The 144179-nt window shown below is 42.6% G+C and overlaps 1 protein-coding gene across 2 annotated transcripts; it reads right to left on the bottom strand.

The window, feature by feature from the left end:
• Nucleotides 1-78983: 78983 nt before the first annotated feature.
• Nucleotides 78984-143275, bottom strand: LOC121532242 (BTG3 associated nuclear protein). Of its 2 annotated transcripts, XM_041838068.2 has the most exons (14): nucleotides 143176-143263; nucleotides 141771-141814; nucleotides 139941-140019; nucleotides 139469-139557; nucleotides 138990-139189; nucleotides 138493-138594; nucleotides 138050-138222; nucleotides 135044-135283; nucleotides 131299-131460; nucleotides 127022-127134; nucleotides 124033-124104; nucleotides 122822-122866; nucleotides 91612-91755; nucleotides 78984-80081 (listed from the first exon to the last, which is right to left on the bottom strand). In XM_041838068.2, the coding sequence occupies exons 3-14, from the start codon at nucleotides 140011-140013 to the stop codon at nucleotides 79965-79967; spliced, it is 1530 nt and encodes a 509-aa protein (XP_041694002.1). In that variant the 5' UTR covers nucleotides 140014-140019; nucleotides 141771-141814; nucleotides 143176-143263; the 3' UTR covers nucleotides 78984-79964. The 2 variants fall into 2 exon arrangements, with proteins under 2 accessions (XP_041694002.1, XP_041694000.1); XM_041838066.2 differs by lacking the exon at nucleotides 141771-141814 and having other exon boundaries at nucleotides 143176-143275.
• Between the last annotated feature and the right edge of the window lie 904 nt (nucleotides 143276-144179).

Genomic DNA, 144179 nt, shown 5'->3' with positions numbered 1-144179 from the left:
TATATTTAAAAAAAATCAATTAAAATTTTCAGCGGAATTGTTAGGGGTGCCAATAATTGTGGGACACATGATTTCAAGTTTTTTTTTTTCTAAATGTGTGATTTTTTTTTACCACCAAAGTAATGTACTTAAATAAAAGGTTGTATTTTTCTCTTTTTTTGCATTTGGGTTCTATGTTGTTAAAAAAAAAAGGAGAATTTTTGGAAGTCCTCGACCACATCTTAAACAGGGGTGCCAATAATAGTGGAGGGCACTGTATTTGCCATATATTCAATCTAAGCCTACTAGAAAGTGTGTGCCCTTAGACCTGGAGGGAAGCAAAAGTAATTCCGCTACCCAAGAATAGTAAAGCCCCCTTTACTGGCTCAAATAGCCGACCAATCTGCCTGTTACCGACCCTTGGTAAACTTTTGAAAAAAAAATGGTGTTTGACCAGATACAATACTATTTTACTGTAAACAAATTGACAACAGACTTTCAGCACGCTGATAGGGAAGAACATTCAAAAAGCAAAGCAATTACACAAATTACTGATGATTGGCTGAGAGAAATTGATGATGAAAAGATGGGTGGCGAAGAATAAATTAGTCCTAAATATTAAAAAAAAACTAAGAGCATTGTATTTGGGACAAATCATTCACTAAACCCTAAACCTCAACTGATTCTTGTAATTAATAATGGGGAAATTGAGCAAGTTGAGGTGACTAAACTGCTTGGAGTAACCCTGGATTGTAAACTGTCATGGTCAAAATATGTTGATACAACAATAGCTAAGATGGGGAGAAGTCTGTCCATAATAAAGCACTGCTATGCCTTTTTAACAACACTATCAACAAGGCAGGTCCTACAGGTTCTAGTTTTGTCGCACCTGGACTACTGTTCAGTCGTGCGGTCAGGTGCCACAAAGAGGGACCTCTGAAAATTACAATTTGCTCCGAACATGGCAGCATGGATGGCCCTTAAATGTACATGGAGAGCTAACATTAATAATATGCATGTAAGTCTCTCATGGCTCAAAGTGGAGGAGAGATTGACTTAATCATTACTTGTTTTTGTAAGAAGTGTTGACATGCTGAATGCACCGAGCTGTCTGCTTAACCTCTTAAGGATCGTACCCTTCTTTTCAATTTCCGCCTAAAAGTACATACCCAAATCGAACTGCCTGTAGCTCAGGCCCTGAAGCAAAGATATGCATATTCTTGATACCATTTGAAAGGAAACACTTTGAAGTTTGTGGAAATGTGAAATTAATGTAGGAGAATATAACACATTCGATCTGGTAAAAGATAATACAAAAACAAAAAACATGCATTTTTCTATTTATTTTTTTGTTCCATCATCTTTGAAATGCAAGAGAAAGGCCACAATTATTAGGCGCAATTTAGATTTTGGCCACTAGGTGGCTTCAGTGTGTGTGCAAAGTTTCATATTGATCCAGTGAAGCATTGCAATACTGGACTGTTTTGTATCAAGTCTGCCCAAATGGGCCGAATTGGTCAATTGATACATTTTCAAACACATAACTATAGAGAACATACAAAAATGATATGGTAATACAAAATGTAAGTTTACACACTTCCAGGAATGTCATACATGATGGAGCATTAGCTTATACACTAACTTTCACACATCTAGATGGCCGGGCGGGGTGGGTGTGGAGCCAGAGACCGCAGGCGTTCAAACTGTAGAACCCAGTTCCCTCATTTTAATATAAAAATTGATTTTATCAAACAAACCTATGCTACATTTTATCTCTGGGACCCTTAGGATGACAAATCAGAGCATGATTACTGAATGTAAGTACATTATTTACCTTCAGAGATGATTGTATCAAACCAGTTGCCGTGCTAAGTTTAGTTGTTGTGCACTCTCCTCAAACAATAGCATGGTATTGTTTCACTGTAATAGCTACTGTAACTTGGACAGTGCAGTTAGATTAACAAGAATTTAAGCTTTCTGCCTATATAAGACATGTCTATGTCCCGGAAAGTTTGCTGTTACTTACAACAGTCATGCTAATCACATTATATAATAATATAATAATATGCCATTTAGCAGACGCTTTTATCCAAAGCGACTTACAGTCATGCGTGCATACATTTTTTTGTGTATGGGTGGTCCCGGGGATCGAACCCACTACCTTGGCGTTACAAGCGCCGTGCTCTACCAGCTGAGCTACAGAGGACCTTAAAGACATTAGCGCACGTTAGCTCAACCATCCCGTATACGGGACACCGATCCCGTAGAGGTTAAACTACTAGCACACAGCTCGGACACCCATGCATACCCCACAAGACATGCCACCAAAGATCTCTTCACAATCCTTAAGTCAAGAACAGACTATGGGAGGCGCACAGTACTACAGTGGCTTGCGAAAGTATTCACCCCCCTTGGCATTTTTCCTATTTTGTTGCCTTACAACCTGGAATTAAAATAGATTTTGATGGGGGTTTGTATCATTTGATTTACACAACATGCCTACCACTTTGAAGATGCAAAATAAATAAAAAATTGTGGTACAAACAAGACATAAGACAAAAAAACTGAAAACTTGAGCGTGCAGAACTATTCACCCCCCCCAAAGTCAATACTTTGTAGAGCCACCTTTTGCAGCAATTACAGCTGCAAGTCTCTTGGGGTATGTCTCTATAAGCTTGGCACATCTAGCCACTGGGATTTCTGCCCTTTCTTCAATGCAAAACTGCTCCAGCTCCTTCAAGTTGGATGGGTTCCGCTGGTGTACACCAATCTTTAAGTCATACCACAGATTCTCAATTGGATTGAGGTCTGGGCTTTGATTAGGCCATTGCAAGACATTTAAATGTTTCCGCTTAAACCACTCGAGTGTTGCTTTAGCAGTATGCTTAGGGTCATTGTCCTGCTGGAAGGTGAACCTCCGTCCCAGTCTCAAATCTCTGGAAGACTGAAACAGGTTTCCCTCAAGAATTTCCCTGTATTTAGCGCCATCCATCATTCCTTCAATTCTGACCAGTTTCCCAGTCCCTGCCGATGAAAAACATCCCCACAGCATGATGCTGCCACCACCATGCTTCACTGTGGGGATGGTGTTCTCGGGGTGATGAGAGGTATTGGGTTTGCGCCAGACATTTTCCTTGATGGCCAAAAAGCTCAATTTTAGTCTCATCTGACCAGAGTACATTCTTCCATATGTTTGGGGAGTCTCCCACATGCCTTTTGGCAAACACCAAACATGTTTGCTTATTTTTTTCTTTAAGCAATGGCTTTTTTCTGGCCACTCTTCTGTAAAGCCCAGCTCTGTGGAGTGTACAGCTTAAAGTGGGCCTATGGACAGATACTCCAATCTCTGCTGTGGAGCTTTGCATCTCCTTCAGGGTTATATTTGGTCTCTTTGTTGCCTATCTGATTAATGCCCTCCTTGCCTGGTCTGTGAGTTTTGGTGGGCGGCTCTCTCTTGGCAGGTTTGTTGTGGTGCCATATTCTTTCCATGTTTTAATAATGGATTTAATGGTGCTCCGTGGGATGTTCAAAGTTTCTTATATTTTTTTATAACCCAACCCTGATCTTTACTTCTCCACAACTTTGTCCCTGACCTGTTTGGAGAGCTCCTTGGTTTTCATGGTGCAGCTTTCTTGGTGATGCCCCTTGCTTAGTGGTGTTGCAGACTCTAGGGCCTTTCAGAACAGGTGTATATATACTGAGATCATGTGACAGATCATGTGACACTTAAATAAAGTCTGCCTGTGTGCAATCTAACTAATTATGTGACTTCTGATGGTAATTCGTTGCACCAACAAAATTGGAAAAACGCCAAGGGGGATGAATACTTTTGCAAGGCACTCTATCTATATTCCCAGTCATCTGTAATCCATAGATTAGGGGCTAATGAATTTATTTCAATTGACTGATTTCCTTCTGTGACCTGCAACTCAGTAAAATCTTTGAAATTGTTTCATGTTGCGTTTATATTTTTGTCCATTGTACAGTATATAAACATGTCTAGTTAAATACCTTGCTTTGATGTAGCCTTCTTTATCCATTTGATCCATGATTAATTGAATGAGTGAATAATTTTATAAAGACAAAACTATTTGGTTGTAATGTTGCAATATTTTATATCATGGGTGGCAACCATCCTCCAGGATAGCTACTGGGTGTGCAGGCTTTTGTTCAAGCCCTGGTCTAACCACATTAATACTTTTGCAAGGCACTGTACATAGAGCCATGGCTACATGGAACTCTATTCCACATCAGGTAACTGATGCAAGCAGTAGAATCGGATTTAAAAAACAGATAAAAATACACCTTATGGAACAACGGGGACTGTGAAGAGACACACACAGGCACAGACACATGATAAGACATGCACTCTACACACACGTACACATGGATGTTGTATTGTAAATATGTGATAGTGGAGTAGTGGCCTGAGGGAACACACTACATGTATTGGGTAAAGTTTTATGAAACGTAATGTAATGTAATATTTTAAACTGTATATAACGGTCTTAATGTTGCTGGACCCCAGGACGATTTGTTCAAATACAAAAGATAGGTTGGAGGACGTCCTCCGGAAGTTGTCATAATTACTGTGTAAGTTTATGGAAGAGGGTGAGAACCATAAGCCTCCTAGGTTTTGTATTAAAGTCAATGTACCCAGAGGAGGACGGAAGCTAGCTGTCCTCCGGCTACACCATGGTGCTAACCTACAGAGTGCTGTTGAGGCTACTGTAGACCTTCATTGTAAAACAGTGTGTTTTAATCAATTATTTGGTGAAATGAATATATTTAGTATAGTTTTATCTAAAAAGGATAACTTTTTTAATGTTTCACTATTTTAATTTTTATGAAATTCACTGAGGAATATGGTCCTCCCCTTCCCCCTATGAGGAGCCTCCACTGTTATACAGGTAACTGCCAAAATAAAGGAAACAGTTGAGTAAATGAAGGGGTAAGTACTGTATATTGAAAGCAGGTGCTTCCACACAGGTGTGGTTCCTGAGTTAATTAAAGGTCCAATGCAGATGTTTTTATCTCAATATCAAATAATTTCTGGGTAACAATTAAGTACCTTACTGTGATTGTTTTCAATTAAAATGGTCCAAAAAAAACCAAAATAGCTTCTTAGCAAAGAGCAATTCCTCAAGCAAGAATTTTGTTAGGACTGGTCTCAGTGGGAGGGGAAAACCTGAAAACTAGCTGTTAATGGCAGAGAGGTTTGGAACTCTTATCTATGGTCTACTAATTTACTGCCTGGTGATGTCACCACAGGCAGGCCCAAACTCAAGACAGTCTTTTCAAACAGCTCTTACACTAAAATGGAATTATCATAATGTTCACAATATCACTGTATTATTCCAACCTCATAGTGTGGAAATAACTTAAACTGTTAGCAGACTTTTACAAATAGCGTACACACAAAAAAATATGCACACACATCCGGACAGGACACACACACCTGTACAAGTGCAATAGACACAATCCTAAAAAGTTGACATTTCAAAAATGCACACACACACGCCACAATCCTACTTCTACTCCAGTACGCATACCTGGCCACACACATTCTCTGGAATCCAATGTCATGTTTCTGCCAATACATCCTCAGGTAGCACTCTGTGCATCATAAAGCAGGAATGTCTCTGGGCTAAAGAGAAAGCCAGTAGCAGCAGCAGCTCTCCCAACTACCAGTCATTCATATACCAGACACGTTTACCATAATCTCTTCCCCGGCAAACGAGCCATACGCACAAGTGGAATCACACTCGACCACCAATGACATATATGTATGCCTTAGCAAGTAGCCTACTCCCAAGACAAATTATTATCTATACTTATATCCATCATAACTTTAATGGCAGACGGTATTTTATGTTTTTTTTGTTGGCAGCGTACAGCTCTGTAGGAAAGAAAAAAGAGAGAGAGCGCTGCAAGAGAAAGAAGGGATGTGAGGTGCATTGTAAGGTACTCTGGGGCACAGTAGGAATCTGTGCGGGTGGATTGATCAAGACATGCTTTCAGTATGCATGTTGGGACTGTGTGTGGATCTAATTGAGACATCTGTCCAATACTGAGATAGACAAGTTATGTGTGCAGATAGACATTGCTAGTGTCCCATGCATGATCAATTCCCCAGGTGATCACAGGCAGAATTCCTTCAACCCCTAGAGGACCCAGACTTGTCCCAGATCTGTTTCTGCTGTATAGCCAACACATACCTTGAGCTGTTCTATTAATGTTCTGTACTATGTCATGTTTCATGTGGACTTTCACAACAGCTAATGGGGATCCTAATTAAATACCAAAATACCAAATGGACTCCTATGGACCAGAGAAGTTGGGACAATAGCAAAAACAGATCTGGGATTAGGGAGGACCTAGTGATGTCACCTGGCGTGAATAGCCATCACCTGAGAGCTCATTTGGGTCCATATGGGTCTTTCAGCAGGTTCAATTCAACATCATGAAGAAATGAACGTGTGAGTGGAAGTGAATACTTTATTGAGTGTTGTGTCAAGAATGGGAAAGTGCTGCGCCAAATCTTTGCAAAAGACAAATACAGTGGCTTCAGAAAGATTTCACACCCCTTGACTTTTTCCACATTGTTGTGTCGCAGCCTAAATTTAAAATGGATTAAATAAAAAAATGTCACTGGCCTACACAAAACACCCCATAATGACAAAGCGGAATTATGTTTTTAGAAATTTTTTTTATTAACTAAAAATTAAAAGCTGAAATGTCAATAAGTATTTAACCCCTTTGTTATGGCAAACCTAAATAATAATAAGTTCAGGAGTAGCTCAATTGGTAGAGCATGGCGCTTGTAACGCCAGGGTAGTGGGTTCGATCCCCGGGACCACCCATATGTAAACATTTATGCACACATGACTGTAAGTCGCTTTGGATAAAAGCGTCTGCTAAATGGCATATTATTATTATTATTATTATTTATTATTATTATTATAAAAATGTGCTCAAAAACTCACAATAAGTTGCATGGACTAACTGTGTGCGATAATAGTGTTTAACATACTTTTTGAAAGACTACCTCATCTCTGTACCCCACACATACAGTGCATTCGGAAAGTATCCAGACCCTTTGACTTTTTTCACATTTTGTTACGTTAGGTGCATCCTGTTCCAATTGATCATCCTTGAGATGTTTCTACACCTTGATTGGAGTCCACCTGTGGTAAATTCAATTGATTGGACATGATTTGGATAGGCACACACCAGTCTATATAATGGCACAGTTGACAGTGCATGTCAGAGCAAAATCCAAGCCATGAGGTCGAAGGAATTGTCCGTACAGCTCTGAGACAGGATTGTGTCGAGGCACAGATCTGGGGAAGGGTAGCAAAACATTTCTGCAGCATTGAAGGTCCCCAAGAACAGACTGGCCTCCATCACCATCATTCTTAAATGGAAGAAGTTTGGAACAACCAAGACTCTTCCTAGAGCTGGCAGCCCGCCAAACTGAGCAATCGGGGGAGAAAGGCCTTGGTCAGGGAGGGGACCAAGAACCCGATGGTCACTCTGAAAGAGCTCCAGAGTTCCTCTGTGGAGGTGGGAGAACCTTCCAGAAGGACAACCATCTCTGCAGCACTCCACCAATCAGGCCTTTATGGTAGAGTGGCCAGACGGAAGCCACTCCTCAGTAAAAGGCACATGGAGTTTGCCAAAAGGCACCTAAAGGACTTTCAGACCACGAGAAAGAAGATTCTCTGGTCTGATTAAACCAAGATTGAACACTTTGGCCTGAATGCCAAGTGTCACATCTGGAGGAAACCTGGCACCATCCCTACGGTGAAGCAGGGTGGTGGCAGCATCATGCTGTGGGGATGTTTTTCAGCGGCAGGGACTGGGAGACTAGTCAGGATCGAGGGAAAGGAGCAATGGAGCAAAGTACAGAGAGATCCTTGATGAAAACCGGCTCCAGAGCGCTCAGGATCTCAGACTGAGGCAAAGGTTCACCTTCCAACACGATAACGACCCTAAGCACACAGCCAAGACAACGCAGGAGTGGCTTCGGGACAAGTCTCTGAATGTCCTTGAGTGGCCCAGCCAGAGCCTGGACTTGAACCCGATCGAACATCTCTGGAGAGACCTGAAAAATGCCAACGGTGCTTCAACAAAGTACTGAGTAAAGGGTCTGAGTACTTATGTAAATTAGCAAAAAAACTGTTTTTGCTTTGTCATTATGGGGTATTGTGTGTAGATTGATGAGGGGGGAAAACTATTTTATCAATTTTAGAATAAGGCTGTAACGTAACAAATGTGATCAAAGTCAAGCGGTCTGAATACTTTCCGAATGCACTGTACAATTATCTGTAAGGTCCCTCAGTCGAGCAGTGAATTTCAAACACATATTCAACCACAAAGACCAGGGAGGTTTTCCAATGCCTCACAAAGAAGGGCACCAATTGGTAGATGGGTAAAAAAAAAGACATTGAATATCCCTTTGAGCATGGTGAAGTTATTAATGACACTTTGGATGGTGTATCAATATACCCAGTCATTACAAAGATACAGCCGTCCTTCCTAACTCAGTTGCCGGAGACGAAGGAAACTGCTCAGGGATTTCACCATGAGGCCAATGGCTGTGATAGGAGAAAACTGAGGATGGATCAACAACATTGTAGTTACTCCACAATACTAACCTAATTGACAGAGTGAAAAGAACGAAGCCTGTACAGAATATAAATATTACAAAACATGCATCCTGTTTACAAGGCACTAAAGTAATACTGCAAAAAATGTGGCAAAGCAATTAACTTTTTATCATGAATACAAAGTGTTATGTTTGGGGCAAATCCAATACAACACATTACTGAGTACCACTCCATATTTTCAAGAATAGTGGTGGCTGCATCATGTTATGGGTATGCTTGTAATCGTGAAGGACTGGGAAGTTTTTCAGGATAAAAAAAGAAACAGAATGTTAGGCACAGGCAAAATCATAGAGGAAAACCTGGTTCAGTCTGCTTTCCACCAGACACTGGGAGATTAATTCACCTTTCAGCAGGACAAACTAAAACACAAGGCCAAATCTACTCTGGAGTTGCTTACCAAGAAGACAGTGAATGTTCCTGAGTGGCCGAGTAACAGTGTTGACTTAAATCTGTTTGAAAATCTATGGCAAGACCTGAAAATGGTTGTCTGGCAATGATCGACAACCAATTTGACAGAACTTTAAGAATTTTGAAAATAATAAAATGGGCAAATGTTGCACAATCCAGGTGTGGAAAGCTCTTAGAGACTTACCCAGAAAGACTCACAGCTGTAATCACAGGGGTCCAAATACTTATGTAAATGAGATATTTATGTATTTAATTTTCAATACATTTACAAACATTTCTAAAAACATGTTTTCACTTTGTCATTATGGGGTATTCTGTGTAGATTGGTGAGATTATTTTTTTTTTATCCATTATGAAATCAGGCTGTAACACAACAAAATGTGGAATAAGTCAAGGGCTATGAATACTTTCTGAAGGCACTGTAAATAACAAAAATATGCTTGGCTGGGTCTCAAGTTTGACTAGCAAATTACAGCTAAATAAACACAGGAAATTATTGCATGAATGTGTTTCTGTGTGTGTGTGTGTGTGTGTGTGTGTGTGTGTGTGTGTGTGTGTGTACTTGTATGTGTGTGCATTGGTTCGTGCGTGCGTGTCAGAGTAACAATTCTCTCCTGGTCTGCTCTACCCCACAGATCATGTGATCATATTAGAGCTGAACCAGATGGTGGGGAGTTTGTCCCAAAACAAAATGCCTTTATCACACACTCTTACTCAGACATAAAGATACGCAGGCACGCACGCACACACTGGCCCTTTGACACTAATACCTTTACGCTTTACTCCATATAGCTCACACAATAATTTTACTCTCTTTGACATTGGCCCTGGTCGAATACTCTTTGAATCAAGCCCTCCTTTGATATTTCCACACCCTGGCCCCTCAATGGTAAAATCCTTACACACTCTCTCTTTGTACTACCTTAACACTGCTCACATTAATGCTTTAACACTATCACACTCTGGTCCCGTGAAACCAGCACCTCACTGCTGCGTATCTACTATGTACTCATATTGTTGAAATGCGAGTACTCTTACATTGAGGGGCATAATTCCTTTTCACACCCTCAAGTCCTAATGCCACTTCTCTCCCTATTCAGCCTGTACTCTTAAATTCTCTGTCACACCAACAGTAATACCTTTCACTCTCTGACTCCAGTCTCATAATGATCTCAAACTTTGTGGTTCACAGTCCTGCAAACATGCACCAAACTAAGTTTTATAATTTAATCTTTGGGTGCTGTAGCTCTCAATAGGAGTCTAGTTTTGTCTTAAATACTTTTTGAATAGAAAGCATGACAAATGAATGCCTTTTAATAATAATAATAATAATAATAATAATAATAATAATAATATGCCATTTAGCAGACGCTTTTATCCAAAGCGACTTACAGTCATGCGTGCATGAATTTTTTTGTGTATGGGTGGTCCCGGGGATCGAACCCACTACCTTGGCGTTACAAGCGCCGTGCTCTACCAGCTGAGCTACAGAGGACCTTTTCACTTTGTCATTATGGGGTATTCTGTGTAGATTGGTGAGAATTTTTTTTTTTTTAATGTTGAAACCTTTACACTTCCGCTTCAATACCATAATGATCTCAAACTCTTGGGTTGTTCACAGAGACTGGAGAAGTCTCTCAACAGGATTTTGTCCTGGGATAACAGATAAAAAAAACACCTGATGGAACAGCGGGGACTGTGAAGCAACACAAACATAGGCGCAGACACATGCATACACACACACAATAACATACGCACTATACACACACGTACACATAGATTCTGTACTGTAGATATGTGGTAGTGGTGGAGTAGGGGCCTGTGGGCACACAGTGTGTTGTGAAATCTGTGAATGTACTGTAATGTTTTTAAAATTGTATGAACTGCCTTAATTTTGCTGGACCCCAGGAAGAGTATGTCACGGATTCTGCCGAGGCTGCTCCTCCTCCTTGCTCGGGCAGGCTTCGGCGTTCGTCGTCCCCGGAGTACTAGCTACTGCCGATCGATGTTTCGGTGTTTGTCTTGTTTTGTCTGGATTAGTACACCTGTTGTCTATTATGTTTGATTGTTTAGCCTATAATTTCCCTTGTCTCACGTTTGCAATTTGTGTGTTATTGTTGTATGTCTAAGTCGATGTTCGGCCTTGCTATTTTTCCATATTACGTATATGGTGTATTTCCCTCCAGTGTTGGAGGCGTTTGTTTTGCACTTTACATTGAGTAAAGTAGTCTACCTGAATCTCTGTGTCCTGCGTCTGACTTCACTCGCCGCGTACACATCACCTTCTGACAGAGTAGCTGTAATGGGGATCCATTATAAATACAAATACCAAGCTCCATTTGTAAGCACCAAGCTCTATTTGTCATCCAAGAGTGGTTGAATAGCCTACTATTTGCGTATGCATCAGTAATGTATTCAGTCTGTTCCTTAACTCAGGCATTTTGGTTGGACTGTGCAACAAAATCTCATAAATTTACTGCATTATTTGGCACTTGTTAAAATCACTGCAAACCTCAGAATTATGAATAATTATTAATGGATGTGCCTTGTCAAAATGAAAACATAATTCTAATAAATGTGAATGACTATGACCGTACGACCTTTAGGGTTAGGGTTAAGCCGAACTTCCCTGGAGGTGGAGACTGTAGATTTATGCTCAATCCCAAACCAGCCCCTCGCCCCTACCAACACCCTCAGAGGTCCCTCCGTTGTCAAATGTTGCTGATGGAGCTCCGAGGGTGACTTCCAGTCACAACGAGGGGATCAATAAAACCAATGAATGTTCCAAATGCAATTAATGTTCCAAATGTACATAAGAGGAGCATGAAATTCAAATAAATAAATCCCCATTACCTTTTGTTTTATAATATATAAACCTCAATAATAATTAAACATTTAACTTGGGCGGCATTTCATTTTGTTACATGAGTCGCGCATCGAAATCAGACAAACAGATGGACGTGGCATATCATTTAGCACGCCTCTCCATTCATTTGTATTCAATTGTCCAGTATTGCGGTGTTTGTTGGAATACCACTTCGCCCTGGAGCCTTGCTGGCTCGGTCAAAGTGGTTATCGTAGGGTCTAATTAGCTCCTATATCCTCTAAAATGTTCACTCCCTCAGCTTTGTGACACTTGAACATATGGCGAAGGTGTGCATGAATGCGCAAATGGGGTGAGGGGGTGGGAATGGTTTGGGATTCAGCCTTAGTCTTTTTCCTTGGAACCCCCATGTTGGGCCACAGCTGATCACCAGAGTAAGCCGTGACACCATATCAGGGTTGGGTGATTGCACAATGTTTGATAGTCATCGCCGATGGTGACATCATAAACAACGGTTTTAGCATATGAACTTGACTGCACTGCCTAAGTCAGCAGCGCACAACAGCGCAGCACAGTGAGCACACAGCAGGGCAACATGCCAAATGGCCTACTCCCTAGCCTACATTTTCAATATACAGTGGGGAGAACAAGTATTTGATACACTGCCGATTTAGCAGGTTTTCCTACTTACAAAGCATGTAGAGGTCTGTAATTTTTATCATAGGTACACTTCAACTGTGAGAGACGGAATCTAAAACAAAAATCCAGAAAATCACATTGTATGATTTTTAAGTAATTAATTTGCATTTTATTGCATGACATAAGTATTTGATCACCTACCAACCAGTAAGAATTCCGGCTCTCACAGACCTGTTAGTTTTTCTTTAAGAAGCCCTCCTGTTTGAACTCGATACCTGTATAAAAGACACCTGTCCACACACTCAATCAAACAGACTCCAACCTCTCCACAATGGCCAAGACCAGAGAGCTGTGTAAGGACATCAGGGATAAAATTGTAGACCTGCACAAGGCTGGGATGGGCTACAGGACAATAGGCAAGCAGCTTGGTGAGAAGGCAACAACTGTTGGCGCAATTATTAGAAAATGGAAGAAGTTCAAGATGACGGTCAATCACCCTCGGTCTGGGGCTCCATGCAATATCTCACCTCTTGGGGCATCAATGATCATGAGGAAGGTGAGGGATCAGCCCAGAACTACACGGCAGGACCTGGTCAATGACCTGAAGAGAGCTGAGACCACAGTCTCAAAGAAAACCATTAATAACACACTACGCCGTCATGGATTAAAATCCTGCAGCGCACGCAAGGTCCCCCTGCTCAAGCCAGCGCATGTCCAGGCCCGTCTGAAGTTTGCCAATGACCATCTGGATGATCCAGAGGAGGAATGGGAGAAGGTCATGTGGTCTGATGAGACAAAAATAGAGCTTTTTGGTCTAAACTCCACTCGCCGTGTTTGGAGGAAGAAGAAGGATGAGTACAACCCCAAGAACACCATCCCAACCGTGAAGCATGGAGGTGGAAACATCATTCTTTGGGGATGCTTTTCTGCAAAGAGGACAGGACGACTGCACCGTATTGAGGGGAGGATGGATGGGGCCATGTATCGCGAGATCTTGGCCAACAACCTCCTTCCCTCAGTAAGAGCATTGAAGATGGGTCGTGGCTGGGTCTTCCAGCATGACAACGACCCAAAACACACAGCCAGGGCAACTAAGAAGTGGCTCCGTAAGAAGCATCTCAAGGTCCTGGAGTGGCCTAGCCAGTCTCCAGACCTGAACCCAATAGAAAATCTTTGGAGGGAGCTGAAAGGCCGTGTTGCCCAGCGACAGCCCCTAAACCTGAAGGATCTGGAGAAGGTCTGTATGGAGGAGTGGGCCAAAATCCCTGCTGCAGTGTGTGCAAACCTGGTCAAGACCTACAGGAAACGTATGATCTCTGTAATTACAAACAAAGGTTTCTGTACCAAATATTAAGTTCTGCTTTTCTGATGTATCAAATACTTATGTCATGCAATAAATTGCAAATTAATTACTTAAAAATCATACAATGTGATTTTCTGGATTTTTGTTTTAGATTCCGTCTCTCACAGTTGAAGTGTACCTATGATAAAAATTACAGATCTCTACATGCTTTGTAAGTAGGAAAACCTGCTAAATCGGCAGTGTATCAAATACTTGTTCTCCCCACTGTATGTGGTAGTTACACTTAACATAATGTAAGAGAACAATGTAGATTGTAGAAAGAGCGGAGAGCACCAAAGTAGCGCAAAATGTCAGATAGGGCCTAACGTGTTTTTTCCCCCCACTCCTCTCCAATGCCGGATGATCATGGGACTTTTGCAGCGGACACTCTGTTGTCTGGCTTATTGTTTTATATTCTTAATTTAAGTTTTTCTTCCCAATCCCCATTCGATGTCAATGTGACTTGATGGCCGAGGCATAGCCTACTCTTTCATGATCAACCATTGATTTAATCTATAGGCCTAACGGACTTCCATCTCAGAAAGTTGTTTGCGAATAGCCTAAATAACACCTAGTATAGTAATAATGAGAGAGATAACAAACAATTGCAAGATAGACTAATCGAATAAGAAGTTTAAACAAACCTGATACGTTTCTGCTTTACTTGAACAAAGTGTAGGCAAAATACATTGTGCATTTAACTAAAAGTCAACAATCAGATAAAACAAATGTGTTATTTAGTCTATAACATTCTTTAAAACACATGAATTGGCTTAGGCTAAAAATGAATAGGCCTATTATCTTTAGGCTATGCCTTTTGGCTATCGAACTATAAAAATCCTAAATATATAATAAAATCAAACAGATTGTTATTTATAACATTCTTTAGGCTATAACACTTAAACGAATGAACATTGGGTTAGCCTAAAAACAAATAGGTCTATTAGGATAGCCAATGACTTTTGCCTATCGAACTGTACAAATCCTAAATATAGGCCTAGAAGTTACAAAATAACTAAAGTCGCCTAAACAAAATAAGTATGAAAATAACCTAAATTAGTGCAAAAACAACAAGTACAAATAAGTATTTCAAGGTTTGACAGAATATTTTTGCTTAACCTATAGGGCAGGCTATGTCTTTCAAATAAGATGCATCTGGATTTGATTATAGGCTACATTTTAAATTAAATTAAAAAGTGCAATGAGGAGCCATTAGGTATTTTTTTATTTTTTTTTACAATGTCTTAGGCCTACCTAAAGGTTTCTGGCAAGGAACACCACCAGCATGCTCATCTTTTCTGCACCAGAGTAGCAAATTCAGCAGGACGATGAATTTGTAAATGTTGATGGAGCTTTGTAGTCTCTCCAGCCTTTGAAACCGAAGAACTGCCAAACAGGCGAAGACATGCTTTTCTTTCCCACCAAGTCAGCCATAGATTTTTTTTTGATTTAGCTTAAGGCAGGCTTTACTATAGTTATTAAGTGAAATCCCGTCACTTCCCCTTTTTCTTTTTACAGACGAAACTGTCGGAAAGCAGCCTAATGGAAGAAAGAATGTCGCAAATGCGCTTACCCAGATGATCTAAATGAAATAACAATAGCCTACACTTGATACGGCTATAATATTTGTTTTTTTACAAGGTAGGCTAATATAACTGATATGAGTATTTTTATGAACAAAACATAGCCCTACCAATTTGAAAATCATTCTGCAGCCTAGACTAGATTTTTGTATTTCATATTTATTAGGATCCCCAATTAGCTGCTGTTTGTGGTCCAAACAGGAAAAATTACAAATAAAATACATAATATACATAAATATACGTAGCACTACATTTACATTACAATTTAGCCATTCAGCAGACGCTCCCATCCAGAGAGACCCACAGCTAATACATTCATCTTAAGATAGCCAGGTGAGATAACCACATATCACAGTCGTATCCCAACCACGTATCGCATTCATAATACAATACATAATACAATGCAAAATGCATACACTTTTCTGTATGTCTCTTCACAGTCCCCGTCGTGTAATAAGGTGTTATTGTATCTGGTTTTTGAATCTGGTTTTATTACTAGCTTGTGTTACCTGGGGTGGCAGAGAGTTCCATTTCCAGTGCCTTCAGAAAGTATTCACACCCCTTGACTTTTTCCATATTTTGTTGTTACAGGCTAAATTTAAAATTGATTAACTAGAGATTTTTTTTTGTCACTGGCCTACATACAATACCCCATAATATCAAAGTGGAATTATGTTTTTCCAAAAATTTACAAATGAATAAAAATGAAAAGCTGAAATGTCTTGAGTCCATAAGTATTCAACCCCTTTGTTATGGTAAGCCTAAATAAGTTAAGGAGTAACCATTTGCGTAACAAGTCACATAATAAGTTGCATGGACTCATTCTGTGTGCAATTACCTCGTCACTGTACCCCACACATACCATTATCTTTAAGGTCCATCAGTGGAGCAGTGAATTTCAAACACATATTCAACCACAAATACCAGGGAGGTTTTCCAATGCCTCACAAAGAAGGGCACCTATTGGTAGATGGGTAAAAAAAAAAGACATTGAATATCCCTTTGAGCATGGTGAAGTTATTAATGACACTTTGGATGGTGTATCAATATACCCAGTCATTACAAAGATACAGCCGTCCTTCCTAACTCAGTTGCCGGAGATGAAGGAAACTGCTCAGGGATTTCACCATGAGGCCAATGGCTGTGATAGGAGAAAACTGAGGATGGATCAACAACATTGTAGTTACTCCACAATACTAACCTAATTGACAGAGTGAAAAGAACGAAGCCTGTACAGAATAAAAATATTCCAAAACATGCATCCTGTTTGCAACAAGGCACTAAAGTAATACTGCAAAAAATGTGGCAAAGCAATTAACTTTTTTTCCTGAACACAAAGTGTTATGCCTGGGGCAAATCCAATCCAATACATTACTGAGTACCACTCTCCATATTGTCAAGCACAGTGGTGGCTGCATCATGTTATGGGTATGCTTGCAATCAATAAGGACTGGGGAGTTCTTAAGACCTGGTTCAGTCTGCTTTCCACCAGACACTGTGAGATTAATTCACCTTCCAGCAGGACAATAAACTAAAACACAAGGCCAAATCTACACTGGAGTTGCTTACGAAGAAGACAGTTAATGTTCCTGAGTAGCCGAGTTACAGTTTTGACTATCCAGGTGTGTAAATCCAGGTGTGGAAAGCTCTTAGACTTACCCAGAAAGACTCGCTGCCAAAAGGTGCTTCTACAAAGTATTGACTAAGGGGTGTGGATACTTGTGTAAATTAGATTTTATTTATTTCATTTTCAATAAATGTTCAATAACGTTGTCATTATTGGGTTTTGTCTGTAGATGGGTGAGTAAAATCAATTTAATCCATTTTGAATTCAACAAAACACAACAAAATGTGGAATAGGTCAAGGGGTATGAATACTTTCTGAAGGCACTGTAGTCAAGGCTCTATTCAATACTGTATTTTTCCCAGCCTCTGTTCTGGACCTGGGGACTGTGAAAAGACCTCTGGTTGCATGTCTTGTGTGATAGCGATGAGTGTCCGAACTGTGTGCCAACTGCTTGAACAGACAGTTCATCACCTTCAACACATCAACACCTCACACAAAGACCAATAGTTATGCAGTCAATCTCTCCTCAACTTTGTGCCAGGAGAGATTGACATGTATGTCATTTACATTCGCCCTCTGTGTACATCTAAGTGCAATACGTGCTGCTCTGTTTTGGACCAACTGCAATTTGTCCTTCTTTGCCGCACCTGACCACACAACTGGACAGTAGTCCAGGTGCAACAAAACTAGGGCCTGTAGGACCTGTCTGGTTGACTGAGATATCAACAAAGCAGAGCAACGCCTTATCATGGACAGACCTCCTCCCATTTTAGTAACCATTGAGTCTATATGTTTTGACCATGATAGCTTGCCATCTAGGGTGACACCCAGCAGTTTAGTCTCTTCAACTTGCTCAATAGATACATTATTCAATAATAGATCCAGATGAGGTTTAGGGTTGAGCGAGTGATTTGTCCAAAAAATTATGCTTTTAGTTTTTTTTTATATTTAACACCAGCCTATTGCTAGTTACACATTCTAAAACTGACTGGAGTTCTATGTTAAGGGTGTCAGTTATTTATTTTACTGTTGCCGCCGACGTGTATACTGTTGAGTCGTCAGCGTATATGGACACACAGGCTTTATTCAAGGTCAGTGTAAGGTCATTAGTAAACACAGAAAACAATAATGGTCCAAGCCGGCTGCCCTGCGGTACACCATATTCAACCGAATTTGCATTAGAGGCTTCCTTTAAAGAAAACCCTCTGTGTTCTATTGGATAGGTAACTGTCCATTCATGATAAGGCAGAGGATGTTCATCCATAATACCACCGTTGTTTCAGCAATATGTTATGATTAATGATATCAAAGGCTGCACTGAAGTCTAACAAAACAGCTCCCACAATCTTCTTATTTTCAATTTCTTTCGGCCAATCATCAGTCATTTGTGTCAGTGCCGAGCATGTTGAGTGCACTTCCCTAGTAGCATGCTGAAAGTCTGTTAATTAGTTTTCTGTATTTGGTCGAATACGATTTCTTCCAAAAGTTTGCTAAGCACCGGTAAGAGGCTGATTTGTCTGCTATTTGAACCATTAAAGGGTGCTTTGCTATTTTTGGGCAGCGGAATGACCTTTGCCTCCCTCCAGGCCTGAGGGCACATTCCATCTTCTAGGTTAAGATAGAAGATGTGGCAAAAAGGAGTCGCAATGTATTAATCTACCAAATTTAGTAATTTACCATCCAGGTTGTCGGTTCCAGGTGGTTTGTCCTTATTTATTAGATAGCAAAAAAAATATTACACCTCTCCACACAAATTTTGCAGAATTCAAAGATACAATGCTTGTCTTTCATTATTTGGTCCGTTATGTATTAATATGAAGGCTCAGCATTTGTTGTTTGAATGTCATGCCTAAATTTGCTAATCTTGTCAACAAAACAGTTATTAAAGTGGTTGACAATATCAATGGGTTTTGTTACGAATGAGCCATCAGCCTCAATGAAGGATGGAGCAGAGTTAGCTTTTCTGCCTAGAATTTCATTTAAGGTAGTCCAGAGCTTTTTACTATCATTCTTTATACTATTTATCTTTGTTCCATAGTATAGTTTCTTATTTTTTTTGTTTAGTTTTGTTACATGATTTCTCAATTTACTGTATGTTTGCCAATCTGCTGTGTTGCCAGACTTATTTGCCATTCCCTTAGCCTCATCCCTCTCAGCCATATAGTTTTTCAATTCATTATCAATCCATGGGGATTTGGCTGTTTTAAGTCCATTTCCTTATGGGCGCATGCCTGTCATTAACTGGAAGAAGCAATTTCGTAAATGCTTCAAGTGCAGCGTCAGGATGTTCCTCAATACATACATCAAATCAACAAATATTTTTTCACATCTTCAACATAGCAATCATTACAAAACCTCTAGTATGATCGCTTATACACTATTTTAGGTCCAGTCTTAGGAACTTTGGTTTTCATAGATATGGCTATTATATTATGATCACTACATCTGATGGGTGTGATACTGCTTTAGAGCAGATTTCTGCAGCATTATTAAAGATGTGGTCAATACAAGTGGATGATATAGTTCCTGTTCTGTTTGTAAACACCCTGGTAGGTTAACTGATAACCTGAACCAGGTTGCAGGCACTGGTTACAGTTTGAAGCTTTTTCCTGAGTGGACAGCTTGATGAAAGCCCGTCAATATTTAGGTCACTCAGAAAATACACCTCTATGTTGATATCGCATACATTATCAAGCATTTCACACATATTATCCAGATATAGCAACTTCCCACAAAAATAGGCTTTAGGTGAGGCAGGTGAACCTGTAGCCATTTTACTTCAACAGCATTTGACATGAGATCCTCTCTAAGCTTTACAGGAATATGATTCTGAATATAAAAACAGCAATACCTTCAGTAGATGTTATAACCATATATTGCTACCACTATATCAAATGAATTATCTAAGTGAGTTTCAGAGATAGCCAGTATATGAATACTTTCTGTTGATAGCAAGTTATCGATTTCATGAAGCTTGTATTTTAGGCTATTTTTAGCGCTTTTCTGGGATTATTGATTGTTTTCATTGCTTTCCTCTGAGGCTTATCAGAGGTAGACATGACAATTATATTTATATTTCAGCTGATAGTGCAGGGTGAACTGCTCACAGTGGGCATCCTACTAGGGCAACATTTCTCAGAGCTAACAGTATAACTTGGGATCATAACCACATGATTACTGCTGACAATAGCTGTCGGATTGACAGCTATTGTTGCAATCGAGCTACAGTAGTCCTTTAGCCAGATGTGTAATGACAGTAGCCTGAGAAAAAAAATGTGACAATACAATCGTATATCAACGATGTTTGGACAGGATGATGGGACAATGTGTCATTCAAGACATCGCCCAACCCTAAGAGCAAGTCTTTACATCTTTTACAGCTAGCTAATCAGTTTTGTTCTTGAAGAATACTTTTTTTGTTAGGTTCAGTTAGATGATGTGCCCCTGCTCATTGGTTAGCTAGCTAGCTAACGTTAGCTGGCTACCTGAGCCAAGCAGTCACACACACACACACACACACTTCATATGAAACTAATGGGGTGGTAAGTGCAGCACAATGCATACAACACAAAAAGTTTCACCAAGCTAGCTAACTAGCTAGATGATGAATAAATCACTGCAAGTTTGCTTGCTAGCTAATGTTAGCTAAATGGTTAGCATTGCCATTTAGCATAACATATCTAGCTCATGACTGCATGGCCAGGCACGACTCCAACACCATCATTAAGTTTGCCGATGACACAACAGTGGTAGGCCTGATCACAGACAACGACGAGACAGCCTATAGGGAGGAGGTCAGAGACCTGGCCGTGTGGTGCCAGGACAACAACCTCTCCCTCAACGTGATCAAGACAAAGGAGATGATTGTGGACTATAGGAAAAAGAAGAGGACCGAGCACGCCCCCATTCTCATAGACGGGGCTGTAGTGGAACAGGTTGAGAGCTTCAAGTTCCTTGGTGTCCACATCACCAACAAACTAACATTGTCCAAGCACACCAAGACAGTCGTGAAGAGGGCACGACAAAACCTATTCCCCCTAAGGAGACTGAAAAGATTTGGCATGGGTCCTCAGATCCTCAAAAGGTTCTACAGCTGCATCATCGAGAGCATCCTGACTGGTTGCATCTCCGCCTGGTATGGCAACTGCTCGGCCTCTGACCGCAAGGCACTACAGAGGGTAATGCGAACGGCCCAGTACATCACTGGGGCCAAGCTTCCTGCCATCCAGGACCTCTATACCAGGTGGTGTCAGAGGAAGGCCCTCAAAATTGTCAAAGATTCCAGCCACCCTAGTCATAGACTGTTCTCTCTGCTACCGCACAGCAAGCGGTACCAGAGCACCAAGTCTAGGTCCAAGAGGCTTCTAAACAGCTTCTACCTCCAAGCCATAAGACTCCTGAACATCTAATCAAATGGCTACCCCTCTTTTACGCTGCTGCTACTCTCTGTTTAATATCTATGCATAGTCACTTTAATAACTCTTAACTACATGTACATATTACCCCAATTACTTTGACTAACCGGTGCCCCCGCACATTGACATATTACCCCCTGTATATGTGCCTCCGCACATTGACATATTACCCCCTGTATATAGCCTCGCTATTGTTTTTTTTACTGCTGCTCTTTAACTATTTGTTACTTTTATTTCGTATTATTTTATAGTGTGATTTTTTTTTGGTATTCTTTCTTAAAACTGCATTGTTGGTTAAGGGCTTGTAAGTAAGCATTTCACTGTAAGGTCTACACCTGTTGTATTCGGCGCATGTGACAAATACAATTTGATTTTAATTTGATTTGATTTAGCTACCCCGACTCTCGACAACTAACAGGCAGCTGCTTTATTCAAAAATGAATCCCTTGTGATTGAATTATAATCTTGCCAGCTACACTAGTTATATAGGGATGGCAATCTGGTTAGTATCAACAAAGGCTTACTACGAATTCTAGCCAGTTAGCATACATTAGCTACAGCAGGCACAACCCAAACAAGCTACTGCCACCTTGTGGCCTGGAGTATTTAAATGAAGCAAATCGGAGGTAAAACTGTTCTGTGTGAACAACAAAAAGTTAACTGCTGACACTTTGGACAGAGGTGCTAAGACAGACAGATTTCTCGGTTTGTCTGAGTCTTTAGCCCTGAGTTAGTCTGCCCTGGAGCTGGTTAGTTCTGAAGGATTCATCGCTCCATGAGCTAGGCTGAGCTGGGCTGAGCTAAGGGGAGCGGGCAGGCCCCATCCGGAAAATAAAAAGCTTTTTGTTTAGGCCCGATTACTGTAATAGGCTAATTACCAGGGCTTACGAACCATGCAGGCAGGCCCACATTGCAGTTCCTCTCATCTCTTCCTGTTCCTTTACTCCTCTTTTCTCCTTCACTCACTCGCATCAGAACCCTGGCACGGCCCTGCCTGGCTGTCCGTCACAGAACGGCAGAAGGTCCTGATTGGAGCAGACAGCGAGTGCGGGTGTCTCAGCCAAGAGACTCAAAAACCCAGATGATCAGATCTGCTGCTCGGCACTCGGTGTGTTTAGCTTAACGTACCGCTGGTGATTTATTTCATTGTGTGAGATTTAGCGTCTGCTTCTCGTTTCCTTCCCTCTCTCCCTCTGCTCTGGAGCGCATTAGTGGAGATGAAGAGAACGACAGAACAACACGGTGGCTGCAGAGACTGTGTGGATGTTCGGTGGTTTGGTCGGTGAATGGGATCTCGTGCGTCGGAGCGGCAGCACTGCCTTTGAGCTTGAGAGACAGCACAGTCGTAAGTCTCTGACTGACTGACTGGGAGTTTATCAAAGGATTTAGCAGTAGATTTCGAAAGGGGCAATTCCACGATAACGGAATTACGCTTTGACTCAGATTTTTCACTTAAAATGTATGCCAAACAAAAAACAAGTTTAACAAACTATACAACTCTATACACAGGACTATTTTAAACTATGCACACAGAACATTTCACAAAAACACATTTCCTGGAAGAACTGTTTGGTAACAGAATTACAGTAAAATCTCCCTCAGTTTTTTATGCGACCACGTTTTCCCAAAACTCTTAAATATCTGCTCCGAATAAAGATTCAAAGATGTCTGCAGAAAGAATGGGGTGTCAGCTATGAAATGACACCTTGAGTTTGAAAAAAAACATTTTGGTTATTGAACTACAGTAGGTGAAGTGGATTTATACTGAACAAAAATATAAAAACGCAACATGCAACAATTCCAATGATTTTACTGAGTTACAGTTCATATAAGGAAAATAGTCAATTCAAATAAATTAATTAGGCCCTAATCTATGGATTTCACATGACTGGGCAGGGGCGCAGCCATGGGTGGGCCTGGCTCTCCAAGTGCATGGGCTTATGCCCTCCCAGGCCCACCCATAAACTCCCAGTCAGTCAGTCAGAGACTTACGACTGTGCTGTCTCTCAAGCTCAAAGGCAGTGCTGCCGCTCCGACGCACGAGATCCCATTCACCGACCAAACCACCGAACATCCACACAGTCTCTGCAGCCACCGTGTTGTTCTGTCGTTCTCTTCATCTCCACTAATGCGCTCCAGAGCAGAGGGAGAGAGGGAAGGAAACGAGAAGCAGACGCTAAATCTCACACAATGAAATAAATCACCAGCGGTACGTTAAGCTAAACACACCGAGTGCCGAGCAGCAGATCTGATCATCTGGGTTTTTGAGTCTCTTGGCTGAGACACCCGCAGTGGGTGGGCTTATGGCAGAGAAATGAACATTCAATTATCTGGCAACAGCTCTGGTGGACATTCCTGCAGTCAGCATGCCAATTGCACGCTCCCTCAAAACTTGAGACATCTGTGGCATTGTGTTGTGTGACAAAACTGCACATTTTAGAGTGGCCTTTTATTGTCCCAGCACAAAGTGTACCTGTGTAATGATCATGGTGTTTAATCAGCTTCTTGATATGCCACACCTGTCAGGTGGATGGATTATCTTGGCAAAGGAGAAATGCTCACTAACAGGGATGTAAACAAATTTGTGCACAAAATTTGAGAGAAATACGCTTTTTGTGGAAAATGTCTGGGATCTTTTATTTCAGCTCATGAAACATGGGACCAACACTTTACATGTTGCGTTTATATTTTTGTTCAGTATACATCCGGTAACGGAATTACGGTAACAGAATTACATCATGGGTCCCTGATCTGTACTATACAGAAACGCATAATTATGGATATGAATATCATTCTCTTCATGGAGAAGTATCCTGAATAGGTTCACAAAAGGTAGAAACATGCAATATCCTTCTTTTGTATATTTGGGCATACTGGCTATTATTCTAATTAGCTGCGCACCTATACAAGACCACATTTGGTTGGTCCTGACCACACCAAATCTGAACCAATCATAGACGTCAACGTTTTACGAGTTTGGAAAACACAGTACAGCACAGTAGAGTACAGTACAGGATAGAAGATACAGTATGTTCAATACATTATAATGTACTCTAGTTTACTGTACTCTACTATACTATACGGTACAGTACTCTACGGTGCTCTACTGTACTGACGTCTATGATTAGTTCAGATTAGATCTAGCCAGGGTGAACTGACCAAATTTCAACGCCCATGGGCGTCCGGTGTCGGTCGGTGCTCAGTGGGTGAGGATGCTTGTTACAGTAAATGGAAAAAGGGTCGGTTGTAGGTGTCATGGTAGGTGTCAGTAAGAGGTGACATTAAATGGAGAGAGAGAGGAGAGAGAGGCAGAGAGAGGGAGAGTGAGGGGTTGTCCAGACTGTTTTCCGAGTCTGGCTTTGACCACCAGATGACAGAAGGAGAAAGACAACAGTTATGAGCTGAACATAACAGTATGCCAGTGGAAGGGAGGACAGTAGCAGGTGAATCAACTGTGGTTTGTGACTACTATGATTTCCCACTGTAGCTAATTCAATTGCAGTAATTCCATTACAGATTTTTGGGTTATTCCGTTACCGATTTGGTAACAGAATTACGAGTTTTAATCACTTAATAATTAATTTTAAAAATGTATATCAGTAAAAACACTATAACTAATTGGTAGGTCTACCTTTTGTTACTTCTGTGAACTTTCAGTATCCACACTCATGAGGGAGAACATTTAGAAAATATCCTCTGGTATGGTCCTCTGTAGCTCAATTGGTAGAGCATGGCGCTTGTAACGCCAGGGTAGTGGGTTTGATCCCCGGGACCACCCATACGTAAACATTTATGCACACATGACTGTAAGTCGCTTTGGATAAAAGCGTCTGCTAAATGGCATATTCTTTTTATTTATTTATATGTAGGTTTTTGCTAATGGAATTACAAGGCACAAGGCAATGTTTCTTGAACTTACAGAAGGCAAATCATTTTGCTAAAACAAAATATAAGTATTTATATTAGTTGGCAGGGGTCCTTACTTCAACATTATAGTATTTTGATGTTTTTCTAATATCTTTTAAGACTTTTTCCTGGTAGATGTTATCTAAAGGCGGCCATATGCTTTCCTTCCGAAACAGTTCGTCCACATATTATGACGATATTTTGTGCAGTTTTTGTTCGTTTTGGTGTTCAGCAAGGTTTTTTTGGGCTGGTCGTGCACCCAACATTTTTTCTTTCAACGAATTTCGGTACACCCCTTTGTCGGTGATTGGTCAACTGAAGGGGTGACGCAAGATTCTTCTTCTTCTCGATTCAGCCCGAAACTCAGTGTAGATTCAACATGGCGAACGAGAACTTTGAGCATTGATTGACCGAGGAGGTACAGAAGTACCTGCACCGCTACGATTCTAGCCATGCATTATATAAAGACCAGCATGTAAAGGCCAATTCATGGTAGGAGATTGCGGAGACGCTGGGGTCCGACCTAACCACTTGTTCGAAAAAGTGGGGTAGGGTTTCGCGACAAGTTCTTCAAGGTAAAGAATATAACCAAGTGCCGCAGTGGAGATGCCGGTGGAAAGGCTACTCGAGAAACATTGCTGTAGGTTTCCTGGCTTGTTCGGCACATGAAGCATGGGAAGACAAAGCAAAAGGCCTTCTTGACCTGAGGATGAGGTATGTTGTTGTATTTTCTATTGTAGTCCACGAAAAGAGTAGCCATGTTTTGCTAACAATAGCGAGCCAGCTACTTGGCTGGCTAGTGGCTAGCTAGCCTAGCAGCACACTCGTGCAGAGAAAGCAAGACAACCAACTAAACTAAAGATCTTTACAACTTTTTGATCAAATATCATTTTGTCAGAGAAAGAAAATCATAAGCTTCGCACACTAGTAACACCGAAGTCAAAGTTTGGTAGCAAGGTCCAGCTAGCTAAAATGTTCAAACGTTTGAGCAGAGCTGAGTAGCTAGGCTAAGCCAGGCTTACTCAACTCTGCTGAAACGTTTGCAACATTATAGTCTATTGTAGTCTCGGTTAATGATATTTGATATGATGTTCATTGATTGTTTTGGATGGTTTGGATATGTGTACTAAATAGCACAACAACAAAACATTGTTTAAAGCACAAACACTAGTGAATGGAGACAGCACCTGGTATTGTTCTCTGTGCCCCAGCACTGCCTCTTCACAAGCCCACAGCACTACCTCGCCCCCCAGGACTGACTGATCATCGGCACCCAGCCCATCTCCCGCACTGAGCTCCAGTGCAGAATTGGAAACAATCTCCGTGCAGGACCTGTGAAGATCCCCCAAGACCTACTCCACTGGTTTGCACCTCACCAATGCCACAGAGCAGCAGCAGTAGTAGCAGGAGTGTGAGAAGAGAGAAAAGAGCTGCAGACTCAGCCCTTGACACATTATTCGCAAAGGCATTGCAAATGATTGAAGACCGATCTCAAGACATGAAGAACGTCATGCATCGAGCCACCAGCTTGTCGCAGAGGTAAATAAAACATTTTTAAAAAATCAGACTCTCCTCCTTTACTCTGATCCCCTTTCCTCTCTTCTGTTGTCCTCTTTCCTCCTCTCCTCACCATGCACACTGCTCGCCACAGACACTCCTCTAATTTTCCCCCTCTTCTCATCCTCGCCAGAGGGCCCTGGCAACTATTGCTGATTTCATGGATGAACTCTCGCCAAAACTCTGGGAGGAACTCGATAACCAGTTGCATGAGTTCGTGCATGACATCAAGAAGAGGACATGGACCAAACGACTGGGACCACAACTTGTTCTGTCATTGTTCAGATAGGAGTCAGATACTGTCATTTTATTCCATAGACACTTGTTGTTTACATGTCTGGTCATAGCAGACACTGGTGTACTATTTTTCAGAAATTGTAAAAAATTGTTCATAAATATTTATATCTACACTCTGACACTTCTTTTATTCCATAGACACTTGTTGTTTACATGTCTATTCTCAGCAGACACTTTTGTATTGTGGTTCACTTTCAGAGCCCAGAAGCAAGAATAAAGGTTTATTTATGTGCTGAAAAAGCTCTGTTGGCATTTCTTCATCTCAATACAAGGTGCATTATATTGAATATTAAGTGCTTACAACATAGAGAAGAGATGTGTGCCACAGACTTTACAAGCTTTCTTTTACTTGTCAGAGGAAGGCCCAAAAAATTGTCAAAGACTCCAGTCACCCACGTCAGACTGTTCTCTCTGCTAGGTCCAAAAGGCTCATTAACAGCTTCTACCCCCAAGCCATAAGACTGCTGAACAATTAATCAATTGGCCACCCGGACTATATACATTAACCCCCTCCCCCCTCCATTTGTTTTACACTGCTGCTACTTGCTGTTTATATCTATGCATAGACACTTTAGCCCTACCTACATGTACAAATTACCTAGACTAACCTGTAACCCCGCACATTGACTCGGTACCCCCTGTATATAGCCTCGTTATTGTTATTTTATTGCATTCCATTTTATTTGATTTTTTTACTTCAGTTTATTTTGTAAATATTTTCTTAATTCTATTCCTTGAACTGCATTGTTGGTTAAGGGCTTGTAAGTAAGCATTTCACAGTAAGGTCTACACCTGTTGTATTCGGCACGTGACAAATAACATTTGATTTGATTGCGTGGTGTGGTTCAATCTAGGGCTGTGGCAGTCACGGTAATTGACCGTTAATTAATATAAACACGTTTAGCATCTCCAGGCCTCCACGCATACAAGCCGCTGATGCAGCCTTTGGAAAATCTACATTTAAAAAAGTATAATAAAATCAGTTTAATATACACCATCACAATAAATCCATTATTTATTTTTGGCAGGTCTAAAGAAACATGATATGAAGAAAATATATTTCAGAAGAACAGAATATGTGTTGGCCTACTACATGTTATCTGGCTATCATTTACGTCATTTAGCAGACGCTCTTATCCAGAGCGACTTACAAATTGCCATACCATAGACTGTAGGCTTGTTCACTTAGCAGACAAGATCTGCTTATAAGTCCCGTGCAATTATTTGATATTATTTCATAGTAAGAAGAATATAATTGAAAGTATATTTTTCCCACTCCGGAGCAAGTGCGCATATGAAGTGGCTATGGTGAGCATAAAAGTGATAATATGAAACAGGTCCTATACGCTAGATTTAGAGTTTGTCAACTTTAGTTGCGATTGTGAATGATACAAACCTTAGAATGTCTTAGAAATCAAAACATACAGTACCAGTCAAAAGTTTGGACACACCTACTCATTCAAGGGTTTTTCTTTATTTTTATCTATTTTCTGCATTGTAGAATAATAGTGAAGACATCAAAACTATGAAATACACATATGGATTCATGTAGTAACCAAAACAGTGTTAAACAAATCAACATATATTTTATATTTCAAATAGCCACCCTTTGCCTTGATGACAGCTTTGCACACTCTTGGCATTCTCTCAACCAGCTTCACCTGGAATGCTTTTCCAACAATCTTGAAGAAGTTCCCACATATGCTGAGCACTTGTTGGCTGCTTTTCCTTCGCTCTGCGGTCCAACTCATCCCAAACCATCTCAATTGGGTTGAGGTCGGGGGATTGTGGAGGCCAGGTCATCTGATGCAGCACTCCATCACTCTCCTTCTTGGTCAAATAGCCCTTACACAGCCTGGAAGTGTAAAGAAAAACCTTGGAATGAGTAGGTGTGTCCTAACTTTTGACTGGTACTGTATATTATATACATTATTTTGTGTGTGTGTATATATATATCTATTGTATATCTATATTTATTTATATCTATATACACACACTACTAATGGGAGTAAACTAATGGACAACAAAACTTAGACTTCCAGCTTATAAATACTACAGTGCATTCAGAGAATATTCAGATCCCTTCACTTTTTTACACATTTTGTTACGTTATAGCCTTACTCTAAAATGGATTAAAGTATTTTTTTTAAAAATCTTCATCAGTTTACACACAATACCCCATAATGACAAAGTGAAAACAGGTTTTCAGACATTGTTGCGAAAAAAAAATGCAATTGATTGGACAAGATTTGGAAAGGCACACACCTGTTTATATAAGGTTCCACAGTTGACAGTGCGTGTCAAAGCAAAAACCAAGCCATGAGGTCGAAGGAATTGTCCGTGGGGCTCCGAGACAGGATTGTGTTGAGGCACAGATCTGGGGAAGGGCAGCAAAATATTTCTGCAGCATTGAAGGTCCCCAAGAACAGAGTGGCCTCCATCATTCTTAAATGGAAGAAGTTTGGAAGCACCAAGACTCTTCCTAGAGCTGGCCGCCCGGCCAAACTGAGCAATCGGGGGAGAAGGGCCTTGGTCAGGGAGGTGACCAAGAACCCGATGGTCACTCTGACAGAGCTCCAGAGTTCCTCTGTGGAGATGGGAGAGCCATCCAGAAGGAAAACCATCTCTGCAGCACTCCACCAAATCAGGCCTTTATGGTAGAGTGGCCAGACGGAAGCCACTCGTCAGTAAAAGGCACATGACAGCCCACTTGGAGTTTGCCAAAAGACACCTAAATGTTATAGCCTTACTTTATTCATGGCTCTGTTCTTCGGCAAAATTGTGAGTGAGCCCACTCCCTTGGCTGAGAAGCAACCCCACACATGAATGGTCTCAGGATGCTTTACTGTTGGCATGACACAGGACTGATGGTAGCGCTCACCTTGTCTTCTCCGGACAAGGTGTTTTCCAGATGTCCCAAACAATCATAAAGGGGATTCATCAGAGAAAATGACTTTACTCCAGTCCTCAGCAGTCCAATCCCTGTACCTTATGCAGAATATCAGTCTGTCCCTGATGTTTTTCCTGGAGAGAAGTTGCTTCTTTGCTGCCCTTCTTGACACCAGGCCATCCTCCAAAAGTCTTCGCCTCACTGTGCGTGCAGATGCACTCACACCTGCCTGCTGCCATTCCTGTGCCCCGATCCCGCAGCTGAAATCAACTTTAGGAGACGGTCCTGGCGCTTGCAGCAATATCCTTGCCTGTGAAGCCATTTTTGTGCAAAGCAATGATGACGGCACGTGTTTCCTTGCAGGTAACCATGGTTAACAGAGGAAGAACAATGATTTCAAGCACCAACCTCCTTTTAAAGCTTCCAGTCTGTTATTCTAACTCAATCAGCATGACAGAGTGATCTCCAGCCTTGTCCTCGTCCACACACTCACCTGTGTTAACGAGAGAATCACTGACATGATGGCAGCTGGTCCTTTTGTGGCAGGGCTGAAATGCAGTGCAAATGTTTTTTGGGGATTAAGTTAATTTTCATGGCAAAGAGGACTATGCAATTAATTGCAATTCATCTGATCACTCTTCATGACATTCTGGAGTATATGCAAATTGCCATCATCAAAACTGAGGCAGCAGACTTTGTGAAAATTAGTATTTGTGTCATTCTCAAACCTTTTGACCACGACTGTAAAATGACACCTTTGATTTCTAGGCCCTTGATATTATTGTTGGATCTGATTTTAATAGCTAACATTTCGATGGCCATAATAAATAGATACGCCGATAGTGGACAACCTTGTTTTATTCCGACAGTTTAATACTTTCTGAGATAGCCATTATTTACTATTTTACACCTAGGGTTACTAATACACAACTTTAACCTATTGTATAAGAGATTCTCCAAAACTGAAATATTCCAGGAATTTATATATAAATCCCAGTCGTACTTTATCAAAAGCCTTTTCAAAGTCAGCTATGAATACCAGGCCTGGTTTCCCATATTTTCATAGTGTTCTAGTGTTTCCAGTACTTGTCTTATATTAAATCGTTAATGTATCGTCCATGTAAAAAACCTGTCTGATTAAGGTGTAATGTCCGACAACACCTTTAAAATTCTATGCTCTATGCATTTTGCGTCATAACACTGAAGTGTAACAGCCCTCCAATTTTTTTTTATGTACTGGATCTTTATATTTACCACCTGGGTCCTGTTTACGTAATTGTGAAATCATTCACAAAGTACTGAGTAAAGGGTCTGAATACTTATGTAAATGTGATATAATTTTTTTTATATATATACATTTGCAAAAATGTCCAAACCTGTTTTTACTTTGTCATTATGGGGTATTGTGTGTAGATTGAGGGGGGAAAAAACTATTTAATCAATTTTAGAATAAGGCTGTAACGTAACAACATTTGGAAAAAGTCAAGGGGTCTGAATACTTTCCGAATGCACTGTATACCGCAACTGGTATGCCATCCAGCCCTGGAGTTTTCCCGGACTTAAAGGCTTTAATTGCATCAAGAAATTCCTCCTCTAATTTTGCTTTCAAATGATTCTTTCTGTACAGCTGTTCATTTTCCATTATTAATAGAAAATAAATCCCTACAATTAACTTCGGTTAGTGGAGATGGAGGAGACAAACGAAAATATGCTTAAAGTACGTCGCTTCCTGTTTAAAAATATTGTTTGGTGAATCATGGGTGACTCCATTTGTAAGTTTCAGTAAATTATTTTTGGTAGCATTTCTATGGTGAAGATTAAAAAATAATTTGGTGAATTTTTCCCCATATTCCATCCAGTTCATTTTATTTTTATAATATATTACACTTGATCTTTCTTGAATAAATTCCTCCAGTTCTTTTTATTTTTCCTCTAATTTATTCTGTGCCTCTGTGTTACGGATACAGGTATCCTGTGTTTTTGTGTGTTCCTACTCTTTCTGCCCTAATCACAGGTGCCCTGTATGTTCCTGATTGGTGGTCGTTGAGGTGTCTGCTGATTGGACCAATCAGTGAACATTCCTGTTAATTGCACCACCTGTTATTCGTTTGTTCAATCACACATCCCATTTTATAAAAACCAGACTTGTGTTTGTTGAGAGAGAGAGACTTTTTGCCATATGTGAGTATGGACACGGTGGTGTCCTGTGTGTTGTGTACGCACTAAGTTGTTGGTTACCCTATTGGTAACATTAGTAGAATATATTTCTTTACCTGAGTGTGGATACTGTTGTATCCTGTGTACTTATTTAATTGCTGAGTACCCTGTTTAGTAGTTTTGTGTGTTTTTTTGGGAAAAGGGGGGTTTAAGCTAGTTGCCCTTGGGCGTACATTACCCGTAGGAAGAAATCTGTCTATAAACACCAGTTAGACCTGAGCGGACCACCCACTGTATTTTTGTATGGTAGCAGTAGCCTAGCGGTTCTTTAGGCAGGCTAGATCAGTTTAGGGGGTTTTACACTATTGTTTCATTTCTTGGGTCCTGCTCAGCCCTTTTTCCCAAACCCTTACCGTGTGTTCATAAATAAACACTTTGTGTTTGACGGTAGTTCATGGTAGTTGTGTCTTATTTGTTCTCACTATTCCATGCCACACTTATAATTTACATGAATTTATGTTACGGGTCTCATGTCCATCCACCCTAGATGTTTAGAGCCACGGGGTTCGTAACACTCTGTTATTTTTTTTTATTGCTATCTATCTGTACTGTTAGTCCCTCTATTTCATTTGTTAATATGAACTCTTTGAACCTAAACTGCTTTTGTTTTAAAAGAGGAGTATTGAATTGCATGGCCTCTAAAGGCACATTTAAAAGTGTCCCATACAATAAGGTAATCTGCTGTACCTACAGTGGGGAAAAAAAGTATTTAGTCAGCCACCAATTGTGCAAGTTCTCCCACTTAAAAAGATGAGAGAGGCCTGTCATTTTCATCATAGGTACACGTCAACTATGACAGACAAATTGAGATTTTTTTTTCCAGAAAATCACATTGTAGGATTTTTTATGAATTTATTTGCAAATTATGGTGGAAAATAAGTATTTGGTCACCTACAAACAAGCAAGATTTCTGGCTCTCACAGACCTGTAACTTCTTCTTTAAGAGGCTCCTCTGTCCTCCACTCGTTACCTGTATTAATGGCACCTGTTTGAACTTGTTATCAGTATAAAAGACACCTGTCCACAACCTCAAACCGTCACACTCCAAACTCCACTATGGTCAAGACCAAAGAGCTGTCAAGGGACACCAGAAACAAAATTGTAGACCTGCACCAGGCTGGGAAGACTGAATCTGCAATAGGTAAGCAGCTTGGTTTGAAGAAATCAACTGTGGGAGCAATTATTAGGAAATGGAAGACATACAAGACCACTGATAATCTCCCTCGATCTGGGGCTCCACGCAAGATCTCACCCCGTGGGGTCAAAATGATCACAAGAACGGTGAGCAAAAATCCCAGAACCACACGGGGGGACCTAGTGAATGACCTGCAGAGAGCTGGGACCAAAGTAACAAAGCCTACCATCAGTAACACACTACGCCGCCAGGGACTCAAATCCTGCATTGCCAGACGTGTCCCCCTGCTTACGCCAGTACATGTCCAGGCCCGTCTGAAGTTTGCTAGAGTGCATTTGGATGATCCAGAAGAGGATTGGGAGAATGTCATATGGTCAGATGAAACCAAAATAGAACTTTTTTGGTAAAAACTCAACTCATCGTGTTTGGAGGACAAAAAATGCTGAGTTGCATCCAAAGAACACCATACCTACTGTGAAGCATGGGGGTGGAAACTTCATGCTTTGGGGCTGTTTTTCTGCAAAGGGACCAGGACAACTGATCAGTGTAAAGGAAAGAATGAATGGGGCCATGTATCGTGAGATTTTGAGTGAAAACCTCCTTCCATCAGCAAGGGCATTGAAGATGAAACGTGGCTGGGTCTTTCAGCATGACAATGATCCCAAACACACCGCCCGGGCAACGAAGGAGTGGCTTCGTAAGAAGCATTTCAAGGTCCTGGAGTGGCCTAGCCAGTCTCCAGATCTCAACCCCATAGAAAATCTTTGGAGGGAGTTGAAAGTCCGTGTTACCCAGCGACAGCCCCAAAACATCACTGCTCTAGAGGAGATCTGCATGGAGGAATGGGCCAAAATACCAGCAACAGTGTGTGAAAACCTTGTGAAGACTTACAGAAAACGTTTGACCTGTGTCATTGCCAACAAAGGGTATACAGTGATCCCTCGCCACTTCGCGGTTCACTTATCGCGGATTCGCTATTTCGCGGATTTTCATAATGCATTTTTTTTTTTTTGGTGCATTGTGCTCTGCATTCTGATTCGCTAAAAACTCACTCCCGCTTCTTGTATCAAAACATGCTACGAATTGTGCTATCATTTTGTCGTCTCGTGCAGTTATGTGTACGTACATAAAACAGCTTGGCAAATTTACATTAAGTTGGCCAAATTATCTTGTAATTTCGAACATCTCCTAAACCCATAATGTCGATCGAAACGGCCTGGACCGACAAAAGCACCTGCGGATGGGCCCAAACGGCGGAAGATGCTACCTATCTCAGATAAAGTTAAACTTCTGGACATGCTAAGGGAAGGTAAAAGCTATGCAGCCGTTGCTCGCCATTACGGAATCAATGAATCTTCCGTTCGTTACATAAAGAAGGAGGAAAAAAACATAAGGACGACAGCAGCAGTCAATTTTAATACGAATGCAAAAAGGGTTGTAACTGTCCGCAACAAGACCATGGTACGGATGGAGACGGCATTAGCTCTGTGGACTAATGACTGCAGGAAAAAAACATAACCCTGGATACAAACGTTATCTGCACAAAAGCGAGAATGCTGTATGAAAACTTTTCTGTCAGTGACGGGGAAGAGGGAGAGGATGCCGGGCCCTCAGCAAGTGCTGCTGACACAGTGGGAGAGGATGCCAGGCCCCCAGCAAGTGCTGCTGACAAAGTGCCAAGCGCATTTAATGCAAGCAAGGGCTGGTTTGAAAAGTTTAAGAAACGCTTTGGACTTAAAAATGTTTGTCTGCACGGTGAGATGGCGTCTGCGGATACCGCTGAGGCAGAAGCCTTCGTGAACAATAAATTCAAGGCGATCATTGAGGAGGGGGGATATAAGCCCGAACAAGTTTTTAACATGGATGAGACTGCCTTATTTTGGAAACGAATGCCCTCCCGCACCTTCATCATGCAGGAAGAAGCCAAAGCCCAAAACGCAACCGGAGGCTCGCTTGACGAGGTCCACCACTCTGCCGTAGAAACAGCTGTGAATCTGGCTAAACAGATTGGAGGAGACGGCTTTAATGACATGAGTCCGGATGACATAAACGCCCTGATTGATGGAGACGCACAGCCGCTGACCGATGCAGAGCTGGCAGAAATGACAAAGCCACAAAGCGACGATGAAAGAGAAGAGGGAGAAGAGGACACGAGAGATGAGGAGGAAGGACTAACGCTTGGTCGCTTAGTAACCATGGTGCGAATGGCCACTGAACTTAAGCGAGTAGCTGAGGAATGGGACCCTTTGATGAGCCGTTCGTTACAGTTCTCCAACGTAATCGATGGTGGCATGTCGGTGTACAAGGATCTTTTTGCAAAGAAGAAAAAAGAGCGACAACAGCTGCCTATCACTATGTTCTTCTCCCGAACAAACACACCTGCACCGCGGGCTTCAGAAGAAGAGAACACTGCAGAGCGCAGTCAGGATGCAGCGGCCCAGTCTGAAGAGCAGTGAAACGGCCTACACGTGAGTCACTGTATTTGTATACATGTAATAGTTGCTAATTGTAAAAAAAAAAAGTTTTCTATTTCGCGGATTTCACTTATCGCGGGTCATTTTCGGGAACGTAACCCCCGCGATAAACGAGGGATTACTGTATAACAAAGTATTGAGAAACTTTTGTTATTGACCAAATACTTATTTTCCACCATAATTTGCAAATAAATTCATAAAAAATCCTACAATGTGATTTTCTGGATTTTTTTTTTTCTCATTTTGTCTGTCATAGTTGACGTGTACCTATGATGAAAATTACAGGCCTCTCTCATCTTTTTAAGTGGGAGAACTTGCACAATTGGTGGCTGACTAAATACTTTTTTTCCCCACTGTATGTTATATTGGAAAAAGTAAGTTATAAATGCTTCTGTCCTGGTTAAAAACAAGTTGTCATCCAAAAGGCTTTGATAAAACTTCCAATAACCTTGCCCACGTGAAAATTAATTAAGAGTAATGTATATGCCAATTATATGATGGTCCGACCGCATTCTGTCCCCTATCAACACTTTTTCAACTTTTGGTGCCAGCGAGAATGACTTAAGAAAGTAGTCAAGACGACTAGCTTGATTGAGTCTCCGCCATGTACATCTCACTAGGTCAGGATATTTAAGCCTCCATATATCCACTAGTTCCAATATATCCATGATATTTGTGATTTCCTTAAGTGCATGAGGGTAATAGTTTGTGATGTGATTTCCTTTATGATCCATTGAGGTATTTAAAACAATATTATAATCTCCCACCATAATAATATAGTATTTTATTGCTGGTGGGGAATAAATTATTAGATATATTTTCAAAGAAGCGTGGATCATCATTATTTGGGTCATATAGATTAATGAGCCAAATCTGTTTATGGTCCAATAACATATTTAAAACAATCCATCTACCTTGTGGATCTGTTCGGACAATTTGCACATTCGGATCAAAATGACTGTTAATTAATATCAGCCCTTTTGAGTTTCTTTGCCCCCCCTTTCCACACAACTTGTTCAATGAGTTTCATGTAAACAATATATATTACATTCCTTCTCTTTTATCCAGGTAAATACTGACCGTCTTTTCTTATTATCTGCTAAGCCATTACAATTATAACTGGCTATACTTATTTCACCATTTACCATGAGATACATTTACATTTTTTTTTACATTTTAGTCATTTAGCAGACGCTCTTATTTCAATTCTATTTATCATGTTTGTAAACTTACCATTAAAAAGTACCATGATGATTGAGTGTCCATATAGCTTGTACCATGACATTTGCACTGCTATTGAGTAAACCTCAAATTGTTCTTCACTATTCCACCCGCTAAAACCTCCCCCCATCCCAAGTTGGGTTGTCCTCCCAGTGACTGGCAGACATCCTCTGCCCACCTTTGAGATTGGGATCCATCCTTTAAAAAAGACCACACAGTGCCACCTACAGAACATAAGCAGATTAACAACCAAAAGCATTTCCAACGCCCTCACCTCAATTCTATTGTATGCTGATATTTTAAAAAAATCTTGCATATCTTAATTTATGCTGAACAAAAATATAAAAGACGCAACATGCAACAATTTCAACGATTTTACTGAGTTACAGTTTATATAAGGAAATCAGTCAATTGAAATGAATTCATTAGGCCCTAATCTATGGATTTCACATGACTGGGCAGGGGCGCAGCCATGGGTGGGTCTGGGAAGGCATAGGCCCACCCACTGGGGAGCCTGGCCCAGCCAATCAGAATTAGTTTTTCCCCACAAAAGGGATTTTTTACAGACAGAAATACTCCTCAGTTTCATCAGCTGTCCGGGTGTCTGGTCTCAGACAATCACGCAGGTGAAGAAGCCAGATGTGGAGGTCCGGGGCTGGCGTGGTTAAACGTGGTATGCGGTTGTGAGGCCGTTTGGACGTACTGCCAAATTCTCTAAAACGACATTGGAGGAGGCTTATGGTAGAGAAAATAACACTAAATTCTCTAGCAACAGCTCTGGTGGACATTCCTGCAGTCAGCATGCCAATTGCACGCTCCCTCAAAACTTGAGACATCTGTGGCATTGTGTTGTGTGACAAAACTGCACATTTTAGAGTGGCCTTTTATTGTCCCCAGCACAAGGTGCATCTGTATAATGATCATGCTGTTTAATCCGCTTCTTGATATGCCACACCCGTCTTGTGGATAGATTATCTTGGCAAAGGAGAAATGCTCACTAACAGGGATGTAAACATGTGTACAAAGTGAGAGAAATAAGCTTTTGTGCGTTTCAGCTCATGAAACATGGGACCAACACTTTTCATTTTGCGTTTATATTTCCACAATTAACAAAAAATATGCGTAATAATGTAGGCACTTCATACGAAGGATTGTTACCTATAACCAGGAGTGGCATTACAATGTTACTTTTTTTTGGCAAGCACTTTTTTGGGGGGGAAACAATTATTGTGATTCATCCTATACTGTCCCTAACATCACTACCCCTTAGCAACAGATGTGGGATACATACACACACTCTCCCCACCCTTCCCCCACAAACAACCAAGAGAAGACTTGATGTGCGAATGCATATACAGTTGTAGCTGTTTGAGAAGGCATGCAAAATTTAGCAATGGGGAGATTTGCTTAACCAATGTGGTCCTAGCTGATGGAGCTCAGATACACCCCTTTCCCCTGACCCACACACATGCTTGTCCCCGGTTGTGACCATCTGCCCAAGCAGTTCAAACTTTTTTTCAATAATTTGCCCCCTTTCTGATTGTCCAAGTGTGACCCCCCTCCCGATGGGTTACTGCAGTTGGTGTTGCCAGCACTGCCACTACCTGGGTGGGGGTCTCTACCAGAATTCCCACCAGTTAGGTACAAGGTCGTCAAGGTTCTCATTAGCAGCTTTAATAAATTCCTTGTATATTATGCTCACCCACCCGGGGGCTTTGACTTTGTTGGACCAACTCTGCCAGGCAGGCTCAGACTCTTGAGGGGGCGGTGCTACTTTACTGGGTCTCTAATGTCAAATTAGTTTTGATTTAGAATGGCCCATCATCAAAATGGGCAGGAACAGGGGCAAGTGAAAAAAGACAAATCGAATAGCGAATGGAGACCACTTTCCTGCTCGTTTGTTTTTCACTCATGCCGGGTAGGCTACTCTGGTTATTTCACTCCACACATCAACCACTGTTTGAGGAGCATGCAGCCTCTCGCTGCGTGACAGGTGACATTCCGCCCAAACTCTGTATGCCATGGGCTCTCCAACCCTGTTCCTGCAACTACCCAGTGCTTAATTTGGGAAACTGTTCGGGAACAGCGATAGTAACATGTTTTCACAACTAAACATATTTCATTAAACTGTTGACAGCCCCTCTCTCTGTGCGCTCGAGAAAGGAATGAAGGATATGGGGAGAAGATGGAAACGCACGGTGGTGAGATATTCTAGAGCTAGAAGGTAATGTGTCAGCCTATTAATTATGAACATTTTAAAAATGCCCTATTAGTAGGCTATTCAAAATAAAATACAAAATCACTATAATTGTAGGCTATCTGTGTAAGCTGCCCTACACAATAAATAAACCAACAGCATCGCCTAGGGCTATATGTTCTCTCCCAGACTCATGGACAGAACGTTTGGAGCATAGCATAAGGTAACCAGTCCATCCAGTATGCATAATAATACAGTCCACACTCAAAGAAGATTACTATAATTTATTTAATTTTAGTGTATAGGCTACACCAATTATGTACCAACAATATCTTAAATCTGTAAGGAATAATATGTGGTAGGCAATGTATTGTGTAATGACACAATCATTATTTTTATTCAAAATATTTTTCTTTGGGGGGGCTAGCGTATGCATAAGCTCTAATATGTGAATTGGTATTTTGAATTAATCATCACCTTAGAAAGTGCTGTCCATTTCGTTGTGTTAGGCTTTGAAACAACATCCACAACAACCATGTACTCCACGCAGTTTCAACTTTTGTTGAACTTCTTTCTTCAAATTGATCAATCACAGTGAAGTGAGTTTTAAAAGCACATACTGTTTTGATGATATGTTTTTGATGTGATTTTAGATTGCATTGATGTCAGAGTGGTTAGAGGGACAATAGAGTACCAGGCCATTAGCGACCTGATGATTACTAGCGAGTTGGGTACTACCTATGCATGTCCAGAGTGCATAAGAGGATATTACCGTGACTCAATGGTCTCGTGGAATTTGACTGCGGTCATGACTCATGACTGCCGGTATGGTGGTGATAAGGTCACCGCAACAGGCCTAGTTCACAATCGAATTTAAATTACTGCACACTAAGACGTCATAGAATCAGGTTTAATTTAATCAACAAGATTAAGACTCTACATTTTGGTTCACAGTGCACACAAAGAACTGTGAGCGTCCATCATGGGGTGTGTGTGTGTGTGTGTGTGTGCAGTCCAAACAAAGGCCTATTCTGCAGGATTTGCTGGCTCACGTTGAGTTGTCCTCTCCTAACCATGTCTTCCTGCCATGGCACACATCCATGAGGGGAGAGGAAGAAGTCCTTGAGCTTTTTTCTTGTTTCACTTGCAAACCATGTCGCCCTGGCACGAGAGCTTCTCCCTGGCTCTTGGGAGATTGTTGTCCCCTGCCACAACCCTCCTTCACTCTCCAGGTTGGTAGTTGGGGCATGTCAGCAAAAGTTAGAGGCATGCATCTTGCGTTTGGCTCATGAGCTTCATCCGTGGAGGACAGGTAGTTGTGGAGGGCCACATGCCTTCACAATGTCCTTAGCCTTTTCAGGGGTACACTCAATTGAGCGACCAAGAATCCTCATCCTTGCAGCCATGATGCCAAATGCATTGTCTATGACTATCCGACAACGAGAGTGGCGGTAGTTGTAGGTACGCCCAGGTTCATTGAGATGGACAGCTGTGAATGAGACGTAACAAGAGAATATACTGTATGTCAGATATAAAATATTGCCTATTTGGTCAACAACAAAAAGAACACCATACCATTTTCCAGGAACCATATTCCAAAAGCCTTGATAAAATGGCATTTCTCATATAGAGGTGCACACATGTATGCAGTAACAAGGGAAATTAGAAACAGAAAAAGTGAAATTGATTCCAACATTCTATTATCAACATACAGTACCTGTCACGCCCTGGCTCTGGGGACTCTTAAATGTTGAGCCAGGGTGTGTAGTTTCTATGTTAGGTTTTCTATGTTTAGTTTCTAGATCGTTTAGATCTATGTTGGCCAGGGTGGTTCCCAATCAGAGGCAGCTGTAGCTCGTTGTCTCTGATTGGGGACAATACTTAGGCAGCCTGTTGGCACCAGTTAGTTGTGGGATCTTGTTCCGTGTAAGGTATGTTGTGTGTATGCTACCTTGGACTTCACGCTGCGCCTTGGTCCGTCTCATCCGTAAACGATCGTGACAGAAGATCCCACCAAATTAGGACCAAGCAGCGTGCCCAGGAAGAGAGAATAGCGATGTCTCAGGTGGGCAAATGGTGGTCATGGGAGGAGATATTCGCGGGGAAAGGGCCATGGGCGAAGGTAAATGCCCAGGCAGGAGAGGAGAAACGGCGCCAACCGTGCCGACGACGGACACCCGAGAGGCAACCCCAAGAATTTTTTTTGGGGGGGCACAAGGCGTGGACGACGAGGCAGCGACAGGGCGAATCTGCAGACTAGGAGAGGAGGCCAACAGGTTACGGGGGCTATTGGTCCAGAGGGAGCAGGAGTTAATTGGTCAGAGGGAGGAGCTACAGGAGGCGATAAGGGAGAAGGAGAGTGTAGAGACACGGCGAGAGGAGCTGGTTAGGCAGCAGAAGGAGCGGTGGTTTATAAGGGAACCCAGTCCCGCTCCTCGCACCAAGCAAGTGGTGTGTGTCGCCAGTCCGGTCCAGCCCGTTCCTGATCCCGCACTAAGCCAGTGGTACGTGTTCCCAGTACAGCCCGACCCATTCCTGCTTCCCGCACAAGGCCAGTGGTGTGTGTTCCCAGTAAAGTCCGGCCCGTTGCTGCTCCCCGCACGAAGCCAGTGGTGCGTGTTCCCAGTCCGGCCCGGCCCGTTCCTGCTCCCCGCACCAAGCCAGTGGTGCGTATTACCAGTCCAGCCCGGCCTGTTCCTGTCCCTCGCACCAAGCAAGTGGTGTGTGTCGCCAGTCCGGTCCGGCCCGTTCCTGATCCCCGCACTAAGCCAGTGGTACGTGTTCCCAGTACGGCCCGACCCATTCCTGCTTCCCGCACAAGGCCAGTGGTGTGTGTTCCCAGTACAGTCCGGCCCGTTCCTGCTCCCCGCACCAAGCCAGTGGTGCGCGTCGTCAGCCCGGTCCGGCCCGTTCCTGCTCCCCGCACCAAGCCAGTGGTGCGTGTTCCCAGTCCGGCCCGGCCCGTTCCTGCTCCCCGCACCAAGCCAGTGGTGCGTATTCCCAGTCCAGCCCGGCCTGTTCCTGTCCCTCGCACCAAGTCAGTGGTGCGCGTCGCCAGCCCGGTCCGGCCTGTTCCTGTCCCTCGCACCAAGCCAGTGGTGCGCGTCGCCAGCCCGGCCCGGTCTGTTCCTGCTCCTCGCACCAGGCCAGTGGTGCGCGTAGCCAGTCCAGTACGTCCCGTTCCTGCTCCCCGCACCAAGCCAGTGGTGCGCGTCGTCAGCCCGGTCCGGCCCGTTCCTGTTCCTCGCATCAAGCCAGTGGTGCGTGTGTCCAATACGGCACGGCCCTTGCCTGTCCCACCGGTGCCTGGTCCGGCACCGGTTAGCTGCTCCACTCCGGAGCCAGAGCAATCCGCTCCACCGGGGTCCAGTCCAGCTCCGGTCAGCGGATCCACTCCGGAGCCAGAGCAGTCCGCTCCACCGGTGCCCAGTTCAGCTCCGGTCAGCTGCTCCACTCCGGAGCCAGAGTAATCCGCTCCACCGGGGTCCAGTCCAGATCCGGTCAGCGGCTCCAGTCCGGGGCCTGAGCAGTTCGCTCCACCGTCGTCGGGTCCAGCTCTAGTCAGCGGTTCCAGTCCAGACCCAGACGTCAGCCCCTCTCCAGGTTCGGGGTCTCCCACACCAGGGTCCAGACAGGACTTGGTACGTCGTGGGAGGAAGGAGAGGGGAAGCAGTGCGCCGAGGTCCAGACCAGACCAGGGGCGTAACAGGGAGGCGGATAATAGGTGGTGGTCACGCCCGGAGCCGGATCTGCCTCCGAGGCGGAATGCCCACCCGGCCCCTACCCTGTTATGTTTAGGTTGCGCGGTCGGAGTCCGCACCTTTGGGGGGGTACTGTCACGCCCTGGCTCTGGGGACTCTTAAATGTTGAGCCAGGGTGTGTAGTTTCTATGTTAGGTTTTCTATGTTTAGTTTCTAGATCGTTTAGATCTGTTGGCCAGGGTGGTTCCCAATCAGAGGCAGCTGTAGCTCGTTGTCTCTGATTGGGGACAATACTTAGGCAGCCTGTTGGCACCAGTTAGTTGTGGGATCTTGTTCCGTGTAAGGTATGTTGTGTGTATGCTACCTTGGACTTCACGTTTCGTTTGTTGTTTTGTCGTGTGTTTAGTCGTTAATAAATATGAATGCATATCACGCTGCGCCTTGGTCCTTCTCGTTCATGAACGATCGTGACAGTACCTGGATAAGGGCGCATTAGGTTCTCATGAAGGAGGAATCTCCAGTAAAACATGAGGACTTGGCGTTGTGGTACCTGGCAGGACAGCTGGCGGTGGTAAATCGAGGGTCTTCTGCAGCAGTTTGGACCCAAAATAACGTTTGAAACCATCATTGCTCTCTTGGCCGTATGCCCCTACATCCACCATTTTGTGAACCTGTACCGGACATCACACACTGCTATCAAGATAACGTAAATGGACTGGGTGCCTTTGTAGTTGATGTAGACTCTTAGCTTTTAAGTGACAACCAATTTGGACGGGTTGGACGGAGACCCAACATGTCTCCGTCCAACCCTCCGCATCCCCACCCCACCCGGAAACAATGTTTTCCACCCCGCCTAGCAACACAGGTTGGTCGTCAGTCCCCCACCCCACCATGGGTCATTTTAGATGGAAATGCCCAGAGGTTAAAATCGATTTAGCCGTCCTATACAGCCTAAGGCATAACCCCCACTCCACTGAGCCAGACTTGGCTGAGAAGGGGATTCCACATGTTTATTTTCATCATTTTGCAGATTTCTAGTGTATATCCAGGGTGCAAATAAAAGCGTAAATATTTTCATTAAAGGAGACGCAGCAAGATATTGCCACACGCAGCACTGCAGGTATTGAGATGAGCATGATGCAAGACTTTGCCTTCACACAGTCACACAGAGTATTTGCGCATGTGCACTGGTGGGCTTCACGCTGCTACAACGGATAGCTACGGGACCAAAACATTGGAGAAGTTTAGCCTCGCGCTTCTACGCTCTTAGTTGTTGAGGAAATTGACCCACTACTGCTGTTTACTTCGTGCATCTACGTCATCTCACTGAGTCTACCTCTAAAGCGAAGGCCCTGATTGTCACCTGTCAACACCAAATGCAACATGTTGATCGAGCTGGAACATTTTGCAACAAATGAATAAACATCTCTGGTAAGAAACTGTCATGAGCACTCTCTCTCCCTGGTAGCAACATTAATTGCATTCAATTATCTTCCACTCTGCTCACCTCCCTCTCTCTACTCAGCCTAACTAGCTCCACCTGCCCTGCTCTGCTCTTGTTACCTGGCCAGCTGAACTGCATTTCCCCACTACCTCTCCCAGTATATCAAGCCCTGGTTTTCAGCCAAGCCCTGTCAGATCGTCTTCAAACCCGGACCAGTAACCTGCCTGTCTGCGCTCTGACTCCTGTTTGTGATACCGATCCTTTCTTGACTGCCTCCTTGTTCTACTGCCCCGTCTATCCCAACCTGCCTTCTGGACCTCGACTACTCTCCGATCTTCAGCCCCTCCGGTAACTCGTTTCTGCCTTCTGTCTCTCACCACGATATTTGCCCAGCCCTGATCTGTACTTCTGCCTGCCATTCATATTGCTGTTGTGTGTGTGTGTTCCCCCAGGTCTCCGACCACCAGATGAGCGTGCCCAGACGTTTCACCACCCTCAGCCCGATACGCCGCTCCATCACTGGGGAACACACACACTAAGCACTTGGACTGGACACCCCCGGACATTTGGTGACCCCCGGAGCACAGGTACCCACAGGAGGACCCTGAAAGACCCCTGACACCCCTGGGACTCCTCTTCCCGCCTGTAACCTTGAATAAAGAACTCTGAATTTGAACTTGCGCTCTTGGGTCCTCTTCTGTTCGTGACAGAAACAGAACAAATCTACGAATAACGTGTCCCTGTATACATACCATACATATTCCTTATTCACACAATACGTACACAGAACGCACTTTATGTAAACTTCAATTTGTACGTTCAATTCTAAGAGCCTAAACATCCAGACTACCATCAACTGTCAAGTAGTAGTAGACCAGCCAGATCATAACAGCTATCTATTGTCCAATACACTGTAGCTGTAGATCCCTGCTGTCTCTCTGTGTGTAGCCTATTGCGGTTTCTTTCTAAGCCTACATCTCCAGGCCAGATCAGTTTCTCCCTCTCCTCAACTAAGCCTCATTACACTCTTATTCTCCAACCATATCCCTCTTATAAATTGTTGCCATCTCCTTTCCATCCATCTCCTCACCTTCATCGCTCTTTCAACATCTCTCCCCATCCTTTTCATTATCTCTCATGACCACTTTACTTTCCTCCATCTTTCTCACCTCATTCCTTTCCTCTATCAACCTCACAACTTCTCTCATTACCTCTCCTTTCCTCCATCTCGCTCATGACCCTTCTCCCTATCCTTCCGTCCATCTTTCTCACTTTGCCCCCTCTACATCCCTCTTTTTTTCCCTCCATCCTTCCCTTTTCTTTCCTCAATCCCTCCCTCTCCATACCTCCAGCCCTCTCGTGACTTCCACTTAGACACTCTTTATTTAAGGGAAAACACCACTGGGCATACCTGCTCATTCAAACCCATTTATCTTCACACACACAGCAGAAGAGAATACCATCTAATTAACTCACTCACTGTCATCCCCCATATGTCTAGCCAGGGAGATGTATGGAGACTCATTATGTGGGTGACTCACTCTCCTGTTCCCCCTCAGTGTCAGTCTGTCTGTCTGGCAGGGCAAAGGCATGCAGGATGGGTGGCTTGCTGGGGTTAAGTGAGCCGGTAAATTATTTGGCCTGTGATTGTGTGAGCACTGTAAGGGCACGGCCCTCATGTCTGTCTGGAACACAGTGACTGCCTGCTGACACTCCATGTGAACTGAACTGCTATCACACAACCAGGCACCTCAGAGGGCTTCTGAAAGTATTTACACCCCTTGACTTTTTCCACATTTTGTTGTGTTACAGCCTGAATTTAAAATGGATTATATTGAGATGTTGTGTCACTAGCTTACACACAATACCCCATAATGTGAAAGTGGAATTATGTTTGTAGACCATTTTACAAATGATTTTAAAAGGAAAAGCTGAAATGTCTTGAGTCAAATCAAATCAAATTTTATTGGTCACATGCGCCGAATACAACAGGTGCAGACATTACAGTGAAATGCTTACTTACAGCCCTTAACCAACAGTGCATTTATTTTAAACAAAAGAAGTAAAAATAAAACAACAACAAAAAGTGTTGAGAAAAAAAAAAAAAGAGCAGAAGTAAAAATAAAGTGACAGTAGGGAGGCTATATATACAGGGGGGTACCGGTGCAGAGTCAATGTGCGGGGGCACCGGCTAGTTGAGGTAGTTGAAGTAATATGTACATGTGGGTAGAGTTAAAGTGACTATGCATAAATAATTAACAGAGTAGCAGCAGCGTAAAAAGGATGGGGTGGGGGGGCAGTGCAAATAGTCTGGGTAGCCATGATTAGCTGTTCAGGAGTCTTATGGCTTGGGGGTAGAAGCTGTTGAGAAGTCTTTTGGACCTAGACTTGGCACTCCGGTACCGCTTGCCGTGTGGTAGCAGAGAGAACAGTCTATGACTAGGGTGGCTGGAGTCTTTGACAATTTTGAGGGCCTTCCTCTGACACCGCCTGGTATAGAGGTCCTGGATGGCAGGGAAGCTTTGCCCCAGTGATGTACTGGGCCGTACGCACTACCCTCTGTAGTGCCTTGCGGTCGGAGGCCAAGCAGTTGCCATACCAGGCGGTGATGCAACCAGTCAGGATGCTCTCGATGGTGCAGCTGTAGAATTTTTTGAGGATCTGAGGACCCATGCCAAATCTTTTTAGTCTCCTGAGGGGGAATAGGCTTTGTCGTGCCCTCTTCACGACTGTCTTGGTGTGTTTGGACCATGATAGTTCGTTGGTGATGTGGACACCAAGGAACTTGAAGCTCTCAACCTGTTCCACTACAGCCCCGTCGATGAGAATGGGGGCGTGCTCAGTCCTCTTTTTTTTCCTGTAGTCCACAATCATCTCCTTTGTCTTGGTCACGTTGAGGGAGAGGTTGTTGTCCTGGCACCACACGGCCAGATCTCTGACCTCCTCCCTATAGGCTGTCTCATCGTTGTCGGTGATCAGGCCTACCACTGTTGTGTCGTCGGCAAACTTAATGATGGTGTTGGAGTCGTGCCTGGCCATGCAGTCATGGGTGAACAGAGAGTACAGGAGGGGACTGAGCACGCACCCCTGAGGGGCCCCCGTGTTGAGGATCAGTGTGGCAGATGTGTTGTTACCTACCCTTACCACCTGGGGGCGGCCCGTCAGGAAGTCCAGGATCCAGTTGCAGAGGGAGGTGTTTAGTCCCAGGATCCTTAGCTTAGTGATGAGCTTAGAGGGCACTATGGTGTTGAATGCTGAGCTGTAGTCAATGAATAGCATTCTCACGTAGGTGTTCCTCTTGTCCAGGTGGGAAAGGGCAGTGTGGAGTGCAATAGAGATTGCATCATCTGTGGATCTGTTGGGGCGGTATGCAAATTGGAGTGGGTCTAGGGTTTCTGGGATAATGCTGTTGAGTCAATATGTATTCAACCCTTTTGTTGTTATGGCAAGCCTAAATAAGTTCAGGAGTAAAAATTTGCTTAACAAGTGACATAAGTTACATGGACTCACTCAGTCTGCAATAATAGTGTTTACATGATTTATGAATATTTACCTAATCTCTGTACCCCACACATACAATTATCTGTAAGGTCCGTCCATCGAGCAGTGAATTTCAACCACAGATTCAACCACAAAGAACAGGGAGGTTTTCCAATGCCTCGCAAAGAAGGGCACCTGACTTTAATAGTTGTGATATGAGAAAACTGAGGATGGATCAATAACATAGTAATTACTCCACAATACTAACCTAAATGACAGAGTGAAAAGAAGGAAGCCTGTACAGAATAAAAATAGGCTATTCCAAAACATGCATCATGTTTGCAACAAGGCACTAAAGTAAAACTGCAAGAAATGTGGCAAAGAAATTCACTTTATGTCCTAAATACAAAGCGTTATGTTCAGGGCAAATCCAACACAACACATCACTGAGTACCACTCTTCATATTTTCAAGCATGGTGGCGGCTGCATCATGTCATGGGTATGCTTGTCATCTGCATGGACTAGGGATAAAAATAAACAGAATAGAGCTAAGCACAGTCAAAATCCTAGAGGAAAACCTGGTTCAGTTTGCTTTCCAACAGACACTGGAAGACAAATTCACCTTTCAGCAGGACAATAACCTAAACCACAAGGCCCAATATACACTGGAATTGCTTACCAAGATTACATTGAATGTTCCTGAGTGGCCTAGTTACAGTTTAGACTTAAACCAGCTTGAAAATCTGTGGCAAGACTTGAAAATGGTTGTCTAACAATGATCAACAACCAATTTGAAGAATTAAAAAAATAATAATGTGCAGATATTGTACAATCCAGTTGTGGAAAGCTCTTAGACTTACCCAGAAAGACTCACAGCTGTAATCACTGGCAAAGGTGATTCTAACATGTATTGACTCAGGGGTGTGAATACTTATGTAAATGGATTATATATTTCGGTATTTCATTTTCAATACATTTTCAATAAATTCGAAAAACATGTTTTCACTTTGTCATTATGGGGTATTGTGTATAGATGGGTGAGAAAAAAATATATTTAATCAATTCTGAATTTAGGCTGTAACACAACAATGTGGAATAAGTCAAGGGGTATGAATACTTTCTGAAGGCACTGTACACTATCACACTTAAGAGAACACACACACAATTACACACACTCACACAAATGCTCTTTCTTAGAAAGCACACACCAACAGACTCACTCTCACACACTCGCCAAACCCTCATTCTCAGAATGACAAACTCTATCTCTCCCTCTCACACACATAATTTCTCAAGAAACAGTATATCTGAATAGTAAACCGATCCAGTGGGATGCAGATGTAGCAATCGTCAGACGCTTTTTTTTTATAATTTTTTTTTTTTTTACAGATGTCTGTTATCCCCGTTCCCCTGGGCTGACCTCCTGGTACAGACCGGCAGAAGGAAAACACTCCAAACTTTGTTATCATCCACTTCTTTGCTCCCAGCGAGCCCTTGTATTCATGCCACATCTGGGATAATCATATTTGTAACCATAACAAAGATACGAGGAGGTAAATCAAAGACAGACTTTCCCAGGCCAAGAGAAGTGTTATTTTTTGCTCAAAGAAATAGCAAAATGGAGTTTCCTTGGCTTTCATCACGTGAGTGTAATGTTTACTGTTAATTTTGTATTGTTTATTTCACTTTTGTTTATTATATTTTTCACTTGCTTTGGCAATGTAAACATATGTTTCCCATGCCAATAAAGCCCTTAAATTGAATTGAATTGAATTGAATTGAATTGAGAGACAGAGTGAGCGAGAGAGAGAGTTATGCTTTGAACAAACAAGCACTCATTAGTTTGGTCGTTCTCCCATGGAATCAGACCCTGCCCCGTTCCAAACTGAGTGACCTTCCGGAGTCTCCCTTCCCTTCGAAAAACAAAAAGGCCTATTCTATATTAGGCATGTTAAAACCCACTGAGTGTGACTGAAAACACAGGTTTTGATTTGTCAATACCAGATCAGTATCTGACATACATTGGAGTCAGAAAACACTTATTTCTGTACAATCATACAATTATTATAACATCTATCAATGTTGACCTTAAGAGAGTCATCATCCAACAGGCTGCATTCCATGATAAACTGATGGAAAATCAATGAATTTAGTCTAGTTGTAAGTGGCCAGGAAGATTTCATTTTTATTTTGCGACATGCAGATGTACACTACCGGTCAAAAGTTTTAGAACACCTACTCATTCAAGGGTTTTTCTTTATTTTTACTATTTTCTACATTGTATAATAATAGTGAAGACATTACAACTATGAAATAACACATATTGAATCATTAAGTAACCAAAAAAGTGTTAAACAAATCAAAATATATTTTATATTTGAGATTCTTCAAAGTAGCCACCCTTTGCCTTGATGACAGCTTTGCACACTCTTGGCATTCTCTCAACCAGCTTCACCTGGAATGCTTTTCCAACAGTCATGAAGGAGTTCCCACATATGCTGAGCACTAGTTGGCTGCTTTTCCTTCACTCCGCTGTCCGACTCGTCCCAAACCATCTCAATTGGGTTGAGGTCGGGGGATTGTGGAGGCCAGGTAATCTGATGCAGTACTCCATCACTCTCCTTCTTGGTCAAATAGCCCTTACACAGCCTGGAGGTGTGTTGGGTCATTGCCCTGTTGAAAAACAAATGATAGTCCCACTAAGCCCAAACCTGATGGGATGGCGTATTGCTGCAGAATGCTGTGGTAGCCATGTTGGTTAAGTGTGCCTTGAATTCTAAATAAATCACAGACCGTGTCACCAGCAAAGCACCCCCACACCATCACACCTCCTCCTCCATGCTTCACGGTGGGAAATACACATGCAGAGATCATCTGTTCACCTACTCTGCGTCTTTCAAAGACACAGTGGTATATAAATGCCTGGAGCATTTCAATTTTGGAGAATGTCATAAAATGGGTTAAAATCATGTATAGTAACCCTATGTGTAAAATAGTAAATAATGGCTATTTCTCAGAAAGTTTTAAACTGTCAAGAGGAGTGAAACAAGGTTGTGCACAATCGGCATATCTATTTATTATGGCCATCGAAATGTTAGCTATTAAAATCAGATCTAACAATAATATCAAGGGATTAGAAATCCAGGGCTTAAAAACAAAGGTGTCATTGTACGCTGATTATTCATATTTTCTTTTAAATCCAAAACTTGAATCCCTCCACAGCCTCATAGAGGATCTAGATACATTTTCTAACCACTCTGGATTACAACCAAATTATGATAAATGTACTATATTACGTATTGGATCACAAAAAAATACAATTTTTACATTACCATGTAGTTTACCAATAAAATGGTCTGATGGTGATGTGGATATACTCGGAATACATATCCCAAATGAAATAAATGATCTCGCTCCAGTACACTTAAATAGAAAGTTAGCAAAAATAGATAAGATCTTGCTACCATGGAAAGGTAAATACCTGTCAATTTGTGGAAAAATCACCCTGATTAACTCTTTAGTATTATCCCAGTTTACCTATTTGCTTATGGTCTTGCCTACGCCTAGCAAACAGTTTTTTAAATTATATGAGAAAAAAATATTCCATTTTATTTGGAACGGCAAGCCAGACAAAATTAAACGGGCCTATTTATATAATGAATATGAATTCGGAGGACAGAAATTATTAAATATTAAAGCATTAGACCTATCACTAAAAGCTTCAGTCATACAAAAGTTATACTTAAATCCGAACTGGTTCTCTAGCAAATTAGTAAGATTGTCTCACCCAATGTTCAAGAATGGCCTTTTTCCCTTTATTCAGATTACAACCTACTATTACAATAACTTTCAGTTATTTGAAAAGGAAATAATCTTCCAAATATCACTATTTCTAAAACAAGCCATAGAAAGTTGGTTGCAATTTCAATTGAATCCTCCAGAAACGACAGAACAAATATTGCAACAAATATTGTGGTTAAACTCAAATATACTAAATGATTTTTAAAAAACGTTAAAAAATTAATAAATAAATAAAGGTATAATCTTCGTAAATGATATCATAGGTAGGACTGGTGGAGTTATGTCGCACATGCAGCTAACAAAAACATATGGAAATATCTGATCTACCCAAAATTGCAACCAAATAATTGCAGCATTACCGCAAAAAACGGAAGAGGAAAGTGGAAGGGGGGAAAAGTAAGGAACTTGTCTGTCGGCCCTGCATTAAAGAACATAATTGGTTTCAGAAAATTGTGATAAATAAAAAAGTATACCAGTTTCATTTCAGGACCAAAGGATTGACAGCCGTCCCATATAGATTGCAAAATAGTTGGGAAGAGATTTTTGACGTACCGATCCCATGGAATAGTGTTTATGAATTGATATGCAAAACGACGCCGGATTCAAAACGTAGAGTGTTTCAATTTAAATTATTATACAAAATGCTTGCTTAATGTTATTTATATGGGGGATACAATCTTCCCAGCTCTGCAGATTTAGCTGTGAAGAGACAGAATCATTAGATCATTTGTTTTGGTACTGTCCATTTGTAGCTTGTTTTTGGACACAGGTCCAGGAATGGCTAAAGGATTGCAATATTTACCTGGAGTTAACCTTGCAGATAGCACTACTGGGTGATCTGAAAAGTCATAGTCAATCGAGCAATAATATAATAATACTTTTAGAAAAAATATTTATTTTCAATTTACAATCTGTATAAACAATGAGAATAGAAGGGTTCAGAACTTTTTTTAAACATCACAGTACAGTTGAAAAATATATGGCAAATAGAAATCCAATATGGGTGGTGATAAGAGATAGATGGGTAGTGTTGAATGGAGTTGAAGGATGGGACTAATAACAACTAACAACAACTAATAACAACAAGATAACTAATAATAAGCATACTGTGTCCATAATAAGTATATAGGTTATAGGTTGAGAGCTTTTGTGAAAAAGCACAGTTAGAAAGATATGGCATATCGGATATGGCAAACCGGATGGACATCATGAAAATGATCGGAGAGGTTGAGGGTAGAGGAAGTTCAGGAGTAAAAACAAACAAAATAGAATTATTGTAAAATTGACTGTGTCCATAAAATGTATATACTATGTATAAGCTGGAAGTAGAGGCCTAAGCATTGTTGTTCACTAGTTTACTCCAATTAGGGAAGGGGTGGTGGGGTTGGAAAGTAATAAAGGGAAATATATATATACAGTGAGGGAAAAAAGTATTTGATCCCCTGCTGATTTTGTACGTTTGCCCACTGACAAAGACATGATCAGTCTATAATTTTAATGGTAGATTTATTTGAACAGTGAGAGACAGAATAACAACAACAAAATCCAGAAAAACGCATGTAAAACATTTTATAAATTGATTTGCATTTTAATGAGTGAAATAAGTATTTGACCCCTCTACAAAACATGACTTAGTACTTGGTGGCAAAACCCTTGCTGGCAATCACAGAGGTCAGACGTTTCTTGTAGTTGGCCACCAGGTTTGCACACATCTCAGGAGGGATTTTGTCCAACTCCTCTTTGCAGATCTTCTCCAAGTCATTAAGGTTTCGAGCCTGACGTTTGGCAACTCAAACCTTCAGCTCCCTCCACAGATTTTCTATGGGATTAAGGTCTGGAGACTGGCTAGGCCACTCCAGGACCTTAATGTGCTTCTTCTTGAGCCACTCCTTTGTTGCCTTGGCCGTGTGTTTTGGGTCATTGTCATGCTGGAATACCCATCCACGACCCATTTTCAATGCCCTGGCTGAGGGAAGTAGGTTCTCACCCAAGATTTGATGGTACATGGCCCGTCCATCGTCCCTTTGATGCGGTGAAGTTGTCCTGTCCCCTTAGCAGAAAATCACCCCCAAAGCATAATGTTTCCACCTCCATGTTTGACTGTGGGGATGGTGTTCTTGGGGTCATAGGCAGCATTCCTCCTCCTCCAAACACGGCGAGTTGAGTTGATGCCAAAGAGCTCCATTTTGGTCTCATCTGACCACAACACTTTCACCCAGTTCTCCTCTGGATCATCCAGATGGTCATTGGCAAACTTGAGATGGCCCTGTATATGTGCTTTCTTGAGCAGGGGGACCTTGCGGGCGCTGCAGGATTTCAGTCCTTCACGGCGTAGTGTGTTACCAATTGTTTTCTTGGTGACTATGGTCCCAGCTGCCTTGAGATCATTAACAAGATCCTCCCGTGTAGTTCTGGGCTGATTCCTCACCGTTCTCATGATCATTGCAACTCTACAAGGTAAGATCTTGCATGGAGCCCCAGGCCGAGGGAGATTGACAGGTATTTTGTGTTTCTTCCATTTGCGAATAATCGCACCAACTGTTGTCACCTTCTCACCAAGCTGCTTGGCGATGGTCTTGTAGCCCATTCCAGCCTTGTGTAGGTCTACAATCTTGTCCCTGACATCCTTGGAGAGCTCTTTGGTCTTGGCCATGGTGGAGAGTTTGGAATCTGATTGATTGATTGCTTCTGTGGACAGGTGTCTTTTATACAGGTAACAAGATGAGATTAGGAGCACTCCCTTTACGAGTGTGCTCCTAATCTCAGCTCGTTACCTGTATAAAAGACACCTGGGAGCCAGACATCTTTCTGATTGAGAGGGGGTCAAATACTTATTTCCCTCATTAAAATGCAAATCAATTTATAACATTTTTGACATGCGTTTTTCTGGATTTTTTTGTTGCTATTCTGTCTCTCACTGTTCAAATAAACCTACCATTAAAATTATAGACTGATCATTTCTTTGTTAGTGGGCAAACGTACAAAATCAGCAGGGGATCAAATACTTTTTCCCCTCACTGTATATATATATATATATATATATATATATATATATATATATATATTATATATATATACACATACAGTGGGGAGAACAAGTATTTGATACACTGCTGATTTTGCAGGTTTTCCTACTTACAAAGCATGTAGAGGTCTGTAATTTTTATCATAGGTACACTTCAACTGTGAGAGACGGAATCTAAAACAAAAATCCAGAAAATCACATTGTATGATTTTTAAGTAATTAATTTGCATTTTATTTCATGACATAAGTATTTGATCACCTAGCAACCAGTAAGAATTCCGGCTCTCACAGACCTGTTCGTTTTTCTTTAAGAAGCCCTCCTGTTCTCCACTCATTACCTGTATTAACTGCACCTGTTTGAACTCGTTACCTGTATAAAAGACACCTGTCCACACACTCAATCAAACAGACTCCAACCTATCCACAATGGCCAAGACCAGAGAGATGTGTAAGGACATCAGGGATAAAATTGTAGACCTGCACAAGGCTGGGATGGGCTACAGGACAATAGGCAAGCAGCTTGGTGAGAAGGCAACAACTGTTGGCGCAATTATTAGAAAATGGAAGAAGTTCAAGATGACGGTCAATCACCCTCGGTCTGGGGCTCCATGCAAGATCTCACCTCGTGGGGCATCAATGATCATGAGGAAGGTGAGGGATCAGCCCAGAACTACACGGCAGGACCTGGTCAATGACCTGAAGAGAGCTGGGACCACAGTCTCAAAGAAAACCATTAGTAACACACTACGCCGTCATGGATTAAAATCCTGCAGCGCACGCAAGGTCCCCCTGCTCAAGCCAGCGCATGTCCAGGACCGTCTGAAGTTTGCCAATGACCATCTGGATGATCCAGAGGAGGAATGGGAGAAGGTCATGTGGTCTGATGAGACAAAAATATAGCTTTTTGGTCTAAACTCCACTCGCCGTGTTTGGAGGAAGAAGAAGGATGAGTACAACCCCAAGAACACCATCCCAACCGTGAAGCATTGAGGTGGAAACATCATTCTTTGGGGCTGTTTTTCTGTAAAGGGCTACAGGACGACTGCACCGTATTGAGGGGAGGATGGATGGGGCCATGTATCGCAAGATCTTGGCCAACAACCTCCTTCCCTCAGTAAGAGCATTGAAGATGGGTCGTGGCTGGGTCTTCCAGCATGACAACGACCCGAAACACACAGCCAGGGCAACTAAGGAGTGGCTCCGTAAGAAGCATCTCAAGGTCCTGGAATGGCCTAGCCAGTCTCCAGACCTGAACCCAATAGAAAATCTTTGGAGGGAGCTGAAAGTCCGTATTGCCCAGCGACAGCCCCGAAACCTGAAGGATCTGGAGAAGGTCTGTATGGAGGAGTGGGCCAAAATCCCTGCTGCAGTGTGTGCAAACCTGTTCAAGACCTACAGGAAACGTAAGATCTCTGTAATTGCAAACAAAGGTTTCTGTACCAAATATTAAGTTCTGCTTTTCTGATGTATCAAATACTTACGTCATGCAATAAAATGCAAATTAATTACTTAAAAATCATACAAATGTGATTTTCTGGATTTTTGTGTATCAAATACTTGTTCTCCCCACTATATATATATATATAGCCTGATTGGCTCAAACACATTAAGAAGGAAAGAAATTCCACAAATGAACTTTTAAGAAAGCACACCTGTTAATTGAAATCCATTCCAGGTGACTACCTCATGAAGCAGGTTGAGAGAATGCCAAGAGTGTGCAACGCTGTCATCAAGGCAAAGGGTGGCTACTTAAAATAATCTAAAATATATATAACTTTTTTGGTTCCATGAGATATTTCTGTATTTCATTTTCAATACATTTGCTAACATTTCTACAAACATGGTTTTCACTGTCATTATGGGGTATTGTGTGTATATGGGTGAGAAAACTAAAAATATTTAATTGATTTTGAATTCATGCTGTAACACAAGAAAATGTTGAATAAGTCAAGGGGTATATACTTTCTGAAGGCACTGTAACTATAAGTGTGCCAAATACATTTTCTCCAGCTATGAGTTGGTTTGCTAACTATAGGTGGCTAGCTTGCAAGCTCAAGCTTCTTTGTTACATTAGAGAATCCTGGATCAAGTGTGAGTAGCCTTTTGTGTGAGTAGCCTTGAAATAGTTTGGTCGTTTCATTTGATTTCAATCACTTTTTGACCGCACCCCTTTTGATTTGAACAAAACTTCCCATACATATTTGCCCATGGTAGAAGTGGTCAGAAAGTTACTTTTTGGACCTGAATGCCAAAACATTTAAGGAGACTGAGGTGCTCAAAGTTGACCCATTATGCAAACCCCCACCCTACCATGAGACAGCCATGTCTTCATCACTGGAAAATATAAACGGTTGAGTTTGATTTCATTTAAAAAGCTTATAAACAGGGTAGTCAAATACTTTAATAATTTCTTGAATTATTTTTTATACAAATTGTCACTTTTTTACTTTTACCGTCAAGTATCTAAAAACACGTAAACTCAGATTCTTTGAAATGTTCACAATGGTTGTAGCTTAGTCCCTATTTTACGTCATCTGAGGTGTTTGTTGTGCCCGCTATCGGTTGAGACACAGCATACTCTTGAATGCAGGGTGAGTGTCATTTCAATCATAGAAATATAATTCTGTTACAGGCTTTGGTTTTTCCATTTATGTTTTGAGGTTGGACTTTAGCACGTATTGCTCGTTAGCACGTAGGGCGCACCGATTGGTGTCACCTCGTTAGTCAGTATGTGTTACACCTATGCTGGTTGCCATCTCATTAGTGGGAAGATGTTTCACCAGTGCTGGCCCAGGTGCTATTTAAGAGTGGCTGGCCCAGTGCTCCATTTGTCTGGAGAGCTGTGGAGGGTCAAGACCTTTAGTTGGTATCCCTATTTAATTTCTAGAAAAACATTCCTTTGTCTGATCTTCCCTGTTTTCGTTTTGCTAAACCTTTTGGTGTACTTCCTGTCTAAGTTTGGTGTGGGTTTTAATTTTGTTTGCATGTTAGTGGGCAAATTTAGTGGGCGCTCATGGTGGGTGTCTTTTAGGTTCCACTTGTTGTTGCTAGTCAACTTTCAGTGCATACCCCCATGAGCGTCTTTCAGAATCCCTCCTAAAACCCCACCTGTTTTGTTTTGGTTGTTATCAGTGACTCCTTGTTAGACTCCTTGCCCCATACACTACCCACCACTGTGACCTGTACGCTCTTGTTGGCTGGTCCTCACTACATGTTCGTCGTCAAACCCACTGGCTCCAGGCCATCTATAAATCACTGCTAGGCAAATCCCCGCCTTATCTTAGCTCATTGGTCACCATAGCAGCACCCACCCGTAGTCTGCGCTCCAGCAGGTATATCTCACTGGTCATTCCCAAAGCCAACACCTCCTTTGGCCGCCATTCCTTCCAGTTCTCTGCTGCCAATGACTGGAACGAATTGCAAAAATCTCTGAAGCTGGAGACTCTTATCTCCCTCACTAACTTTAAGCATCAGTTGTCAGAGCACCTTACCGATCACTGCACCTGTACACAGCCCATCTGAAATTAGCCCACCCAACTACCTCATCCCTATAATTGTTATTTATTTTGCTCTTTTGCACCCCAGTATCTCTATTTGCACATATTCTCTTGCACATCTAGCATTCCAGTGTTAATACTATTGTAATTATTTTGCACTATAGCCTATTTATTGCCTTACCTCCATAACTTGCTACATTTGCACCACTGTATATATATTTTCTGTTGTATTTTTGACTTTATGTTTTTACCCCATATGTAACTCTGTGTTGTTTTTATCGCACTGCTTTGCTTTATCTTGGCCAGGTCGCAGTTGTAAATGAGAACTTGTTCTCAACTGGCTTACCTGGTTAAATAAAGGTGAAATAAAATAAAAAATAAATAAAATAAGTGACTTTTGGTTTGCTTGCTGGAGAATGTAACAAAGAATGGACATATCCATTCAGACCACTGCAATTTAGCTGGTACATCATTGACATTTTAACTTCCAATTACTACCACAAAGATGGCTGCCGGTCCACCCACCGTCAACATTCTCTTTTTCAATAAAATACAATAGTTTGACAATCCTGTTTGTAAGCTTTTAACACTAGAACCGCCTGACCTTTCAGCCTATAAGTACCGCTAGAGAAAGTTGCCGGGCGTCTCCTTTAGCAGATGCATATCAACCTGCAAGGTGCAGCAAACATAAGCACCAACACTTGATAAATAGTGCATCAACTATCAGAAAGGATTAATTGCATTTAGAAATATTTGTGGAAATATATACATAAAAAAAAAAATAACAAAACCATTAGTGTAATCCATTTAAAATCAACTTTATTTGTAGATTCGATCAGTAATAATTATAGTAATGACACAGCTTCTTTTGACAAAGTAGAAACGAAAAATATAATAATAATAATAATAATAATATAACCAGGCAGGTGCACAGGTGAAATTATTTGCTGTATTCCTAAACAAAAGCACCAGTGCATGAACAATTGTAATTGGATGAATTGCAAATATATTGGAAATATATTAATGACAAGATATAAACAGTCATTTGTATCGGACACTGTATTGTGCCCTTATACGCGTGCCTTTACGCATTAATCAATCTTGTCTTCTCTTTATGCTTTGGGTCCACAGTCAGCACACAGCTTCGCAGCTGTGTGTGAGCAAGCCCAACAAACAAATTGGTTGCACTGCACAGTTTTCATGGGCCTTGTTTCATGTGCACCTGCCGCAGATATCGCATCATTTCTCTGAAGCAGTTGCGTGGCATGGTTTCTCTGAAAAAGTTCACCCCATAACAGTGGAGGCTCCTCAGAGGAGGAAGGGGAGGACCATCCTCCTCAGTGAAGTTCATAAAAATAAAAATGTTTATTCATTTTTAAAAAGTTATCCTTTTTAGATAAAACTATACTAAATATAATCACTTCACCAAATAATTGATTAAAACACACTGTTTTGCAATGAAGGTCTACAGTAGCCTCAACAGTACTCTGTAGGGTAGCACCATGGTGTAGCCGGAGGACAGCTAGCTTCCGTCCTCCTCTGGGTACATTGATTTCAATACAAAGCCTAGGAGGCTCATGGTTCTCACCCCTTCCATAGACTTACACAGTAATTAAGACAACTTCCGGAGGATGTCCTCCAACCTGTCAGAGCTCTTGCAGCATGAACTGACATGTTGTCCACCCAATCAAAGGATCAGAGAATGAATCTAGTACTGAAAGCATAAGCTACAGCTAGCTAGCACTGCAGTGCATAAATGTGGTGAGTAGTTGACTCAACGAGAGAGAAAGACAATAGTTGAACAGTTGAACAAATTAATTTCTTCCAAAATGAAGGAGAAGCGAGAGAGAGTCACTTTTCACTTTCAGTTTCACTTACTTAGCTAGCAAATGCAGCTAGCTAGTTTAAGCTACTCAAACACCCTGCTCAAACAGAGGAATGCTATGTTAGCTAGCTGGCTATGACTATCCAACACAACACTGGAACTCTTCCAAGTCAAGGTAAGCTTTTACTAATTTATTGCCACCGGGGCCCGTCGGTGTAACTGTTTGCTAACTGTACACTAACGTTACTGCATGATTGTAGCGGGTTTCCTAACGCGTTAGTTAGCTTTGTTGACTATGATGTTACTTTAGCTAATGTGGTGACAACGATGTAGGCTATGTGTAGATGTTATGATATGGTTTGGCTTGGAAAGGCTTTTTCGCCAGATCACATACAGCTGATGTGTTTGTGCATTGAAGTCCACAAGCGAAGGGACAAGTTGAGAGGAGGAGAGCGCATAGATGCGAGAAGGAATACAATATGGCTGCTATGAAAGTGAACTGTGTTTACGCGTGATCAGGGGTGTATTCATTTTGCAGATACTGTTGAAAAATGTTTCTTAAACAGAAGAAAACGGAACAATACCTGAATTTGTCCAATAGAAACTCTCGTTTGCAACTGTTGGGCTAATGATTACACCCTATATCGGCTAGATGCAGGCAAGAGTGCGCAAGGCGGTATTGAATGTGTCACTGTCTGCCAGCTCAAAATTCTCTCGACCTGTGTGCACCTACATTGTAAACTTTCATTCATAGGCTAAGTTGTAGCAACCTCATGATGGGTTTAGGGAAAATTTGAGTATCATGTAGTAGCCTAACCCTATCGCTGTTACATTGAACTGGGTGAATGGAATATGAATGACAGTCATCCAATATGTTGTAATAGAAATAAGGCCATGCACATGAAAAATTAATATCGTCCTCCCTCATCTTAAATGGCACTGACCGCCACTGCCCCATACCTATCAGACCAAAATGACTCCACATCCATGCTCTTTCCGCCGTATGCCCCGCAGAAATACAAGATTGCAATAAATGTTTAGAGTTCATCCATGAGCAACAGTACAATCTCTGATGTGCTGCAACATCTGCATGTCACAAACTCATCCCTTTTTTGTACCCAAACCGTGCCATCCCTCCCAGACTCCTGTCTCAGTTGGCTCTGTTCTGAGGCGAGGCTCACATGCTGACCACACACACGTTACATGCGCGAGCGTTGCAAAATAAATGTACACATACAGGTTATTCAATCATTTCATCAAAACTGCCCGTGAGCGTCTGTGTAGTATTCAGACCCCTTGATTAAATTGTTTCTACACACAATACCCCATAATGACAAAGCAAAAAAAGGTTTTTATACATTTTGAAATATGACATTTACATATGTATGCAGACCCTTTCCTTAGTACTTTGTTGAAGCGCCTTTGGCAGCGATTACAGCCTCGAGTCTTCTTGGGTATGACGCTACAAGCTTGGCACACCTGTATTTGGGGAGTTTCTCCCATTCTTCTCTGCAGATCCTCTCAAGCTCTGTCAGGTTGGATGGGGAGGGTCGCTGCACAGCTATTTTCAGGTCTTTCCAGAGATGTTAGATTGGGTTCAAGTCCGGGCTCTGGCTGGGCCACTCAAGGACATTCAGAGACTTGTCCCGAAGCCACTCCTGCGTTGTCTTGGCTGTGTGCCTAGGGTCATTGTCCTATTGGAAGGTGACCCTTCGTCCCAGTCTGAGGTCCTGAGCACTCTGAAGCAGGTTTCCATCAAGGATTTCTCTGTACATTCATCTTTCCCTCGATCCTGACTAGTCTCCCAGTCCCTGCTGCTGAAAAACATCCCCACAGCATGATGCTGCCACCACCATGCATCACCGTAGGGATGGTGCCAGGTTTCCTCCAGACTTGACCCTTCGCCCTCATGGCTTGGTTTTTGCTCTGACACTTTCAACTGTGGGACCTTATATAGAAAGGTGTATGTTTTTCCAAATCATATCCAATCAATTGACTTTACCAGAGGTGGACTCCAATCAAGTTGTAGAAACATCTCAAGGATGATTTTTACATTTTAGTCATTTAGCAGATGCTCTTATCCAGAGCGACTTACAGTTAGTGAGTGCACACAAACTAACCCACAACCCTGGCGTTGCAAATGCCATGCTCTACCAACTGAGCTACACGGGACCAATGGAAACAGGATGCACCTGAGCTCAATTTTCAGTCTCATTGCAAAGGGTCTAAATACTTATGTAAATAAGGTATCCGTTTTTTTTTTTTTTTTATAAATGTGCAAACATTTCTAAAAACCTGTTTTGGCTTTGTCATTATGGGGTATTTGTATATTGTATTTATTACGGATCCCCATTAGCTGCTGCCAAGGCAGCAGCTACTCTTCCTGGGGTCCAACCACAATTTACATACAATAAAACAATACATAGCACAACACCTTATTACATTGTGTGTAGATTGATGAGGATTATTCTTTTTTAAATCCATTTTAGAATAAGGCTACAACACCCAAGGCGTGCTGTCAAATTATTTGCTGCTGATAAATAGGCATAACAAACTCATCATTACACTATTGTCTGTGTAAATTAAATCAACCTCTTCACCCTCCTTATCATTCAGTTAGGCCTAATTTAAATTAAATTGTGAAGTAAGGTGCACAATTATCGCCCATTCATCCATTTGTCATTCATTCAGTGATGAGAGAGACTCATTAGCACCTGGATGGGTACCAATGTCCTACAGCACAAAGTATTGGCAGGTTAAGCAGGGAATAGGTGTTTAAAAAACAGGGAATTTCAACATTCGGACAAATGAACAGTGTAAAATACAAACATGTCAGTGGCGGTTCTAGTGTTAAATGATATCAAACTCAACCTTTCATATTTTCCAGTGATGAAGACGTCGATGTCTCAAGGTAAGGTGGGGTATGCAAAGTGTGTCAACTTTGTGCACCTCGATCTCCTAAATGTTTTGGCATTCAGGTCCAAAAAGCTACTTTCTGACCACTTCACCATGTGCAAATATGTATAGAAAGTTTCATTCAAATCAAAAGGGGTGCAGTCAAAATGCGATTTGAAATCAAATGGAATAACCCAGTTGTATAACTGTATGAGCTGGGTTGTTTGTCCTTGCATTTCGTTTATGTTCGCTTGCACTTGTTAGCATTTAGCTAGCGTCCTCTATGGGAATTCGCTAGTACTTTTTAGCATTTGTTTAGAAATAAATAGCGCCCGTTGTGTGTGCACTGCCGGTAATACCATTTAGTAGGGCTGCACAATTCATCTAATTCATATCGAAATTGCGATATTGACGTGCAATATCCATATAGCAAGAGGCTGCGATTCTCCTTTCTTTGACACTCCGTTAATACAAGAAAGACTGCGGTACCTTCTCCAGTGAGATGTGCTAGACTCCATTCATTCACTCTCTACATGCACAGATGATGCGGACCAATCACAAGCGGGCTCTCGCACTCTCTGCATGGCATGCACATGCTGGCCAATTATAAGTGTTCCCTCAGAGTGTGCAGTTAGATGCTGGTGAGGAGAGAAAGGGCTTCACCTCACGGGAGCTCCATTGTAGGCCGAGTGTGTGTCGGAAACATAAGTGCTGCTAGTGCTAATGAGAACATTGATTCAGTGCCAAAGAAGGGCGCACCTTCAGTGGTATGGCAGTATTTCGGCTACAGGCAAACAGATGTCAGTCAACCAAATGCAAGTGTTTTGCAAAAAGTGCCTCAGAGTTGTGGCGACAAGACGCAACACAAAAAATTTATTAAATCATTTGAAGAAGAACCATCCCCTACTTTACAATGATTGCATGACAACAGCAAAGCCCCTCAACCACTAACATTAAACTGACATTGATTGCCGATGCGTTTTCAAATGTAACGCCCCTACGAAAAAGCATCCCGCCGACACACAAAAAAAATATTGAGGCTATCACCCATCACATAGCCAAAGACATGGTTCCTATTAATATTAACACAGTCAGCAAAGATGGCTTCAAGAAGATGACAAACAAGCTGGACAGGAGATACAAGATTCCATCTCATATTTCTCCAAAGTTGCCATACCAACACTGTATAACAAAATTAAGAGAGAAGTTGTAACAGAGCTCACACATGTGGATTATAACGCGGCTACATCAGACTTTTGGTCTAGTAGAACATTTGGTTTAGTGGGTCATTCTCACGAAACTGACATTTGATGGAAAAAATGTAGTGTCATTTTTTATTAAATTAACTCTTGGATCACTGAGATCATGATCTTTACTTATCTATTTCACAATTATTATTCGTTTTTTCATCAGATATTATGCATTTTACCACAATTTCCACAAAATTCTCATTACAGTCCAAACAAGTAATTAACAAATCAATTTCAAAATATGTTTTAATATTGCTCCCGTAATGAAAAGGCCTGAGTTAAACATAACACTGAAAATAAAATAATTCTAAAATATATATATATATTTTTTTTTTTTGGGGGGGGGGACTTTTTAGCCGTTTTGTTAATGAGAAGGCCAAATGGGGTAAAGGGATTGTTTGAGAATAAGAACCTCATTCTGAAGGCATAAAAGCGAATAAATTAACTTCTACTAATCCTCTAGATCAGGGGTGTCAAACGTACGGCCCGCGGGCCGGATCAGGCCCGCAAACGGGTTTAATCCGGCCCGCGAGATGATTTTGAAAAAAAAAGAGAAAAAAAAGATGTTAATTTTTTTATTTATTTTTTTATGTATAAAAATGCGCTGCAATTTTTCAATAAAATAAAATGCTGTTCCAATTGCGTCCACTGGATGGCGCAATAGCAATTGTGTTAAGCAAGCAAACTGTTTATACCGGGGCAGAGCAAGTAGGTCAAGCACGTGCAGCCAATGAGCTACTTTGTTTTGCCCGCGATATTTATTTCGGCTTCTACTTTTAACATTATGTGCTTTGGCACCCTCATTGCCCCAATATGTCTCTGTCAAAAAAGAGAAAAGTGGACGCAGAGTGCAGAGTGCAGAGTGCAGTGTTCCAAGAAAAATTGTCATCCTATTTAATCACGGAATTGAATGGGAAAGCTGTATGTTTGGTGTGTTCAGAGCATGTTGCAGTGCTGAAAGAATATATCCTTCGTCGCCACTATGTGAGTCTTCATGCCGACAAATATGACAACTTTCAAGGACAGCGGAGATGAGAGAAGGTGAATGAACTGTTGGCGGGTCTGAAGAAACAGCAGTCTGTGTTTACTCACAGCCGAGACATCAGTGACGCTGCAGTGAAAGCTAGCTACCTCATTGCTAATGAAATCGCAGTGGCTTCAAAACCATTTAGTGAGGGTGAATTTGTAAAAACATGCATGATGAAGGCAGCGGAGATTGTGTGCCCTGAAAAGCGGCAGGCTTTTTGCAAATATCAGCCTGACAAGAAACACAGTTGCAGACAGGATTTCCGATCTTTCAGTGGATTTGGACAGCCAGTTGAAGCAAAAAGTAAAGTCATTTATTGCGTTTTCGGTTGCAATTGATGAAAGCACGGACATTACAGATGTTGCACAACTGGCCATTTTTTCATCCGCGGAGTTGATGACACATTGACCGTCACCGAGGAGTTCGTGGAGTTGGTGCCGATGACAGATACAACGACAGCAGCTGATATTTTTACCGCACTCGTCGGCGCGCTGGACAGGGTCGGAGTGGACTGGTCCCGCGCTGTCAGCCTGGCTACAGATGGTGCGCCCTCAATGATCGGGAAAAAAGCAGGCGTTGTGACAAAGTTCAGAGAGAACGTGCAATCTGCAAATGGAGGACGTGATTTTTTGACTTTTCACTGTATTTTGCACCAGGAGGCTTTGTGTTGCAAGTCATTAAAGATGGATAACGTCATGAAGGTGGTCATCCAAACTGTTAATTTCATCTGATCCAGAAGCCTGAATCACCGTCAGTTTGACAGCCTTCTCAGAGAGAAAGACCACATCTATGGCCTGCCATACCACACTGAGGTAAGATGGTTAAGCCGAGGTGCTGTGCTGAGGCGTTTCTTTGATTTACGAGAAGAAATTGAACAGTTCATGGAAGAAAAGGGCAAAACAGTGTTAGAATTTCATTCCGCAGAATGGATGCCGGACCTTGCATTTATGGTGGATGTTACAGAGCACCTGAATAACTTGAACAAACAGCTGCAAGGGCGCAACAAAGTTGTCATGCAGTATTATGACAGCATACGTTCTTTCAAGTTGAAGCTGTCATTGTGGGAGACGCAACTCACCGGTGGTGATGCAGCTCACTTCCCCTGTCTGAAAAATGTGTGCGCGACCCAACATGTGGCAGACATGAAGTGGTTCAAAGATAAAATAACTGGACTGTTACGGGAGTTTGAGCAACGCTTTCAGATTTATGTTTATATGTTTTTATGTTGATGTGCTATTGTTTTTAATTGATTTTATTTTATTTGTATATTTAACCTATTCTTGACTCTGTGGTTCTTGCACTTGTTTGGGGAACAGGATTTCATTATTTTTATCTACATTTCTGCCTGAGAAATGACACCCTGATATAGTTCTGTGATCTGTGAAACAGTTCTGTTAATCACTGAGGCATTGTGTGTTTGTGTGTTCTTTTTCTTTAGAATTTTCAAATAAACATGACGTGTTTTATGATTAATAGTGATGTTGTGCTTGTACTATTTTGGACACACTGTCCTCAGGCTCCAGCTTTATGTTGTATGTTGATCGTATTAAAACAAAGAAAACAATCTGAAGTTGTTGTTTTTAAGTTATATATACCATGATTTTTCCGGTCCGGCCCACTTGGGAATAGATTTTCCTCCATGTGGCCCCTGAGCTAAAATGAGTTTGACACCCCTGCTCTAGATGATGCATCATGGGTGAATACAACTTTATTTCAAAACTGATTGGTGTTTTTACAGGAACTTCAAAAAGTATTACGGTTATTAGACATGTCCACAGACACTGTTTGTACATAATATTACAGTTTAATGTAAACTTCAACTAGTATAAACATTTTATGATTTATGGCCAAACTACAGCAACATATTTTGTGATTTATTCAAATAAGTTAGATTTTTCTAAAGTATAACTGTATAAAATGACCTGATAATTTAATTTCGGTAAGGAGAATTTGGGGTGAAAATGTACAAAATTCTGGCAAAAATGTCAAATCTATTTAAAATAAGACCCTTTGCCAAAAACTATACATCTTAGTCCTCAGAATGATCATTGATTTTTGCAGATGCGTCATGTATTTTGTAACTCAATTTGCTACAGACATGTTTAAAACTGGTTTCATGAGAATCACCCTTGTATTCAGTTAGCACAGTATGTATTAATTCATATGATCTAATTTTAGAAGTGATGTTCTCTACCCTGACACTTATTTTAAGCATGTCTGACAGAATAAATAAAAAACACTTAGGTGGTTGTTGGTTGCTTACCATATTTACCACATTACATAAATTCTGTCTAAAACAGACGTGACCACTTCCATGTACAGTTTAAATTGGGCACACATTAAAGAACATTAATCATGAATTGTTACGTGAATGGAACCGGCAAATGGCGGCAACCCAGTAACATACAGTGGGGAAAAAAAGTATTTAGTCAGCCACCAATTGTGCAAGTTCTCCCACTTAAAAAGATGAGAGAGGCCTGTAATTTTCATCATAGGTACACGTCAACTATGACAGACAAAATGAGAAAAAAAAATCCAGAAAATCACATTGTAGGATTTTTAATGAATTTATTGGCATACGATGGTGGAAAATAAGTATTTGGTCAATAACAAAAGTTTCTCAATACTTTGTTATATACCCTTTGTTGGCAATGACACAGGTCAAACGTTTTCTGTAAGTCTTCACAAAGTTTTCACACACTGTTGCTGGTATTTTGGCCCATTCCTCCATGCAGATCTCCTCTAGAGCAGTGATGTTTTGGGGCTGTCGCTGGGCAACACAGACTTTCAACTCCCCTCCAAAGATTTTCTATGGGGTTGAGATCTGGAGACTGGCTAGGCCACTCCAGGACCTTGAAATGCTTCTTACGAAGCCACTCCTTCGTTGCCCGGGCGGTGTGTTTGGGATCATTGTCATGCTGAAAGACCCAGCCACGTTTCATCTTCAATGCCCTTGCTGATGGAAGGAGGGTTTCACTCAAAATCTCACAATACATGGCCCCATTCATTCTTTCCTTTACACGGATCAGTCGTCCTGGTCCCTTTGCAGAAAAACAGCCCCAAAGCATGATGTTTCCAACCCCATGCTTCACAGTAGGTATGGTGTTCTTTGGATGCAACTCAGCATTCTTTGTCCTCCAAACATGACAAGTTGAGTTTTTACCAAAAAGTTATATTTTGGTTTCATCTGACCATATGACATTCTCCCAATCCTCTTCTGGATCATCCAAATGCACTTCAGACGGGCCTGGACATGTACTGGCTTAAGCAGGGGGACACGTCTCGCACTGCAGGATTTGAGTCCCTGGCGGCGTAGTGTGTTACTGATGGTTGGCTTTGTTACTTTGGTCCCAGCTCTCTGCAGGTCATTCACTAGGTCCCCCCGTGTGGTTCTGGGATTTTTGCTCACCGTTCTTGTGATCATTTTGACCCCACGGGGTGAGATCTTGCGTGGAGCCCCAGATTGAGGGAGATTATCAGTGGTCTTGTATGTCTTCCATTTCCTAATAATTGCTCCCACAGTTGATTTCTTCAAACCAAGCTGCTTACCTATTGCAGATTCAGTCTTCCCAGCCTGGTGCAGGTCTACAATTTTGTTTCTGGTGTCCTTTGACAGCTCTTTGGTCTTGGCCATTGTGAAGTTTGGAGTGTGACTGTTTGAGGTTGTGGACAGGTGTCTTTTATACTGATAACAAGTTCAAACAGGTGCCATTAATACAGGTAACGAGTGGAGGACAGAGGAGCCTCTTAAAGAAGAAGTTACAGGTCTGTGAGAGCCAGAAATCTTGCTTGTTTGTAGGTGACCAAATACTTATTTTCCACCATAATTTGCAAATAAATTCATTAAAAATCCTACAATGGGATTTTCTGGATTTTTTTTTCTCAATTTGTATGTCATAGTTGACGTGTACCTATGATGAAAATTACAGGCCTCTCTCATCTTTTTAAGTGGGAGAACTTGCACAATTGGTGGCTGACTAAATACTTTTTTCCCCCACTGTATAGCGGTGCGCAAAGGCACGCTCGCTCCTGCCACACAACTCAAATTACACAGACAAGACAAGACACACGGAGCTCCGACACAACGTGGGAAGTATGAACAAAGGAAAGCATTAACTAAATGAAGCAAACAGTTTCTTGCTCGTGAGTGTTAAGATGATTCTGTGCACAGAAACAACGTTTCAGTCTGGTAGGCTTGAGACACAAAAATAACCGCATTTCTGTGTGGAACAGATTATACAAAACATGTCCTAACGAACTGGGCATGAACTTCAAACAGTAGTTTATTGCTAACAAAAAAACTAAAGAATAATAGTCATGTACGGTATAATGCTTCTAGGAAGAAATGGCTAAATGCATAAGGGAAATAGAACACGCTATTGTAAAATAGGGCCTAATGGCAGATTAGACAGTGTGCCTGTTTGTGACGAGTCGGCATAAATCCACATCACAGATTATTTTTTTTAAATAGCAAAAAGCCATTTCTCAAGCAAGAATTTTGCTAGGTCTGTCTGGGAGTGGTCTGAGTGAGGAGCTTAATGGGAGGGATATGTAACCTGAAAATTAGCTGTTATTGGCAGTGAAGTTTGAAACTCTCGTTGTTATTGGTCTGTACCACCTGGTGATGTCGCCAGTCGGTCCAAACCCCACCCATGCAAAATGAGCTGAAATTTCAGGTGGTCTTTTCAAACAGCTCTTACACGAAAAGGTCATTATCATAATTTTCTACATTTCACAGTATTATTCTAACTTCATAGAAATATAAATAAAACACAGCACTGCCACTTTAAAATAATTGTATTATTAAAGTTTCTGGATTGTGCATCACATTGCACCTTCATGGGAATCATCCAAAGAACACCAATGTAGAGTTCCTGGGAGACCACTCATCATCCTCCCTTCTTTCTTCCCAGTAGCTCTCTCCAAACCTCCCCTTCTGCATTACAACACCCACTCTATAAGCAACAGCCTAATGAAATACCTTTCCAAAAGCCTAACCCTGTTGATGTTGCTGTGACAGTGGCAACCATAGGCTAAGCCAGGGTTTTTTCATTCAGGCCCACTTTCCAGCATTGGGGAACATCCCCCCCCCCCATGCGCACGTGCCACGTCTATTTTTATGTGCACAAGCACTGTTTATGACAACCCCCCCACCCCTTGCTGGCGGAGAGAAAATATTGCAGGTTTAAAGCTAATTTCCTGCAATTCCACACATTTTTGCCATGTCTTATGTGTGTTCATGTGATATTTGAGTGACTCAAACAAAATCAATGGGCTAAAATTAGCTGACATGGGCTAGTTGATCTGGACATTTCTGACAAGTTATAAATAGCTCTCTAAGGTCTGCAATGACTGACTTGACTAGGAAAACTGATGCACTACCCAATTTCGAAATTGCACCTTGTGTTTTCTACTGTTACAACTTTCAGGAGTAAGTTGAAAGCCAGACAGTTCCTTGCCGTTTCTAGTGGCCGTGCTCCACAGTTTGGGAACCACTGGGCTAAGCTACCTCACACCTACAGTCAATAGTGTGCAACTGCAGCCCGCAATTTGGGACGTTCCTGCATCTGCACCATAACGTTGGATGCCATCTGCAAGCAGGTGGGAGGCTGGAGCGACACTGTGTGCTAACTAGCTAGCTTGCTAGTTAGCGACACCATGTGCTAGCTTACTAGTTAGCTAGCTACACACTGTGTCGCCTACGCCTCCTGGAAGCTGTGTACCGGAGAAAACTGCTAGCTACTCCGGTACACAGCAGGCAGCACCCACGCCTCCCTCCTGCTGTGTACTGGAGTCCTCCTTAGGGCTAGCTGGCTAAGCTAGCACACAGTGTCCTTCGCTCCTGCCTGCCGAACACCTGCCCTTGCCGTCGTTAACAGAACTGTGGGAAAACAGTGGCTGACAGGCAGGGGGCGAAGGACACTACGGGTGTGTTTTTCGCCACTGCCTGCTGTGTAGCGGAGTCCTCTTTGCTAGCTAGCGGGAGCGACACCGGTAGACCGTGTCCTTCGCTCCTGCCTGCCGAACACCTGCCCTACCGTTGTCACCCCCGCCGCTTCTTCTTCCGTGTGGTTTATCGGCGGTTGGCATCCAACGTTCTGGTCATTACCGCCATCTACTGTACTGGAGCTCCCCTGCCTCCCACCTATGTACTGGAGTCATAACTTTAAAATGTACCAATAGAAGTATAAGGAGGGGTTCCTGCATATGTAGGAACGCCCCGAATTGCGGGCTGCAGTTGCACCTTTCTCCCTACAATACCAACCATGTGCATGTGCCACTGAATGCAGTTGTTCGTGTGACATGGGGATACGTCATGTATCACATTTTAAATTCCACTATGTAGTTGGATGAACAATTTGCACACAATAAATACTGTGTAGGCTACCTCATTTGCGCATAAAACATATCCTCCACCTCGCTGTATCGCATTAGTGGGATTTGACTGTTCTCAGGGAAAGTCTGACGGTTTTGACTAGCAGAATAAACTTTCCATGGCAGGTTAGGAAAAGGGTTATGCCTCGATCACACTGATAGCATCATTGCACAAAATAGTATACAGCATCACCTGGATATGTGTGCAACAAAAGTTCAACATTCACCTTCTGCTACCATTTATGTCAAGCCGTCTACACATACAGTTTGACGCATACATTTGATAAATCCAAGGTATGCACCACACAGAACGCACTGCAGCTGCCTCTGCAACGCAATGCTGCAAGGCAAACGTAGCATTACATTGGAAATTAATGTACTTCTGGTGTACCAAAATGCAATGATGCTGTTGACAAATCCAATGTATGCACCACAGGAGGTTGGTGGCACTTTAATTGGGGAGAACGTGCTCGTGGTAATGGCTGGAACGGAATCAGTGGAATGGTATCAAATACGTCAAACACATGGTTTCCATGTGTTTGATGCCTATCCATTCACTCCATTCCAGCTATTATTATGTGCCTTCCTCCCCTCAGCAGTCTCCACTGATATGCACCACACAGAACATACTGCATCTGCCTCTGCAACGCAATGCTGCAAGGCAAAGGCAGTGTTCCATTGGAAATGAATGTACTGCTGGTGTATCAAAATGCAAGAACACTGTTGGTGTGATCAAGGCTTTAGCTAAAATTGTCCCAGACACGACTCGAACATATCTAACTGTACAACCATGCCTGCCCTGAGAACAGTCTTGGTTTCCACTATTGCCTCCACATGAATGGGCTCAAAATAGCGTTTAAAAATCATATGAACTAGCCTACTGCACCAATGTAAATGCAATAAATGTCACCGTAAACGGTCTATTTAAGAAGTACATATTTGTCAATTTAGCAGGTTACGAGCTTGTTACCCGACTGAACCTGTCAAAAGTTGTTTAATTCTCACGTCACCACTTCCGAAAGTTCAACGTGAGGACAATGCTGTGGTTTCCAAAACCGGCTCGGGAAAGAGAGGACGCATACAATGTCGTTTTCAGAGGTTAAACTCACCTACGACTTCCAAATGTAAGATGTCCAGGCTGCAATATGAGCTGTCATTTATCTTTCCGTCAGAACTGTAAACTACACTTTTCTTGTCTCTGCTCGAGCCACAGTGCAACCTTCCTGCTCGAGCCCCAGTGCGCGGAGATTCCCTCCCCACAACCAAAGATTATATATAACCAACACAAGATAGACCACAGTTTATTGTTTCCAATGGGAGCAAATTAATCCTAGTGGGCAGAACAAGCAAGGAGGTGGGCAGAGCCAAACACGAGCTAGCGAGAGCCTTTTGGCGCGTTCTAGTATATGTTTGCATATTTCCATTAGGGAACGCCTACTCTGAAGTGCGTGTGTGTTATAACTCAATTCGCCCTTGCACTCCTTCTGAACAACGCATTTAAAAAAAAGCTTTGGCAAAGGATAAAGTCAACAAAACGTAGTCCACTTTGTTCGTAACAGATTCTAGTTTTGGAAACAGAAAACTGTATTGAGATCAAATGTTTAATCGATGAGAAAATTAGCAGAATTTCGGCCAAAATCTATCTCTCTCCATCTTCTCCCACTGCCAGCTACTGGGCTTCCTCTCACCACCATATTTGGTAGTGAGTGGAAACGCCAACCGGATGCTTCACATTTATATATACATCCGATGAATATCTGTCTCATTGTTCTATCTGTGGCGTAACTACTGCTCGTCCGCAGGAGAAAGGGTCCCTGCTATCCGGAATCATTGGGACGTCCCTAGCCCCATTGAAGTTGAAATGTAAAATGGTTAAGGCCAGGTAAGGGTTACTGATGGACTTTCTTGTAATTTGGGGAATATATTCTTATAGGGCCTAGTCTATCACGAATAATTCTTTAGAGGGCTCGGTGCCAAATTAGGCTATGTAGTGTAGGCCTACATCATTTAATTTTTATTTTTTGAAAGGTAGGCGCGCGCACTACACCTGTGCGTCCGCATCTCACTCATCACTGCATGTTTAGGCTACTCCGCCCAATCCAGTTGTGAAAATTGGCCATTTTGAACAGATCTTGCCACACAGAGGATGCAATGTCAAAATATCCAACAATCTCATGTTGAAGACAAGTAAAACATGTTGTGTACAAAAAGTATCCCTAAAAACAAGTGTCACAACAGGCATTTTCCTTCATATGAAACAGACTCTTGGAGTTGAAATGTTGCATAAACTGTGCCTAATGTAACAAATTAAGCAGACTGTCAGATTTATTCAAACATTTAATCCAATATGGGATAGTTCACCTAAATTACACAAAATGACAAATTGGTTTTCTTACCCTGTAAGCAGTCTATGGACAAGGTACCCCAATCCATGCTTTGGTTTAGTTTCCATGGCACTGTTTCCAAAATGCTATTTAAAAAAATTGCATTCAAGTCATGGTACCAATATTAACATTTTTCGCGCATCATGTTCAAATCATCTATAAGTGACTTTGTTAAGCTTCACAATCAATTTTAGATACTTTTCTGGATGATTTTTGATGTGCGGTCCTCTCAAATATGTTTTGCTCTCCTCTGTGTCGTCCCACTGGGCAAACTGGTTGAATCAACATTGTTTCAACTTAATTTGTCATCTTATTTTGACGTGGACTCTACGTAGAAAATACATTGGATTTGTTGTTTTGAGGGGGAAATTTCAACCACAGGATTGTGTCATCATGGTAACCAAATTTCAACATAGACAACCCTTGTATAAAATATGTTGAATTTGTACCTTTAAAACAACAACAGATTTTCAACTTTATATCCACTATCAGAAAAAGAAAAAAAAGGCTGGGCAGCACCTCCTGGAGAATTGATCTATCTACAGCAACCCTCTGGTCTCCTATCCAGGGTGTTAACCAAGCCCAGGCCTGTTTAGCTATGATATTTGTCACTGCCTATTACCACCCGCTATTGTGAGTATGATTGTTGTGAGATCTCCACTTAAAAACTAAATAGATTCACTATTGCTATCAAAGTTATTCCAAGGGGTAGGTTTACTAGAGCAAATGAAATGTGACCATACTTTCACTCATACATCATCAATGATGCTATTAAGGTAAATATAGAGCATTTTGCAAAGTCCTCAACAGCTACAGTATTGTTTCAGTTCAACACAGAATTCAACTAAAAACAGACAATACAATAAGCTCTGATTGATTTCAAATGTAATTATATTTAGTGATACTGAATTGTGTTTGGTTATCAACGCAACCAAATATCAACATTTGAAGGAGATGTACCTTCTGCTTGCACTGGGGGCCAGTATGAAAAATGGATGCACTCACTAATTGGAAGTCGCTCTGGATAAGAGCGTCTGCTAAATGACTAAAATGTAAATGCTTGGATAGTTCCATCTGTGCCACTGACTTAGTCTGGGCTGGAGATGTGAATCAAAACATATACATTCTTAATTTGTTGACAAACTGAAATTAAAGCCAGACTCAGTCAGTGGCACAGATGGAACTATTCAAGCAGAAGATAAATAAATAAATGTTGATATTTGGTTGCATTGACAAACACAATTCAATATCAGTTTTGAAATACAATAAATAGCCTATTAACTTGTTGACAAGTTAACAAATGATATGTTGGATTAATGTCTCCAACTCAACCAAAAATAAAAGTTAAAGAATGGGAATTAAGCCATTGTTTGTATGATGTAGTCGTTTGTATGTTTTGTATTGTTTATAAAATATTAAATAACGTTAAAAAAATAATAATCTTGAATGGCATTAATCACTTGCACCATGTATTTTTTATGTAATCTCAACTGCAATCCTGCGCATTTGGTTCTACTATTAGATGAAGCACAGTGATACCACATTAATCTGTTGTATAAATAAAAAAAATATCTGGCATTGTATTCCCATTTAAACTTTGTTGTGCTTTTAAATGGTTGAAAGCGCAGTGATAGACATTTGGGTGAAAACTAAACCAAAAATCAGACAATGTTTTTCCATTTGGTTGTGCTTTTAATAAATGATTATAAGCATAGTGATAACACATTAGAAATTCAACTAACTTTTGACTGTCTTTTTGAGTGGGTGAATATAGGTTGTAATCTCTGATCAACGTCTCAACCAAATATTACCCAGTTATCCACGTTGAAATTACATGGTGTGCCCAGTGGGCTTGGCCTGGCTTCCTCAAATACTCAATATGCATATTTCCTCCTTCACTTCACTGATGCAACACAATTGAATAGGTTTAAGTAATGGTTTAACTTTTATCACAGTTTTCACCCATCATGTTATATTGGCAATTACTTCAAGGGAAAGAGAATTTATAGGAAAGAGAATTTAACACCCTTGACTATTCCCATTAGAACGCCAGGTGTCTTGATAGTTAACCTACAGCTGGAACGTCTTATTGGCTCAGTGCAGTGCAGTCCTGTTGGTGGTCTCCACTCTCCAGCCTGCAGGTAGTTGGATAAATAATGGGAGCTGGAGTTCCTCAGACTCTCAGTGATCCCCATTTCTGGATGATCAATGTACCTGTCATGTCCGTGGACAACTCCACACAACATATGACATCTCCAGGCACTCAATGACCCAATTCTCTAATCAAACCAGCGTAAACACAACGCAAACACTCACATTTACTCATTCCCTAGTCAACATACAAACAATATCTCTCAACCCTTACCCAGCCACAAATCCCCTTGCACAAGACAGATTCATTCTACAGGGACACACACAGTTTGTCAGAGCCTGGGAGATGTAAAAGGGGTGGTGAGGAAATGTGTTAGCCGTAAACAGTGACTTCTCGGCCCTGGTGTTTCAGCTGAGTGTGTGCCAGCATCCGAGACATCCTGGCTCTGGGGGACTTTGTTTTTACAAGATTATAACAAGTGCTGATTTATTTCCCTGGAAACCCTTCATGTTTGGCTTTTATTTTCATTTCAGTCCAAACTATGTTCTCCGCATTTTATGTATCCCAGGATAACCCTTATCCTTATTGTAAAACTTCACTAGGGGGGAGATCTCCAAGGCATGGAAGCGAATAGTTCCCTGGTAACCTGGTCCCAGAATGTGCTTTAGCCAACTTCCCTGACGGCCGTTGTCATGCTATACATACAACTCATTGGACAATTGTTGGATCATTCATGGCACTCTGAGGAGTTGGCTAAGTACATACCGATCTACGATCAGGCTGGATGCTTGATGGGCCTGCCATCAAAAGAACATGGGAATATGTAGGTAGGGTGAAATGACTCCCTTCTCTCAACACCTCTCTCTTATTCTGGTCTCTGCCCATCCCTCCCTCCTTTAAACTCAGCCACCCCATCCCTCCATCATTCATCGCTGTTTTTCAGCAGATTACTGTGGTGGCGCCCAGAAGGCCCATGTCGTTTCTGTGGCAACCGCTCCAGTCCCCTGGCCAGGGCCCAGGGTTGTAAAAAGTGAAGGTTCCAAGCCGTTACGTCCAAGGCTGTTATCCTCAGCTTCAGGAAAGAGGACGGCCAGGTCCCCCTTGGAGGGATGGAGGAAGGGGGGAAGAGCAGGCCAGGGGGAGGCTGGGGCTGTCCATGCCAAGACTTACTGTTCCACAGTGTCAAAGAATGTGAGAGTCAGAGTCAGACAGAGGAAGAAGAGGCAGACGAAGAGAGAAACCAAGTGGGTTTGAAACAGAGGAGAGGCAGAGTGGAAGCAGACAGAGACACAGAGAAAATAAAAGGAAACCGTGTAGAGATGATTCTATCAAGTTCTGCTCTCCGAGTACGACTGGTACTTGCTGTCACTCCAAAATACACCATTACATCACACTGTGTGTGGGAAATCTCCCTGAAGCACAAAAGTGTTTTCTAAAGAGCCCCATTTATTTCCTCTTAGATATTCATCACTGGAACAGAATCGCTCCTTACACACAAATGCTGTATGCATGCACACGCGTGCGTGTGAGCGCACACAGAGGAAGTGAATGCTTTGAAGGTATGGAATAAATGAATAAATGATCAGTAGAATTAATCTATTTGAGCTGACAAAGTGTGGAAACTTACATCAGGTAACGTAAGCCATCCAGTAATATTACCCCACTGTGAATGTGTACATTTTAGTCATTTAGCACACTTCTCCAGAGTGACATACAGGAGCAATTAAGGGTACAGCGACAGATTTCTCATCTAGTCGGCTTGGGAATTTCGTACCAGCGACCTTTCGCTAACTGGCCCGACACTATTAACCACTAGGCTACCTGCCGCCCCAGGTATATTCCACCCTGAGCATGTCTAACGCTATGTAGCTGCATGTCAATCTTTATCAGTGTATCATGGTTCTTCGTAGCGTTACAATACATTGGTAATGTTTCTTTACCTGGATTGCATTAGATGGAAGACAGACCAACATGAGCGTCGGCCATGTGTAGTAGATCACCTGCTGAGTGTTGACAAACACTGGCGATTCAACATGTAGAATTGTTGGGTAATTCGTAGAAAATAATGGCTGATGTTCTGTGGTCAGAGGCGATAGGACGGCCACCCGCTTGAACACAACCATCATTTGTGATGGTTTGTCTTCCCTCTTAGAGAGGATAGGCCTTTAGAGTGCATTGAACACTGTTAAAACAATATTGCACAACATTATTGACCTCAATCGCAATTTAAATGGAAAAAAACACAGACTAGCTCAAAAATAGCACAGCAATAGCATATCATCACACACCATAGACCCAAACACCCAAGTGCGTTACATCACACTCCCCTTACGGAAAAACAACATGAATTTCCAAAAACACATTTTCATGTGATCTTATGTGAAGCGAATGTAATTTTTTAAAATTTTCTATTTTACCTTTATTTAACTAGGCAAGTCAGTTAAGAACCAATTCTTATTTACAATGACGGCCTACACAGGCCAAACCCGGACGACGCTGGGCCAATTGTGCGCCGCCCTATGGGACACCCAATCACGGCCGGTTGTGATACAGCCTGGCAACATATGACAACATGTAAAGCAACATGTGATAACACTAAACTACACATGTGAAATGTGATCACCTGAGGTATTCCAAAAACATGTTTTCACATGTGAAATCATGTGGTTTTTCTGTAAGGGTTAGCACTGAGCACTCCCTCACTCTTTCAACATCTCCACAGAAGCATATTTCTGTACTAGAGGATTTAAAAATACATGTCAAAGTCAACATCAAACATTTTGGAGCTTGTTTTGGAGTTTGTCGACCACTGTCTATGGAGAGGAGATTAAAATACCATTGAAATGCAAGAGCAAAACACACATTTGTGGCAACCACAAAACATTTTATTCACACGAATATATCCTTCACAGAAATATAGCAGGAAAAACAAAAAAAACTAAAAATAATTCTGGGTACTCTACATGTAACTCATTGTCATGTATTATCATGAACATCATCTTTGCTATTTCATGGTCGTCTACCTCCAACCAAAGCTCTGCAAATATTTAGGCATGGTACAATTATGTACATGGAACAAACAAACAAAAGCTATGTGGGTTAACCAATATGAAAAAAATATGGGAAAAGATGGCGAAGAAAGTCGGGGTCCATCCCAGAAATGATGTACAAACAGAGAGAAAGAAAAAAAGACAGAAAACTCAACCATGAGTAAGTGCCTGTCTTGGCTTGTTCTACTTTCCACAGTAGTCCGGCATGACACGATTGCAGGATGCTAGAGAGGAGAACAGTACAGTATTGGTTGTAAGAAGTACGGGTCCAGGGCGTTAGCCTAGCCTACTGTAACCCCTCAAGAGGGGGATATTGAGCCGAGCGGCTTAACTTCTAATAGCTCCATGCTTTTCCAGAGTTGACGTAAACATTTCACGCTGATGCTGAGGTGTAGGCAGTGATGGTCTGCCTGAGCAGCATCCTTTATGGGTAGGATTTAATCCCCTGCACTGTGCCCAGGCGAGGTCTTCTGGTCCTCTTCCTGTTCTGATGACGACAATGTGAGTTAACTAGTTCTTGATAGAAGCTGTAAAAAAGTCTGTGTGCTCTATGGACATTTCCATACTGTTGGTTGACAATGAACGAACAGAGTGGTTGCTGGACCAAGTCAATATAAAATAACAAAAACACTTCTCTTGATCTCTTCTGTTGACATTTGCTAACTTTCTCATTTATTTAATTGTATATTTAACGATCTGTCTATGAACCCCCCCACTTCTCCATCCCTTCCACCTACACCTCTGTAGCTCTGTCGTAGGGTGCTGGCCATCTCTCTCCAGGCCCTCGGGGGCCCTTATGTGCCCACAGTGGTGACGATCTGCAACACCTCCCCATTCTCCCCCGCTGGCAGATGGAGGGATCCCTCCTTCACCTCCATCTCACCCTGCATTGCTGGGGCCAGCTCCGCCACCTGGGAGGGGAAAGAAAGAAGGATGGAGGGGACGGGGGTGATTGGGGAGAGAAGAAACAAGGGAGGAAGAGGGGTAGGAGAAATGCAGGAGTGGATGAGGGGAAAGAGAGGGGAGGGAGAGAGGGGAAGAAAGAGACGGGGAGAAAGGTAGGAAGTCAGAGAAGAGAGAGTCAGTGGAGGACAGCGGAGGAAGGGGAGAGGGGTGAGAGAGGGAAGATGGAGAGAGAAAAAAAGGGAGAAAGAGAGACAAGTTATAAATAAAAAGCAGACATGTTATCTCCTGGGCCAACCTCAGATCAGAGAGGCACGGAGATGTGGAATGGGTAACCCCCAGTAAAAGATGAGAATAGTCAAGGATGAGTCACTGTGCTGGGAGAAAAAGAGAGGACCTCGTCTGGTCTGGTGAGTCATTCCTTCCTAGCCGAGATGCCAAAGTTCTCCCCAACAGCAAACCTGCATCTTTTAATCCTCCACTCAAATCAGCACAGCGTGTGCTCTCACAGGCTAGTGCGCACAGGGGAAGTGTCTGGTGCACCAGACTAGCCAACACAAGATAAAGGTGAGTGGATACCATCTGGCGTCTGATCTGGACAACAGTATTCTATCCACAATGAAGTGGTTTCACTAAATTAAAACAAACTCTCTTGACATCGACATTAGTAACAGCCATGAAATTGGCCCTGCAACAGAAACATCTTCAGCTTAAACTACCTAGCTACAGCATCCAACCAAACACACCTAATCAGTTGTAACATATCACACAAACATACCCAAGGATCGTATTCATTAGAGCACACCAGAGCAGGTTTTTCAACTGAAAACGAAAACAAGCGGTTGTAATTGAGCAAGTACAGGTAGTACCTCCTTGTTTTAGTCAGCTTTCTTCCGTTTGGTGCATAATGAATACGACCCAGGTGTCCAACTAAAACCTTTCCTATTCATCTCTCCATTTGATGGGCAATTGTTTTTCATCTGGCATATAACAGATGCCTCTGGCACTGTATGAGGACCCTGCCTGGGACCAGACCCTGTTGGGTTGTAGTAGGGCCAGCCATAGACTTGACCCGTGTCTGAACCATCACAAGGCTAATGTCAAAAACTTTAAACACTGTTCTGTCAAGAGGCGCCGCCAAACAACAGGCCTTCCTATTCTGAAATATGATCTTATTTGAGTCCGTTTTTTACTTTATTTTATCTAGCTTGTGTAATGGAAACTATTAAATAAAGAGTGGGATATTTTTTGGGGGAGATAAATAAAGAAAAAGCTGAAACAATTTATCAAGAGCTCTTAGTTATAAATGCTACCATATGTTAGGGAAAACAGATGAGAGCGATTCGCTTGGGTTCAACACTTTTTGGGGAGAGGGGAAAAGGCTGTTGTGACCTTTCCCTGACCTTTGGTTTATTTTAACAGTGAGAGACAGAATAACAACAACAAAAAATCCAGAAAAACACATTTCAAAAATGTTATAAATTTATTAGCATTTTAATGATGGAAATAAGTATTTGACCCCCTCTCAATCAGAAAGATTTCTGGCTCCCAGGTGTCTTTTATACAGATAACGAGCTGAGATTAGGAGCACACTCTTAAAGGGAGTGCTCCTAATCTCAGTTTGTTACCTGTATAAAAGACACCTGTCCACAGAAGCAATTAATCAATCAGATTCCAAACTCTCCACCATGGCCAAGACCAAAGAGCTCTCCAAGGATGTCAGGGACAAGATTGTAGACCTACACAAGGCTGGAATGGGCTACAAGACCATCGCCAAGCAGCTTGGTGAGAAGGTGACAACAGTTGGTGCGATTATTCGCAAATGGAAGAAACACAAAATAACTGTCAATCTCCCTCGGCCTGGGGCTCCATGCAAGATTTCACCTCGTGGAGTTGCAATGATCATGAGAACGGTGAGGAATCAGCCCAGAACTACACGGGAGGATCTTGTCAATGATCTCAAGGCAGCTGGGACCATAGTCACCAAGAAAACAATTGGTAACACACTACGCCGTGAAGGACTGAAATCCTGCAGCTCCCGCAAGGTCCCCCTACTCAAGAAAGCACATATACAGGGCCATCTGAAGTTTGCCAATGAACATCTGAATGATTCGGAGGAGAACTGGGTGAAAGTGTTGTGGTCAGATGAGACCAAAATCGAGCTCTTTGGCATCAACTCAACTCGCCGTGTTTGGAGGAGGAGGAATGCTGCCTATGACCCCAAGAACACCATCCCCACCGTCAAACATGGAGGTGGAAACATTATGCTTTGGGGGTGTTTTTCTGCTAAGGGGACAGGACAACTTCACCACATCAAAGGGACGATGGACGGGGCCATGTACCGTCAAATCTTGGGTGAGAACCTCCTTCCCTCAGCAAGGGCATTGAAAATGGGTCGTGGATGGGTATTCCAGCATGACAATGACCCAAAACACATGGCCAAGGCAACAAAGAAGTGGCTCAAGAAGAAGCACATTAAGGTCCTGGAGTGGCCTAGCCAGTCTCCAGACCTTAATCCCATAGAAAATCTGTGGAGGGAGCTGAAGGTTCGAGTTGCCAAATGTCAGCCTCGAAACCTTAATGACTTGGAGAAGATCTGCAAAGAGGAGTGGGACAAAATCCCTCCTGAGATGTGTGCAAACCTGGTGGCCAACTACAAGAAACGTCTGACCTCTGTGATTGCCAACAAGGGTTTTGCCACCAAGTACTAAGTCATATTTTGCAGAGGGGTCAAATACTTATTTCCCTCATTAAAATGCAAATAAATTTATAACATTTTTGACATTCGTTTTTCTGGATTTTGTTGTTGTTATTCTGTCTCTCACTGTTCAAATAAACTTACGATTAAAATTATAGACTGATAATTTCTTTGTCAGTGGGCAAACGTACAAAATCAGCAGGGGATCAAATACTTTTTTCCCTCACTGTGTGTATATATATATATATATATATATATATATATATATATATATATATATATATATATATATATATATATATATATATATATATATATATATAACTACCAGTCAAAAGTTTGGACACACCTACTCATTAAAGGGTTTTTCTTTATTTTTTACATTGTAGAATAATAGTGAAGACATCAAAACTATGAAATAACACATATGGAATCAAGTAGTAACCAAAAAAGTGTTAAACAAATCAAAATATATTTTATATTTGAGATTCTTCAAATAGCCACCCTTTGCCTTGATGACAGAAAAACGCTGGAATGAGTAGGTGTGTCCAAACTTTTGACTGGTACTGTATATATGGTGACATTACAAGCAAACACCAGCCTGGTCAAAGCGAGGAGGGAAAAATTAATCAATTTAGGATGTCAAATCACATCAAATGTTATTTGCCACATGCGCCGAATACAACAGGTGTAGACCTTACACTGAAATGCTTACTTACAAGCCCTTAACAAACAATGCAGTTTTAAGAAGAAAAAAAGTGAAGTAAAAAATAGATAAGTAAAAAATAAAAAATAAAAAATAATTAAAGAAGAGACGGTGGCAGAAACATTATGTACAGAATAAATTACAAATTATGCGAAAAAACACACATAATAATAATAATAGCACAATTGGTTAGAGGGCCGTAAAACGGCAGCCATCTCCTCCAGCGCCATCTTTCTATTGTTCTAAGAGAGGAATGGGGGTACGGGTGTGACAAATTACAGAGCTGACAGAAAGGGACACAAGTGGTTATCGAGGATGCCATACCTCATTCAGCTACACTCATTCAGCTACACTAAACGCAACATGCAACAATTTCAAAGATTTTACTGAATTCATATAAGGAAATCAGTCAATGGAAATAAATTCATTAGGCCCTAATCTATGGCTTTCACATGATTGTGAATACAGACATGCATCTGTTGATCACGGATACCTTTAAAAAAAGATAGGGGCATGGATCAGAAAACCAGTCAGTATCTGGTGTGACCACCATTTGCCTCATGCAGCGCAACACATCTCATTCGCATAGAGTTGATCAGGCTGTTGATTGTGGCCTGTGGAATGTTGTCCCATTCCTCTTCAATGGCTGTGCGAAGTTGCTGGATATTGGCGGGAAATGGAACACGTTGTCGTACACGTCGATCCAGAGCATCCCAAACATGCTCAATGGGAGACAGGTCTGGTGAGTATGCAGGCCATGGAAGAACTGGGACATTTTCTGCTTCCAAGAATTGTGTACAGATCCTTGCGACATGGAGTCGTGCAGTATCATGCTGAAACATGAGGTGATGGCGGCGGACGAATGGCACGACAATGGGCCTCAGGATCTCGTCACAGTATCTCTGTGCATTAAAATTGCCATCGATAAAATGCAATTTTGTTTGTTGTCCGTAGCTTATGCCTGCCCATACCATAACCCCACCACCACCATGGGGCACTCTGTTCACAACGTTGACATCAGCAAACCGCTCGCCAACACGACACCATACACACTGTCTGCCATTTGCCTGGTACAGTTGAAACTGGGATTAATCTGTAAAGAGCACACTTCTCCAGCATGTCAGTGGCCATCGAAGGTGAGCATTTGCTCACTGAAGTCAGTTACAATGTCGAACTACAGTCAGGTCAAGAACCTGGTGAGGATGACGAGCACGCAGATGAGCTTCCCTGAGACGGTTTCTGACAGTTTGTGCAGAAATTCTTCGGTTGTGCAAACCCAGTTTCATCATTACTCCGGGTAGCTGGTCTCAGACGATCCCGCAGTTGAAGAAGCCGGATGTGGAGGTCCTGGGCTCGTGTGGTTACACGTGGTCTGCGGTTGTGAGGCCGGTTGGACGTACTGCCAAATGATCTAAAACGACGTTGGAGGCGGCTTATGGTAGTGAAATTAACATTCATTTATCTGGCAACAGCTCTGGTGGACATTCCTGCAGTCTGCATGCCAATTGCACGCTCCCTCAAAACTTAAGACATCTGTGGCATTGTGTTGTGTGACAAAACTGCACATTTTAGAGTGGCATTTTATTATCCCCAGGACAAGGTGCACTTGTGTAATGAGTATGCTGTTTAATCAGCTTTCTGATATGCCACACCTGTCAGGTGGATGGATTATCTTGGCAATGGAGAAATGCTCACTAACAGGGATGTAAACAAATTTGTGCACAACATTTGAGAGAAAGAAGCTTTTTGCTTGTATGAAACATTTCTGAGATCTTTTATTTCAGCTAATGAAACATGGGACCAACACTTCCGTATAGTTGCCCAGAAGAGTGATAGGTGGTGGGGAAGGATACTCTCTGCATATGCCTGCATTTAGCCAGCAGAAAGTATACAATCACTCACACTAAATGAACAAGAAGACTCAAATTACTCCAACTCCAGGTAGGATTGGCATTTCTACAAACAGCTAAACAACAAGTCAATTTTAAAAAGAGCCAAGAAGCTTTTTTTCGGGTCCTATTTTTTATAATGTTGCACAGCATGAAAATAATGCCTTTGCTAAGGATGAGACGAATCAGCGATACCTATAAAAAACGTGACTTCAGGGAAAAGTGAGCAAACCGAACATTACTGAGGATGTGACATTTAACATGCTTTGGAAAAACAGAGGAAAAAACTGAGTCTCCTTCGTTTCTGGAAGTGCCAAGCCGGCCACTTAAAGGAGGACCTGCTGTGGGTGCATGTGCACCCTTCCTGCTTCCAACACATGGCTCCCAGTCTCAGAGCTCAATCATCAAGGGATTCTAAACTAATCTAGTAATTATTACTTTCCTCTTTCTGACGCTGCGTCTGTGCATTTCACATTGTTAAATGCCTGTTAACTAAACACCAGCTGTAGGACTGAAAGGATAAGGGCATTAGCTTTGAGTGAAAGCATTATAATAGGGAGAATAGCTGTGCGTTGAGTACATGTAAGCAGTTTGATGAAATTGCTAGGTATTACGCTGGTATTTCGATTTCAACATGTCACTAATTATAAGGAGAAATATGGCAGTGCGCCGCATAACCAGTCTTACTGGGAGACTGCACAATATATGTTTCTGTCATTTAAAGAGCAAGTGAGAGACTGAGGGCTCTACAGTCGTGGTCAAAAGTTTTGAGAATGACACAAATACTAATTTTCACAAAGTCTGCTGCCTCAGTTTTGATGATGGCAATTTGCATATACTCCAGAATGTCATGAAGAGTGATCAGATGAATTGCAATTAATTGCAAAGTCCCTCTTTGCCATTAAAATGAACTTAATCCCCCAAAAACATTTCCACTGCATTTCAGCCCTGCCACAAAAGGACCAGCTGACATGTCAGTGATTCTCTCGTTAACACAGGTGAGAGTGTTGACGAGGACAAGGCTGGAGATCACTCTGTCATGCTGATTGAGTTAGAATAAAAGACTGGAAGCTTTAAAAGGAGGGTGGTGCTTGAAATCATTGTTCTTCCTCTGTTAACCATGGTTACCTGCAAGGAAACACATGCCGTCATCATTGCTTTGCACAAAAGGGGCTTCACAGGCAAGGGTATTGCTGCTAGTAAGATTGCACCTAAATCAACCATTTTTCAGATCATCAAAAACTTCAAGAAGAGAGGTTCAATTGTTGTAAAGAAGGCGTCAGGGCGCCCAAGAAAGTCCAGCAAGCGCCAGGACCGTCTCCTAAAGTTGATTCAGCTGCGGGATCGGGGCACCACCAGTGCAGAGCTTGCTCAGGAATGGCAGCAGGCAGGTGTGAGTGCATCTGCACACCCAGTGAGGCAAATACTTTTGGAGGATGGCCTGGTGTCAAGAAGGGCAGCAAAGAAGCCACTTCTCTCCAGGAAAAACATCAGGGACAGACTGATATTCTGCAAAAGGTACAGGGATTGGACTGCTGAGGACTGGGGTAAAGTCATTTTCTCTGATGAACCCCTTTCCGATTGTTTGGTGCATCCGGAAAACACCTTGTCCGGAGAAGACAAGGTGAGCGCTACCATCAGTCCTGTGTCATGCCAACAGTAAAGCATCCTGAGACCATTCATGTGTGGGGTTGCTTCTCAGCCAAGGGAGTGGGCTCACTCACAATTTTGCCTAAGAACACAGCCATGAATAAAGAATGGTACCAACACATCCTCCGAGAGCAACTTCTCCCAACCATCCAAGAACAGTTTGGTGATGACCAATGCCTTTTCCAGCATGATGGAGCACCTTGCCATAAGGCAAAAGTGATAACTAAGTGGCTCGGGGAACAAAACATCGACATTTTGGGTCCATGGCCAGGAAACCGCCCAGACCTTAATCCCATTGAGAACTTGTGGTCGATCCTCAAGAGGTGGGTGGACAAACAAAAACCCACAAATTCTGACAAACTCCAAGCATTGATTATGAAAGAATGGGCTGCCATCAGTCAGGATGTGGCCCAGAAGTTAATTGACAGCATGCCAGGGCAGATTGCAGAGGTCTTGAAAAAGAAGGGTCAACACTGCAAATATTGACTCTTTGCATAAACTTAATGTAATTGTCAATAAAAGCCTTTGACACTTATGGAATGATTGTAATTATACTTCAGTATACCATAGTAACATCTGACAAAAATATATCATAACACTGAAGCAGTGAACTTTATGAAGAACAATACTTGTGTCATTCTCAAAACTTTTGACCAAGACTGTATTCTCGGCTGGTGCTAAGGAGGCGCAAGTGTCAAACGCACGTTAGTTTGTAATTTCATAATGTAAAAACTGGCGCACTGGCCTTTTCCAGCCCTAACGCCAGGTTCGGCAATTTACCTGTCTAACAGGTGGGAGGGGTGGCAATATCAGAGGCGTGTCCTAAAAAACAAGCGCAAAAGACCCATAAAAAGCAGGCGTTAACGGTAACGCAGTTGATAATGGCATGGATTTTGAGAACGGAAGGGCAGCCTATCCAGCCATGACTCGCAGTGCCCATGGACGGAGAGATGTGCCCTTTGTGCCGGTGAATCTCATATTTAGAAACATAAAAAAACGTTTGGCTTCTCCCCATTGATTAAAAACCAAGCATAGCCTACACTCCCCTTAATCAAGGCTGGTTTAGCGTTGCATAGTTGCGTCTTTTTATCCTGGCCATTAGCCAAAAGTACCCTATGAATAAAGGGGTTTTAAATGGTCTACTGAGTGTGCTTTGTAATATTTCGCCCTGATTCTTTTTCAATATTCACATACCTGCATTTCACTTGTTCAAGTAGGCTATCCATCCCCATTTTCAAAGAGTTCCCCTCGTCCGATTACCAAAGACACACGACTCCAACCTATTCAGTCCTCCTATAATGCCATATCAATGTCAGATTTCTTTCCGAATCTGTCTCGCACATAGGCAAAGACACAATTGACAGAAGCCTAGTATTTTGTATAGACATGCGAATGTTATGCGTAAAGACATTTAGGCCTACGTGTGTACACAATGCCATGGAACGAGAAGCGATTTATGATATCATGCTTCTGACCAAATCCTATTTAAAAATATTATTGTTGGTTTAAAAAAACAGTGATTGTTTTTCGTTTAATTTAATTAAAAAACAAACTTATTAGAAAGATTCACCGTCCATGGGTTTATGGTAAGAACGTACATGGCTCGAATGCAATGCAATTTCGTCTGCTATTTCTGGATAAGTGCAAATACGATATGTAAGATGGTTCCTTGATGTTTATAAAACATAACATTTGCGTATAAAGGTGAGTGGACATTCCCCCTTTCTCTTTATATTGGAGCTTTATCCAGCTCCTGTGAAAAGTTTGGATTTGCGTACAACCCTCTATAGTCTAAGTTGCCTTGTCTCTATTATATGCCCAGCCTATTTAAAATAAGTTGTCGTTTTGTTTCCAATTTTTTGGCTTTATCAATAGCCTAGTGATTGTAATCTTGCTTATTGACTACATGTGGCATGTCCAGTTCTAGACTGCAATTTACAGTAGGCCTAGCCCCTATATCAGTGTGAATGCTATAGCCTATATTTAACAATGTATTTCCATATTGAAGCAATGCAATTAGAACAAAACATTTTCAACATATTTAACAAATATGGGGCAGGCTCTTTAACGAACTAGGCTATAATGGACTAACATTCAAATTGGAGTTGATGACAACGCAATACATAAAAGAGTGTAAAGACAACTTGAAGCAACCACATACGCAACATGACCAAAAGTATATGGAGACCTGCTCGTGGAACATGTCATTCCAAAATCATGGGCATTAATATGGAGTTGGTCCCCCCTTTCCTGCTATAACAGCCTCCACTCTTCTGGGAAGGCTTTCCACTAGATGTTGGAACATTGCTGCGGGGCCTTGCTTCCATTCAGCCACAAGAGCATTAGTGAGGTCGGGCACTGATGTTGGGTGATTAAGCCTGGCTCACAGTCGGCGTTCCAATTCATCCCAAAGGTGTTCGATGGGGCTGAGGTCAGGGCTCTGTGCAGGCCAGTCCAGTTCTTCCACACCGATCTCGACAAACCATTTCTGTATGGACTTCGCTTTGTGCACGGGGGCATTGTCATGCTGAAACAGGAAAGGGCCTTCCCCAAACTGTTACCACAAAGTTGGAAGCACAAAATCGTCTAGAATATCATTGTATGCTGTACCTTTCAGATTTTCCTTCACTCAAACTAAGGGGCCTAGCCCGAACCATGAAAAACTGCCCCAGACCATTATTCCTCCTCCACCAAACTTTACAGTTGGCACTATGCATTGGGGCAGGTAGCATTCTCCTGGCATCCGCCAAACCCAGATTTGTCCGCCGGACTGCCAGATGGTGAAGCGTGATTCATCACTATAGAGAACGTGTTTTCACTGCTCCAGAGTCCAATGGCATTGAGCTTTACAACACTCCAGCCGACACTTGGCATTGCACCTGGTGATCTTAGGCTTGTGTGCGGCTGCTCGGCCATGGAAACCCATTTCATGAAGCTCCCGATGAACAGTTCTTGTGCTGACGTTGCTTCCAGAGGCAATTTGGAACTTGGTATTGAGTGTTGCAACCGAGGTCAGATGATTTTTACGCTCTACGCACTTCAGCACTCAGGGTCCCGTTCTGTGAGCTTGTGTGGCCTACCACTTCGCGGCTGAGCAGTTGTTGCTCCTAGACGTTTCCACTTCACAATAACACTTACAGTTGACTGGGGCAGCTCTAGCAGAGCAGAAATTTGATGAACTGACTTGTTGGAAAGGTGGCATCCTATGACGGTGCCACATTGAAAGTTACTGAGCTCTTCAGTAAGGCCATTCTACTGCCAATGTTTGTCTATGGAGATTGCATGACTGTGTGTTCCACTTTATACACCTGTCAGCAACGGGTGTGGCTGAAATAGCCAAATCTACTTATTTGAATGGGTGTCCACATACTTTTGTATATATAGTGTATTTAACCATGGAACACGTTCTGATTGGCCAGTGAGGGGCCAAGCCTCGACACACCACAACTTGTTTATTAATCAAAACCCAGCCCTTTCGCGCCACCGCCAGCTACTGCAACCATAATTCTGGTTCAGAAAATAGCAAAACATATTTGACACAGGCAGCGCAAATATTTACTAATGCGTTAGGTTTGTTTAAATAGAGCCCAGAATGTCTTTGTGTGAGCTCTTAACCGTCCTCAGGTATATTTAGAACCCAACCCTCTATACTCCTCCCTTCCTCACCTCAACCACCCCCCAAACATCCCTAACACTTCAACAAAATTCTCTGTCACATCTCATCTGAACCACCCCCTACACACAAAAGCCATAACTATCAACCACCTAATCTAACATCTGCAAATGCTTACTCCATCCATTTCCCCCTCACCTCCACAATACCCTACACTAATCCACCCCCCTCCCCCTCTACTCCAGAGCCAGGACCTGTGATGGTTCCATCAGCCCCTCGCTCTCCCCTGATGTCTGAGAACACCAGTGTAAACCGCCCACCGCCCTGACTTTGATACTCTATAATGGCATCATGGGGGAATGATTAATGATCTCCCTCCGCAGATAGACGAAGGGAGTGGGGGATGGATAGATAAAGAGAGGCTATTTATTATGATTTGTTTAAAAAAACGAAATGCATTGTGTAGTGCAATTGGTGTAGATTAGTGGTGAGGACCTGTTTCACCTCACCGCGAGGGAGCTGTGCCATGCTCACGCCCTTGGAATGTTCACAGTCAACTGGGCTGACTGACTGTAAACTCCGTACAGCCCTGTACAGTGTAAACTTAATGTGTTATGTTTTGTATTGTATATAACTGCCTTAATGTTGCTGGACCCCAGGAAGAGTAGCTGCTGCCTTGGCAGCAGCTAATGGGGATCCTTAATAAATACAAATGTAGCCTCTCTGGGTGAGCTCACAGATATGGCCTGGGCTGGGGAGATACGTTTCATAGGTATGTACAGAATAGCATGGAAAATAGATTCTATACACCATGCATGTTTGAAGTCTACTCTACTGGATGTGTGGAAATGTAAATGTCACAGGTGTGTCTCAGGAGTTTGAGCGAACAGTAAGTCGGAACCGTAGCTGGGATGCAAAAGAGAAACAGTCAGGAATGTTGCTGTCAGGTCCGGCAGACTCAACGACTGGTTGTGATCCTCACCTGTACAGTAGCGGTGTGGTCGTTGACTTGGGCCAGTTGGACATACTGCACCTGTATGTCACTGGCCTGTAGGGGGGAGCCCTCCACTGCTGTGGTCCCCCCGTCAGCTGACGCCACCGCTATCAGTTGGGCCCCACGCAGCACCTGACCATGGGGAGGAGAGATAGGCAGGAAGGAAGGGGAGGAGAAACAGAGAGAAAGGTAAAGAAATTATGAATATAAAATGGAATTGGAAAAATGCTAAATTGGAGCAAATATTTATTATCACAATGGCAAGACTATGATTTGTATAATTAATCACAAAACTATGATTAATATAACTGCAAGAAAAATATTGCCTCTGGTGAGAGCTTGTGCAGGGGTCAGCCAATGTGTCTGTTTGTACATGGCTTCAAACTTTCTCACACACACACAACCCCTAGCTTTCTCTCCCATGATATGGGGCGGCAGGTAGCTTAGTGTGCCAGTAACCGAAAGGTCGCTGGTTCTAATCCCTGAGCCGACTAGGTGAAAAATCTGTCGATGTGCCCTTGAGCAAGGCACTTAACCCTAATTGCTCCTGTAAGTCGCTCTGGATAAGAGCGTCTGCTAAATGACTAAAAATAAAAAAAAATAAAAAATGATATCACATCATCATCATCATCATGAGAGAGCAGCCACTATGGTCTTGAAGATGTCTGCTTAGCATTACAGTGCCCACAATGGCACCCTATTAATACCTTTTAGTGTACTGCCATAGGGCTCTGGTCAAAAGTAGTGCACTATGTAGTGCACTATGTAAAGAACAGGATGCCATTGCAGATGCAGCCAGTGTTAGCTGCCTCTGCCAACTAGCTAATGCTTTGAATCAAGAGTTTACTGCCAGGATCTGGGTCTGCTCTCTAGCTCACTGATTGGCTACACTTCCCTGAAGAGAGGCCAATTAACAACAAACAGCAGACAGAAGTATTTATGCCCGATCTGATGTGTGTTTACATTCTTTCATTAGACACAGTTTTCAGGGTGTAACAAGCACAGACTAGCGCACACACACGAAGACACACAGATCACTGAACATGTCCCTCTCATTGCCACCTGAGCGAGAGAGATGGACAAAGAAAGAAAGAAAAAGAAAGAAAGATGGAAAGAGAGAAACAGAGAGAAGAGGAGAGAGGGGAAACCCCTAAACTCTGTTGTGTTGAACTACAGCCAAGCTGTGCCAAAGCTCGGCTTTTAAACACACTCATTAATAACAGAGCAGGATAGTGCAGCTGCAACATGGTGTGGAGTATTCCGATAGATTTACATTTATACACACACACTGAAGGGCCTTGGGGCTATAGATTTAGAGCTATGATGTCTAGGCCTAATTGGATAACATACAGTAGGCCTACTGTAATAAGTTGTGGAATGTTTAAAACAGTCATGCAAAGCTAACATACAATCATACTGTCACACCTGACCCAGCAAGATTGATGGAGGAAAATATTAAATGAACTCTTTGTGTGTGTGTAAATGAAACCATGCATCTCTCTTGCAATTACTACTTTACACAGCACTACAACATGGTCTGTCTCGCTCTCCTTTTTGCATGACCTACATGTCCTCTGGCATGTGTGCTTTGTCTCCAGCTCTAACCAGTCTGACTTACTCCCATGCCAGTAGAGTAGAGCAGAGCAGCTGGGTGCAGGCTTAACAGACATTCCCAATTTGGGGATGAATCAGAATCTGCTTGTCTGCAGAAAAAACCCAAACCTCACAAACCCCAATTACAGATGCTGTTTGTGCCCCCTTTCCATATCAACCCGCCCCGTTCCACCCCCTCACCAAACCCCAACCTTCGCTTTGAAGTTGGTGACTCGGTTACGTGTTTCATGAGTCGTGTTAACCCCCCTGGAGCCCGGTGGGTTGTGTCAGGCTCCGGGAGATTTTGCCAGATTTTTCTGTTTCACCACAATGTCTGATGCCGCCATGCCGGCTCACCAGGACACGCCAGTTCCAGCCGGCCTGATGGGAACTATTAGATGAGGAGGAAGACTCCCTGGCTACGCTAGCAGGATCAGAGACACAAAACGGACACAACATAGGGAACCACATAGAGGGTGATTGGGGGCGAAGGTAATCTTGAGAGGCGCACCAGTAAACCGAGAGTTGCTGGTTCAAATCCCAGGGCTGACGGAGGAATTCTGCAGGGAATGAGCCGGCAGCTGGAGGCTTCCTGGCTTCAATATCCCATGTGCTACCTACTGCCATTGTGCCCTTGAGCAAGGCACTTAACCCTCAAAATCTGCTCCAGGGCCACTGCTTTACGGCTATTGGCACTGCTCTGCGGTATTGTAATTGACTGTGGGAGTATATACACAAACTGACAGGGGGTGTATGTGATTGGACAAGGGGTCCGTATACACACTGACCACTTAGAGAGCAATAAATAGCCTTAATCTGAGTGGTCTTGCTGAGTGAGTGTCATCTGAGTGAACATACACTAACTGACCGAAGGGCTATAGATCGTAGTCTGAATAACGGTAATGACAGACTATACACAAACTGACCACAGGGAAACTGACCCTTCTGTGAGAGAATAAACACACTGACCACAGAGACAGACTGACTGACTAAGGGCCTGTCATATTCATCTGCATCTAATACGTTCTGTCATATGCATCTGCGGTCCATCAAAAGTTAAACCTTTTTCCACTCTTCAGGCAAGTCAGCTCTGCTCTGCACAAAAAGACAAACAGCTGTGAAAGAAATGTGGATAGACCATCTGTCATATGAACCCTGTAGAAAGACACACTAGGCTAATCTGTTTATTAGGGATACACACTTTGTCTGAACAGGCCCCTAAATCTGAGAGACAAATTATCAAAGTAAAACTGACCCTAGTTATTTACATAAATCTCTGAAGCTGGACACACTTATCTCCCTCACTATCTTTAAGCATTAGTTGTCAGAGCAGCTTACCGATCACTGCACCTGTACACAGCCCATCTGAAATTAGCCCACCCAACTACCTCATCCCCATATTGTTATTTACATTGTTATTTATTTTGCTCATTTGCACCCCAGTATCTCTCTCTATTTGCACATCATCTTCTGCACATATATTTCTACAGTGTTAATACTAAATTATAATTGTAATTATTTTGCACTATGGCCTATTTATTGCCTTACCTCCATAACTTACTACATTTGCACACACTGTATATAGATTTTCTATTGTGTTATTGACTGTACGTTTTGTTTATTCCATATGTAACTCTGTGTTGTTGTTTTTTCCGCACTGCTTTGCTTTATCTTGGCTAGGTCGCAGTTGTAAATGAGAACTTGTTCTCAACTGGCTTACCTGGTTAAATAAAGGTGGAATAAAAATACAACAATAAATACAGGTGGAGCAGGAATGTCGTGAGAGTACGCTTGGAATGTAGTAGGTAGGCAGAGGTAATTAATTTAATTAAACTTAATTTTTAAGCCCACGTTTTATCATAATTATTTATTTATTTATAAAAATATCTGTCAGCTATATTTTGCGGAGGGGGCACACTGACTGGACCAGGCAAAGAGTACCTCCCCTTATTCTCCCTAGTAAGTGGTTCCTTCCAAGGTGCACCACAGAGCAAAGACATGCTAGGCAGGATGCTAGATACTCTAGTGCTTGCAGACAGTCTCGTCAGTAGAGAAGGAGAGGGAGTGTCGAGGGACACACAGCATTTGATTTGATTTAAGCTGCCGGTATGTTAGTAAATTAATATGATCAAGCTATGTAGCCTATTTATTTATTCATCAAGAAGGAATCAAATGAAAATGTTTTGTTGTTCTCTGTAATATTAGCCACTTAGCAATTTTATGAAGTTGGCTTTAGCTAGCTAGCTAGCTAGCTAGATACACTACATGACCAAAAGTATGTTGACACCTGCTCGTCGAACATCTAATTCCAAAATCATGGGTATTAATATGAGTCGGTCCCCCCTGTGCTGCTATAACAGCCTCCACTCTTCTGGGAAAGCTTTCCACTAGATGTTGGAACATTGCTGCTGGGACTTGCTTCCATTCAGCCACAAGAGCATTAGTGAGGTCGGGCACTGATGTTGGGCGATTAGGCCTGGCTCGCAGTCGGCGTTCCAATTCATACCAAAGGTGTTCAATGGGGTTGAGGTCAGGGCTCTGTGCAGGCCAGTCAAGTTCTTCCACACCGATCTTGACAAAACATTTCTGTATGGACCTCGCTTTGGCAACGGGGTCCTTGTCATGCTGAAACAAGAAAAGGGCCTTCCCCAAACTGTTTTCATGAAGTTGGAAGCACAGAATAGTCTAGAATGTAGTTGTATGCTGTAGCGTTAAGATTTCCCTTCACTGGAACTAAGGGGCCTAGCCCGAATCATGAAAAACAAATTCAATTGATTGGACATGATTTGGAAAGGCACACACCTGTCTATATAAGGTCCCACAGTTGACAGTGCATGTCAGAACAAAAACCAAGCTATCAGGTCGAAGGAATTGTCCGTAGAGCTCTGAGACAGGGTTATGTCAAGGCACAGATCTAGGGAAGGGTACCAAAGAATGTCTGCAGCATTGAAGGTCCCCAAGAACACAGTGGCCTCCATCATTCTTAAATGGAAGAAGTTAACCACCAAGACTCTTCCTAGAGCTGGCCGCCCGGCCAAATTGAGCAATCGGGGGAGAAGGGCCTTGGTCAGAGAGGTGACCAAGAACCCGATGGTCACTCTGACAGAGCTCCAGAGTTCCTCTGTGGAGATGGGAGGACCTTCCAGAAGGACAACCATCTCTGCAGCACTCCACCAATCAGGCCTTTATGGTAGTGGCCAGACGGAAGCCACTCCTCAGTAAAAGGCACATGACAGCCCGCTTGGAGTTTGCCAAAAGGCACCTAAAGGACTCTCAGACATGAGAAACAAGATATTATAATTTTTTTGGGTCATTTTTAGCAGACGCTCTTATCCAGAGCGACTTACATGAGCAATTAGGGTTAAGTGCCTTGCTCAAGGGCACATCGACAGATTTTTCACCTAGTCGGCTCGGGGATTAGAACCAGCGACCTTTCGGTTACTAGCACAACGTTCTTAACCACTTAGCTACCTGGTCTGATGAAACCAAGATTGAACTCTTTGGCCTGAATACCAAGCGTCACGTCTGGAGGAAACCTGGCACCATCCCCACGGTGAAGCGTGGTGGTGGCAGCATCATGCTGTGGGGATGTTTTTCAGTGGCAGGGACTGGGAGAGTAGTCAGGATCGAGGGAAAGGTGAAGGGAGCAAAGTACAGAGAGGTCCTTGTTGAAAACCTGCTCCAGAGCGCTCAGGACCTCAGACTGGGACGAAGGTTCACCTTCCAACAGGACAACGACCCTAAGCACACAGCCAAGACAACACAGGAGTGGCTTCGGGACAAGTCTCTGAATGTCCTTGAGTGGCCCAGCCAGAGCCCAGACTTGAACCCGATCGAACATCTCATCCCCTGAAAATAGCTGTGCAGCGACGCTCCCCATCCAACCTGACAGAGCTTGAGAGGATCTGCAGAGAAGAATGGGAGAAACTCCCCAAATACAGGTGTGCCAAGCTTGTAGTATCATACCCAAGAAGACTCTAGGCTGTAATCGCTGCCAAAGGTGCTTCAACAAAGTACTGAGTAAAGGGTCTGAATACTTAGTCTCTCTATTTCTAAAAAACAGTTTTCGCTTTGTCATTATGGGGTATTGTGTGTAAATTGATGAGGAAAAAAAGTAATTTAATCCATTTAGAATAAGGCTGTAATGTAACAAAATGTGGAAAAAGTCAAGGGGTCTGAATACTTTCCGAATGCACTGTATAGTGTAGGTTGGGAACCTCATAACTACCTACAAAGAAGCCATTTCAGGCTATCGATCAAGTTAGAGTAGCTTGTCTAACTATATTACCTGGCATGCCTGCTGGCAAGGTTGCTAGAAAAAATGTGCTTTCATTCTTGGGTTATGATACTACACTGAGTGTACAAAACATTAGGAACACCTGTTCTTTCCATGACAGACTGACCAGGTGAATCCAGGTGAAAGCTATAATCCCTTATTGATGTCACTTGTTAAATCCAGTCCAATCTGTGTAGATGAAGGGGATGAGACAGGTTAAAGAAGGATTTTTAAGCCTTGAGACAATTGAGAGAGGGATTGTGTATGTGTGTCATTCAGAGGGTGAATGGGCAAGATAAACATTTTAAGTGCCTTTGAACTGGGTATGGTAGTAAGTGCCAGGCGCACCGGTTTGAGTGTATCAAGAACTGCAACGCTGCTGGGGTTTTCACGCTCAACAGTTTCCCATGTGTATCAAGAATGGTCCACCACCCAAAGGACATCCAGCAAACTTGACACAACTGTGGGAAGCATTTGAGTCAACATGGGCCAGCCTCCCTGTGGAATGCTATCAACACCTTATAGGAGTCCATGCTCCGACGAATTGAGGCTGTTCAGAGAGCAAAAGGGGGTGCATCTCAATATAAGGAAGGTGTTCCTAATGTTTTGTACAGAGTGTATATACACCAGTGTCAATGTGCATCATTAATTGAAATGACAATTAACATAGAATTAGGCATAATGATTATTGCTCTAGAGGGCAGGAAAAAGCTGTTTTAGGCTAAATTCTCCAACTTCCGGAGGAGGGACAGCCCACTCAAGGACATTCAGAGACTTGTCCCGAAGCCACTCCTGCGTTGTCTTGGTTGTGTGCAAAGGGTCGTTGTCCTGTTGGAAGGTGAACCTTCGACCCAGTCTGAGGTCCTGAGCACCCTGGAGTAGGTTTTCATGAAGGATCTCTCTGTACTTAGCTCCGTTCATCTTTCCCTCGATCCTGACAAATCTCCCAGTCCCTGCCGCTGAAAAACATCCCCACAGCATGGTCTAAGAGTCCTTTAGGTGCCTTTTGGCAAACTCCAAGCGGGCTGTCATGTGCCTTTTATTGAGAAGTGGCTTCCGTCTGGCCACTCTACCATAAAGGCCTGATTGGTGGAGTGCTGCAGAGACGGTTGTCCTTCTGGAAGGTTCTCCCATCCTGACAGAGGAACTCTGGAGCTCTGTTAGAGTGACCATTTGGTTCTTGGTCACCTCCCTGACCAAGGCCCTTCTCCCCCGATTGCTCAGTTTGGCCGGGCGGCCAGCTCTAGGAAGAGTCTTGGAGGTTCCAAACTTCTTCTATTTAAGAATGATGGAGGCCACTGTGTTCTTGGGGATCTTCAATGCTGCAGACATTCTTTGGTACCCTTCCTCAGATCTGTGCCTCAACACAATCCTGTCTCGGAGCTCTACGGACAATTCCTTCGACCTCATGGCTTGGTTTTTGCTCTGACATGCACTGTCAACTGTGGGACCTTATATAGACAGGTGTGTGCCTTTCCAAATCATGTCCAATCGATTGAATTTACCACAGGTGGACTCCAATCAAGTTGTAGAAACATCTCAAGGATGATCAATGGAAACAGGATGCACCTGAGCTCAATTTCGAGTCTCATAGCAAAGGGTCTGAATACTTATAGTCTCTCCATTTCAGTTTTTTACTTTTAATACATTTGCAAACATTTCTAAAAACCTGTTTTCGCTTTGTCATTATGGGGTATTGTGTGTAGATTGATGAGGAATTTTTATTTATTTAATCATTTTAGAAGAAGGCTGTAACGTAACAAAATGTGGAAAAAGTCAATGGGTCTGAATACTTTCCGAATGCACTTTATGTTGTCTATGTGAACTAAAATGATTTATGGTTGTGGGTGTGCTTAATGATCAGAGAATAATGATTAAATGATTCTGGTCTTGTCAGGTAAAGATAAATTCTAAGTGTGATTGAGTTTGCTAAGTGTAGTATTTGAGTGTCTGCTGCTAAGTCTACTAGTATATTTAAGTGTGTAATCAAGGAGGACAGGGGGGTTCAAGGGTTGACTAAAACTTGTCTGATTCAATTAAAGGTTGGGACTTCAAGCCTCCATGAGAGAGCTGTTAGGGTTCATCACTACAGCCATTACATGAAGTCTCCCAGGGCCCACTTCCTATCCTACAACGCGGTTTGTAAAGAAAACGAATCTCTTTCCCAATTTGTCTTTCTCTGATTCCTCAAATCGTCTCCTCACCTACTTCTCAGAATGCATTGGAGGAAAAGATAAGAGGGGAGGTCTTCTCCTCCAATGAGGTTTGAGAAAGAGGTGAGAAGAGGACAAGTAATTGATGAAATACGAATTGAGAAAGAGCCATCATCTCCCATATCTGGGCTAAGACTGATATGTCTGGAAGAAGAATGTGTTCTGATCAAAAACACAAACTGTCGTATGAAATTATGGATCTGACACTCACGAGATACACAATGACCACATATAACCCAAACACATGATGGAGATCTGTAAGCAATATGGAGCAAACAACACACCATCTCACACTCTTTCACAAACACTGGCACACAGTCTGAGAGACACACACACACACACACCCGGGGGGCCAAATCCATTCAGTGCCATATTCTGACTTATACACAGGCACACAATTCTTACAATGCTTCCAATGGCCTAATTCGTGTTAAGGCCCAAGTTCGCACAAGTCCAAATCACATCAACATGCAGTGAGTAGAAATAAATATCAAACTTGGCGAGAGAAAAGCAGCACAAATCAGAATAGACCGTTGTGGTTGGGCGGCTCTTAAGTGCATTAGTTACTGTTGACCTCCGGCTTGCAGGATTGGGGTACCTAAATAATAAGAACTGGCTGGCCACATCAGTACTGTACTGGCAGGGCCCACTGAGGTGTGTGTGTGTGTGTGTGTGTGTGGGAAGGATTAGAAGGCTGCATCAGACAAGCCAACGCTGTCTCCGTGCCAAGGAGAACTGGAGGAGAAAATACACCGAACAATCAAGAGGCATCTCAAATTCACTTCAGCAGAGTTTGCTAGTTGCTAGGACCTGAAAGTAACAAAAAAGTGGATAAAGCTTTCTTTTTTGTTGTTGATGCCAATCTTTCTTTTTTTGTTCTTGATGCTTTCAACAGTAACGGAGACAGGATACTGAAGAAATACAGCAACGGGTGAGAGAAGACAGAACTAAACAACAACAGCAGCTTAATGCAAAAAAACAGATAGAAAGGCCAGATTGAAACACAATACCCAACTGTGCAAACAAGGGCCTTTTCTGTTGTTGCAATCTGAACGGTACCTTTGGGTGCATATGAATATGGTTAAGATTAAATAATGCAAGATAGAGGACAATAAGATAGTTGTTCGAAAACAAAAGAAAGCATATTTGTTATGATACCCCTCGGTCTTCAACTGTTACAATTAGATCACAGTCCTTGGCCTAGCTGATGCATTTTTACAAGGGCCTTTAAATCGATCTATTCACAATTATATTTTTTAGGGGGTAGATTAGCTTTAATATTGCAGATAGATTGTGGCTTCTATCAGTGTAATTGTCTGTATCATTTCCAATCCCCCATAATTTGTTGTGTGTATAATATATATATATATGTATATATATACTGTGGGGGAAAAAAGTATTTAGTCAGCCACCAATTGTGCAAGTTCTCCCACTTAAAAAGATGAGAGAGGCCTGTAATTTTCATCATAGGTACACGTCAACTATGACAGACAAATTGAGGAAAAAAAATCTAGAAAATCACATTGTAGGATTTTTAATGAATTTATTTGCAAATTATGGTGGAAAATAAGTATTTGGTCACCTACAAACAAGCAAGATTTCTGGCTCTCACAGACCTGTAACTTCTTCTTTAAGAGGCTCCTCTGTCCTCCACTCGTTACCTGTATTAATGGCACCTGTTTGAACTTGTTATCAGTATAAAAGACACCTGTCCACAACCTCAAACAGTCACACTCCAAACTCCACTATGGCCAAGACCAAAGAGCTGTCAAAGGACACCAGAAACAAAATGGTAGACCTGCACCAGGCTGGGAAGACTGAATCTGCAATAGGTAAGCAGCTTGGTTTGAAGAAATCAACTGTGGGAGCAATTATTAGGAAATGTAAGACATACAAGACCACTGATAATCTCCCTCGATCTGGGGCTCCACGCAAGATCTCACCCCGTGGGGTCAAAATGATCACAAGAACGGTGAGCAAAAATCCCAGAACCACACGGGGGGACCTAGTGAATGACCTGCAGAGAGCTGTGACCAAAGTAACAAAGCCTACCATCAGTAACACACTACGCCGCCAGGGACTCAAATCCTGCAGTGCTAGACGTGTCCCCCTGCTTAAGCCAGGACATGTCCAGGCCCGTCTGAATGCATTTGGATGATCCAGAAGAGGATTGGGAGAATGTCATATGGTCAGATGAAATCGAAATAGAACTTTTTGGTAAAAACTCAACTCGTCGTGTTTGGAGGACAAAGAATGCTGAGTTGCATCCAGAGAACACCATACCTACTGTGAAGCATGGGGGTGGAAACATCATGCTTTGGGGCTGTTTTTCTGCAAAGGGACCAGGACGACTGATCCGTGTAAAGGAAAGAATGAATGGGGCCATGTATCGTGAGATTTTGAGTGAAAACCTCCTTCCATCAGCAAGGGCATTGAAGATGAAACGTGGCTGGGTCTTTCAGCATGACAATGATCCCAAACACACCGCCCGGGCAACGAATGAGTGGCTTCGTAAGAAGCATTTCAAGGTCCTGGAGTGGCCTAGCCAGTCTCCAGATCTCAACCCCATAGAAAATCTTTGGAGGGAGTTGAAAGTCTGTGTTGCCCAGCGACAGCCCCAAAACATCACTGCTCTAGAGGAGATCTGCATGGAGGAATGGGCCAAAATACCAGCAACAGTGTGTGAAAACCTTGTGAAGACTTACAGAAAACGATTGACCTGTGTCATTGCCAACAAAGGGCATATAACAAAGTATTGAGAAACTTTTGTTATTGACCAAATACTTATTGTCCACCATAATTTGCAAATAATTTCATAAAATATACTACAATGTGATTTTCTGGATTTTTTTCTCCACATTTTGGTCTGTCATTGTTGACGTGTACCTATGATGAAAATTACAGGCCTCTCTCATCTTTTTAAGTGGGAGAACTTGCACAATTGGTGGCTGACTAAATACTTTTTTCCCCCACTGTATATATAGTTGAAGTCGGAAGTTTACATACACCTTAGCCAAATACATTTAAACTCAGTTTTTCACAATTCCTGACATTTAATCCTAGTACAAATTCCCTGTTTTAGGTCAGTTAGGATCACCACTTTATTTTAAGAATGTGAAATGTCAGAATAATAGTAGAGAGAATTATTGATTTCAGCTTTTATTTATTTCATCACATTCCCAGTGGGTCAGAAGTTTACATACACTCAATTAGTGTTTGGTAGCATTGCCTTTAAATTGTTTAACTTGGGTCAAACGTTTCGGGTAGCCTTCCACAAGGTTCCCACAATAAATTGGGTGAATTTTGGCCCATTCCTCCTGACAGAGCTGGTGTAACTGAGTCATGTTTGTAGGCCTCCTTGCTCACACACACTTTTTCAGTTCTGCCCACAAATGTTCTATAGGATTGAGGTCAGGGCTTTGAGATGGCCACTCCAATACCTTGACTTTGTTGTCCTTAAGCCATTTTGTCAGAACATTGGAAGTATGCTTGGGGTCATTGTCCATTTGGAAGACCCATTTGCGACCAAGCTTTAACTTCCTGACTGATTTCTTGAGATGTTGCTTCAATATATCCACATCATTTTCCTTCCTCATGATGCCATCTATTTTGTGAAGTGCACCAGACCCTCCTGCAGCAAAGCACCCCCACAGCATGATGCTGCCACCCCCGTGCTTCACGGTTGGGATGGTGTTCTTCGGCTTGCAAGGTCCCCCTTTTACCTCCAAACTTAACAATGGTCATTATGTTCAAACAGTTCTATTTTTGTTTCATCAGACCAGAAGACATTTCTCCAAAAAGTACGATCTTTGTCCCCATGTGCAGTTGCAAACCGTAGTCTGGCTTTTTTATGGCGGTTTTGGATCACTGGCTTCTTCCTTGCTGAGTGGCCTTTCAGGTTATGTCGATATAGGACTCGTTTTACTGTGGATATAGATACTTTTGTACCTGTTTCCTCCAGCATCTTCACAAGGTCATTTGCTGTTGTTCTGGGATTGATTTGCACTTACACCAAAGTAAGTTAATCTCTAAGAGACAGAACGCATCTCCTTCCTGAATGGTATGATGGCTGCGTGGTCCCATGGTGTTTATACTTGCGTACTATTGTTTGTACAGATGAACGTGGTACCTTCAGGCGTTTGGAAATTGCTCCCAAGGATGAACCAGACTTGTGGAGGTCTACATTTTTTTTCTGAGGTCTTGGCTGATTTCTTTTGGTTTTCCCATGATGGCAAGCAAAGAGGCACTGAGTTTGAAGGTAGGCCTTGAAATACATCCACAGGTATACCTCCAATTGACTCAAATGATGTCAATTAGCCGATCAGAAGCTTCTAAAGCCATAACATCATTTTCTGGAATTTTCCAAGCTGTTTAAAGGCACAGTCAACTTAGTGTATGTAAACTTCTGACCCACTGAAATTGTGATACAGTGAATTATAAGTGAAATAATCTGTCCGTAAACAATTGTTGGAAAAATTACATATGTCATGCACAAAGTAGATGCCCTAACTGACTTGCCAAAACTATAGTTTGTTAACAAGAAATTTGTGGAGTGGTTGAAAAACAAGTTTTAATGACTCCAACCTAAGTGTATGTAAACTTCCGACACACAAACACACACACACATATATATACTGGTCAAAAGTTTTAGAACACCTACTCATTCAAGGGTTTTTCTTTATTTTTTACTATTTTCTACATTGTAGAATAATAGTGAAGACATCAAAACTATGAAATAACACATTTGGAATCATGTAGTAACCAAAAAAGTGTTAAACAAATCAAAATATATTTTATAGTTGAGATTCTTCAAATAGCCACCCTTTGCCTTGATGACAGCTTTGCACACTCTTGGCATTCTCTTAACCAGCTTCACCTGGAATGCTTTTCCAACAGTCTTGAAGGAGTTCCCACATATGCTGAGCACTTGTTGGCTGCTTTTCCTTCACTCTGCGGTCCTACTCATCCCAAACCATCTCAATTTGGTTGAGGTCGGGGGATTGTGGAGGTCAAATAGCGATGTTTTGGAGATAACTGAAAGTTAGAGGTTGTAATCTGAATGAAGGAAAAAAGGCCATTCTTGAACACAGGATGAGCCATTCTTACTAATCTACTAGAGAACCAGTTTGTATTTAAGTATAGTTTTTGTATGATTGAAGCCTTTAATGAGAGGTCCAATGCTTTAATATTTAATCATTTTTGCCCTCCGAATTCCGTTTAAACTTTGTCTGGCTTGCCGATCCAAATAAAGTGGAATATTTTTTTATCATATAATTTAAAAAACAAGTCATTAGGTGTAGGCAGGGCCATAAGTATATAGGTAAACTGGGATATGACTAATGAATTAATCAGAAATAGACAGGTGTTTTTCTTTCCATGGTAGCAAAATCTTATCTAATTTGGCAAACTTTCTATTAAAAATGTATTGAGGTGAGATCATTTATTTATAATTTCAACGTCGGCGCATTTTAAACTAAACGGTAATGTAATGTTGTATTTTTAAGAGCTCCAATACATAATATGGTGCATTTATCAAAATTCGGTTCTAATCCAGATGTTAGAAAAATTATCTAGATCCTCTATTAGGGCTGTGCAGGGATCCAAATTGCGGATTTAAAAGAAAACATGAATCGTCAGCGTACAATGACACCTTTGTTTTTAATCCCTGGATGTCTAGCCCCTTGATATTATTGTTGGATCTGATTTTAATAGCTAACATTTCAATGGACAAAATAAATAGATATGCTGATAGTGGACAACCTTGTTTTACTCCTCGACAGTGTCATGACTTTCCCTCATGGGCTGAGGATCAAAGATGCCGGCTAGGCAAAGGTTTGAACACCCCCTCTGCTGGGGGCCAGTTTTATGACCGGTGGTAAATTCCTTGCAGAAACGTTATTTTCCATGCCATGCAGTATTGGGAGAGGGAATTTCCCTGTGAGACAAAGGAAGTCTTCCCGCCAAGACTCGAACATCCAAAAGTGGATAATGAAACAATATTCCTACTTAAAATAATGTGGGAATTGGTCAGTGGGGACTTAAAGAACAACGTCATTAAAGACGGTGGAACAACATAACTGTATCTCTGGGGGTGTACACATCCCAGTTATGAGGTTTGCATCTAATTGTTGTATAAAACAAATTATTAAGTATAATACTTTTGTGAAGATAACAATGTGATTTTAGCATTCTAGATGAGATGATTGTTTCCATATTGATTTGTTCTCAGTCAGTGGCCACGCCCAGATGAGCACATGATGAAACACCCCCTTTTCTACTCAAATATAAAACCCCTCGTGACGAAATTCACCTCAAACCAGGAAGCCCTACAGACCAGCAGACGTGAAGCGTGAACTAAACGTTACAAAAACAACAGCATGTAGTAGGAATTCTACATTTTTGTCAAAAGATGCATACACTCACTTACTCACCCCACCCAAACAAACACCTCTGCCCCACTCTTCCTTTCCACCCATAGATCGACCTACACCCCCCCACCACCACACACACACACACACACACAACCACAAATGTTCAACAGTTGTTCCATCCCCGAGCCCAACTCATGAGAAGACTTGATGTGTGAATGCGTATACAGTTTGGTTGTTTAAGAAGGCATGCCAAATTGAGAAGGAATGGGAATATTTGATTACCTAATATCTAGTCCTAGCTGATGGAGCTTGGATACCCCTCTTCCCCCCAACACCCACACGCGCTGGTCCCCCGTTGTGACCCATCTCCCCAAGCACCTCTGCGCAGTCAGACCGTTTGATTATTCTGTGCCGCCAGGGCCACAATAATATGCCCCATCTCTGATTGTCCAAGTGTGACTCCCTCCCCATGGGTTACTGCAGCCAGTGTTGCCAGCACTGCTACTACCTGGGTGGGGTACTCCACCGGAATTCCTTCGGGCTAGGTCCGAGGTCGTCAGGGTTCTCATTAGCAGCTTTGAGAAAATCCTTGTATATTATGCTCACCCATACGGGGGCTTTGGCTTTTGGACCTATCCTGCCAGGCAGGCTCTGACCGCGTTCACCTTTCTGTCAAGGCTGTGTAGGCTACTTGCAGTAGGCCTATAAAATGGATAAGGACTTCTTATTTTTATTTTATTTAACCTTTATTTAACTAGGCAAGTCATTTAAGAACAAATTCTTATTTACAATGACAGCCTACCAAAAGGTGGGGATGGAGGCAGGGATGGAGGCTCGGATTAAAAATAAAAATATAGGACAAACCGCACATCACGACAAGAGACACCACAACACTACATAAAGAGAGACCTAAGACAACAACACAGCATGGTAGCAACACCACATGACAACAACTAATGTGGGTGGGTCGCTCAGGTTGGTGTCTAGGATATAGAGTTGGCACCGTTCCATAAAGACATTATAAAAATAAACAAACTACATATTTTTATTGTAAAATGTATATCCCATATTTGTGCAAGAGTAAAGACTTCCGCTCTGTCACATCTCCTGCTCGGAGACACACAATGATGATTTTATGATGGTTCTAATTAGCTTGTTTCTTTAGATTGAGCGTGTAGACCTGATATACAGTGGGGGAAAAAAGTATTTAGTCAGCCACCAATTGTGCAAGTTCTCCCACTTAAAAAGATGAGAGAGGCCTGTAATTTTCATCATAGGTACACGTCAACTATGACAGACAAATTGAGAAAATAAATTCCAGAAAATCACAATGTAGGATTTTTAATGAATTTATTTGCAAATTATGGTGGAAAATAAGTATTTGGTCACCTACAAACAAGCAAGATTTCTTGCTCTCACAGACCTGCAACTTCTTCTTTAAGAGGCTCCTCTGTCCTCCACTCGTTACCTGTATTAATGGCACCTGTTTGAACTTGTTATCAGTATAAAAGACACCTGTCCACAACCTCAAACAGTCACACTCCAAACTCCACTATGGCCAAGACCAAAGAGCTGTTAAAGGACACCAGAAACAAAATTGTAGACCTGCACCAGGCTGGGAAGACTGAATCTGCAATAGGTAAGCAGCTTGGTTTGAAGAAATCAACTGTGGGAGCAATTATTAGGAAATGGAAGATATACAAGACCACTGATAATCTCCCTCGATCTGGGGCTCCACGCAGGATCTCACCCCGTGGGGTCAAAATGACCACAAGAACGGTGAGCAAAAATCCCAGAACCACACGGGGGGACCTAGTGAATGACCTGCAGAGAGCTGGGACCATAGTAACAAAGCCTACCATCAGTAACACACTACGCCGCCAGGGACTCAAATCCTGCAGTGCCAGACGTGTCCCCCTGCTTAAGCCAGTACATGTCCAGGCCCGTCTGAAGTTTGCTAGAGTGCATTTGGATGATCCAGAAGAGGATTGGGAGAATGTCATATGAAACCAAAATATAACTTTTTGGTAAAAACTCAACTCAGTCGTGTTTGGAGGACAAAGAATGCTGAGTTGCATCCAAAGAACACCATTCCTACTGTGAAGCATGGGGGTGGAAACATCATGCTTTGGGGCTGTTTTTCTGCAAAGGGACCAGGACGACTGATCCGTGTAAAGGAAATAATTAATGGGGCCATGTATCGTGAGATTTTGAGTGAAAACCTCCTTCCATCAGCAAGGGCATTGAAGATGAAACGTGGCTGGGTCTTTCAGCATGACAATGATCCCAAACACACCGCCCGGGCAACGAAGGAGTGGCTTCGTAAGAAGCATTTCAAGGTCCTGGAGTGGCCTAGCCAGTCTTCAGATCTCAACCCCATAGAAAATCGTTGGAGGGAGTTGAAAGTCTGTGTTGCCCAGCGACAGCCCCAAAACATCACTGCTCTAGAGGAGATCTGCATGGAGGAATGGGCCAAAATACCAGCAACAGTGTGTGGAAAAACTTGTGAAGACTTACAGAAAACATTTGACCTGTGTCATTGCCAACAAAGGGTATATAACAAAGTATTGAGAAACTTTTGTTATTGACCAAATACTTATTTTCCACCATAATTTGCAAATAAATTCATTAAAAATCCTACAATGTGATTTTTTGGATTTTTTTCGCTCATTTTGTCTGTCATAGTTGACGTGTACCTATGATGAAAATTACAGGCCACAATTGGTGGCTGACTAAATACTTTTTTTCCCCACTGTACACACGCTGTAAAACAGTGAGCAAAAAATCATCCTGACCTCCCGCCAACCAACTGAGGGAGCCCAACAGGGAGCGACCACACACTCGCCTCTGTGCTTTTCACACGCAGCCCACATGGCCCATGATACAACTGTCACCGCTGGGTTTTCATGTCTTCCATGAAAGATCATCTCTGGCTTATGTACAGGTGTAAATAATCTTTATCCATCATACAGGGTGTTTTACTGCTGTTTATACGAGCAGGCTTCATCAGAAATGGAAACAAAAAGATCAAATAAAATGTTATTTGTCACATGCTTCGTAAACAACAGGTGTAGACTAAACAGTGAAATACTTACTTACGGGTCCTTTCCCAACAATGCAGAGTTAAAGATAAAAAAATAATACAATTTGACACGAGGAATAAATTCACAGTGAAAAACAATAAGGAGTAAGAATAACATGGCTATATACACTGTACAGTTGAAGTCAGAAGTTTACATACACTTAGGTTGGTGTCAATAAAACTTGTTTTTCAACCACTCCACAAATTTCTTGTTAACAAAGTCGGTTAGGACATCTACTTTGTGCATGACTCAAGTAATTTTTCCAACAATTGTTTACAGACTATTTCACTTATAATTCACTGTATCACAATTCCAGTGGGTCAGAAGTTAACATACACTAAGTTGACTGTGCCTTTAAACAGCTTCGAAAATTCGAGGAAATGATGTCATGGCTTTAGAAGCTTCTGATAGGCTAATTGACATCATTTTAGTCAATTGGAGGTGTACCTGTGGATGTATTTCAAGGCCTACCTTCAAACTCATTGCCTCTTTGCTTGACATCATGGGAAAACCAAAAGAAATCAGCCAAGACCTCAGAAAAAAAATGGTAGACCTCCACAAGCCTGAAGGTACCACGTTCATCTGCACAAACAATAGTACGCAAGTATAAACACCATGGGACCACGCAGCCGTCATACCTCTCAGGAAGGAGACGCGTTCTGTCTCCTAGATATGAATGTACTTTGGTGCGAAAAGTGCAACTCAATCCCAGAACAACAGCAAAGGACCTTGTGAAGATGCTGGAGGAAACAGGTACAAAAGTATCTATATCCACAGTAAAACAAGTCCTACATCGACATAACCTGAAAGGCCACTCAGCAAGGAAGAAGCCACTGCTCCAAAACCGCCATAAAAAAGCCAGACTACAGTTTGCAACTGCAAATGGGGACAAAGATCGTACTTTTTGGAGGAATGTCCTCTGGTCTGATTAAACAAAAATAGAACTGTTTGGCCATAATGAACTTCGTTATGTTTGGAGGAAAAAGGGGGTTCTTGCAAGCCGAAGAACACCATCCCAACCGTGAAGCACGGGGGTGACAGCATCATGCTGTGGGGGTGCTTTGATGCAGGAGGGTCTGGTGCCCTTCACAAAATAGATGGCATCATGAGGAAGGAAAATGATGTGGATATATTGAAGCAACATCTCAAGACATCAGTCGGGAAGTTAAAGCTTGGTCGCAAATGGGTCTTCCAAATGGACAATGACCCCAAGCATACTTCCAAAGTTGTGGCAAAATGGCTTAAGGACAACAAAGTCAAGGTATTGGAGTGGCCATTACAAAGCCCTGACCTCAATCCTATAGAACATTTGTGGGCAGAACTGAAAAAGTGAGTGCGAGCAAGGAGGCCTAAAAACCTGACTCAGTTACACCAGCTCTGTCAGGAGGAATGGGCCAAAATTCACCCAATTTATTGTGGGAAGCTTGTGGAAGGCTACCCGAAACGTTTGACCCAAGTTAAACAATTTAAAGGCAATGCTACAAAAAACGAATTGAGTGTATGTAAACTTCTGACCCACTGGGAATGTGATGAAATAAATAAAAGCAGAAAATAAATCATTCTCTTTACTATTATTCTGACATCTCACAATCTTAAAATAAAGTGGTGATCCTAACTGACCTAAGACAGGGAATCTTTACCAGGATTAAATGTCAGGAATTGTGAAAAACTGAGTTTAAATGTATTTGGCTAAGGTGTATGTAAACTTCCGACTTCAACTGTATATATACAGTGAGGGAAAAAAGTATTTGATCCCCTGCTGATTTTGTATGTTTGCCCACTGACAAAGAAATGATCAGTCTATAATTTTAATGGTAGGTTTATTTGAACAGTGAGAGACAGAATAACGTCAAAAATGTTATAAATTGATTTGCATTTTAAATGAGGGAAATAAGTATTTGACCCCCTCTCAATCAGAAAGATTTCTGGCTCCCAGGTGTCTTTTATACAGGTAATGAGCTGAGATTAGGAGCACACTCTTAAAAGGAGTGCTCCTAATCTCAGCTTGTTACCTGTATAAAAGAAACCTGTCCACAGGAGCAATCAATCAATCAGATTCCAAACTCTCCACCATGGCCAAGACCAAAGAGCTCTCCAAGGATGTCAGGGCCAAGATTGTAGACCTACACAAGGCAGGAATGGGCTACAAGACCATCGCCAAGCAGCTTGGTGAGAAGGTGACAACAGTTGGTGCGATTATTCGCAAATGGAAGAAACACAAAAGAACTGTCAATCTCCCTTGGCCTGGGGCTCCATGCAAGATCTCACCTCGTGGAGTTGCAATGATCATGAGAACGGTGAGGAATCAGCCCAGAACTACACGGGAGGATCTTGTCAATGATCTCAAGGCAGCTGGGACCATAGTCACCAAGAAAACAATTGGTAACACACTACGCCGTGAAGGACTGAAATCCTGCAGCGCCCGCAAGGTCCCCCTACTCAAGAAAGCACATATACAGGCTCGTCTGAAGTTTGAATCATTCAGATGTTCATTGGCAGAGGAGAACTGGGTGAAAGTGTTGTGGTCAGATGAGACCAAAATCGAGCTCTTTGGCATCAACTCAACTCGCCGTGTTTGGAGGAGGAGGAATGCTGCCTATGACCCCAAGAACACCATCCCCACCGTCAAACATGGAGGTGGAAACATTATGCTTTGGGGGTGTTTTTCTGCTAAGGGGACAGGACAACTTCACCGCATCAAAGGGACGATGGACGGGGCCATGTACCGTCAAATCTTGGGTGAGAACCTCCTTCCCTCAGCCAGGGCATTGAAAATGGGTCGTAGATGGGTATTCCAGCATGACAATGACCCAAAACACACGGCCAAGGCAACAAAGGAGTGGCTCAAGAAGAGGCACATTAAGGTCCTGGAGTGGCCTAGCCAGTCTCCAGACCTTAATCCCATAGAAAATCTGTGGAGGGAGCTGAAGGTTCGAGTTGCCAAACGTCAGCCTCGAAACCTTAATGACTTGGAGAAGATCTGCAAAGAGGAGTGGGACAAAATCTCTCCTGAGATGTGTGCAAACCTGGTGGCCAACTAACAAGAAACGTCTGACCTCTGTGATTGCCAACAAGGGTTTTGCCACCAAGTAATAAGTCATGTTTTGCAGAGGGGTCAAATACTTATTTCCCTCATTAAAATGCAAATCAATTTATAACATTTTTGACATGCGTTTTTCTGGATTTTTTTGTTGTTATTCCGTCTCTCACTGTTCAAATAAACCTACCATTAAAATTATATACTGATCATATCTTTGTCAGTGGGCAAACGTACAAAATCAGCAGGGGATCAAATACTTTTTTCCCCTCACTGTATATTCACATATATACACACACACTACCAGTCAAAGGTTTGGACACACCTACTCATTAAAGGGTTTTTCTTTATTTTTACAGATTTTTACATTGTAGAATAATAGTGAAGACATCAAAACTATGAAATAACACATATGGAATCATGTAGTAACCAAAAAAGTTTCAAATATTTTATATTTGAGATTCTTCAAATAGCCACCCTTTGCCTTGATGACAGCTTTGCACACTCTTGGCATTCTCTCAACCAGCTTCATGAGGTAGTCACCTGGAATGCATTTCAATTAACAGGTGTGCCTTGTTAAAAGTTAATTTGTGGAATTTCTTTCCTTCTTAATGCGTTTGAGCCAATCAGTTGTGTTGTGACAAGGTAGGGGGGTATACAGAAGATAGCCCTATTTGGTAAAAGACCAAGTCCATATTATGGCAAGAACAGCTCAAATAAGCAAAGAGAAATGACAGTCCATCATTACTTTAAGACATGAAGGTCAGTCAATACGGAACAATTCAAGAAGTTTCTTCAAGTGCAGTCGCAAAAACCATCAAGCGCTATGATGAAACTGGCTCTCATGAGGACCGCCACAGGAATGGAAGACCCAGAGTTACCTCTGCTGCAGAGGATAAGTTCATTAGAGTTACCAGCCTCAGAAATTGCAGCCCAAATAAATGCTTCACAGAGTTCAAGTAACAGACACATCTCAACATCAACTGTTCAAAGGAGACATTAGGCCTTCATGGTCAAATTGCTGCAAGGAAACCACTACTAAAGGACACCAATAAAAAGAAGAGACCTGCTTGGGCCAAGAAACACGAGCAATGGACATTAGACCGGTGGAAATCTATCCTTTGGTCCAAATTTGAGATTTTTGGTTCAAACCGCCGTGTCTTTGTGAGATCTCCACATGTGTAGTTCCCACCGTAAAGCATGGAGGAGGAGGTGTTATGGTGTGGGGGTGCTTTGCTGGTGACACTGTCTGTGATTTATTTAGAATTCAAGGCACACTTAACCAGCATGGCTACCACAGCATTCTGCAGCGATATGCCATCCCATCTGGTTTGGGCTTAGTGGGACTATCATTTGTTTTTCAACAGGACAATGAGCCAACACACCTCCAGGCTGTGTAAGGGCTATTTTACCAAGAAGGAGAGTGATGGAGTGCTGCATCAGATGACCTGGCCTCCACAATCCCCCGACATCAACCCAACTGAGATGGTGTGGGATGAGTCGGAAGGCAGAGTGAAGGAAAAGCATCCAACAAGTGCTCAGCATATGTGGGAACTCCTTCAAGACTGTTGGAAAAGCATTCCAGGTGAAGCTGGTTGAGAGAATGCCAAGAGTGTGCAAAGCTGTCATCAAGGCAAAAGGTGGCTATTTGAAAAATTTCAAATAAAATATATTTTGATTTGCTTAACACTTTTTTGGTTACTACATGATTCAATGTGTTATTTCATAGTTTTTATATGTCTTTACTATATATATAGTACATGTGTCCAAACTTTTGACTGGTACTGTATTTATATAGAAACTGACCCTTTTAAAAGATCCTCTTGATCATCTTTAATTGCTTGTGTCATCAAAGCGTGACGGGATGAGACGTGTTTCTATTGGCCGTGTCTATTCTTAAAGAGATAGTTAATCCACAATTGAGTTGTGTCTGGCTGTAATTCATGGTACCGATGTTAGGAAAGCTGCATTGCAGGCCGAAACCTCCTCAAAAACACTTCCAGTGGCCACCGTCCCCTAGGTGGTCCACCGCTGCTAAATGAATATAGGGAAAACACTGACTTCAAACTAAATTCATGTAATTCATGGTACCGATGTTAGCAAAGCTGCATTGCAAGCTGAAAAACACTTAACTAAGTTTGGTAGCTGTTTTTTTTCATACTGCTGGAATAGTCACTGGAATTTTGTTACTCAAAACTGGAACTATTTCCTCATGCAGTCTCACAGCCACATCTGTGTCTGTTGTTTGCTGTAACATAGACAAAGTTGTATTGTATGCTTTGTCTTCTATTGGGCACTCAGACGCAGATTGATTACCAGAGCTGTGAACAAACTCACCGATGGCTTGATGGAACTATCAAGAGCATTGAAATTTTCTGATATTACTGCAAAAGATTATGACATTCTCGCTGGAAAGAAAACATGGACAGATTCTTCTCGAGTATCGACGCTACAAAACTTAGTTTGAAGTCAGTGTTTTCCCTATATTCATTTAGCAGCGGTGGACCACCTAGGGGACGGTGGCCCACTAGAAGTGTTTTTGAGGAGGTTTCGGCCTGCAATGCAGCTTTGCTAATATCGGTACCATGGATTACATTCATTTTTTGCGACGATGCTTATCATGCTACCTCCTGGCTGTGGCAAAAGTAAACAGATTATTGTGCATGCTGTCACTACTTGCCTACAGACAGCTATGTGTCACATTTTCACTTAAGATTGAATTGATGTCAATGGGAGACTGAGAACATTTTTGACTTAAGTGGTAGTTACGATTAACCCCCAAAAATGGGGAATAGGGTGTAATTAGAGACTCTCCATCCCTCTCTAAGCCCTGCTGTGGTGCATCTTCCTGGGGTAGCTGTGGGCTTGAACCCAGCAGGAGTCTGGAGGTCTGGTGTGGTGGTGATGCTCCAGGCACAGTAAAGTTGCTACCAGAGGCATCTGGTTCTTGTTAACACACTACCAGGGAGCCGGGCAGGCTCCACAGATCGTATCTGCCCAGGGGACGACACACTACTGGGGACATGATATGAACACCAACACAGCATACACCAACTAGACAGTAGACAGACATATTTTGACATGCGATCTGTGATCTCCATCTTTGATCTCGGATATCTACAGAGTGATCTGTGATCTGAGAGGAAAGCCCCTTATCGTCCTCCTATAATGACATAGGTCTATTGGAGACAGTGCAGACTCCCTATTAAAACAAGGCTCTTTTGAAAGGGGAACCTCTTTAATAGCACAAGCTTTAAATCCTACACCGCTAACATGCATTACACAAACATGGATATAAAACATACATCTCTCTGTATGTACATTACACTGTTTCCAAGTATGCAACTCTCTCTTCCCCTCCCCTTATGGATGTAATTTACTCCCTCCCTCCCTCCCACATTCTTGGACAGGGAGAAATAGGAAGATTAAATAACAATTCAGGCTGTGGTCCAGCGGTTCGATCCGGAGTGTCTTATGTTCTTAACCCTGTAGAACACCCCAGCATCTGCTCTGTGTGTTAGACATCAGTAACAGTAGAGCTGGACAAACATCAATTTTGCGATAAATTACCTTAACGATAAATAGAACTACCAATGAGTGATTGGTATGGTCAGTGTCACACACACACTCCACGCTGCCAATGGCATTTACTAGTTCGAGTGCAATCTCCTGGTGCTTTTCTTATATTCTCTGGGCAATGAACTAAGTGCAGTCCAGCCCAGAACTCCAGTGTTAGAAGCAGAGAGAGCGGAGCTCCAAACAGCCATACTACAGTATGGTGCTGTTTCCCCTTTTCTCATCCCTCTACCTCTCCTTGTCCCTCTAGTCCCTCTACCTGTCCCATCCGCCCTCTCGCTCTCTCACATACTCTGTACCTCCATTTCTACCCCTACTTGTTCCTTTCCTTGTCACTCTAACTCTACCTGTCCCATCCTCCCCATCACTTACTCTGCATCTCCATTACTCTCCTTCTTCCCCGCTACTTACCTTTCTTTCCCTCACCCCCTCCCTCCCATCCACTTCTCCCTCTCTCTTTCTTTCCCTTCCACTCCTCTCTAGTGATTAAAGCCCCTGACTGATAGACGGGCCTGGGGAAGTGAGAGGGGACTGGGTTTCTGGACAGACTCCAGGACACACAGTCGTCCGTCCTGGCAGGGACCACTCAGTTCCCTGACCCGGTTCCCACACTGCTGATCCACAAGAGCACAACGTCAGAACGTTCCAGGTGTTACGCCACATCTGCCTGACAGGATGAGGCCTGGCCCGAGTCTCTACCGGAGGTTGCATGGAAGGGGGGAGAGCAAAAGATGGGGAGAGAGGATGTGGGGGGGTTCAAAGCCACTTCCTCCTGCCTGAGCACCAAGTGGGTTACCTCAGTATCACTTAAGGAATGTATACATCTATGACCATATATATATATATATATATATATATATATATTCATTTAGCAGGTGCACGTCCTGTCACTCCTTTTATGTGTGTGTGAGGAGTGCCACACCGGCATTGGGTATCGTGTGTTTGTGTACGTGTCTAGCTGTGTGTGTGCATGAATGACACAGAGTTCTGCCTGCCTCTCAATTTCCCCTCAGTGTCGGCATGAACATCATTTCCAGAATTTCTCTCCCTCTCATCAGCCTTTCCTTTTTATCTCTGAATCCTCCAGTCGGTCATCAGGGCATGGGTTAGATCCCAGCAGAGAGGACAGGGGGGAGCAGATAAGAGGTTTAAGGGGGGCTGAGGAGAGCTGAGGAGGAGTGCAGTAAAAGTGTAGCTCTTTATGGTTTCACAGGCCAGCCTGCTCTTCCAGCAGCATGAAAGAGCTTTTATGGGACAGCCAGGTGGCAGGTGCTTTGGATCCATCATCCAGCCCTGCCCATACCTCAACAGCAATATGAGGGTTACACACACATACAAGCGCACAGACCGACCGACGACACACACACAAACACACAGTGAGTGATATACCATGCCGCTGTCTCTTAGCAAGCAGTACAGTGCCTTGCAAAAGTATTCATCTCCATTGGCGTTTTTCCTATTTTGTTGCATTACAACCTGTAATTTAAAATTGATTTTTATTTGGATTTCATGTAATGGACATACACAAAATAGTCCAAATTGGTGAAGTGAAATGAAAAAATTAACTTCTTTCAAAAAGTTCTACAAAATAAATAACGGAAAAATGGTGCGTGTATATGTATTCACCCCCTTTGCTATGAAGCCCCCAAATAAGATCTGGTGCAACCAATTACCTTCAGAAGTCACATAATTAGTTAAATAAAGTCCACCTGTGTGCAATCTAAGTGTCACATGATCTGTCACATGATCTCAGTATATATACACCTGTTCTGAAAGGCCCCAGAGTCTGCAACACCACTAAGCAAGGGGCACCACCAAGCAAGCGGCACCATGAAGACCAAGGAGCTCTCCAAACAGGTCAGGGTTGGGTTATGAAAAAATATCCAAAACTTTGAACATTCCACGGAGCACCATTAAATCCATTATTAAAAAATTGAAAGAATATGGCACCACAACAAACCTGCCAAGAGAGGGCAGCCCACCAAAACTCACGGACCAGGCAAGGAGGGCATTAATCAGAGGCAACAAAGAGACCAAAGATAACCCCGAAGGAGCTGCAAAACTCCACAGCAGAGATTGGAGTATCTGTCCATAGGACCACTTTAAGCCATACACTCCACAGAGCTGGGCTTTATGGAAGAGTGACCAGAAAAAAGCCATTGCTTAAAGAACAAAATAAGCAAACACGTTTGGTGTTCGCCAAAAGGCATGTGGGAGATTCCCCGGGGGCAAACTACCCGCCCTCCAAGACACATACAACACCCGATGTCACAGGAAGGCCAAAAAGATCATCAAGGACATCAACCACCTGAGCCACTGCCTGTTCACCCCGCTATCATCCAGAAGGCGAGGTCAGTACAGGTGCATCAAAGCTGGGACCGAGAGAATGAAAAACAGCTTCTATCTCAAGGCCATCAGACTGTTAAATAGCCATCACTAGCACATTAGAGGCTGCTGCTGCCTATTGAAATCACTGGCCACTTTAAGAAATGGAACACTAGTCACTTTAATAATGTTTACAGTCACCTTAATAATGTTTACATATCTTGCACCACTCATCTCATATGTATATACTGCATTCAATTCTATAATATTCTACTGTATCTTAGTCCATGCCGCTCTGTCATTGCTTGTGTACACATTCTTAAATCCCATTCCTTACTAGTTTTGTGTGTATTGGGTATATGTTGTGAAATTTAAAGGGAAAACATTTAAATGTCTTGGAATGGCCTAGTCAAAGCCCAGACCTCAATCCAATTGAGAATCTGTGGTATGACTTAAAGATTGCTGTACACCAGCGGAAGTCATTCAACTTGAAGGAGCTGGAGCAGTTTTGCCTTGAAGAATGGGCACAAATCCCAGTGGCTAGATGTGCCAAGCTTATAGAGACATACCCAAGAGACTTGCAGCTGTAATTGCTGCAAAAGGTGGCTCTACAAAGTATTGACTTTGGGGGGGGTGAACAGTGATGCACGCTCAAGTTTCCAGTTTTTTTTGTCTTGTTTGTTTCACAAGAAAAAATATTTTGCATCTTCAAAGTGGTAGGCATGTTGTGTAAATCAAATGATACAAACCCCCCAAAAATCCATTTTAATTCCAGGATGTAAGGCAACAAAATAGCAAAAATGCCAAGGGGGGTGAATACTTTCGCAAGCCACTGTAAATCTTTGTACCGTCACAGAAGGGTAGAGGGCAAGGAGGGAGCAGACAGGGGGTCAGTCTGCACCCCTCTCAGCTTTTTTAACTCTTTCTGTTTGGCTAAAACATTCTTATCGCAGTCTTCCCCTCTCTCTGTTCCCCTTTAACCCCAGAGCCCTTCTTCCACCCTCACCAATCAACTAGCCCGCAGACCACTGACAGGGAGTCACAACCCCCAGTATGCAACACATACAACACTGCAATGAGACAGCCCTATAATATAACTGCTCTGTCTGGACCAAGAATACACGCCCCTTACACAAGCCACAATGTCCTAAACGACCACAGTGGATCCCACCGCCACAGAAACACCAGTCACCACATGAAACATAGCATCCCCGCCACCACCCACCCTCCCACCCCCGGACACACACACCACCCTCGCACACTCACCAACCACCCCGTCACTAGGGGGCCTCAGGGGGCAGCAGTCTGCAGCTGTGACAAGAGGAAGTGAGCATTGCAGAGGGAAGCACCCTGCTGCCTGATAGGGCCAGTCTATCTATAACAGAAGGAGATGAAAAAAGCGAGGGAGGGAGAGAGGGACGAGGAGAGCCCCGGATAAGAGAGAGAGGGAGCATCGGGGGGAGGGAGGAAATGTGGAGGCCTTCCAGCAGTGTGATATAGGCTATACTAACAAAGCATGAGTGAGCAGTATCCCACTGCGCTGGAGGAACAATGACATCACACAGAGACTAAGTGTAGCTGTAGCCTACGTACTCAGAAACAGGCCTTGTAGATTCATGCGCAGACCCAAATGGACAGGCTGCAAATTGGACAATGACATTTCTCTATGGTCTTTTGACAATGTGTGCTGTGCTCTCACCATGTTAGAGCAATCCTCATTACCGACGCACAATGAACAGAACACAATCCGGGATGCGATCAAATCGAGTTATTCTGAGAAATCTGACTTCACTTATAAGTAAGTGACTCATAAGTCAGAAGTGAAACAACTTCACGCTCCGTTCCTCTGTGCCTTTCTCCGTGTGTGTGTGTCCTTCCTTTAATCTGATCTGGGTTGCATCAACGTTCAAAGCAATCAGTCACACATAAAAACACACCAGGCTCATTTGAGAACAACACTGTCAGTCTGAGTCAGCTAGTGCTATTCCTGTCTCACTCCCTGGGAAAACACACTAGCAAGGAGGGGAAGATACCCTTGAGTCACTGTGTGTGTGTGTGTGTGTGTGTGAAAAGCCAGACCTGGAACACAAGGTTAGAAGAAGTCGTCAGTGTGTGTTTGTTTTGGCGCTGGCCTCATATCATTTTACAGACACAATCAAAATACGAGCTATAAAGTTAAGCGGGAAAATAAAAGAGTGGGTCTTTATTGGACAAGGTTCTCATGCTCTGCCAGGGGGATAGAGGTCCTGCCTCATTAAGTCCCTATACACAGCTAGGGAGGGTGCGTCCCAAATGGCACCCTATTCCCTATGTAGTGCACTAGTAGTACTCTATAAAATAGGGGATAGAGCGCCATTTGAGACACTGCATCAGCGACACTCTGGCACTGTGAGGGACAATTAGATCTAAGACACACTCTGCTCTTCAGTGGGACTTAGTCAAATGTTTACACAGTGTGGCAGGAGCTAGTGTTAATGGCAGTAGTTGGTGTTTTACATCAGGCTAACAGAGGAGTGTGTTGCGGTGGGTGGGTGGGTGGGAAAGGGGGATACCTAGTCAACTGCACAACAGAATGCACTCAACCGAAATGTGTCTTATGCATTTAACCCAACCCCTCAATCAGAGAGGTGGGGGGCTGACTTAAATCGACGTCCACGTCATCAGGGCCCGGGGAGCAGTTGTTGTTGGGGGTTAACTGCCTTGCTCAAGGGCAGAACTACAGATTTTTCCACCTTGCCAGCTCGGGGATTCGAACCAGCGACCTTTCGGTTACTGGCCCAATGCTCTTAACCACTAGGCTACATGCCGCGATGGTTGGTGTGTGAGTGTGTGTGTGTGTGCGCGCATTTGATAGTCAAACCGATGAGGAACCAGCCCTAACCTGACAAGTGAGACGTACTGGCAGAAAGCCTAAGAGTTAACAACACGTTATTGCTGAATAACATCGGAAACAGGGTTGTACAACTACTGTAGAACTTGGGTTAAGGCGGCTTCAAATTCAGAACAAGAACAGAGTCGTAACCGGAGCCAAGATACAAAAGAGAAACAGTCCGGAATGCTGCTGTGCCGTCACGCCCACCGGACTCAACGACCGGTTCATCTGAGGATGTGTGTGTTTGTGTCTCCGTCTCAGTGTGTGTGTGTGTCTCCATGTGTGTGTGTGTCTCCGTCTCAGTGTGTATGTGTGTCTCCGTCTGTGTGTGTTTGTGTGTATGCGTGCAAGAGTGTGTTTCTGTAAGGGGTAAGGGACGAATACCTCAATCTGTGGAAATGAGAACACATGTGCAACCGGAAAATAATAATATAAAAAACAATGAATGCTTGAAATGCAGATCTAATATAAACCAAAACCATGCCACACACACACACACACTATCACACAGGTGTCATTAAAGAGACTCACACTGAGGCCCTGACTAGAACAGACAAATGGCTCCAATAACTCTGATCCAAGCTAGCCTGGTCCCAGATCTGTTAGTGCTTTTGCCTTCTCCATTGTCAAAGTCAACAACATGTTTGGAATAATAATTCCATAAGGAGTTGGCAAAAGAGCAGAAACAGACTGGCATCCAGGCTAGATTTTTAACTCGCACTCATTTTAATATCACTGAGTTCAAGGAGTTATGGAGATACTGAGAACAGCTGGAGTTGAATATAGGTTGATAACTGATAAACTACCATTTGTGGAAAGTACCATTGGCACCCCTAGGGCCATTAACTCCAATCTAGAGTTTGGAGTTGCCAGGACTGTTGGAGTTCCTTACCCAACTCTCGCTCCTTTCCAAACGCAGAGAGCACCTTGGAATAAGGGGTGAACTAATTGGCTGAAAAATAGCTTGGGTTTAGTAAAAACAGTTCTCATAAGCTGAGAAGGAGTTAAACTTCACACAATCGGTGCTGTGCATACACGCACCTATCCTCACAGAGAAAAACAGTCTAGGGAGCGTGAGAAAGAGTGTGAGCCACTTCCTCTACGGCCAGGCTTCTAGACGATCGCAATGAGATCATGAATATTAAATAATGCCTGGTCTGCACAGCGCCCATCTGTGATGTGTGATCTGTGATCATCACACAGCCCTGGTGCTTTGATCAGGAGGCTCTCTTTGATCCCAGAGGAAAGAACAGAGAAACAGGAAGAACAGGGCCCTCTGTATCATACACACCATCCCTTCCTCTACCCACAAAGAGAGAAGGGAGGGATGGACAGAGGAGGAGAAAGACTGACAGGAAGTTGAGAAAGCATGTGAGACAGACGGCGAGAGAGGCTGGGTAAGACAGAGTGAGAGAGAGAGGGAAGGAGAGAAAGACATGAGAGAGAGAGAGGCAAACAGGGTACGACAGAGAGAAACATAAGACCGAGAGAGAGAAAGGGAACAATTAGATAGAAAGACATTTGAGAGAGAGAGCGAGACACACAGACAGGCAGGCCAAACAGGGATGGAGAAATACTGTAGCTCCTCTCTATGTGTGTTTGAAGGATCCACAGGAAAGAGGAGGACCAGCACATGGAGGTAACCCAGAAGTAATGAAGAATTTGGGAACTAAACTAAACCTCCATGGGTCGTATTCATTAGGCACCAAACAGAACAAAACGGCCTGAAACAGGGATGGGCTACATGGACTCGTCCAATAAGAACCACTAGTTCACATGTTCCATTGCTAAATGTTTTCCGTGATGAAGCTTGGGGGTAAAATATGAGGGGAGAGTTACTGTAGGGACTTACCTGTCCATCCTGCCCAACATGCACCTGGTGGATCTGAAGATTCCCCTGAGAGAGAGAGCGCGAGAGAGAGCGAGAGAGAGAGAGAGAGAGCGAGAGCGAGAGAGAGCGAGAGCGAGAGAGAGAGAGAGAATTCAGACAGCATCACAGTCACTTGACATTGGCAACACCACATGAAAAACAAGCCCAAATAAGCGCCATTTATTCCCTCTGTGCTATTTTCCTTCCTAATTGTATTTCATTCATATCCAATGCTGTCTGAGCTGCCATATGGACAGGCAGCATGGTAATCTCTCCCAAATAGCCTAATTTCCTTCTCCAACATGATGAAACCAATCGCTTTGATGAGGAGGGCCCCATTCCTAATGAAAACACACACTGTGAGTGGCAGTTAGGAGAAGTGGGATTTTGTTGCTAAGCTTTGAACTCCCAAAACAAACAAGATCATCCAGTGGGAAGGAGACAAAAAAAATACTTTTCTGGCATCCAATCACAAAGAGCAGAAAGGCTTTTCAAGCTTTTCTTCCTCCGTCTCTCTCGCTCTCTCCTTCTCCCTGCTTGTATTGGTTAAGAACCTCTGTAGAATACCTGGTCAGTGTGTCAGCCCTATTTGCATGAGTGCAGGTGTTTATTTATTTGTTTGTGAGTGAGTTTAGGCATGCTTTTGTGCTTGAGTGAGTATTCAAGTGTATGTGTGTTTGTGCGTGCGTGTGTATATTCAAGTTTGTGTGTATAAATGAACGCTCATATATACACACAAACTTGAATATACACAAACGTGTTTGTCTACTCAAGTGTGTGTGCACGCGCAGTGGCGCCTTGAAATAAATATCTCTCCCCCCACATCTTATTAAACAAAATGTTTAACTATGATGCTGAGGCAGAGAATTCTTTCTCAGACACTTGGTGTGGTTTTGTGAAAGATTCTTATAGAGCCAATCCATTGTGTGCATGCAAGGCTGTCTGGTGAGAGACACGGGCCATCTGGGTATTATGTGGAAACAAATAGTATAATAACCCATGCATAAGCACGCAGTAGATCTAAACAAGCACTCTTAACATCTGCTTGTGGTGAACTCCTGCCTAATGACTTTAATACTTGCTACCATTACTGACTATTACCATGCAATTTCGATTTACTGACTGGGATACCCGGATAGACAGACAGACAAACAGATGGACGGACAGACAAACAGACAGACAGAAACACTTACCTCACTGTCCTGTGTGATCTGCACCTCTTCCCCCTGTGGCACCTGGGCAATGTGGAGATGTCCCTGAGGGATCTGATAATGGCGAGAGATAACAAGATGAAGGAAGGAAGGAAGAAAGAAAGAAAGAAAGAAAGAAAGAAAGAAAGAAAGAAAGAAAGAAAGAAAGAAAGAAAGAAAGAAAGAAAGAAAGAAAGAAAGAAAGAAAGAAAGAAAGAAAGAAAGAAAGAAAGAAAGAAAGAAAGAAAGAAAGAAAGAAAGAAAGAAAGAAAGAAAGAAAGAAAGAAAGAAAGAAAGAAAGAAAGAAAGAAAGAAAGAAAGAAAGAAAGAAAGAAAGAAAGAAAGAAAGAAAGAAAGAAAGAAAGAAAGAAAGAAAGAAAGAAAGAAAGAAAGAAAGAAAGAAAGAAAGAAAGAAAGAAAGAAAGAAAGAAAGAAAGAAAGAAAGAAAGAAAGAAAGAAAGAAAGAAAGAAAGAAAGAAAGAAAGAAAGAAAGAAAGAAAGAAAGAAAGAAAGAAAGAAAGAAAGAAAGAAAGAAAGAAAGAAAGAAAGAAAGAAAGAAAGAAAGAAAGAAAGAAAGAAAGAAAGAAAGAAAGAAAGAAAGAAAGAAAGAAAGAAAGAAAGAAAGAAAGAAAGAAAGAAAGAAAGAAAGAAAGAAAGAAAGAAAGAAAGAAAGAAAGAAAGAAAGAAAGAAAGAAAGAAAGAAAGAAAGAAAGAAAGAAAGAAAGAAAGAAAGAAAGAAAGAAAGAAAGAAAGAAAGAAAGAAAGAAAGAAAGAAAGAAAGAAAGAAAGAAAGAAAGAAAGAAAGAAAGAAAGAAAGAAAGAAAGAAAGAAAGAAAGAAAGAAAGAAAGAAAGAAAGAAAGAAAGAAAGAAAGAAAGAAAGAAAGAAAGAAAGAAAGAAAGAAAGAAAGAAAGAAAGAAAGAAAGAAAGAAAAAGAGAAAGAAAAAGAGAAAGAAAAAGAGAAAGAGAAAAGAACTCACAATATGAGGTGTGTATGTACTATAATGTGCACTACTCTTCTGGCACCGTTAACACATACAGTTAGTGAGTCCACTCTCACCCCTCCACCATCAGCCACTAGTCTGAGCCCCGCTGCAGTCGCTGCCTGACAGATCATATGCTTTACATTTCCTCAACTGCATTAGCAGCACTCGTATATTTTAGGCTCGGATGCACCCGCTAATACTCTAGAACAGTGTTTACCAACTCCAGTCCGACCTCGAGTACCCCCAACAGCACACATTTTTGTTGTAGCCCTGTACAAGCACACCAGATTCAACTTGTCAACTAATCATCAAGCCCTTGATTAGTTGAATCAGTTGAGTTTGTCAGAGGTAACAACAAAAATGTGTGCTATTGGGGGTACTCGAGGACTGGAGTCCGATGCCATTTTAAATCTTTCAAAAATGTACTTTGAACGTTTGCTCTAGCCTGCCTGGAGTGCCAGATAGTCCTAAAACTTAAAAGCCCATCTATTACATTTGTCCATTAAGCCAGGCAAGCTCAATTATAAACAGATTGAGTATTTAAATTAGTTAAAATAGTATTTGAACCCAGGTCTACTCACTAATACCACTTCCTCTCCTCCCTCTTCCTCTTTAATAACACGAGGGACTGATCAGCTTTGAATAAAAGCAGAGTAGAAGTTTACCAGGAAGATCAATCGAAAAGTCTGACAATGGTGTAATGTTGCATTTTCATTGGATTTTGACTCACAACTAAACTGGACTTTTCATTTGAAACACAAATAATGATTGTTTACTTTTTTTTTTTTGGTCGGCAAGGGTGGAATTCCAGCATTAGTCTGTTCTTAGCCTGTCTTTTTATGCATTACTACACTCGTCCATTTTTGAGAAACCGGTTCCAGAAAGCGTTTTAGTGTGCACGGGGCACGGACCTGACAGAGAATATAATATTAGCAGTATTTCCAGTAATGCTCTCTGCCTCTATACCACGTATAAACATTTACGACAGAGTCAACCTGCTAGCCTGGTCCCAGATCTGTTTGTGCTCTTGCCAACTATTTGGCTGTCATTGTCAAGCCAAACAGTCTGACTGGCCTCACAGCAATCTTCAAATAGCTTATAAACATAATTTTCCCCCAATTTGGCATGACAATAAGTAACACAGAGTTGGCATGATAGCACAAGCTGCTGCTTCACTCAATAACACATTCCAGCCCGGTGGAAGAGGTGAGATCTCGGAGTAGTACAGTACTTGCTCCTTAGTTGGGCTTCAACACATTTGAATGGCATACATAAGATTTACTTGTAGGTCCTTTACCTCATTAACACTGAAAGGTCAAAGCACATTTCTTCTTTCTAAGTAATAGTGTGGACATTGGAATAGTGCCACAGTGTGACTCCATGAAGATGCACAGGGAACAGGAAGTGATCAGACACAGGTTACTTCCTGTTGGCCCACCCACCCATAGTGATGTAGTGGGCCTGAGTGTGACCTCTGACCCCTACAGCTGTATAAGGTTGTCCAATCAAATCCCTGAGCATGATGGAACTCTGCTACATTGACACACTGTCTTCCTGTGGAGCGGTGGACAGTCTCAGTGTAGTAGGGTGAGGTGATCTACCCACACAACATAGATAAGAGACTCACTCTGGGACTCTCAGATGACTAAGGAACTGGAGGAGGGTTGTGTGTGTGTGTGTTTGTGTGGAGAGAAGGAGAGTGTGATAGAACCAGAACAAGACAGAGAGAATCGAGACAGAAGGCAGAGAGATAGGTAGTGCAAAAGAGGAGAGGGGAAAAGAGTGACAGATAGAAATGAAAGCGGGATCACGAGAGGAGAAAGAGAGAAAAAGAAGAGAGCTACGAGGCCCAAGAAAGAAATAGGTCCGGTTAGAGATTGAGAGGAAAGCGAAAGAGGATGAGAGAGATTATCAGAGAAATTGGGTAGTAGGGCAGGAAGGAGAGAGAGAGAGCGCGATGGAAGGAGAGAGGAGACGCAGACAGAGGGGGGAGACAGTGACACTCACCACTTGCACCTGTCCATCCTCTCCTATGCGGTGGATCTGGACCTGCTGGACAGCCTGGTTGGCCAGGGTGTAGTGTAGAGTCTGTTGGGCTGCCTCCACCACAGCGCCACCCTCTGGGCATGAGCACAGGGCAGATGAGTTAACAACAGTAAGGTGTGGTAGAAAATATACTCTGGATAGAAGTTACCCAGCCCCATTCACCTCTGAAGGAACACTTGGCATAGGCCAGGTTTCCCGATAGCGAGGGAACTTAGGCTTACAAGTGTTTTAACGATGTACAGTGAGGGAAAAAAGTATTTGATCCCCTGCTGTTTTTGTACGTTTGCCCACTGACAAAGACATGATCAGTCTATAATTTTAATGGTAGGTTTATTTGAACAGTGAGAGACAGAATAACAACAACAAAATCCAGAAAAACGCATGTCAAAAATGTTATAAATTGATTAGCATTTTAATGAGGGAAATAAGTATTTGACCCCTCTGCAAAACATGACTTAGTACTTGGTGGCAAAACCCTTGTTGGCAATCACAGAGGTCAGACGTTTCTTGTAGTTGGCCACCAGGTTTGCACACATCTCAGGAGAGATTTTGTCCCACTCCTCTTTGCAGATCTTCTCCAAGTCATTAAGGTTTCGAGGCTGACGTTTGGCAACTCGAACCTTCAGCTCCCTCCACAGATTTTCTATGGGATTAAGGTCTGGAGACTGGCTAGACCACTCCAGGACCTTAATGTGCCTCTTCTTGAGCCACTCCTTTGTTGCCTTGGCCGTGTGTTTTGGGTCATTGTCATGCTGGAATACCCATCTACGACCCATTTTCAATGCCCTGGCTGAGGGAAGGAGGTTCTCACCCAAGATTTGACGGTACATGGCGCCGTCCATCGTCCCTTTGATGCGGCGAGTTGAGTTGATGCCAAAGAGCTCGATTTTGGTCTCATCTGACCACAACACTTTCACCCAGTTCTCCTCTGAATCATTCAGATGTTCATTGGCAAACTTCAGACGAGCCTGTATATGTGCTTTCTTGAGCAGGGGGACCTTGCGGGCGCTGCAGGATTTCAGTCCTTCACTGCGTAGTGTGTTACCAATTGTTTTCTTGGTGACTATGGTCCCAGCTGCCTTGAGATCATTGACAAGATCCTCCTGTGTAGTTCTGAGCTGATTCCTCACCGTTCTCATGATCATTGCAACTCCACGAGGTGAGATCTTACATGGAGCTCCAGGCCGGGGGAGATTGACAGTTATTTTGTGTTTCTTCCATTTGCGAATAATCGCACCAACTGTTGTCACCTTCTCACCAAGCTGCTTGGCGATGGTCTTGTAGCCCATTCCAGCCTTGTGTAGGTCTACAATCTTGTCCCTGACATCCTTGGAGAGCTCTTTGGTCTTGGCCATGGTGGAGAGTTTGGAATCTGATTGATTGATTGCTTCTGTGGACAGGTGTCTTTTATACAGGTAACAAACTGAGATTATGAGCACTCCCTTTAAGAGTGTGCTCCTAACCTCAGCTCGTTACCTGTATAAAAGACACCTGGGAGCCAGAAATCTTTCTGATTGAGAGGGGGTCAAATACTTATTTCCCTCATTAAAATGCAAATCAATTTATAACATTTTTGACATGCGTTTTTCTGGATTTTTCTGTTGTTATTCTGTCTCTCACTGTTCAAATAAACCTACCATTAAAATTATAGACTGATCATTTCTTTGTCAGTGGGCAAACGTACAAAATCAGCAGGGGATCAAATACTTTTTTCCCTCACTGTATCTTTCCTGCAATGGCCGAAGATGTAACATGTGTTTCCCAAAACACCACGCAGAAAGAACGTTCGCTAAGTGCCTCATTGAGGCATGTGTCGATAATGACAGGTTCGAAAGAAAGGCAGCGCTGCTCTCGGATCAGCTTTCTCCATTAAAATCTTACCGTAACATTATAATTATTCCACAATACTGATGACGGATCACGTCCTAGAGAGATATTATCACCTATGGATGCAAATATTGAGGCAACTTATTCTAATGCTTACCCAATAATATTGCACTAAATCAAGATTTGGCACACCTGTTAGGCTACACATCATCAAATATATTGAGGCAAAAAAATACAGACAGTAGCCAAATAGCCAAATAAAACTAAATTGAATGGACATGAAATTGATTTTAATATCATTGAAATATATAGGCCTATGTAACCTATACTTTTGGTAGGCTATTTATCTTTTATTGCAGTCATCTCGGTTTTCATTTCAAGCATCTTTTTATCCTTCGCTTGTTTGTAACAACTGCAAAGACATTGGTAACTTTGTATTTGTAGTCAACTTCGTTGTGAAGTTATCGGCGGTCACAGAGAGACAGAAACATCTTGATTTATGTTCAGTAGAGATATTCTGGGGGAAATGCATCTCAACATGCACTTAACTGCTCTACGAGTGGTCTGAGGCAGTCGGTAAATAACGAGCGTTTTTTTTGTTTTTGGAAACGATACCCCTACGAAGGTTCTAATGATGAACTTTAGCCTTAAGAGGCTTTTGGAAAACTGGGCCCATCTGCTGGATGATGCCGTGTGTTTATACTGTATCAAACATGTCTAAATAACACAAGGACTCTCAAGCTAGCAATTCAAAATACACACACGACCCTGCAGCCAAACACAAACCCCAGCCTCAGTCTAAACACCCACCACTATCACACCCACAGCCCATAACGTCCCCCATCGGCCCACCACAGCTTCACCTATTATCTCAGTGTGTGTGTGTGTGTGTTTACACTGGTGCATGCGTGTGTGCCTGCTCGCTATGAGAATTGTTGCTAGATTGATGTAGGCCTACATTGAGGAAATCCCACCACAATGAGAAGTAACAAAGTAGGCCTAAAGAATTCACTCAAAATAATAATATAATGATATACAAAACATATGTAGCACAGATATCTGCTTGGTACAGCTCATATCATAGATGTGTTGTGTTTACTGCCAGCGAGTTCTTTCTCCTGTCCTTCAGCATGACCATGGCTATGTCCCAAATGGCACCCTTTACCTTATGTACAGGTAACTGACAAAATAAAGGAAACACTTGAGTAAATGAGGGATAAAAAGTATATTGAAAGCAGGTGCTTCCACACAGGTGAAGTTCCTGAGTTAATTAAGCAATTAACATCTCATCATGCTTAGGGTCATATATAAAAATGCTGGGCAGGTCAGTATTTGTGGCCATTATTTTGGCTACCATGACTTTGCCCCCATCCACAGGGCACGAGTGTTCACTGAATTGTTTAATGAGCATGAAAACGATGTAAACCATATGCCATGGCGGTCTCAGTCACCAGATCTCAACCCAATTGAACACTTATGGGAGATTCTGGAGCGGCGCTTGAGACAGCGTTTTCCACCACCATCAACAAAACACCAAATAATGGCATTTCTTGTGGAACAATGGTGTCAGATCCCTCCAATAGAGTTCCAGACACTAGTAGAATCTATGCCCAGGTGCATTGAAGCGGTTCTGAGTCGTGGCGGCCCAACGCCCTATTTAGACACTTTATGTTGGAGTTTCCTTTATGTTGGCAGTTACCTATAGCACACTACATTTGACCAGAGAGAGCCCTATGGGCCCTGGTCAAAAGTAGTGCACTATATAGGGATTAGGGTGCCATTTGAGACACAGTCCAAGTACTGCAGTATGTAAATTATCCCCAGCCCAGTTATTGACAGTGAGGCGAGAGCCAGGTGGCTCGTGGAGACTGTACTTTGTGTTAGCCCTCTCTCCCCGTTCATTAATAAATAACTGTTTAAAAACAGACCCAGTCACCTCTTTCCAGCCCATTAGTTTAATGTTGAAGCAGTTTTACTAAGGGGAGTGCGAGAGAACTTTCTCTGGGGTGTGTGTGCTCTGGTAGATGTGTGTGTGTGTTTATTTTACAGTGCTGTGTGTGCTGTTTGAGTGTGTGTGTGTTTAGTTTACAGTGCTGTGTGTGCTCTGGTGGGGTGTGTGTGGCCAGGGAGGAGAGCGGGCTGTGACTGTATAATGTACACACAGTGGGCTCACAGGATATTTGGGTTTCCCCTGCTGTCCCACTCTCTCCGGTCAGGGGTGAGAGGTGATGGATCTCAGGGAGGGGAGGACAGGAGGCGTTGTTGTGTTGTGGAGATTATAACCATCTGCTACACTCTGCATCTGCACTACTCGCTGGGTTCCTTACATACGCATAAGTGAAAAGCTATGTGTGTGTCTGTGTGTGCATGTGTGTCTGCGTGTGTGTGTGCTTGCTATTTCCAGGAATTACCTGAGCTTCCCGGTGCGTTGGTGCTACGTCTGGAGAAGCTCTTGACCGCCAGACTCTGGCCGCGCTGCTTGCGTCTCCACGCAGTGCGACACTTGGAGTCAATGCTCTGCTTGATACGGTACCAGTCCGACTCAGTGATGCCAAACTTATAGAACAGGTGACCTGAGGGAAACAACGACAGAGGGCACATCAGTTCAGGGTCATGTAATTTAACAATCTTAAGATAACCATTGTAATCTTAAACTAAAGCTAACTCACCATGACAAGGTAGTATAAGTCACATGCATTGCTTAGGGTGGACAGGAGTTCATGCCAAGTCTGTGTGTGTAGTTTGTACAGTGCAACCTTGTCCCACTATCAATGAAACTCTGCCTGAGGTATCAAAATGTCAGAACCACTGAAAACTCTAGATAGATTCTAAATCTGGTGGTCAAGGTACAAGTGGTCAGGTACTCTGATAGTACCACATATCATCCTAATCCCTGACACATGCCCCTATACAATGTAAGTGTGTATATAGTATGTGAGAGAGTGCGGTTACGTTAGCGGGGTGTTAATAGCTGGTTTGAGGGCGTGACAGAGTTGATAACTTCTTTCTACCTCGATTAACCCCTGTAAGTCTAAGACGTTGGGGGGAGGTATGTAATTGTTTTAAGATGGTCATACTATGGATCATTCAGCTATTTGATTTAAAATTTTAGGACCCCTTTAGGTATCAAATAATTTTTTTAAATGATTTGCTAAAATATTGAATTTGACCTTTGCTACTATAGCGCAGAGAAACAGATTGAATAACACACATTCATAAATGGCAAAAAAGACAGCTTCTACCAGCCCACAGCGAAGTTGATAGTCGTCTCTACTGTGTGAGATTTCAAAACTTTAAAAAACATGACTAGAGAGAGACTGTCAATGAATACAGCAAAGAGCTAATGTTTTTATGAGTGAGTTCATGTTTAAGATTTTATTCAGCACTGTCAACACTTATAAGCCATAAAAACGCCCTCCCCTCTGCAGTCTCCCCTCCCTCCTTTCAGCTGTCTCCCCTCCACCGTCTCCCCTCCCTCCCCTCTGCTGTCTCCCATCTGCTGTCTCCCCTCCCCTTCCTCCCTTCCGCTGTCCCCTCTCCCCTCCCGCTTTCTTCCCTCCGCCGTCTCCCCTCCCTCCCCTCCCTCCCCTCTCCCATCTGCTTTCTCCCCTCCCTTCCGCTCCCCCCTCTGTCTGCCCTCCCTTCCCCTGTTTCTCCTCCGCTGTCTCCCCTCCCTCCCTCCGCTGTCTCACTCCCTGGTCAACGGAAGGGAATTTGATGGTCAGTTAGATGGTTTTCTGTCAGTTGGTTAACCCTTGGAGTCAATGTCCACGCCACAGCGGAAATCTAATTAGCATAATAATAATAATAATAAAACACATAATAAATACATCTGTTAGTTTAAGCTAGATAACTTTTTTTTTTATTGGATGCGTCTCAATCCACCACCTCCACCGATGTCGCACTTCCGCATCTGCGGTGAAAGGTGACAGAGCTAGAGTGGTGTTTGTCAGACCATGAGACATCCCATAAATCAGTCTTCTCAAAAGAATTGTCTGTAGCGTCTGAACGGTTTGGCCTACAAAACGATTATGACCCCTCTATGGAAAGAAATACTCTCACGAACACGATGGTGTTCTCCGTTTTCCTCTTAGAACCCCACAAGCATCTTGGGACTCGTCTGAAGGTACAGCCGACCTGCCAACTTCTGTCTGTTGAGTCTGAACACTTTGGGCAACACACTAATATGACCCCTCTGTGGAAAGGTGAGACTCTCACGAACACGTTTAGCTCTAGGACGCCCACAGGCCTCACAAGACTCGTCTGAAGGTCCCCCGGTACCAGTTGAAAAATATCATGGAAGTATATGGAGACTGTTTAGTGCCAAAAATAAGGGGTTACAGAGCATTCGTAAAGTATTCAGACCCCTTGACTTTTTCCACATTTTGTTACGTTATAGCCTTATTCTAAAATGGATGAAATAGTTTTTTACCTCTTCAATCTACACAACCCCATAAAGAAAATGCAAAAACAGGCTTTTATATATTTTTGCAAATGTATAAAAACATTTAAACTGAAATATCACATTTACATAAGTATTCAGACCCTTTACTCAGTACTTTGTTGAAGCACCTTTGGCAGCGATTACAGCCTGGAGTCTTCTTGGGTATGACGCTACAAGCATGGCACACCTGTATTTGGGAAGTTTCTCCCATTCTTCTCTGCAAATCCTCTCAAGCTCTGTCAGGTTGGATGGGGAGCGTCGCTGCACAGCTATTTTCAAGTCTCTAGAGATGTTCGATTGGGTTCAAGTCCAGGCTCTGGCTGGGCCACTCAAGGACATTCAGAGACTTGTCCCGAAGCCACTGCTGCGTTGTCTTGGCTGTATGCTTAGGGTCGTTGTCCTGTTGGAAGGTGAACCTTAGCCCCAGTCTGAGGTCCTGAGTGCTCTGGCATAGGTTTTCATCACGGATCTCTCTGCACTTTGCTCCGTTAATCTTTGCCTCAATCCTGACTAGTCTCCCAGTTCCTGCCACTGAAAAACATCCCCACAGCATAATGGTGCCACCAACCTGCTTCACCGTAGGGATGGTGCAAGGTTTCCTCCAGACATGACGCTTGGCATTCAGGCCAAAGAGTTCAATCTTGGTTTCATCAGACCAGAGAATCTTGTTTCTCATGGTCTGAGAGTCCTTTAAGTGCCTTTTGGCAAACTACAAGCGGGCTGTCATATGCCTTTTACTGAGAAGAGGCTTCCGTCTTGCCACTCTACCATAAAGGCCTGATTGGTGGAGTGCTGCAGAGATGGTTGTCCTTCTGGAAGGTTATCCCTTCTCCACAGAGGAACTCTGGAGCTCTGTCAGAGTGACCATCAGGTTCTTGGTCACCTCCCTGACCAAGGCCCTTCTTCCCCGATTGCTCAGTTTGGCCGGGCGGCCAGCTCCATGAAGTCTTGTTGGTTCCAAACTTCTTCCATTTAAGAATGATGGAGGCCACTGTGTTCTTGGGGACATTTTTTGGTACCCTTCCCCAGATCTGTGCCTCAACACAATCATGTCTCGGAGCTCTAAGGACAATTCCTTCGACATCATGGTTTGGTTTTTGCTCTGACATGCACAGTCAACTGTGGGACCTTATATAGACAGGTGTGTGCCTTTCCAAATCATGTCCAATCAATTCAATTTACCACAGGTGGACTCCAATCAAGGTAGAAACATCTCAAGGATGATCAATGGAAACAGGATGCACCTGAGCTCAACTTCGAGTCTCATAGCAAAGGGTCTGAATACTTATGTAAATAAGGATTACATTTGCAAAAAATTCTAAAAACCTGTTTTCGCTTTGTCATTATGGGGTATTGTGTGTAGATTGATGAGGAAAAACATTACTTATCAATTTTAGAATAAGGCTGTAACGTAACAAAATGTGGAAAAGGGAAGGGGTCTGAATACTTTCCGAATGCACTGTAAATACATGTAAAACAAAATGTAGTGAACCTGTTATTAAATGCGTTTGTATGGGCTAATAGCAGTAAGGCCAAAAATATGTTTTTTAGCAAATATATATATATATATATTTTTATACTTCAGGGGGTCTTAAAACTAAAACTAAAATAGCTAAATTACCCTAAATGACCCCCTCCCCCCCCGCTTAGTCAGGACAGGGTTAAACAGCAGTGTGAGTAATGGAGTGAGTGTGTAGGTGTGCGTGACTCACAGCGTATGCCGTAGATCATGAGTGGGTCGAGCTGCTTCTTGCCGTGCTTGCCCTGGCCCGACAGGTTGGAGATGGCCTGCACCTCGCGGTGGAATAGGTAGTCCAACAGTGTCAGCGCCATCTTCTCCGCCGTGCGGCAGTTGGTGCTGATGTGGAGCATGTCGCCAGGCGACACTGGGCAGCGCACGCGCATCTCTGCATTGTTCTCGTCGCCAAGCCACGTACCTGCTGGGTAGTCATCTATAAAGAGAGAGGGGGGCAAGAGTATAGTGGTAATGATATGACCCCTAAAGCTGCTCCCAGTCTGTTGTATGTGTGGGTCTGTGTCTATACTAAATATATACAGTACCAGTCAAAAGTTTGGACACACCTACTCATTCCAGGGTTTTTCTTTATCTTTACAATTTTCTACATTGTAGAATAATAGTGAAGACATCAAAACTATGAAATAACACATATGGAATCATGTAGTAACCAAAAAAAAGTGTTAAACAAATCAAAATATATTTTATATTTGAGATTCTTCAAAGTAGCCACCCTTTGCCTAGATGACAGCTTTGCACACTCCTGGCATTCTCTCAAACAGCTTCACCTGGAATGCTTTTCAACAGTCTTGAAGGAGTTCCCACATATGCTGAGCACTTGTTGGCTGCTTTTCCTTCACTCTGCGGTCCAACTCATCCCAAACCATCTCAATTGGGTTGAGGTTGGGTGATTGTGGAGGCCAGATCATCTGACGCAGCACTCCATCACTCTCCTTCTTGGTCAAATAGCCCTTACACAGCCTGGAGGTGTGTTGGGTCATTGTCCTGTTGAAAAACAAATGATAGTCCCACTAAGCCCAAATCTCAAATTTGGACTCATCAGACCAAAGGACAGATTTCCACCGGTCTAATGTCCATTGCTCGTGTTTCTTGGCCCAAGCAAGTCTCTTCTTCTTATTGGTGTCCTTTAGTATTGGTTTCTTTGCAGCAATTCGACCATGAAGGCCTGATTCATGCAGTCTCCTCTGACCTTGTCACAACACAACTGATTGGCTCAAATGCATTAAGAAGGAAAGAAATGACACAAATTAACTTTTAACAAGGCACAACTGTTAACTGAAATGCATTCCAGGTGACTACCTCATGAAGCTGGTTGAGAGAATGCCAAGAGTGTGCAAAGCTGTCATCAAGGCAAAGGGTGGCTACTTTGAAGAATCTCAAATATAAAATATATTTTGATTTGTTTAACACTGTTGGTTACTACATGATTCCATATGTGTTATTTCATAGTTTTGATGTCTTCACTATTATTCTACAATGTAGAAAATAGTAAAAATAAAGAAAAACCCTGGAATGAGTAGGTGTGTCCAAACTTTTGACTGGTACTGTATATCAAATCAAATCAAATTTTATTGGTCACATGCGCCAAATACAACAGGTGCAGACATTACAGTGAAATGCTTACTTACAGCCCTTAACCAACAGTGCATTTATTTTAAACAAAAAAAAGTAAAAATAAAACAACAAAAAAAAGTGTTGAGAAAAAAAGAGCAGAAGTAAAATAAAGTGACAGTAGGGAGGCTATATATACAGGGGGGTACCGTTGCAGAGTCAATGTGCGGGGGCACCGGCTAGTTGAGGTAGTTGAGGTAATATGTACATGCGGGTAGAGGATATGTAGGGATATGTGTAGGGATATGTGTGTGTGTGTGTGTGTGTCAGGGAGAGCAGCTGTAATATATCTAACACCTGTTCATGTGTGAGGGTTTTTGGGCTCAATGTTTTATGAATATTTATTCTTGTAGTCTTCGTATATACACAGATCCCACATGCATGTGCATGCACTGAAATACTTCACAGATAGGCCTACACCTTCCTAATCTCTGCTTGCGCTTGAGCACAACCTTGTGGCGACCATCAGGACTACACCGGCATACAGTTCTGGAGGTTATTATGAGTGTTGTTGTGTGACATTCTCTAACATTAGAATGTCATCTCCACGGAGCATTACAGAGTTCAACAAGGAACCGATCAGTGGAACATCAGACTTCCTATATATTATATCTATATAAAGTTTAGTAACCTGAGAGCTCACTTTGTCTATGGAGAGGTGTGGAGAGGCAGACAGCTGACAGTGACATTGATATAGAGAGTAAAATGCAGGGAAGTCGAAGGATCGCACACACACACACACGATTCCTTTTGGAGAAAAACATGGTGCCCTCTGGCTAATGCTGACTAAAACACATTGTCATGTAAACTTGCAGCTGCAAATAAATGAATGTATGCCAAAGGAACGTCTTTGAAGCTAACCAAGGAACCACTCAAAACAGCCCAAACAACATAAACAACAGCATGCGCTGTAGTCAGAAACTTTGCTCAATCATAAAAACCTTTCCTCTCCTCAGGCTTGTCCGTGACTACTGGGAAAGCCACTGAGTCCCGAGACATCATCCTAGAAGACTTAAAAACAAGTCCGAGTGAGACAATAGCTACCACAGATGCCTCACCACAGATGTCTACGCTGGTAATAATATAATATAATATAATATGCCATTTAGCAGACGCTTTTATCCAAAGCGACTTACAGTCATGCGTGCATACATTTTTGTGTATGGGTGGTCCCGGGAATCGAACCCACTACCTTGGCGTTACAAGCGCCGTGCTCTACCAGCTGAGCTACAGAGGACCAATGATAGTGAAACATCACTACACATCAACACAGCACCATTATACACCAAGACAGGTGGTAGTATTTGGCAATTAAGGCAGAAGTAGCCAGGCAACATATCACATTCACAAATCAAAGTCAAGCTGCCTTTGAGTTCAAATTTGTTTGATGGTATCCGTCTCACTGATAAGACTCCAGCCGGATTCACAACGATGAACAGTTCATCAAGTGACTTGTTCTTTACACACTTTAAGCCACGTTTGGGACACGCGTGTGTGTTTCAGTATGTGTTTGTGTGTGCGTGTTTCTTGGTTTCTGTGTATGTGTGCACGTGTTCTGACAGGGCCGTACCCTCTGAGTTGAGGGTGATGAGGGTGACGTTCTGGGTGCTCTGGGCGTTGTTGGTCTGGCCGCTGTTGGACACCGAGTCACTGGCCTCTGAGCCGCTCTCCTGGTCCTCCTGGCTGTCCTCCGGCACTGGCACCTTCACCAGGAACGTGTTCTGCCTCCGCCCGCCCACCGTGCTGACGGAACACACACACGCATAGAAACACACACAGGCTGAGTTAGAACCACGTACCAACACAGGGACCTGTGAGCCGAGCTGATATGTGTTCCATTGTGTTCTGTGTGAGCCACTAAACTCTGCAGGGTTCAGAGAACCATTGTATTATGAGGGTTCTGTGTAGATTAAACATTAGTGGGGATCACAGTTTCGTGCACAACAGTGTTTGTTCTATACTCAATTCTACATTCTGCATGATGACAGAAGAAAACAGGTGTCAATCACTCACTTGCTAAGGAGGTTCTCCAGGGAATCTGCCCCTCGAGCTACTGGCTCCTCCTGGCCCTTTGGTCGGTCTTGGCTCACTATCACATTGGTCTGTGGAACAACACTGCAGGGGCAGACAGGGAATTCTTCACTGTCAAATACCTCAACAGGCTCCAGTGTCAAATTGTCTTCATGGGAATAGGCGCATTCTACTCTAGCACTCACTTGTAAGAGAATGAGTACTCCCCCACAACTCCATAACCCTCATAAAGCACAAGTCAACCATTGTCATTGTCCCCCAGTGTACCACCCTCAACTCACCCTGACCAGTCCCAGTCTAAGTCCCAGCGTTTTATCCCACTACAATCCCCAGTCCTAACCAGGGTCGTATTCATTAGGCACCAAGCGGAAGAAAACGACAGGGAAAGACTACCTCAACTTGTCCAAATTGTCAGTTGCAAAATGGCCTGCTACGGTGTGCCCTAATTAATATAGGCCCAGGTCCAAACCTCAACTCACCAGCGCACTTTATTCCAGGTCTGGGTGGCCCCCAGAGGGGAACCGGCCACCATGGGGACCTGGATGGGCGCCTGGTTCTTGTTGACGACGGCATCCAGCTTCCTCTCCAGGGCCCGGCACGTCGCCTCCACCACCTGCAGCTTGGCCTCCATGTTGTCCAGACGCTGGCAGATCGTCTGGCTGATGGAGTACAACAAGGTCTGGAGAGAGGAAGGGGGAAAGAGGCAGAGGCAGAGGGAGAGAAAGTTCATTGCGTGTGCGTAAGAAAAGGTGGGTGCTACATGTTACACATTGGTGGTTGATGAAGTGAGCTCCCCTCTTAAAAAGCAGAGAGCTTAGAGACCTTGTAAAAATCACTACAGTAGGCCTTTATAAATGCAATGTATGATATATTTTCATAGGACAAACAAGCGGACATGCTCACATGACTGATTCAGTTTGGAAGTACATACTGAATCCAATCTCTCACAGCAACATACCTTTAGAGATGCATCCTGGGAGCCGTTGTCCACCCTTGGCCTTTTCCTGTCAGGCTTGTCATCACAATCTTCATGATTGTCCAACACATCTAAAACAAATCCCAAATGCAGTCACGCACAGTAAAACATACACACAATCATGAAAAAACTACCAGATGCACTGTTGCTGCTTATAAGTAGCTCTTCCAAATCAAGCGATTTAACCAAATGTACCCAAATGGTCCATAACTACCATCAAGATAAAACAACTTAAGCCAGAAGTAAAGCTGAACCATTAGCCAATGGATAGTCAGTCAGTGGTGACCCTTCCTTTACAATACAGGCAAATGGTTGTAAAGAGACAACTTCGGAGGGATGAGCATGACATTTATCTTGAGCCAGCAATTTCCCCCTAATGGTTTTCCTGGCCAGGTCACATGGCCCTAGTTATGGTGATTGGACAGAGCTTTGTGGTCTGTAATATAGATCTTACCAGTCTGGTCACCCTGGCCCAAGTCCTCCACTGCTATCTGTACCATCTCTGCCAAATCTTGTTCCGACATCATTCAGACCTGTAAAGCCAGAGAGAGCCACAAAACAACATCATTATTGCAAATAAAAGAGCATTGACATTCTCTGGCTGTTCAACCCCAACATAAGTGAATTTATGACTGTCAGTAATAAGCAAACAAAACAAAGGGGGTTGTTTTAAAAGAAAACCTGATATTTGCCTGTGGTTTGTTCTGTGCCTTTTGTTTACCTGGACCTCATGATTCAAGAATGAGTCAGACACCACCACTCACTGCATTGGCTCCATCTTACACTGACTCTAATCACACTCACAAGACTATATCCACTCATTCACACAAACACTCATAACACACACACACGCATACCGACACCACAGACATACACACACTGATCATATAGTGCTGCTACCCTGGTCTTCATTTTACTCTTATTATCATCTATCCTGATGCCTAGTCACTTTACCCTTGCTTATATGTCCATATCTACCTCAAGTACCCCTGCGCATTGATATGGTTCTGGTACTCCCTGTATATGGCTTAATTATTGTGCATTTTATTCCCCTTGTGTTATTATTTGTATTTTTCTTATTTTTAACTCTGCATCGTTGGGAAGGGCTCGTATTTAAGCATTTCACTGTAAAGTGTACACGTGACAAATACAATTTGATTGGGGACTGGGATGCATTTATTTCAATATTGGTTGGGTCATGTGAATTTACTAGGCTTATTTAGAGGGCCATATATCCTGATTTGGCATAGAATATGCATATTGTATCATTTCAATATTACAACCTGCCATTATATTACAGGCAAATTACCACAAGGTCAATATAACATGACTGAAGGACTGACTACCTGAGCCATTCGCTGCAACTGAGATATATTACATTTGCTCTGAGCCCGGTAGCTAGTAAAAGTATTTATTTTATTTTCTATTTGATTAAATGTCTATCAACTCAGGTAATGAAATGCTGTTGATAGTAATAATGACTGGTTAATGTCTGGTTCTATTTTTCAAAACACCTGATTTCCACAAGAGGGCACTCAACTCCCACCCTGTTTGAAATTCAGGTTGACTCTCAAAGCTCTTTCCTTGACAGGATGTAGCCTTGATTTTTCACAATGAATCAAGGTGAGAATCTCAATTTCATTTCCTTGACTCCTCATGTCCTCTCTCCTCACCTACCTCTCAAAACCCATCGGAGGAGGTCATAAGCAAACGATCTCTGACTTTCTAATCCAATGGGTTTTGAGGAGGCGAGAGGACATGAGGAGTCAAGGAAATGCAATTGAGATTTTCCCAACGGCTCTGTCCAGAAACAACCCCTAGCTACTTGTGGAGATCAAATAGGATATGATGAGTTAAAAATAATATGATGATAGCTCCACCTTGGCCTCTGACATGCTAGATTAAATGTTTGTCAAATTGCTTACACCTGTTCAATCCTCTCAAAGGACGAGGAGTCAAGGAAATACAACTGAGATTCTCCAAAGGGCCCTGTCCAGAAACAACCCCTAGCCACTTGTGGAGATCAAAGAGGGTATGGTGATAGCTCCACCTTGACCTCTGACATGCTAGAAGAAATGTTTGCCATATTGCTTACACCTGTTCAACTCTCTCAAATCTCCACAATTGTCCAGATGTTAGGGGGTGTTTCTAGACAGGGCCCTGGAATCGAGGACAAAACAATTGAGAAAGAGCCTTTTTCATTGATATTCTGTGTGCTGGGGTGAAGTTTTACCTGAGTGGGTCTGAGTCATAGAACAAATAACACTATTTATAAGCCACTCACTAGTGTTGGCTTCTTGTTGAGCAAGACTCCTAATGTGGGTGCATCTGGAAAGGAGAGGAAGTTACTTTATACTCCTGAGAATGATGTACCCTATGGTTCCTTGAAATAAACATGTATTTTAAAAGTTATCAGTTTACACATCAATTTCTCTTCTTTCACAGTTCCACACCAATGTTTAATTAGTTGAATATACTGGAGAACGGTTCAATGAGTATGTGCCATGGTCTAACTTTGCCTGCTAATCATGGAATATTGTGTAGTGCCTAGTGGCACAAAAAGTACACCACTACCTAAATGCAGATACGTTTGTGGATTTTGGTGTGAAGGCCACCATGTGAATGGGTGTAAAAATGAATTAACAATTTAAACTGAGTAATGGTCATTACCATGTTGACAATAACATGACAGGCACTAAAATTATGTCAACTTGATCAAACGGGCAAATGGACCAGAGGCTCCTGACAACGAGCTGTTTATTTGCATTAGCTTGATCATGGTTGTAGACAATGTTAGATTGCAAGCTACATTTTAAGACGAAGTTGCAGATACATGTATTAGGTCTTCTTGATATTTATTCTTAGCTATCTAAATCGAGACTCCCTAAAAACACGCCACTTCCATCTACGACCGGAAGTTACTTTTTCGTAGCAGGTTAGAACTTAAGCAGCAGGTTGGGAGAATTATGTTATGGTTAGGAAAAGGGTTCGCGAAAAGTAACTTCCGGTCGTAGCTGTAACGAAGTGGCGTGTTTTAAGAGTCCCGCCTGGTCCTAAATCATGACTGTCCACCATTGCATGTAGCTAGCTTGTGAACTGTAAAGTAGCTTGCTAACTGACAAGTCTCATTTACATTCTAGATAGGCCTAGATTTATCAATGCATTGTGCATTTTGATGTAGATGCTATTGGATTTCTTAGTTAAATTGAAATTATGTAAGGGTAACCATTGCATGGCAAACCATTACTGAGCAGTTAGCAGGCGTGCGCTACTTTGCTAGTTTGTTGGGCTAGTATCTATGCAGGGTAAATAGGGAAACATAACGTTAGCTGACATATCTTCCACAACAGGCTACAAATTGAGTCACAGATAGCAGTGTATTTAGATGTGATGTATCCGGGCAAAAACATTGCCATTCCATCAGGTAAACTAGCTAGCGACCTCACATTAGCTATTTGTAGACGGAAGAAGAGCGTTAGCTGCAGCGTGCTACTAGCCAGAAGACACAAGCACGCAATGGTAGCTAGCTAGGCCTCAATGTCTGTCCGTAGCCGCGGAATAGATATATGTTGCGGTTTGTATCATATTAATAGTCCTGTGAAATAACATTTTGAATGCGGGTTCAAAGCACCCAGTATCTCCACTTCTGGCTCACGAGATATGTACCGTGTTAGATTGGGTTATATTACCGTGTGAATGATGAATTCTCGTGTTGTTTGTAGGGATTCCGATAACGGCGTCCTTCCTCGCGAGAGAAAAAGCCTGAACATCGCCTCGCTTCCTCGCCTTCTTTCTTCTTTTTTTGGGAGGGGCGGATCGCAACCAACTGACATGTGCATACACCGCCACCTACTGTACAGGAGTGTGAGTCCGGTCACGACCGATCTATACCACTATATTCTCTTATGAACCTCTTAAATGTAAAGTGCCCATATTTGGGGACCCTATTTGATTTGTTTTATTCAATTCAGTCTGGTATGAGAACGGAAGCCCCTATCTGCAAAAGCAGGGTGTCTGCGGAAAGCTGAGTATCTTGGCTATTGATCGGTGCCTTCAAATCTTTAGTTCGACTTACAAACATATATGGGCATACACATTTATAAGGGCAGGCTGACCCAATGACCTCATTTCAAGATGGCTGCTACCTACATTCCGGTTAGCGTTGTGAAGCATAAACGAAATAAAACACGGAATACATTGATACACACCGAAAGCCGGGACTCCACAGATCATGAGGATATCATATTTGTCTGCCTGTGACCTACCGTTATTGATCACCAGCCCAGAGTGTCAAAATGTTTATTTTTCACCAAACATCTAACAAGGTAAGCTTCCATTTGGTCTGTGTTTGAGCTATAGCTACATGGGGGGTATCAAATTAATCCTTAGGTTGGTAAGGACAAATCTAGCCTATTGCCAATGTAATCTTAATGGGAACATCGAATGTCCACCGAGTGACTATATCTTTGCATGTCAGAATCATGTAATTACACATGAATAGCAGTTACTTTTGGGTATGTGTATTTAGGCGCAAATCTACATTTTGCCATTATATTTAAGAGGAGTGTGAGGCCGATCACGACCTATCTATACCACTATATTCTCTTAACTAACCCTGAATTTCTAACAAAATTAAACAATTCCCTACGAACCTCATTACTCCTATCACCCCCACCAAAAATACCACCCACTC

Source organism: Coregonus clupeaformis, chromosome 19, assembly GCF_020615455.1.
Source record: "Coregonus clupeaformis isolate EN_2021a chromosome 19, ASM2061545v1, whole genome shotgun sequence".
NCBI classification, from domain to species: Eukaryota; Metazoa; Chordata; class Actinopteri; order Salmoniformes; family Salmonidae; genus Coregonus; species Coregonus clupeaformis.
This window is presented reverse-complemented; position numbering and strand designations above follow the sequence as displayed.

Coding starts and splice junctions, on each gene's coding strand:
- LOC121532242 (XM_041838066.2), bottom strand. CDS start 140,013: ATGATGTCGGAACAAGATTTGGCAGAGATGGTACAGATAGCAGTGGAG. Junction 135,284..138,049: donor CATCACCCTCAACTCAGAGG/GTACGGCCCTGT, acceptor CTCTCTTTATAG/ATGACTACCCAGCAGGTACG. Junction 91,756..122,821: donor ATGTTGGGCAGGATGGACAG/GTAAGTCCCTAC, acceptor CCCCATGGTCAG/GTGCTGCGTGGGGCCCAACT.